The following is a 144,179-nucleotide window of genomic DNA, read 5'->3' on the forward strand; positions in this document are numbered from 1 at the left end:
GTCCACATGTAGCCCAATGACAGAAGTGTGCAAAACACTTTTTTTTGTGTATTTGCAGTTTTATATAGTGCAGACTTGTCAGGTATTGGAATGCTTTACATAAGCATTGGTTACATCACACAAGATCAAATTCATTTTGGTTGTAGACATGGGGAGATTAAGTGATTTGACCACAATCACAGAATTTTGAGCTGAAGCAGAAACTCCAACCTGGTTCCCCAGTTGCAAAGTCTGCAGCTCTGGAGTAACACCACATCCTCTCGCCAAGGTGCAACATTTAATCAAGTGGTCAACTGGATAAAAAACATAAAGATTACAAATAATTTAAAAGTTCTTTGTTGCTATTTGAAAACTCAGAAAATGTGTCCTCATTTTAGTATTTTAGGGCACTAACCATAATTTTGATGCAAATAAGACCCTCTCATATATGTAATTTCTAAAGGAAATACTCTAGGTATTACAGTTTTGATTACATCAAGACGACGTCAGGCGTTCCACACTTTTGTAATAAATATAGAATGTTAGCAATCTAGTTGTTCATTGGGATACTGTTGAGAGGCAGAGGCCAGGGGCACAGACTCTGAAAATTGAAGGCAGGTAGGAGAGGGCAGAGGCAACAATTTGACCACACTGGGCAGGCAGGAAGGGCAGTGGCAGCACAACAGACTATGGAGGGCAGTGGAAAGGGGGGCAGGGGCAACAAACCAACAATACAGGACTGGCAAGAGAGGCTGTGGCAATATAATAGACCATTGTGGGCAGCAGGAAGAAGCAGTGGTAGTACAACCATTCATGCCAACAGACCCATTTCAGCCAGGAAACGTCCAATGTTTTTAAGCTCAAATGGGCTTTATTTGATCTGTCTCCTGTCTACAATCTCCTCTTTTTCAATGTAACTCAAAGGGGAAAATCAATACCCCAGTTTTTTTTCAAAATCTCCCTCTTACCAAGTTCAAAATGTTCGCAAGTATGGTACATTGAATCATGGTAGGCAGGAGGAATTGGGGTAGGGACATGGACTCGGATAACAGAGGACAGGAGGGACATGGAGAGGTGCGCCAAACTGACCCTACAGGGCAGGCATCAGGGTTTGCAGCAGCACAATACACCACACAGCGCATGCGGGACAGGAGTGCAGCACAACAATCCATAGAAAGCAATAGGGAGGGGATAGGACCATGCACATGGACAACAGAGAACAGATGGGAAAGAGGCAATGGTAGCTGGCTGACCATAATGGACAGACAGGAGAGAAAGCTGCAGAATAACAGACCATAAAGGGCAGGAGGGACGGATCAGGGGCATTACAATGGAACAGACACGCCAGGAAGGAGGGAATAGGGGGTCTGCACATGGAAACAGAGGGCTGGGGTCAAGGTGGCAGGGCAGGAGCAGCAAGATGACCATGGAGGTCAGGCAGGATGGGCACTAGAAACAAGACACACCATGGAGAGCAACAATGAGACTATGGTGGCATACACACAGACCATGGAGGGAAGGTGGGAGGGGGTCAGGGGCAGCTAGCTGACCACACAGGGTAGGTGGGAGGGGCCATGGCAGCACAGAAGACCATGCATGGCAAGCGGGAGGGTTAGTGGCAGCACAATGGCTATGATGGGCAAGAAGGAGGGAGCAGGGGCATGCACAAAGGACCATGGAGGATAGAAGGGAGGGTCAGGACCTGGGCACAGACAAGAGAGTTCAGGGGAAGGGGCCTCACAACAGACCACACGGGGCAGGTAGGAGGAGCAGTTGCAGCACAACAGATCAGGGAGGGCAGAAGGGTGTGGCAGTAAAATGGACCATGGAGGACAGGAGGAAGGGGATAGGGGCATGGCATGTGGACAGGCAGGGTGGAGGTGGCAGGGACAGGTTACAGTCATCTGACAATGCTAGGCAGGTGGGAGGGGAGTGGCAGCTCAACAGAACACTCAGAGTAGATAGGAGTGGCAGGTCCATGGAACATAGTGGGCAAAAAGGATGGAGCAGGGGCATGCACAAAGACATCGGAGAGCAGGGGGGAGGAGAATAGGCAGCAAGCTAAGCACAGAGGCTAAGCAGGAGGTCAATGATGGGCCATAGAATTTGGCAATGGAGGGCAGGAGGAGAGGACTGGCACATCATGCTAAATGGAGGGCAGTGGCAGCACATCAGACCATGCATGGCAGGAGGGAGGAGGCTAGTCCATGGATTCAGACAACAGAGGATAGGGAGGAGGTGGATGGGGCAGCAAGCTAACTGTTCAGAGAAGGTGGGTATTAGGAACTTTATTGTTTTTAAAATGTGTGTCTGTGCGAACTACTTAAAATATGAACAAGTATGCAGCATAATCTCACTTTTATTCAGGAAGAAGATGACGTTTGTGACTGTGACTCCGGGCTCACTTGGCAGAAACACCCCCTGACCCTCCACCCCCATCACAAAATGTAATGCCCGTGAAAAGGGTAGGTGGACACAGTGTTATATAGAACATAGTCCTGAGAGCACGTTTGAAAATGAAAACTAGATGTAGTATATGGTATAAACTATGCACCAAAAAGTGTGATATAAGATGAACCGGGGCGTGAAATATAATATGCAATACATTGTGAGCAATGACAGATTCATTGGAGAGTGCGAGATAGCACAGACACTAGCGCGTGCTATGCGATATGCGCCTTGGAGTGTAATATGCACAGGGCAGTGTTGTGTAACATAACTAGTCTCTAAAGTTGTAATATAAAATATGTGCTGGGGAGTGTAACGTTGCATATGCACTGTGACAAAGATATGGATCCCAGATTGTAATATGTATGGCATAGCGCTGTGCGTTATAACATACATATCGAGGAAGGCATGTTAGATGGGGCAATATAACCCATGCGAAGGCAAGTGTGGCTTGACATATTCACGGGGTGGTGTTGAGTGTCATAGCATGCGCACTAGCTGGTGGAATACAACACAGAGGTGTGAGGCAATCGGCGGGCACTGGTGGGTGTAACACAGCATTGGGCTCAGCCAGGAGCACGCTGTGACTCTCAAGTGAGGTTCGTCTCCTTTCCAGAGAGTAAAATAAAAAGTATTACACATCCGGCGGTGGATGTGTTTTTTATTAACCGTGAGGGGGGTTTCTTGCATAGTTTGGTCGAATTTTTGTCGAATCCCCTTTGAATGGCTTGGTGTGCGTGCATATTAAATGTGCCCGTCAATAGCTACCTATGTTTGTATATATAAATGACAAGGGTGTCTACTTGGAGAGTACCCACCGGCGGGGGAGCCGGGATTAGGCACGGTAGGGCGTCAGACACGTCAGAGCTTTAGTAGAGGTGTAAATACCTTCCATGTGGATTCATTCTATGCATAGTCGCCTTTTAATGAATATCACGCAAATCGTCATGGTGATAGGTACATACGGTTTGTCCAGCATGTCCTAGGTGTTTCTATAAATATATATATTTTTACAATAATAAAAAACAAAGGCCGGCCCCGGGGGATGGGGTCCCCGGAGCCATAAGTGGCCTGAGGAGGGGGGCAACGCAGCCCCCTCCTAAAGAATTTAAATTAAAAAAAGGCCATGACCCGGGGGTTGGAGTCCCACGGGCCGATTAAGGCCTTGGGAGGGCCAAATTAATTTTTTTCAACAAAAAAAATTAGGGTGCAGGCCCTGGGGGATGGGGTCCCCAGGGCCAGTAAATTAGAAAAAGAAAGGGGGCCACACAGCCCTCCTTCTTAAAAAAATAAAAAAAATAAAAGACCGGCATCATGCTGGAGGCCACGCCCCCTCCTTGCAGCACTCTGCAAACGCGCCCCCTGGCCAGTTGTAAGTTGGGGAATTAATTCCCCTTCAATACTGAGGGTCCCTGAGGGCCAACTAGCCCAACAGGTATCTCCAGTGTGCGCCAGGGAGCTGCGTTGCAGACAGGTGTTCTGAGGCCACGCCCCTTTTTACACCTCTATGCAATGCAGCTCTGTGGCGCACGCTCTATAAAAAGACTGTTGAAGGAGCTAAGAGGGATTGGGAGGAAACAAGGTGGGAAGAGCTGAGAAGTGCGCTCCTGATTAGGGACGCAAAGTTGTTTTGGGCTATTGTTAGTTCAGGCTCTAAGGGGGGAGCGCAGGCTATCATACCAAATATTGCGCCCCCAGTTTGGGAGGCTCATTTTGGTGCTCTATATGCACGCTTGGAGCACGATGACCCATCTTGGCTGGGTTTAAGTCTAACTTCTGGATCTGGCCAGGAGGGAAGTGCGTCGCTTTCCCGGCCCCCTGCCCCAGACCCCCCTCACGAGTGTCGACTGACGGGGGTCTCGGGCGGAGGGCCCAGATTGTGCATGCACCCGCCTGACCTCCCAGTGAGTATCACCCTGAAGGAGGTAGAATCTGCAATAGCCAGATTGCTTCCTAACAAAGCACCCAGCCTTGAAAAATAGCTGGGGGATCTGTTTCGAGCCCAGCCAAAAATATGGGCGCCTTATCTTGCCACCTTATTCAACGCGATCCTCAAGGGGTCTGACCCACCGGACACTTGGCTGGGGGCCGAGATTGTCCCCATTTACAAAAAAGGCTGCCCACTTTCCCCTTCAAACTATAGGCCCATTAGCCTGCTTGATACAACACAAAAACTAATGGGCAGAATCATTCTGGACAGGATTCAAGCCTGGATGGAGGAACGGGAAATATTGTTCACTCTCCAGGCTGGATTCAGATCCGGAATCTCAACCTTGGACCAAATCTTCCGGCTCCAGGTCCTTTTTTGGAAAACCACAAAGGTTGAGGGTGGCAGCCTCTACCTAGTTTTTGTGGACCTGAGGGCCGCCTTCGATTTGGTCCCCAGGAAAAAATTATGGGTGGTATTGGCAGACCTGGGCCTCCCGCCATATTTGCTTAAGATTTTGGCCTGTTTGCATGATGGAAATTATGCACAGGTTAGGTGTGGGAGACATGGGGCTCTCTCGGATCGCTTTCCTGTCGCCAGGGGCGCCCGTCAGGGGTGTGTCCTGGCACCTACTCTCTTTAGCCTGTACATAAATGGTCTTGTTGATACCCTAAATGATGTTATGGATAGTGATGCCCCTTGGTTGTCATCTGGCCGTGTACCTTCTTTGATGTTCGCGGATGACACTTTGCTGCTGTCTCGAACATCTTCGGGTATCCAGCGTGTTCTGGATGGCATCATGAGCTTTTGCGCCTTGCGAGGTTTGGAGATCAATATGGATAAAACCAAGTTCATGATCTTCAGTCCCCCGAGGCGCACGCGCCCGAATCCTCTTTTGAATGGTGTTCCATTGGAACGAGTTAAAACCTTTGTATACCTTGGGATTACGCTGATGGAGGATTTCGGATGGGGACACCAGATTGCCAAATCCGCCCTTAGACTTTCACAAATATCTGGCGGTATTGGCAAGCGCCAGAGAGCATCGATGTTCAAACCGGTTGCGCCTGCCCTCGAGATTTATAGCCTGCAGGTCCGGACTGCATCCTTGTATGGTGCCGAACTTTGGGGTCATAAGAATGTATCAAGTCTAGTCAGGGTCGAACAGGCCTTTATGAGAAACTTGGTGGGATTACCGATAAGTACACCCCTGATCCCATTGCGAATGGACTTGGGTTTGGAGTCCATTGAGAATTTGGCAGACGTGCACCCCTTGCTTTATTGGAGGAGGCTCTGGTCAGTACCTGAGTTGGTATCATTTAGAGCTGAATTTCGGGAGACCTGGGAACCGTTAAAAAGCAAAAATATCCCCTGGCTCTCTTACATCAAGGCCCTTTCTTAGAAAAATAAATCGCCCTCAACTATGGGGGTCCCCTGAGTTGAGCTGTCCAAGGATATCTAGAGCTCAGTTGCTAAATATGGTGAGACAATACAATCTGCAGGCTCTACAAAGCTCAACTTCCTATGGCAGGCTCTCTACTGAGTTCCTCGCATTTAAACCAGAAACGGGGTGGGAGAAATTCTTAGATGAAATCCAACCCCCTCTTGCGAGGAAACTATATGTTCAATTAAGGCATGGCTCCCTACCCATTAGATCATTCACCTCGAAATGGGCAAAAAGTGAAAACGAAAACTGCCCATTTTGTAAAGATGTCAGAGAAGATGTTAACCATGTCTTATTCTTTTGTCCAGTATACAGTAACATACGTAAATATTGGCTCGTCCCAATTTGTAGAAATCTGGGTTTTAGACATTGTGTACAGGCGTGTAGAGTTCTCAAGCATGACACTTCTCCGCCCATTGTTTTTGCTGTCTCTCACTTTCTCCATGGCATGTGGCGCCTCAGGTTTAGTTTCAAACCATCTTAAACTATCGCAATAGCTTTGATAACTCTTTGTTTAATTCTCTTTTTAAAGAAATGTAATTATTTTTATTATTTTATGAATGTGCCATGTATGTATGTATTTTACCTGCACTTTTATGGTCTTTGACCGAAATAAAGTTATCAAAGTAAGATAACTAAATGTACAGCATTGAATTTCTTGAATGAACTGTGGTATAAGTGTTTTAGGAAGATTGCCCATTCAGGGCTTGATCCGAAGGGAATCATGAACATTTACAGACATGTTTATACAAACCATTTGTCCAGAGAAATATGGCGGCTAAGGGAATCATGCCTTGTTTTGTACAATCTAAAGATATATATATATATATTTTGATACATAACTGAAAATGATTTGTGAGAGCATGGTTCTGAAAATGAGCTATAATTATGATTTATTCAGAAGATTCAACTATTCATAAAATGTGCCAAACTGAATTGTGATATAAACCTAGAGTTATATGCCCAAGAACATTTTGCCCATTCAGGGCTCAATATGGATGCGGGGTAATACTGGCACATGTACTAAATATGATGGTTGAATGTACATCATTAGTACCATTGAAAGATGGCAGCCATGAAAACCATACCATGCTCTGCTATGAATATAAGAATGACCCTTTTTACGTTCTATAATTTCTTTACAACCGAAATGAACTGCTTCCTTTCTGTATGTCTACTAATAGGTTTAAGTTAAAAATTGTGATTTTGTGGACCCCACCGACACTGACAAAGGCGTGTAGCCGAAACGCATCTGTCAGGTGTTTTGTCATGTGGCAAATACATTTTGGAAAATACATTCTCCAGTGTGCGCCCTGTTTATTACCGGGAAGCGGAGGTCATCATCTGGGAATATATAAATATATATATATATATATATATATATAATCTACTGGCGGTCGCCAGTAGATAGTTATAGTTAGGACCGTGTTTCCATAGGAAATCTCAAAATTCTATTTTGAATAACTTTGGTGCCGGTTGACGAATCCTCGTGAAATTTTCAAAACTAATGGGGCGCTCTGCTCAGCTCCTACCCTGAAAGTCTCGGGGGGATTCGTCAAGCGGGGGCCGAGAAAAAAGGGGGGTCCCAAAACGCGTTTTCCCCATGCATTTTCCCATAGGACCTTTAGTCGAAGGTACAGCCCGAACGGCTGAACAGAATTACTTGAAATTTGGCAAAGAGGTAGTCCTCAGGTCAGGCATGTGCCTTTTGCATTTATGGTGTCAATCTGTTCACCGTCTGCGCACCGTCCGCGCACCGTACGCGCACGGTGCGCGCACAATAACGTGCGCAAGCGTAATTCTGATTGGTGGATTCATGACAGCCAACATTCGAATCGGTCGAAATCAGGAAGTGTCGGCCGCCATTTTGTGTGTTGTGTGTGTGACAGGGAAAAAGAAAGGAGGAGAACGTGAAAAGGGGGCAGGGTAGAGAGTTCCTGACCCCCTAGCCTTTGTCAGGGGGTCCCTGAAGGACCCCGAAGGGTGAAAAAACCATTTATTTTTTTTTCAAAAAATCGCGGGGTGTGCGCACGGTGCGCGCACCCCCAGCCGCCATTTTGAGTTTTAGAGGTAGAAGAGAGCTAAAAACACAAGTGGAGAACGTGAAAAGGGGGCAGGGTAGAGAGTCCCTGACCCCCTAGGCCTTCTCATGGGGACCATGAAAGACCTCTTAGGTCTCAAAAAAAAAAATATATATCGCGGGGTGCGCGCACTGGGCGCACACGGTGGCAAAAAAACATAAAAAAATAGATGAAAAAATCAAGTTTAAGTGTTTAGATGTTGGTTGGCTCTAAAAAGAGCCGTTGTGTTGATTGAGTGTTTTTTGGTACCTACAAGTAAGTACCGATGCAGAGTCTAAAGTTCAAGAGGAAGACTCTGTTGCCTTCATCTGTGAAATGAAGACCGTCTCCTCTATAAATGCCTTGCATGTTGTAACGCAAGTTGTTGTGGTATATAGAACCCATACCATAGTCTCTGAGGAAAGCAGAAACAGACTTATTGACGTGCTTTCTTGCTATGTCAATCTGCGGACAATATTGGTTGGACCAGTTCCACTTTTGCCTTTGGCATATATTAGAATATACAAAGGTAGTTTGTGGAAAAAGTGACATCAATTGCAGAAAGGTGTCCTTAATAAGCATTTCCAGACCTACCCTAGTTCAAGTGCATAGGTCATTACCACCACAGTGCACAATAATAAGGTTAGGCTGTGGAAGATGTAGAAAGGTTTTCACCAAAGGCATTAATTGGTGTCACTTTAACCCTCTCTGACCAATCCATTTATTGTCTACATTTGGCAAAGCAAGGTCTTTGAAAATACCTCTTTTTTCTGCATACTTGTCACTCCAGAAGACATAGCTGTGACCTACAATCCACACTGTGAACATCTTCCAAGGAGAACAGGATGCACTCAGGAGGTGTCTTTCAGTAGAATGACAATATGAAAAGAAAGACAGTTGAAAAATGGAGGCATACATACTTTTTTTTAATAAAAAGAACTCATTGGCTGTTTCAAACCATTCTACACTAAAAACTAGGCTGTATGTTTACATTTTTAAAAGCATGTTTTGTATTGGTTCAGAAAAATGTGTTCCCACAGAACATTACTTTGGATTTGCTGTTAGGTTTGAAAAGTCAAGCACTCTTGCTCTTTGGATTAGAAACATTGTGTGCTGAACTTCTGACCTCTCTGCTCACACCAGTGTTCCATGACCTGTTGCTATGGTAGAAGGCAGAAGCCATGTTGGGGGTAGGGATCATTTGGAAAGGGTTAAAATTTGCAACCAATAGAAATGTGTGTTTCCATTTGAAAAAATGTGGGAAGCACTGTGATTTGAAGTTAACATGTATATGTGTGAAAGAAGAGAGGGACACATTGCCATTTACTGGTTCTGCTGAGAGGTGTACAGTTCAGAGATTCTGGCTCTGATAATCTGCTGTGTGAGTGCCACATTTCTTTCTCAACTAACTACTTTTAAAGGTGAGTTATGAATTTGAGAGGGGATGTATGTGGTGCATATTGATAAAAATATTGTAAATGAGATTCTTGTTTTAAAGTTGTGTTTTACATTTTATGTTTTGGAAGATATTTAACTGCCTTGAACTTGTCAGATATTATGGAGTATGTCTTCACCATAAGTAAAGGTGTACTGGTATCAGCCAGGAATATTGTTTTCTGCCTACAATCACACCATGAGTCTGTGTGCACAAAGGAATTGTTGTCAAAGATTTAATTTGTGGTGGTATGGTTCTGTAAGACTTGCATTCGTAGGAAAGGGGCAGCTTGTTTTGTTGAAGTGTGATGGCTAGCATTCAAATGCTAACACATTTGAAAACAACAGGGTAGATTTTCCTTCCACTCCTGCCATGGGTGAGGTAGATCCTACATGTTCAAAACTGCAATTAACCCTTACCCCACATGTACTCTTACATACATCTGTGCAGTCTTCATGCAGTTCTGCAAGCGTGCATGCAGATCTCTCTTGCACCTGACAATACACAGTCTCCAGAAGTATGCTCTTAGCACACAGGCAGTAGCTTCTCCTGCACTCCCATGCTAAGTATTCAGCTAACACATTCAACATCACCAAGGCTCATTTCTTTTGCTCTAGTCTAATCACTCACTCAGGTGCCACATGCTCATGCTCTCAAGTAGCTGTTAGGACATGTGCTGTTTTCTGCCTCTCTAAACTATAAGGAAAATGTGTCAGGCTCTTACAGTAATTATCACTTGCAAAACCACAGCGGTGAATGTGCTTTGAAATTGCCAATGAAAAATCGTTTTCTGCCTAGAATCACACAATGAGTCTGTGTGCACACAGGAATTGTTGTCAGAGATTTAATTTGTGTAGCTTTCATTGTGTAAGACTTGCAGTCGTAGGAAAGGGATAGCTCATATGATATGTTTTGAAAAGCTCATAAAAATATAGTAATATATATAAATTACATAAAGGTATTTTTTTTTTTAGTTTCTTTCAGGTATTGCTGAACAAGACTGAAATAAATTAAAGATGCCTATAAAATCAAGAAAGAGAAAAGAACAGCAACAACATGTATATTTGAAGACGACTGGACCAAAAAAAATAGTTGAAGAACCTCATGTTGGAAAAAAGAAAAAGCCTTCTGGTAAGCAGACTAAGGATTTTTTTTTAAATATCCTCAAGCCAGGAAAAAATGTAAAAAATATATCCACTGGAAATAGTGTTTCGAGTAGAAAACAACAAGACAATCGACAGAATATTCTAAATGCTAATGTAAAAACAGGAGTATGAAAGAATGACTTAAAAAGAAAAATAGTTTTTAAAAACATTCGTAGAAAAATGTTTGAGAGAAGAGTGATGTTCAATTTGCTAAAGGATGTGAAAAAATATAGGAAGAAAGCCAAATTTTATAAGAAAAAAAACATATTGAATCAATTGTTTCAAAGGCTTTGGAATTGAAAAGAAAACTATTCATTTTAATTTTGAACAGGATCCGTACATTAGATAAATTAGTGAATGTAATGAAGTCAAAAAGCAAAAGAAAAAGAGAAGTGAAAAAAAAACTTTTGTAAAGTGTTCTTGGGAGAATAGAAGCATAGTTCAAGTACTGAAGCATTTTTTAATGAAGAGAGTTATCTTCAAAGTAATAGTTTGCTGCATGCAGTTGACACCAGTGGTCGAGCTTATGAAGTTAAGGATGGTTGTGTAATGGAAAAGGAGAAAATAGTTCCAAGAAATGAGGAAAAAGTGTTAGCTGATGAGGTTATGGAGAGACGTCCTAAAGTCCCAGTGTACACTTGGAATTGTAGTAGTATTTGTACTGTACGACAGGAATCAATTGATAAATTTCGTGACTTTCTAAGAGAATATAGTAAAAAAGTTTTAAACAGAAGATTAAGGTGCTTCAAAGACTAGATCCATGCAGAGTGAGAGAGAATACTGGTTTGCAAGGACATTCTCTGGCTTGTCTATCTAGGAAAGTTTGTCAATGTGTTTTTCACCATTTTAGGATGCTGGCTGTTCATCATACTGAAATGAGAAAGTTTGTGAGAAGATTGTATTTTACTAAAAGTCCAGCACTAAAGTTACATGAGTTGAATAGTGCTCTGTTCCGTGGATCTGTAACAGATGTGAAGAAGGTTTGTGAGGATATTGAGTTTTGTTACTTTGGTCCAGAGCAAGAAGGTGCAGGAAATGACACAGTTATTGAAGAAAATGTGGAAGAGAATGTAGAACTCACTGTTAGTAAAACATTTGAAGATCAAATGACAAAATTTACTATCATCTCTACTGAAAGACCAAATATTACTTGTATTTGTTGCCGGAGAAGCCATTATAAAAATCAAACAAGGAATGTTAATCTCTATAAAAAAAGTGAAAAAGAAAATAATTATAAGAGGATGGATTTTGCTACATATTTATTTCTGGAAAATTGTTTTGATTTGGGTGAAGATCACCGTATTTGTAAATACTGTTATAACAAGTTAGAAGAAAATAAAATGCCTGTTAGAGCTGTACATAATAATATAGAATTGGTGGATATTCCTGCAGAACTTAGTGATTTAAATACGTATGAGTCTATACTCATTCAATGTGTCCATCCGTTTCAGACTATAGTTCGTATGGAGCCCAAAACAGGCAAATTACCTCCTACAGATTTACAAAGAGGTTTAAAAAGAAGAGTTGTCTATATGCCATTAGATTTGAAAAAAACTATTGCAACAATTGATACAGATAGTTTGGAAACTGAACCATTAGTTATTCTGGTTAATGGTGTACCTACAAAGAATAAGAAAATTTGGCAGGAGCTGGTAGATGTACGAAAAGTACAAAGAGCAAATTTATATTTGAAAAGAAATAATAAATGGTATGAAACAGTTTAGATGAAGAAGAGTTACTAGCAGACACAGGAATACCAACTGGGCAAATTGGAAAAGTGGATGAGTCAAAAGAAGAAGAAATTTATGAACATTTCAGCATACATCCTCTTCATTCTAAAGAAGTTATGGGAAACACTATTGATCTCTTTCAGATGAAAAAAGCAAAAGGAACTCCCGTGAGTGTATGGGAGGAGAGCTTGGAAGCTCGTTGTTTTCCCCAGCTGTTTCCTACAGGAAAAGGTGGACGATATGATGAACGACCAGTACAGATTCCTGCTTCTGAGTATCGGACTACAAGATTATATGCAGAAGATCCAAGATTTCATCAAAGTATTCCTTATTTGTTCCATCTTTTATTTGAAAGTGACTTATCAGCACTATCTTATGCAGTAAATCACATTTTGAAAACTGGAGTACATCTACATATAAGGGCCGATTCCGATCCTGGAAAAATATTCCCCGTACAAATCGTATCTGGAGTTTTTTCCGACCGAATCGTACAAGTCCCGTACAAACTGGCAAGTACGATTCGTATGGGAAAAAGTCCATACGAATCGCCTTGGGAAAATTCCCCCACACGTCCTCGGGTCGGGAAAAGTCTCCGACACGTCCCCGGACATTTTTACGTACAAATGGGAAAACTGAAGTCCGAATGCGCAAGTACGATCCGTCCCATCCGTCCGATTGTACAACTGTATGGAAAAAATACCGTCCAGAGCGAACTCCCATAGCAACCATGGAGATGTCCAAACAGGTGCCGGGTACGCGCCGAACACCCCCCCAGCCCCCCGTGTGTACGCGCCGTACCCCCAGCCCCCCGTATGTACGGAGCAGACCCCCAGCCCCCCGTATGTACGGAGCGTACCCCCACCCCGTATCTACGGAGCGTACCCCCAACCCCGTATGTACGGAGCATACCCCCACCCCCGTATGTACGGAGCGGACCCCCAGCCCCCCATATGTATGGAGCATACCCTTCACCCCCGTATGTAAGGTGCGGACCCCCAGCGCGTAGTGCTGGGGGTCCGCACCGTACATACGGGGTGGGGATACGCTCCGTACATACGGGGGGCTGGGGGTATGCTCCGTACATACGGGGGGCTGGGGGTACGCTCCGTACATATGGGGGGCTGGGGGTCCGCACCGTACATACGGGGGGCTGGGGGTACGCTCCGTACATACGGGGGCTGGGGGTACGCTCCGTACATACGGGGGTGGGGGTACGCTCCGTACATACGGGGGGCTGGGTGTAGGCTCCGTACATACGGGGGTGGGGGTACGCTCTGTACATACGGGGGGCTGGGGGTACGCTCCGTACATACGGGGGTGGGGGTACGCTCCGTACATACGGGGGTGGGGGTATGCTCTGTACATACGGGGGTGGGGGTACGGCGCGTCCATCCGCGGGGGGGCTGGGGGTCCGGCGTACTTACGGGGGGGCTAGGGGGGTGTTCGGCGCGTACCGGGCCCCCTTTTCCTCACGCTTCGCTGCGTACTTCGCTTTTCCGGCACTTTTTGGGTGCCGTAAAAATATTGCCGTCCGGAGTGCTGTCGGTACGAATCGTACTTGCTGGTACGTAAAAAGCTGCCAAACTCCGTCCGGACGTCACGTCCGCGGTGTCCCGGATCACATTTGTATGTATTTTTCTGTCGGTCGGTCTTTTTTCCGATTCGTACGGAAATGGTGTTCCCGTACGAATCGTACTTGCAAGTTTGTAGGGTTTTTTTCCCGGGTACGAGTCGGACGGAGAAACGCTCCGACCGACAGTTTGTACCCGGTTTTTCCAGGATCGGAATCGGCCCCATAATGTCAATTTGGATTTCAACGACCTGTTCTTTCAAAAGGAAGAGTAAACAGTTTTATTTCAGCTGTGCGACATACTATTACAAAAAAATCACCTAAGAATACCTAAAACCTAAGAAGAAAAGAAGAGTCAAAATAAATAAATGACTACAACCCAATCATTTTATCCATGTGGAATGCTAACATGGATATTCAGTATGTAGCTGACAATTCTATTGCTGTTGCTCGGTATGTCACATCTTACATCACTAAATCTGAGAAAATGGAATTGAAAGAAATGTGGGAAGAGATTTCTCACGAGAAGACTGTCAGTAAAAAGCTATACAGTTTCAGTTTAAAGATGTTATCGCATCGAGAAATTGGCTCTTATGAATGCTCAGATAGGTTGTCATCTGCAAGTCTGTACTCCAAATCCAGAAGAATAATTTGGGTAAGTTTAGGCCTTGCAGGAATGCGAAATAGGGTACTGAAATCTATTCGAGAAATTGAATATTTAGCAGAGTTGGACACATATTACCCAAAGAGAAGTCATCATCTTGAGAACATGTGTCTCTATGAGGTGCTGCAGAACTACATTTATAAACGGAATGCCACAGAAGACATCAACAATGGAAAATATAAAGTCATTGGTGAAGAAGGATGTTTGGTAAAACAAACAAAAGGAAGTTTGATTAATTACAGGAAGCTGAGTTGCGACACTAAGGAATTTTACCACTTAGCACTTTTACAGTTGTTTAAACCATGGCGCTCAGAGGGTGATTTACTTGGACAATTTCAAAGCTATGAAGATTCCTTTAATGCATGCAAAGATACCATTGTATGCATTACTTTCACAACTTATGTACAAATGTTAAATGAAGAAATTGAACAAGATGCAACAATTGCAGCTGAAGTAGCTAGAGACAGTTCTCAAGACAGTCAAAGCTCTGGGGCGCTCAGTCAAGATCCCCTAGGACAACCAATCATAGATAATGAAGCTGCAATAGCCATGACTGAAGTGGAAACAACTATCAAGCAAGCTCAGGAAGATTTAATAAACTTACCAAATTTGGAACAGCAACTGAATGATGAACAAAAACAAATTTATGAGGAAGTCACAAAACAAATTGATCATGGATTACTACATGTAAATAAAGAGTGCTCATGCACATCATTTGAACCAATCAGAATGTATGTGAGTGGACAAGCTGGAACTAGAAAAAGTTTCTTGATTAAAGTAATTAGAAGCTACCTACAGAAAAAAACTGATTCAACTTTTTCTTGTGTTGTTACTGCTCCAACTGGGTTAGCAGCATATAACATAAAAGGAATTACCCTCCATCGTTTGCTAATGTTACCAGTAGAGCATGAGAACAAAATACAATACCACAAGCTAATAGGAGAAGCATGTTTTGAAGTTTCAAGAGTATTGAAAAAAATGAAACTTCTCATTATTGATGAGGTACTTATGGTATCAAACTTAATGTTTGCCTTTGTGCATTTAAGAATGCAGCAAATTCTAAAGACAAACTATGACGTGCTATTTGGAGGAAAACATGTTATAGTTTTTGGGGATCTACTGCAGCTCACTCCAGTTAAAGGACAACCAGTATTTCATACTCTTACACATGAAGACACGAAAAAGTCATTAGGAAGTATAGGTAATGTGAATATTTGGACATACTTTGAGTACAAAGAACTCATTACCAATATGCGGCAAGCAAATGATGATGCATATGCAAGTATTCTCAAAGATATCAGAATTGGACTACTCACAGAACATGGCAGAAAAGCTTTACAGAGTCGATTGCTATGTAAATTGTTTCCAACAGAACAAATAGTTCCAGAGAAAATATACAAGAAAATTGCTGGAAAATACTGTCATCTGCCTAATGCCAACACTACATGAATGCTCTATATTCAATCAAGAACTTTTGAAATTGGAAAATGAAGAGATTGTAAAACTGGAAGCTGTGGATAAAATACAACATGAAGGAATAACTATTATATTGACAAGCAAATTGACAACTAAATTGGATTCTCTAGAGAAAAACATCTCGAAAACAGCTGGTTTAGAAAAGAATCTTTATGTATGTATGAACTGTCGAGTAATTTTAAGACGTAATTTGGATGTAGAAAAAGGTTTAGTGAATGGAGCTATGGGTAAAGTTGTGGGTTTTGTTAATAACCAGAAAAAAGTTGGAATTGAATTTTTAAAAATACAAATTGATACAAATACAATTTGATCAGATTGAAGAGGTTAAAGACATTAGTCGTTGTTCAGTTCGTTTCTTGCTTGTGAAAGACTTATATGTACGTAAGAAGCAGTTTCCGTTTTCTCTAGCATATGCTGTAACTATTCACAAATCACAAGGATTAACTGTAGATAGTGTTTTTGTAAACATTGGATCTACTGTGTTTAAAGAAGGTATGGCATATGTTGCTTTGTCACGCGTGAAAAAAATATCTGGTTTATTCATGATAGACTTTGATGAGTCAAAAGTTAGTGCTGATGCAAACTGTGTAAAGGAATATAATAGATTAAGAAGAAGCTATGCTCCTCATTTAGGTCAGTATCCTGTGTTTGAAAAACATGTTGTTTGTCAGAAAAGGAGAATTGAGAATATCTGTAATGAGGATGTACAGAAGAGAAAACAAAAGGAGAGTGATGTGATTCCAAGCAAAAAGAAAAAGGACAATGTTAAAGAGGTTGTTGGTTGTCATTTTGAAAATAGCTCTGGTATCAACTGCTACGCTAATGTAGTGCTGAATGTTGTATTTTATCTTGAAAGTTTGCAAGAGCAGATAATACTAAATCATGAAAAAAGATTCTGTTCTCTGCTGAGTTTTCTTTTTGAGAAGCTGAGTAATGATAAAACTAAAATAGAAAGTGCTTCTGATGTTAGAAATCTTTTAGATGTATGTTCAGGATGTACACAGTTTACTCAAAATGTCCAGCAAGATGCACAGGAATTCTTAATGTATATGCTTATGGTACTGGAAGATGAAGGGGTAGAAATAGAAAATATGTTTGGTCTCTCATATAAATGAGAACATAGTTGTGAAAACTGTTTGAACACATGCAGCTCTAATGTTGATTTTAGTAAATTAGTTAAAGATGCAAATCACAACATGGAATGTTCTCAATGTAAATCAGACATGTTATCAACGTTATTTTTAAAGAAATATGGACAGTATGTAATTTTAATGATGCAACGTTGTAGAGCTGATGGATCAAAATTGGACACTTTAATAAAGAAGTTTACAGGACATCAGTTATCAATATCAGGAAAAACTTTTGTTGCAGTTGCAATAATTTTCCATGATGGACCTTCTATAACTTCTGGTCATTACACAGTTTATCTAAAATGTGAAAGAGGCTGGACACCGTGCAATGATTCTAAATTGATTTTCAAGCAACGTTTTTTTGCAGATTTACCAAATTCCTATTTAATTTTTCTGAAACCAAAATTTTAGATACAAATTGCAATATCGGAAGAAACCATTATTTCGGTTTTATATGATTAACATTGGATATTTCACCAAAAAAGAATTTTAAAATTGCCTTTTGGCCTCATGGAAAGGTAACAATTTCTATTGTGGACATCTTTGACAGATATTATTTTGGTGTATGAGCTTAAGCAACAAGATTTACAGACATTATTTAGTGCAAATAGTTATTGTTCTTAGATGATATTTTTCATATATATGTCACATTTCTATCAAGTTATGTTTTACTGAGAAGAGATTCAGGGCTTTTTTTAAACAATCTTTCAGATTGTTAATTTTTTTGCCCGCTGTTAAGTGATGAATGCAATTGATTTCACAATTTGCAGTGAAATTCAATATATTCTGAAAACAGCAAAAAAAAGGGCAAAAAATTACTTTGTTAAATATGAAAATATGTGTACTGTATTCTAAAATGTATTCTTAAATATTAATACTTTTTTCTTTTTTTTCAGATCGAGAAAGAAAATGTAGGAAATGTAATCCTTTTTTCTAGCAATTAAAAAAACCCATTTATTTATAATTAAGTTATTTTGTTGGTCAGGTAAGTTTGAAATATCTGTATTTCTCACCCCTTCACTTTCATGCTCCCTTTTCTTCAGTTCTCCTCACTGTGCTTTTCTCATTCCCCTTCTCTCTGTCTTCCTTTACTGCTCTTTCGTAACTCCCTTACTCCTTCTATACTACTTCCCTAGGTTTACTGCCTCCATCACTACTTTTTCAACCATGTATCTCTCCCTGTCTCCATGTGTCTCAGTCATTCTAACTGCCTTACTCCTTCTCAGTTCCTTGCTCTCTGTCTCTGTTTCTGTCTCTCTCCCTTTTTCTGTCTTACCCTTAATTTTCTTAACAAGACCTCTGCGCCACCACTATGTCACTTTTCATAACGTACTCGTGGCGCAGGGAGCTCCTTCATATTTACAAGGAGAGGAAAAGCCACCCTGCGTGACTTTTCCTCTCCACATAAATACAGCCACTTCACACGCAGCACTGTGTGTTGAAGGGGCGTTCCATGGGTGTTGTTGTGGGTGTTCCCATGCAACACACAAAGAACTAGACACATCTCCTGGTTTACGAGAAATCGTAACTCTGGAGATGCGTGTGAATGCTACGCTACCCTAGAGGTGGTGTTGCGAGGCACAACGAGGAGAACCTTGCGCAGGTGTCCCTTCCTGCACAAGAACAATCTCCCCATCACGCAGGCATCCTTGTACCATGGTGCAAGGGAGCCTGCGCCGGCGCATGGCTGCAGTTTGTACGCCTGCGCAGGGGAAGCATAGCGATGCGACAAAAAAAAAGTTAAAGTGTTCGGATGTTGGTTGGCTCTAACAAGAGCCATTGTGTTAATTGAGTGTTTTTTGGTACCTATAAGTAAGTATCGATGCAGAGTCTAAAGATCAAAAAGAAGACTCTGTTCCCTTCATCTGTGAAATGTACTCTTGCTCTTTGGATTACAAACATTATGTGATGAACTTCTGCTGTCTCTGCACACACAAGTGTTACATGATCTAATGCTATACTAGCAGGCAAAAGTCATGTTGGGGGTAGAAATCATTTAGAAAGGGTTAAAATATGCAAAATAAAGAAATGTGTGTTTCCATTTAAATAAAAAAGTGGAGAATGTGAAAAGGGAGCAAGGTACAGAGTTCCTGACCCCCTACCTTTTGACAGGAGGTCACTGAAGGACCATGAAGGGTGAAAAACACTTTATTTTATTTAAAAAATCGAGGGGTGCGCGTACCGTGCACGCACGGTACGTGCACGTCGGGGAAAAAAAATTAACAAAAAATGATAAAAAAAAAAAAGTGTTTAGATGTTAGGTGGCTCTAAAAAGAGCCGTTGTGTTAATTGAGGGACAGAGGAAGGAAAGAATGGCAAAAATTATAGGGTGTCGCACGTGTGCTGCTGTATCATGATCTCTATTAGGGGAATGCTGGTCTCCGACAAAGCAAGAAGAGCATTACACGTATTGCACCTTATATGCACCCTCTCAAACAGAGGGTGTATGTCCAGAGGAGCTGAAGAAGGTGAAGCTGCCATCGCAGATAAAGTGCTCGGCTGAGCTGCCGATGATGTACTCGGCTGAGCTGCTGCGGATGTGCTCGGCTGAGCTGCAGGAGGGTTTTCTCTAGATGCTCGAGCATAAGCCACAGGATGTACATGCCTAACGTGCCTGATCATAGTGAAGATACTAAAAGAGTACTTCTTTTTAGGATCTCCTCTTGATAAGACACGACCACAAAGAGTGCAGGTGACTTTGGGAGCATTCACCTTCTTTTGCCCCTCTGGAAATGTGAAATATTGCCAGATAAAAGAATCTTTCTGTTTCCTCTGTCTCACAAGAGTCTCCTGCTCACTCTCAGAAGATGACTGCTGCTCTGCCATTGTATCACAAAAACAGTTCAGCTCCTTCTCCCAGGGAATCAGAAGACATAATGAGGGGAGTGGGTGTGGTGTTGGAAGTTTCTGGAACTGAAACTACTATAAACCAATGAAAAGTGTTGTTTCTTGATCACATGACTTACTGTGCGCGCACCGTACGCTTACGGTGCGCGCACGGTACAAGTACGCATGCGCGTACGTAAGACGCGTGCATGTGCGTATGGAGCACGCGCGTATGGCGCACGCGTGCATGCGCATTCGGAGATCGCGTGCATGCGCATACGGAGCACGCGCGTACGGAGAACGCGCGCATGCGCAAAAAGAACACGCGCGCATGCGCATACGGAGCACGCGCGTACGCATGATGAACGAAGTACGCATGCGCACGTAAATCATGTACGCATGCGCACACGGAGCACGTACGCATGCAAGCCACGTGCGCGCACCGTACATGTACCGTACCGAACGCGTCGGTACGCGAACGGTGCGCGCACGGTAAAAACCCTTTAAAAAAAAAAATGTTTAGAGATTTATAATAGATATTAACTATGCTGTTCAACTACATCTAAAATTTAAAAAAAAAAGCTGAGCCATTCCATATTGTAGGATACAGTAAATCTATAATTATATACATAGGTAGCATATTGTAAAATAAATACATAAAAAATATAATAAAAGAATGATAAATTAGCATTTAAAAAACCTTGCAAATTCACTGAAAAAACCATAGGTTTCACACACGTTATAGTTAGGAATTAGCATTTAATAAACCTCGCAAATTCACTGAAAAAACCATAGGTTTCACACATGTTATAGTTAGCTGGACATTTTGCTCGTAAAAAACCAATGAAATTCCCCCATTATAGTTAGTTCAGCTAACTATAACTCGCGCGCCCGCAATCCACTGCTGATGACGTCACATATTACATCACTCATGACATGGTCAGTGACATCAATAATGACATCACTGATGACATCTCAAATGACATCACTGATGACTTCACTGATGACGTCATCCATGTGATAAATTACCACATCTTCTCACACCCTAATATAACCTTTGATACACCGACTCAAAATTTAAGAGTTCCATGCTCAAAACCATACATACTACAATACCAATAACTACATACCCACTTATTAACTCTTAGGTCTACATACACCTCCACTCATTCACCTGTACAGTCACTCATACTTATAGTCACTCCATACAAAACTATCATATGCATTTATACACCTATATAGATACTCACACACTACCAATCATCCATAGAGGTACTCTCACACCTACTCTGTCAAGCAAATAATCACACTCCCATTTACTCACCTATGCGGTTATACACACTCAAGTTCACTTACTCATAAAAATAGTACCACATTCTTACGCTCTTATAGAATCATTGATACAAGCACACACTCATCCATACAGTCACTCTCACAATCACACACTCTCACATCAACCCACTTATATACTCTTACACGCATATATACTGCCTTTCACATATGTAGTGACTCACAAATGTACCACTGAGATATAGATTCAATCCCTAACACACCCATACATACACTCACTCAACCATACTGTCCATCACAGATGCACTCTTAAAACCATGCACCCATAGAATCACCCACTCACACATCTATGCATAGAGTCACACACACCCTACTCACACAAACACTCAGGAACCCATACTGATACTGAGACAAGCAATCAATAACTCATATAGACACTCATATAGCTATTCACAAAACCATGTAGCCGCTTATACACCAACATACAGACACATACAAACATTTACACAGTTTAGTCACTAGCCTGCAGTAAGATACATTTAATGACTCACTTATAGACTCAGTTACGCACCACAGAAAATCATCCATTTACACACTTGTACACCCACTCATTCTTCAACAGGCCTTTCCCTATATATATTAAACATATTAAAATTGTTCAGAAACACATACTCAAGGGATGATGTCATCAGTGATGTCATCAGTGATGTCATTTGAGATGTCATCAGTGATGTCATGAGTGATGTCACTGACCATGTCATGAGTGATGTAATATGTGACATCATCAGCAGTGGAATGCGGGCGCGCGAGTTATAGTTAGCTGAACTAACTATAACGGGGGAATTTCATTGGTTTTTTAAGAGCGAAATGTCCAGCTAACTATAACATGTGTGAAACCTATGTTTTTTTCAGTGAATTTGCAAGGTTTTTTAAATGCTAATTCCTAACTATAACGTGTGTGAAACCTATGTTTTTTTCAGTGAATATATATATATACATATATATATATATATATATATATGTATATATATTTCTTTTTTACGTGCAATTGAGACTGTGTAGACACCATGAAAATGTTAACTATTTCTTGACCTTATTGATGCGATTAGTTCTAGATCTTGTATAAAGTTATCATGATGACTATTATGAAGGGAACAATGACTTATTAGAGCAACTTGAGCAATATGAGTTTTTTCCAATCGTTTTCTGAATGGTTATCAATTTACTTTACGTACGTGCATATATACTTCAACGTATCTGGTATACAAGTTTACCATTGTAAAATGGCCAGCACATATCATGCTTCTGTGCCAGCCTAATCAGTTCGCTTTTGATGTCACTGTGTTTTCGGCTTTTTGCTATATTGAAAAAATCACCCCATGCACCCTTTGGAATTGGCCTCTTATTGTACGGGAGGAGTGTGCACACTGTAGCATCTGCTACATTGCGAAGGTAATATACATATATATATATATATTCACTGAAAAAACCATAGGTTTCAGGGGCGTTATAGTTACAAAACCACAGAAATTCCCCGTTATAGTTAGTTCAGCTAACTATAACTCGCGCCCCCGCAATGCACTGCTGATGATGTCACATATTACATCCCTCATGACATGGTCAGTGACATCACTGATGACATCTCAAATGACATCACTGATGTCACAGGAAGTTCACCTTTCTTCAGATGAAGAAGTGTTGGAGTAGGCACCACCCAAGAAAAGACGGGAGTCAGCTGTATGGAAGTTTTTTACTTTTCCTAATGGAGAGAAAAAAGTAAATGCAACAAAGGTGATGTGCAAGCTGTGTGACAGGGTGCTGTCAAGAGGCAGCAATAAGAAATACTCATGCGGTACAGCTAGTATGTACAAACATCTACGTACTGTTCATTCGCCACAATCTTGCTCGGGAAGAAATGAGACGAGCAGGAGAAAATAATGCACCAGGTGTTGCAAGAACTTCAGGAGCATCGTCATCCCTGGCTCCTTTGAATATTATCGTTACAACAAACAAGTGATGGACGGAATGCTGACAATGCAGACATTCTCCCCCAGTCAAGAGATCTGGGTTAAATCCATCGTTCTTTTGCCCACTATGCCACCCCAGTTCAGACATGGCCATATGCAAATCAGTCTTGACCCTGTGCCTCATGGGAACACTCCAGCCCGAACTGCCAAGCCATGTCTTCCCTGGACCGGAATCAAGCATCCTAGGACCGGTTTCTGGCTATCAGCCGTCATCAGCCAGGATAGCTTGACTCCAGTGGCGTAGTGAGCACGGGTCCCACGTCTGGGAATACCCATCCCATTTAGGGCGAAAAGCGTTACAACAAACAAGTGATGGACGGAATGCTGACAATGCAGACATTCTCCCCCAGTCAAGAGATCTGGGTTAAATCCATCATTCTTTTGCCCACTACGCCACCCCAGTTCAGACATGGCCATATGCAAATCAGTCTTGACCCTGTGCCTCATGGGAACAGTCCAGCCCGAACTGCCAAGCCATGTCTTCCCTGGACCGGAATCAAGCATCCTAGGACCGGTTTCTGGCTATCAGCCGTCATCAGCCAGGATAGCTTGACTCCAGTGGCGTAGTGAGCACGGGTCCCACGTCTGGGAATACCCATCCCATTTAGGGCGAAAAGCGTTACAACAAACAAGTGATGGACGGAATGCTGACAATGCAGACATTCTCCCCCAGTCAAGAGATCTGGGTTAAATCCATCGTTCTTTTGCCCACTACGCCACCCCAGTTCAGACATGGCCATATGCAAATCAGTCTTGACCCTGTGCCTCATGGGAACAGTCCAGCCTGAACTGCCAAGCCATGTCTTCCCTGGACCGGAATCAAGCATCCTAGGACCGGTTTCTGGCTATCAGCCATCATCAGCCAGGATAGCTTGACTCCAGTGGCGTAGTGAGCACGGGTATGCCCAGACGTGGGTCCCTTGCTCTCCATGCCACTGGAATCAAGCTATCCTGGCTGAAGAGGGGTGAAACCCCGAAACCGGTCTTAGGATGCTTGTTTCCAGTCCAGTGAGGACCTGGCTTGGCAGTTCGGGCTGGACTGTTCCCATGAGGCACAGGGTCAAGACTGATTTGCATATGGCGGGGTTTAAACTGGAACGGCATGGTGAGCAAAAAAACGATGGATTTAGGCCCAGATCTCTGTACTGGGGTGAATGTATGACATTGTTCTGCATTCTGTCCATCAATTGTTGTTTTTGCATTTGTCACCCCGAGTGGGAAGGGTATGCCCAGACGTGGGTCCCTTGCTCTCCATGCCACTGGAATCAAGCTATCCTGGCTGAAGAGGGGTGAAACCCCGAAACCGGTCCTAGGATGCTTGTTTCCAGTCCAGTGAGGACCTGGCTTGGCAGTTCGGGCTGGACTGTTCCCATGAGGCACAGGGTCAAGACTGATTTGCATATGGCGGGGTTCAAACTGGAACGGCATGGTGAGCAAAAAAACGATGGATTTAGGCCCAGATCTCTGTACTGGGGTGAATGTATGACATTGTTCTGCATTCTGTCCATCAATTGTTGTTTTTGCATTTTTCCTTTGAATATTAGACCTGAATTCGCTTTCCTAGAGCAGCACTGCATTAAGTGCATGAAGGTCATCTGTTATGAAGAGCAGTCTGTGGATGCAGTTTGTGCTGCCCAGAGAAATCACCAGTGTTCATTTTTTTTTTTTCTTGTTGGCATGATAATTAATTCCAAAAGTTGACTGTTTACTGTGTTCCTTTTTTTGTTCAGTTTTTAAAAAAACACCCCAAAAATTAAAAATTGTTTAAAAAACACAAAAAAAGGAAGAAAAACAAGTTCTTCTCAAACTACCTTATCTGGTTAAAAAAAGAAAAATAATTGCCTGATAATGTTTGAAAGTTCGCTTGAGTGTATCTGTAGAGTATGATTAAGTGACAGAAAGAATTAGTAGTGAATGGTGATTATATGAATGCATCACTAGTGCCTGCATGATTGCACAAGAGTATTTCTAATGTATGAGGAGGATATTAGACTGGAGGTGAATAGGAAACTGCGGATGGGTGAATGAGGAAGTGCATTGGAGTGACTAGAATATTGTAGGTATACTTGTGTTAGTGGTTAGGCCACTCCTTAAGTACATCACTAGTAATTGGACTGATTACAGTGCTGCAGAGAGAGTGCCTGGTCAATTTATAAGTGCTTAGGTATTGGTAGAGTGATAGGATAAGTAGATAATGCTGGATGGGTGACTGAGGAAGTGCATGGGAGTGACAGGAGGAATAATAGGTTGTATGGGTAGTACCTTAGTATTTAGAAGAGTGTTCCAATAGTATTTATCTGGTTAGAGGTCTGCATGCATTGTGCAGAAAATATTGTAGGTGTACTTGTGTTAGTGGCTAGGCCACTCATAAGTACATCACTAGTAATTGGACTGATTACAGTGCTGTGGTAAATAATTTAATTACCGGTACTTAATTTGATGCGGAAAATTAATAAGAATAGCTCAGTAAAATAAGAGGCAGAATCCGTGGTATTTAGAGATTCGGAACGGGCTTTATTCCTATACAAAGGAACACAATTCGAATTATGGGCCTTCTATTCCATCACCACGAAAGTTCAGGAAGGAAGGGAACCTACATTATTGACAGGTAATCATTTTTATAGAAGAGGCATTACAGTGAAACAGATGCAGGAGGCGTAACAGTTGATAACAGAGATAAAGGCATACATGCGTAACTAAAATGGGTGTAACTAGGCGTAACTAAAGAACGTCATTAGGTATGATGTCACAAATGGGTGGTTCCATGAAAGAATTTCGCAATGTCAGCAAAAATATTTGGCAGAGATGCGCGCGCAGCAGCATGACGTGTGATTTGACGTGCAACTAGAAGGAGAAAGGGGCTTGACATTTAGCTCTACATGTGGAGACAAAAGTCTGGGGTTATGTCAACCTAATCCCAAATCATATCTAATATCCTATGTTTAAAGAACTGTGTTATCCAAAAAGAGAGGTCTCTTAGGATAGAATCTTATTCTATACTGACTATACTGACTGTTAGTGCGTGTACAAGCGTCTAAGTGTCTACACTAGATGCGAGGGGGTAGGAATATTCCATGGTAACAGGGTTTATGAATTACTTGCATGAGGACAGCGAGGCCTGGCCCTTTTGCACAGTAGCTGGAGGAATGTTTACCTAAACTGCTAGACAGGAATGCATCGGATGAGGGGCGGAGGAGATAATCTTGAAGGTGAAATACAGTTTTCTGGCAGGCTACGGGCTGGATCAGGCACCGTTAGCCGCGCAGGGAGTAAGACAAAGTTCATGGTCACAGATGCAGGCTCAGACTGGAGCTTTCAGAGGCAGAAGGCGGGAAAAGGCTTGGTGGCAGAATCAGGGCCTACTCGCCTGGACTGTAAAATGGGATAAATGAACCATATAAAGCCGGTGGCCTTTCATACTTAGGAATAGAATATCCGGCCCATTCATGGCGGATCTGAAAGAGGACATGTTGACGGTGGACGCACATGTATTTGCGTCTTCATAACTGGAACTGGAGGGAACATACATGTACTTGTGACTTATACATGAAACCGTTGGGGTCCAAGATAGGGGACATAACCGACCATAAAAATCCATATTTCCACATTCCCTCCTTGTCCCCTACTGGCCCTTAGGAGATATCAATCTTCATCAATCCATCGATCTGTTCATATAACATCATTTGTTCTTCTTTCTTCTTCCGGGATCTCGAACGAAAACTTGGATGTGGGATACACGAGGTGGCACACAGACCACAAATCGCTGGCCCACATTGTAGACATAAGCAGCAACTGAATAGGATGAGAAAGCCAATACCTAGGAAGGAGAGCATTCTCCATCCCCAGGCTGACAACACGCCCCAGAACCAACCGGACCAAGTCCAGGTGTCTGGACTCTGGTGTATCTGGCTTACAATCTTATGAAGGCGGGTTATGGCTTTATATACTGACGGCGAATTGTCTGGTATGAAAATGCAACAACTTGATCCGATGACCCTACAAGCTCCGCCCCTATCGGCCAGGATGACGTCAAGGACAAGACGATTTTGAAGCACAACAATCCGCATAGCAGACTGTTCTTCTGTTAAATTGCCTAAGGCGGAAATAGTTTCGTTCACTACTGCTTCAAGGGTTCTGGTTAATCTACGTATCAATTTACTATTAGTGACTGTACCTATATAGGGAAAGAAACCTTTCTTGAAATCTGTGTATTTTTCCCATGCTGTTTCAGTGTAATCGACGATTGGGAGATCTCTCTGCTGTCTATTGTGTACTAAATGAGTATTTCTATGATAATCAGGAGGAGCTAGGAAAACAGGTGGTAGGAGGAATGCTATGTAACAGGTACCATCCCAATCTAGAGGTAGGCGTATATATGCGGTCTGGCCACATATAAAGTAGGAATGACGAGAAGCTCTAAATGTAGACTTGCCTTGATCACTGAATTTTATCACAGTGGTGCATTTACTATGGCCCATGTGTATGGAGCCATTCTTTCTTATACATAGTTCCCCTTTTACTGGGAATACGGACATGGCGGACAAGATTGGTGTAGCTTCAGATTCAACGTTCAGGATCATGAGGTTAAGTGTAAAATTACCTAATCCGTATACTTCATTTTCTAGATCAGTTCCTGTTCTTTTGGGAAGTCCCTCCTTGTTAGGGTAGCAGACTTTAAGCAAAACTAAGTTCAGGTTTCCCCATACCCAGTTGTCTTGATAAACTGCGGAATTTGAATCTAGGGAATTGATCAAACTAAACCATGCTCCACAGGAGCCATTGTGTGTGAACGGATAGGGAAAGAGGGGCAAAACTCCCTTATAGTTCTGATAGGGAGGGAGTCGGCCACATATCCAACAATTTGTAGCATTGCTAGTCTGATGGGATTGATGTAACATACTAATAAAAGTGTTGTTGCGCAGCGCAAATCTATATGACAACTCATGCAGAGGAAATTCACTAAAAGAATGTTCTGCAGTTATATTATAAGCATGCTTAGGAATAGGGTAATACATGTGCAATAGGATGCTGACAATGATGATCAAAAGACTTAGAAAAAACAAAATTAATAATGTTACTGTACAATGACTACGAAATGATTTACAATACGCTTGCTTCTTGAGCAGCATTTGATTATTTCTTTCTCTATTCCGGTCCAGAGGATACATGTCAGAGACAAATTCGACCGATTCACCTTGGAGAGGACTTAAACAATCAAATTGTCTGACTGACTGGACCTCAATTTTAGTCTATATAGTTCTGAGTTCGATTGCTCAACCAAAGGGAGCTTTGAGTCTGTCTTTGAGGAAATACAGGGTTTAGTCTCTATATTGGATGGTAGTCCATAAAATTTCTTGATATGACTCGAGTGCAACCATCCTTTTCTTCCCTCGATTTTCACGGCTGTCCTGGTGGTAAGTAAAACTAACTTCGGTGACTTCCACCTAGGATCCAGTAGGGTCTTCCGGTCAAAGTTCCTGACCAGCACCAAGTCCCCAGGAACCACGTCATGGGGCTTCACCTCAGTATTGTCGGGAAAAGCTGTGGATACCTGTGAACGACAAGATTGTAGTGCAGACATCAAGGAAGCCAGGTAATCTGTCAGCATATTACAGTCAACGTCAGTTATTTTACGAGGTATAGGCGTCCCCCACATATTTGGTGGTCTACCGAAGATCACCTCATACGGGGATAGCCCTGTTCGAGAATGTGCTACCATTCTCATGTAAAAGAGCGCAACTGGTAAGGCTACTATCCAATCAACTCCTTTTTCTCTACATATTTTGGACAATCTAATTTTCAGAGTTTGATTATGTCGTTCCACGAGACCTGCTGCCTCGGGATGTCGGACACAGTGAAATCTCCATTGATAGCCTAACAAAAGTGAAACGTGTTTCATTAGTTCGGATGAGAACGGCTGGCCGTTATCTGAATAGACGACACGTGGTAAACCGTACCGTGGGAAGAATTCTCGAACTAACTGTTTGGCAGTAGTCGGGGCAGTGTAATCTGAGACCGGGTAGGCTTCTGTCCAACGGGAAAGAGCACAGACAACTACGAGAACATATTTGAATCCTCGACATCGTTCCATCTGGATATAATCCATCTGGAGGACTTCAAAAGCATGATTAGGAGGTTGAAATCCACCCTGTTCTACGGGGATGCTTTTACCTGGATTAAACTGACAACATATCATACAGGTACGAACTTTTTGTTTAGCTGCGGCTCGTAAATGTTTATTGAACCAAATGTGTTGAATGCTGTCTAGCATAGCTTTTTCTCCTAGGTGCGCTGGACTATGTATAGTGTTAATGATGACTTGGACCATTGAGTCGGGAAGAAACCATATAGATTTTTCCTTCGTCATCCATCCCTGATCTGTTTGGATCCCTCCTAATTCAGTCCATTTCTTTATTTCTTCTGGTGTAGCGTGTGTCTGTATGTCAATTACATCAAGGGCGGGATCCTTAACTGTCATGCAATGTGTTGGTGTCAGAACTATTGTCTTTGTCATGTCAGACATGTGAGTTTGAGTAGTCTGTTTAGCTGTTCTGTCAGCTAGATCATTGCCTTGGGAAATGATATCAGTAACTTTCGTATGAGCTTTACATTTCATAATTGATATTGCAGTAGGTAGATGTATTGCATCTAATAAGGCATGAATGAGGGGTCCGTGCTGAATGTGGGCACCGTGAGAAGTTAAATAACCTCTCTCTCGCCACAGCACGCCGAAGTCATGTACAACTCCGAATGCATAACGTGAATCAGTGTATATGTTGACTTTCTTATTTGTGGCTTGAATACAGGCTTGTGTCAGAGCGGTGAGCTCTGCTGCTTGAGCTGACAAAGTGTTAATACAATTTGTTTCAATGACTTCAGTGTCTGTTGTGACTGCGTAAGCGGCCACTAGCTCTCCTGTACTTGTTCTCATACATGACCCATCTAAATACAATGTCAAGTCCGGATCTGATAAAGGGATGTCTGTCAAGTCTTGTCTGGGTTTCGTCGTGATAGTAATAACTTCAACACAATCATGTGCCAATGGGTCTGTTCCGCTCACTGGTAACAGTGTGGCAGGATTTAACGTATTACAACGTCTGATTTCTATATGTGGCTGAAACAATGTCAGTTCGTAACCGGTGAGTCTCGCTATAGTCAAGTGTTGTGTCTGTGTGCGGTTCAAGAGAACTTCTACTGCGTGTGGTACTTGTACTGTCAGTTGGTGTCCTAACACTATGGCATCGCTTTGTCTGATTGCTAAAGCTGTTGCTGCCACTGATTTCAGGCACGCTGGAAGTGCCTGAGCTACTGGATCTAATGTACTAGAGAAATAAGCACATGGTTTGTGTGATCCTGCTTGTTCCTGAGTGAGTACTGACAAGGCAGTACCTTCGCGTTCTGTAACGAAGAGCGTAAAATGTTTATTGTAACATGGTGTTGCTAAAACAGGTGCTTGACATAAAGCTTTCTTTAGGCTTTCAAAAGCTTGTGTATGTTCTTGAGTCCAAGGGAGGACAGTCGATGTGGCCGCCTCCTGTGTTGTCAACTGAATGAGTGGTTTTGCTAGAAATGCATACTGGGGAATCCACTGCCTACAATATGAAGTGAGGCCTATAAAAGCCCGTACCTCCTTTTGTGTCTTGGGTGGTGGCATGTTAGCGATTAACTGGATGCGGTCGGATGTAAGCTGCCTTCCCTCCTTGGACAGCGAGTGCCCAAGGTAAACAACTCGCTGGACACAGAATTGCAGCTTAGAAGGGGACACCTTGTGCCCCTTTTCGGCCAAAAATTGTAAAACCGTCAGTGAGGCTTTTTCACATTCAAGTTCGTTTCTAGCGGTGATCAGCAGATCATCGACATATTGAAGCAGGGCAGTGTTGACTGGCATGTGGATACTGTCAAGTTCTCGTTTCAGTGCTTGGCTATAGATGCTGGGGCTTTCTGTGAATCCTTGAGGTGCGCGTGTGAATTTAAAGCTTCGTCCATTTAAACTAAATCCGAACAAGTATTGGCTTTCCGGATCTATTGGGACGCTGAAAAAGGCATTCTTGAGATCAATTACAGTAAAGAATGTTGCTTCGGAATCAATGGCTGTCAGTAATGAAGAAATGTCTGGGACTACGGGGTATTGTGGTACAATACATTTATTTAATTCGCGCAGATCAATAACCAATCGATATACTGGCGGGGCTTTTGGATCAGTTCGTTTAAGAATCGGAATTATCGGGGAATTACATACATTGGAGTCGGTTTCCACAACCACTCCTTGGGTAATAAGCTCGTCAACGATTTGCAGTAAAGCCACTACAGCATCTGGGGGTAGCTTGTATTGTCGCATTCGTGGTAGTACCACTCCTGTCTTTAGTGTGACTCGATATGGTGTAATGTTCATGCAACCAACATCTGTAGGGCCTTGTGCCCATAAATGTGTGGGTAAAGTCTGCAGTCGGTGATCCATGTCTCGGGACACATAGTGCCCTTTGAAATCACGTAAAAACAATCTTACTCCTTCCGGAGAACAACATATTATAGCTCCTAGAGCTTTCAGTGTTTTTATACCTAACAGGTTTTCTGGACATGATTTAGTAAGCAATAAATCTGTAGTTCGTGTCAAGGGACCAATCGTAAGTGGAAGAGGCTGTGATACTTCGTTAATGATGGGTTTTCCTGAAAAACCAAGGGAAATATTCTGTGAGCCTGAGAGGGGTGCCCCTGGAACTTCACTACGTTTTATGGTTGTTCGGCTTGCCCCTGTATCAAGTAAAAATTTTCTATCTTGGCCTAATAGTTCACTGTGTACATAAGGTCCTTCTTGATCTACAGGGACCTCGATAAGGGGTAAACCAACTTCCCTCTCTAGGCTGTTTCATGAGTATCGTTGATAATCAGGGTAGTCATACTGTGCGGTCTGGTACATCTGTCGTGTCGTTGTTGGTGTGGCAGCAATAGGCTGCGGTGGTGGAGCTGGCATAGACTGTTGTGGAGCTGGCATGGACTGTGCATGCTGCGGGGCTCCTTGTTGGTTCTGATCCTGTCTAAGTGGCCGTGGTCTTTCTTTTGTAATACCTATGGCGATATTATGTTTTAAGACTGGACAATCGTGTATATAATGACCTGACTGTTTACAATAGTTGCATGTCCCTTTTACAGACCCTGCTGAATCACTGGACTGTGTCATACCCTTTTTATGACCGTCAGCTGGAACTGTCTGGGAAACTAGCATTTTCATTTTCGTGTCTTTCATGCGTCTTTGTTCATGTTCTTGTTCCTCTCTAATTCTATTGTGATGGTACTGTAGCATTTGTAACATTTGTGACGGGGAGTTACCTTGCCAGGTACTCTCGAATTTCAATACTCTATTCTTAACTTGGGGCAAGGAATTTTCAACTAATTTTGTCACAAACAGATGTGGATACGATTCGCTACTTGCTTTTATTCCACTATTTATACCAAAACATTTTTCGAATCGGGCATAGAAATCACTAGTGTCTTCATCTTGCTTTTGTTTACAGGCTGAGATTGCACCCCAGTCTTCCTTTTTCGTAGTTAATAAACGTGGCAGTACCTGTACTAATAAACCTGGTAGTATTTTGGTCTTTACCCCAAGCCCTAAACCTGGACCTCGAGCTGTTTCTTCGTTTTCTAATGCTGTCCAATCTATCTTTTGGACTCCCACCTCCCAATCCTTTTCTTTGAGTTTTTCGTAAATGCCCGCAGGCATTAATACCTTTAATATTTTCATAATGTCGGGATAGGTATACTCTCCCATGAGCAACATGTCTTTAATTTCACGGTGGAAACCCGCTGGGTCTTTGTCATGACTGGGTACCACTTTCTTCATTTCTAATAGTTCCATTTTAGATATGGGTGTGTATACAAACACACGTTTAAACTGATTGTCATCACCTTTTATCGGGTGGACTTCGCGTAAGGGATTCTGTCTATCCATATAATACGTCGTTCTTTCCTTGATGGGCAGTGAGACATGTTCGGGGCATACAAAAAGAATGTACTGCTTTCTGGATTCTAGTATTTCTCTAATTAACTCAGTACCTGAACCTCTCCATTTATTCGTGAGTAATTCAGTCAATATATCAGGTAAGGGACCAGGATCGGAGTGTTGGCTTTTATATAATATAAGGAGTTGTTGAATCATGTAGATACCAGCTAAACGCTGTTCATCTGGGGTGAGGTTCAAAAACGTGTGCGCTAGTATATCATCACTATATTTTCCGGGACTGTCAACCCAGTGAACGGCTGACCTGGCTAATTCTTGTTCGTCCATAGAATCTAGTATATGATAACCCCTTCGTTCTCGAAGTAATTTGTCAGCGGCTTGGAACGAATGTTCGGGGGACCTTATATTTATTATAGGGGTTTGGAAATCTCTGTTATTAACTGGACGTATCGGACGTATCGGATCAGTAAAGCATCTAGTATTATTACAAGATCTTCCTCTACCTACATAGGCCATGGTTTCTAACTGTCCTGTGGGCAGTTCCAATTCTTCCTCCTCCTCGTTTTGTTCAGGCTGGTCTACCGCTAATCTCTCTTCGTGTATTCGTTCTACTTCTTTGCGGATCTTTCGGCACATAGCTACTATACTTAGTAGTTTATCATGTCTCCCCTCTGATATATTCCGACTCCATGTGGTAAGAATTCGCATTTCTTCCGGATTTACCCCTGGTCGGTCTTGATTTCTGATCACACAATTTATGAGGAAACGTAACAGTTCCCCCTGTATCTCCACTTTCTGGTACTCCATGGCTCTATTAATACTTTCAGAATCTCGCCCTGACTGGACAAAGTGATATATATTTTCTAAATGTGTAGTCATTCCTGGTAGCCTCCCTAAATATATTGCAGCTCGTCGGATACGTAATGATGCCAGCAGCATTTCGTCCTCTTTGCCGGGCACAGGGTCATATCTACAATCTACTAGAAGTTCCTTAAGCATGTCGGGAGTTACTAGTTTGGGCGTACGTTGGTGGGCTAATTCTTGAAAGGAAAGTTTATTTACTCTGGGTGGCGTGGAAAAAATGTTTGTTGTACCTCCTGTAGCACCGCCTGGGGTGCTGGATGGGAAAGGATTCGTTGAACGTGATATAGCAACCATAGGTGTGGGTACAGCTGTAGAAACAGATGTGCTTGCCGGAACTTGTGTCGGAGTTTGTTGTTGCGGAGGTACAGACGGAGGGTCTTGGCGTTGAACCCCCTCGGCAGGCGGTCTATGTGGTGCAGTATTAGCATACTCGGGAGCTGCGTCGTCTAAATAAGAGGAAAGGAAAACATCTTCTGCGGTTCTGGGATGCCCTTTGGGATGTGCTTTTATCGGAAACAATGGAGGTGGCAAGTCTTTGGGTATCTCCAGAGTAGCCTTAGGTAACCCTTCGGCCAGAAGAGGATACATACCATTCATAAGGGCATTTCTTTGTCTGTCTACTTGTTCTGAGTTTACTCGAGTACCTTCCTCAAGTAATAGATTTTCTCGGACTTTATTTGAATTCTCCTTACTTTTCTCTTCCTGTCTGAGTGCTTTTTCTGTACGTCTATATGATTCTTTACGCCATAATTCAATGGCATCTTTCTGTGATTGTCTAGCTTTCTTTTTCCATAATTCTTCCTCTACTTTCATGATGCAATCTGCATCCCAGGTCCCAGCTGCGGGCCACCTCTGACTTTCTGGTAGTTCCTTGGTGTAGTCTACCCATAAATCAAGAAATAATATGGCGTCTAGGCCATGTTTATGATACATGAAGTACCCTGGAGTGTCCCTAGGAGGAATGGGAACAGCTTCTTCGAGTACCCCTTTTCTAGTTTTGATCTGTCTTAATTTTGAAAAGAGCGGCATATTGAGAACTGATCTGATACCTAATTTTGAACACGTTTAATACAACAAAACACAATAATGAACAGTCATTCACACCACAATATGCAGAACGTATTTAAAACATCTAACATTTAACATAATAATGAACAACAATGATGGCCATTTAGGGAACTAGTCACTAAGCATAATACTCGGCACTAACTAGGTAATTCTGAATTATATACTAGACATACTAGATATACTGCTAAACAGTACAGATACACTGCTGAAACAGTGCAGACCGGATTTGTGTACCCAAACCCGTCTTGACCGGCACAACCTATGTGCACGTCAGAACGCCTCCCCGGCAATGGTACTCACCGGGTAGCTCGGAACGGAAGGCCTCGGAACTGAACTGAACTGGACTTGGACCGGACTGGACTCGACTCGAAACTTCGGAACTTCGGAACCTGGTGGGCCTCTGTATACCTCGGATCTTGCTCTCTCAGCTAGGCTCTGGTCGGGATACTTCGCACTTCTCACCGCCTCGTCTGGGTGTTGATCGCAGCCTCAGTTACCCCCGCTCGGCAGGAGGGAGATACAGGAAATCCTGTGGGTACGCGTTGTTGTCCGTCCAGCTGTGGCAGGAGACCGGGCCTGCAACGCACCTCCGGCGCGTGAGATGAGAAAGTGTCCCTATTCGGGCGCCATATATGTGGTAAATAATTTAATTACCGGTACTTAATTTGATGCGGAAAATTAATAAGAATAGCTCAGTAAAATAAGAGGCAGAATCCGTGGTATTTAGAGATTCGGAACGGGCTTTATTCCTATACAAAGGAACACAATTCGAATTATGGGCCTTCTATTCCATCACCACGAAAGTTCAGGAAGGAAGGGAACCTACATTATTGACAGATAATCATTTTTATAGAAGAGGCATTACAGTGAAACAGATGCAGGAGGCGTAACAGTTGATAACAGAGATAAAGGCATACATGCGTAACTAAAATGGATGTAACTAGGCGTAACTAAAGAACGTCATTAGGTATGGTGTCACAAATGGGTGGTTCCATGAAAGAATTTCGCAATGTCAGCAAAAATATTTGGCAGAGATGCGCGCGCAGCAGCATGACGTGTGATTTGACGTGCAACTAGAAGGAGAAAGGGGCTTGACATTTAGCTCTACATGTGGAGACAAAAGTCTGGGGTTATGTCAACCTAATCCCAAATCATATCTAATATCCTATGTTTAAAGAAATGTGTTATCCAAAAAGAGAGGTCTCTTAGGATAGAATCTTATTCTATACTGACTATACTGACTGTTAGTGCGTGTACAAGCGTCTAAGTGTCTACACTAGATGCGAGGGGGTAGGAATATTCCATGGTAACAGGGTTTATGAATTACTTGCATGAGGACAGCAAGGCCTGGCCCTTTTGCACAGTAGCTGGAGGAATGTTTACCTAAACTGCTAGACAGGAATGCATCGGATGAGGGGCGGAGGAGATAATCTTGAAGGTGAAATACAGTTTTCTGGCAGGCTACGGGCTGGATCAGGCACTGTTAGCCGCGCAGGGAGTAAGACAAAGTTCATGGTCACAGATGCAGGCTCAGACTGGAGCTTTCAGAGGCAGAAGGCGGGAAAAGGCTTGGTGGCAGAATCAGGGCCTACTCGCCTGGACTGTAAAATGGGATAAATGAACCATATAAAGCCGGTGGCCTTTCATACTTAGGAATAGAATATCCGGCCCATTCATGACGGATCTGAAAGAGGACATGTTGACGGTGGACGCACATGTATTTGCGTCTTCATAACTGGAACTGGAGGGAACATACATGTACTTGTGACTTATACATGAAACCGTTGGGGTCCAAGATAGGGGACATAACCGACCATAAAAATCCATATTTCCACAGTGCTGCAAAGAGAGTGCCTGTAAAGATTCAGGAACGCTTTATCTTGAAGTTCAGGATTAGTTTATTAATTACAGATTAAACTTAACAACATCTCCAGCTTAACTCAGCCTACTTCTGTTGCTCTTCAGACTCTAAGCTCCATCCTATGTCATCAATGACCACATACATTCTAAAGTCAGCATCAGATCCTTACAGTGCCTGGTCAATTTATAAGTGCTTAGGTATTGGCGGAGTAACAGGATATGAAGATAGTGCTGGATGGGTGCTTGAGGAAGTGCATGGGACTGACAGGAGGAATGCTAGGTTGTATGGGTAGTACCTTAGTATTTAGAAAAGAGTGTTGCTATAGTATGTATCTGGTTAGAGGTCTGCATGCATTGTGCAGAAAATATTGTAGGTGTACTTGTGTTAGTGGCTAGGCCATCCAATAAGAACATAACTAGTAACTGTAATACTTACAGTGCTGCAAACAGAGTGCATGCTGAATTTATAATTGCTTAGGTATTGGCGGAGTGATAGGATAAGTAGATAATGCTGGATGGGTGACTGAGGAAGTGCATGGGAGTGACAGGAGGAATAACAGGTTGTATGGGTATTACCTTAGTATTTAGAAGAGTGTTCCAATAGTATTTATCTGGTTAGAGGTCTGCATGCATTGTGCAGAGAATATTGTAGGAGGTTTTGTATTAGTGGCTAGGCCACTTCTTAAGTACATCACTAGTAATTGGAATGATTACAGTGGTGCAAAGAGAGTGCCTGGTCAACTTATAAATGCTTAGGTATTGGTGGAGTGATAGGATAAGAAGATAGTGCTGGGTGGGTAATTGAGGAAGTGCATGGGAGTGACAGGAGGAATCCTAGGTTGCATGGGTAGTACGTTAGTATTTAGAAGAGTGTTCCAAGTGTATGTGTCTGGTTAGATATCTGCATGCATTGTGCTGAGAATATTGTAGGTGTACTTGTGTTAGTGTCTAGGCCACGCCATAAGGACATCACTAGTAATTGGACTGATTACAGTGCTGCAAAGAGAGTGCCTGGTCAATTTATAAGTGCTTAGATATTGGTGGAGTGATAGGATAAGAAGATAGTGCTGGATGTGTGATTGAAGAAGTACATGGGACTGACAGGAGGAATCCTAGGCTGCATGGGTAGTACCTTAGTATTTAGAAGAGTGTTCTAATAATATGTATCTGGTTAGAGGTCTGCATGCATTGTGCAGAGAATATTGTAGGTGTACTTGTGTTAGTGGCTAGGCCACTCCTTAAGTACATCACTAGTAATTGGAATGATTACAGTGGTGCAAAGAGAGTGCCTGGTCAATTTATAAGTGCCTAGGTATTGGTAGAGTGATAGGATAAGAAGATAGTGCTGGATGGGTGATTGAAGAAGTGCATGGGACTGACAGGAGGAATCCTAAGCTGCATGGGTAGTACCTTAGTATTTAGAAGAGTGTTCTAATAGTATGTATATGGTTAGAGGTCTGCATGCATTTTGCAGAGAATATTGTAGGTGTACTTGTGTTAGTGGCTAGGCCACTCCTTAAGAACATCACTAGAAATTGGAGTGATTTCAGTGGTGCAAAGAGAGTGCATGGTCAATTTATAAGTGCTTAGGTATTGGTAGAGTGGTAGGATAAGAAGATAGTGCTGGATTGGTGATTGAGGAAGTGCATGGGAGTGATAGAAGGAATCCTAGGTTGTATGGGTAGTACCTTAGTATTTTCAAGAGTGTTCTAATAGTATGTATGTGGTTAGATGTCTGCATGCATAGTGCAGTGAATATTGTAGGTGTACTTATGTTAGTGGCTAGGCCATCCTATAAGAACATGACTAGTAACTGTAATAATGACAGTGCTGCAAGCAGAGTGCACGCTGAATTTATAAGTGCTTACGTATTGGTGGAGTGATAGGATAAGTAAATAGTGTTGGATGGGTGATTGAGGAAGTGCATGGATTGACAGGAGGAATCCTAGGTTGTATGGGTAGTACCTTAGTATTCAGAAGAGTTTTCCAATAGTATGTATCTGGTTAGTGGTCTGCATGCATTGTGCAGAGAATATTGTAGGTGTACTTGTGTTAGTGGCTAGGCCACTCCATAAGTACATCACTAGTAATTGGACTGATTACAGTGCTGCAAAGAGAGTGCCAGGTCAATTTAGAAGTGCTTAGGTATTGGTGGAGCGATACGATAAGCAGATAGTGCTGGATGGGTAATTGAGGAAGTGCATGGGAGTGACAGGAGGTATCCTGGGTTGTATGGGTAGTACCTTAGTATTTAGAAGAGTGTTCCAATAGTATGTATCTGGTTAGAGGTGTGCATGCATTGTGTAGAGAATATTGTACGTGTACTTGTGTTAGTGGCTAGGCCACTCCATAACTACATCACTAGTGTAGTGTAGTGCTTGTGTTGTGGCACAGTGATTAAATAAGCGCATGGTACTGGCTGAATGATTAGACTATTGCAAGGAGACTACCTGAGGAAATGCATAACTGCTTGGGTATTGACAGAGGTATTGAATTAGTACATGCTACTAGTAAATGACTGAAGAACTGCAATATGAGTAACAGAGTGATTGGTGGACTGTATCGTTAGTACCTGAGGAATGTTACACATTAATGATCAGTAAGTAGGTGGTTAGAGATTTTTATGGATAGTGCACAGGTGAATATAGTAGTGGAAGGAGAGTGTTTCAATTACTTAATCTTACCTTTACAGTAGTAGATATCAAAATATTCTAAAACATTTTTGCAGTTGTTTTTTGTCATTTAAATTTTAAAAACTTTCGAACTTTAGAATTAGGGTCTGTAAACGAGAAGAAAAAAATACAGCTATAATATATAAAGTTATAATTTGTAGAACATAAAAAAAATTTAGCATTAGATACATTATTTAGTTTGCCTTTTTTGCTGTTCTCAGAATATATTGAATTTCACTATAGATAGTGATTTCAATGTTACTCATCACATAACAGCGGGCAAAAAAAATCAATCAATAAGATTGTTTAATAAAAACCAAATCTTTGTCAAAAATAATTTCAATATAGTCAAGTATGTCTGCACATTGCATAAAAATAACATCCTCATTAACATAGCATATGATATAAATCTCAAATCTATAAAATACTTCTTCCTAAGAGAATTTTGTCACTATAATATAAAAGAAGAGAAACAATAATTCAATCAGCTATTCTTCTTAACTTGCATATTTCTAAAAAATGTTCTTTAAAACATTTGGGTGCCGATTCCGATCCTGGAAATAATTTTCCCGTACGACTCGTATCCGTATTTTTTTACGTACGAATCGTACAAGTCCCGTCCAACCGGTGATGTACGATTCGTAGGTAAAAAATACATACGAATCGTATCGGGAAAAGGTCTACGAGACGTACCCAGACAGTTTTACGTATGATTCGTAAAACTGAAGTCCGAGCGCACAAGTCCGATCCGTACCGGCGTTCCGAATACAGAAGCGTATGAAAAACGTCCCGTACGGAGCGAACTTTGTACGACTCGTATCCCGGGTAAACTTGTGCCCGGGGTACGAGTCATACGGCCCCCCCGCGTATGTCCGCACCGTACCCCAGGCGTACCCCAATCCTAGCATATGTACGGGCTGTACATATGCGATGTCTGTACGGCCCATACATACGCGATGTTGTGGTACGCACTGTACATGATGACTAACGGTGGGCGTAGTTCGCGAAGTAGCACTTCGCGAAGCTACGCAAAGTGAAGTTCGCACTACGCGAGCTACGCGTAGCACTTCGCGAACTGCGTAGTAACATGTTCGCACTGTGCAAGATGTTGTTTTCAATGATTGCACAGTGCGGACTAGCAACCGGCACTGTGCAATCATTGAAAATGGCATCTTGCACAGTGCGAGCTGTAGTTTTCTGCTGCTCGAGTAGATTTTTACTCGAGCGGCAGCTTTGTCAACGCGAACTGGTAGTTTCTCATCGCGAGCGGTCGCGAGCATACGCGACCCCTCGCAATGAGAAACCTGACCTCCTCGCGTTGGGAATCTCACCGGGAGGTTCATTTTCCATGCTCGCAATCGCTAACTTGATGTTGCTGATCGCGAACAAGGAAAAAGTCTCGCCGGGATGTCATTTTGCTTGCTCGCGGTCGCCAACTTGACGTTGAGGACCGCGAGCAAGCAAAAAATGACCGCAGCACTACGCAACACTACGCGACGCGTGTTCGCACTGTGCTACGTGCAGTTCGCGTAGTGCGAAGTAGCGCGAACTTCGCAAACTACGCGAGCGTAGCGTAGTGCTTCGCCCAGGCCTAATGATGACACGTATGATGTGGTTGATGGCGTGTACGTCGTGTACCGAGCCCCCTTTTCCTCGTGCATCGCAGCGTACTTAGCTTTTCCGGCAGTTTTTGGCTCCCGTAAAAAAAGAGCCGTACAGACTGCTGTAGGTACGAATCGTACTTGCTGGTCCGTACAACGCTGCCTAAATCCGTAGGGACGTCGCGTTCGCGCTGCCCCGGATCAGAATAGTTGGTATTTTTTAGCCGTTGGTAGTTTTGTACGATTCGTACGGAAATGGTATTTCTGTACGAATTGTACTTTTTTTATTTTTTTTTAATGAATTTTTATTGAGTTCTTGGCAGTCCATTAGGACAAATAATACAATTTATCATACATAAATAATGTGCTGGATCCAAACATGGTACGTCAACAACAAAAGAAAAAATCAATGAAAAAGAGACCCCCACAGACATACATAGAAAGGATTCAACGATTTAAATTATGGCAACAAATATAATAATGATCTACCACAATCCGGAAGTATATTTAGTCAAAATAAGATTCCCAGATTTTGGTGAATTTACGCAGTGCCCCAGTCCTTTCAGCAAAAATAAATTCAGATTTCCTAACTTTCGTAATTTTTTGATAACATTCATCAACAGTTGGAACTATTTCTGTCTTCCAGTATTGGAGAATCAGTGATCTAGCCACTGCGGTTAAAATATACAGAAATTGCGCCATAGAATCGGCCAATTTTAACTCTGAATCCAATCCAAATATAATTAGGTTTTCATATCTAGTAATCGAGAAATGTAAATGAAGAGAAAACAAAGAAAACATTCCTTTCCAAAATATCTTAATTTTAGGGCATAAAGCCATTATATGAGACCAGTTAGCCAAGTCCGATTGGGTGCATCTGAAACAAGTAGGCGGCGTAGTGCTATACATTTTAGCCAAAGTTGCAGGAGTGTAATATAAGAGCCATTTACTAAAGAAAAGCATTTGTCACCAATTGGCACCTCTCAAAACCGTAAAATGAAATTTATTTAAAGTATTCCAAAACATTTCAGTTATTTTAATGCCTTCCTGCTTCTGCCACTTTTTTATTGCTTTGGCGCTCACATCCTCCTCCCTACTTTGTGCTAAGCTTTTCCTCCATTTTCTGGGATTTTTGAAAAGTGGGGACCAGAAAAGGTCATTTGTTAAATGTGATAGTTGACTATTTTGTGCTAAATTGAATTGAACCAAGGATTTATACAATAAACCATATGAACCCATAAGAAGAAAGTTCCCACAAATTAAGGTGGACATCTCATCAATAGTCAACCATGTTCCTTCTTTCACAAAGTTTGATAAAGTTGTAAACCCAAATCTGGCCCAGTTATATATAACTTCTGGCCCGATATTAATTCAGAATCCCAGGACAGCATCACTCAGGGGAGTTATTAAGCTCAAAAAGGGAAGCGAGTACCTTTTCAGCATGACGTCACGTTTTTAAAAAAACCAGCTCAGAGCCTTATATCTGACTAATTTGGGTGATTTAAGTATCGAAAGAGAAGAGGGAATTTTGGTCTCTTTACAAATTAAGTCGAAAAAAAAGTTTATAAACAAAACAACTCTAGGTATTGAATGTTTAAATCTTGAGAGATACTGTGAAAAGTATGCATAATAGTAGTCCTTCAGATTTGGCAGACCGAGACCACCTTGTTCCTTATCTACATATAAAGTACTAATAGCTATTCAAGGTTTTTTTTTAGCCCAGACAAAAGCTGAAAATAAAGATTCAACTTTTGAAAAAAAGAAACCTGGGAGTGAACAGGAAATAGTAGAAAACAGAAAATTAAATAAAGGGAGTACTGACATTTTAATTAAAGCCACCCGACCCAAAATGGATAAGGGCAGTGGATTCCATCGTAGTAGCTTATTACGAACTTTTTGAATCAAAGGCTCGAAATTCAATGTGTACAAATCACGTACTAAAGGTGAGAAAAGAACGCCCAAATACTTTTTGGGTCTATTGTTAACACAGCTCTGAATATCTAAATGCAATTCAGGATTATTCTTACCACAAATCAAAATTTCAGTTTTCTTCTTATTAATTCGATACCCCCCCATTGCTTCGAATTCTGTAAAAACCGAAAAAGCCTGTATTTGCGTATGTATCTCAGGTTTCAGCAGCAACATAATATCGTCTGCGTATAATTTAATTTTGTCCATACAAGGAATTGGCGGAAGAATATCCTTACTTTTTCGAATTGCTGCTGCTAAAGACTCGATAAAAAAAGCGAAAAGAACGGGGGATAGTGGACATCCTTGCCTCGTCCCTCTTTGCACTGAAATCGAGCCTACAATTAATGAGTTAACCAGAATATGAGCTTTTGCCCCCTGATATAAATTCCTAATTAGGGTAATGATTTGAGAGGGAATACCAAATTGCTGTAAAATAGAAAAAAGTGTATCCCAAACCAACAAATCAAAAGCCTTTTCTGCATCTAAAAGGAGAACAAAAGCCGGGACCCTACGTGTTTCAAAATAGTCTAATGCCTCAATCAGATAATGTGTGTTAGTAATTAGCTGGCGGCCTGCAATAAAGCCGTTCTGATCTGCATGAATCAATTGCGAAGCAGCATGGTTAAAACGAATAGAATGCAATTTTGTAATAATTTTATAATCTGAGTTGAGTAGTGTTATGGGCCTATATGAGTTGGGGTCTTGGGCTAGTTACCCTTTTTTCAAGAAACTAACCACCGTTCCATCGTAAAAAGACGCAGGAATTGGGCCGCCATCGAGCATAGAATTTACTAATAAAAGAAGGAGCGGAGAAAAAGAACTGAAAAACGTAACAAAGAATTCCGCGGGAAGTCCATCTGGACCACAGGCCTTACCGTGAGGAAGGCTTTTAACAACAGACTCCAATTCATCAAACGAGAATGATGACACCATTACTTCTTGGTCCAGTTGAGGGAGAGTAGGGAGCCGATATTTACCTAAGAAATCGTTCAATCTCTCCTGATCCATAATGTGACATGAGGTATAAATATTCTCATAATGGGACAGCATAATTGAACCAATCTCTCCCTGATCTAAAGTATCCACGCCACTAACTGGAGATTTAAGAGATCGAATTACATTAGCTGCAGCTCGTTCTCTGACCTGCCATGCCAAAAATTTACCCGTAAAATTACTATGCTCGTAAATTTTTTGGGCTTGTCTACAAAAAATGTCCTCACTTCTAGCGAAGTAATGTGCATTCAACTCCCGTTTTACGGCATTCAATTGATTCTGTATCTTAGGAGATGGATTATGATACATTTGATTTACTAAAACCTGTATATTTTGTTGCAATTGATTCTTTGTATCCCTATAGATGACTGATTCCTTTGCATCCCTTCCTATAACTGCCCCCCTATAAATGCCTTCAATGAGTCCCATACAACATGAATGGGGGCTGTCCCCATGTTTCGCTCAATATACTCCGTAATCTCCTTTTTAAGAGAAATAACCCATATTTCATCCGAAAGATAAGATTTATTAAAAATCCATCGTTTCTGAGTATTCGTGCTTTCCTCCAGCACAAATTCAGCCACTAACATCGCATGGTCGGAAAAGACATTGTGTAACATCCGATAATACTGGATTTTAAATTTTGAAGAATCCAAAAGAAAATCAATACGAGAAAATGACTTATGCCTTCCAGACCAACAGGTATATTCTCTTTTATAAGGATTTAAAAAAGCGCCATGGATCAACAAGATCAAAGATCCCTACATTATTCGAATTGTACTTGCTGCTTTGTAAGGTGGATTTCCCGGGTACGAGTCGTACAGAGAATACGCTCCGTATGACCATTCGTACCCGGGTTTTACAGGATTGGAATCGGCATCTTGGTGTCAGAATATCCCTGAAAAATTGCTTAATTCATATCAATACCTTTCCTCTAGGCCAAATGATATTCCTGAAATCTTTATATTGGCCAAAGTAATCTCATTAATACATATTAACATATTCCCAACAGGCCGAATTATGTTCTTAGAACTTTGGCTTTAAAAATATTAGGTATGAGTTTGGTAATTCATTAGGCAAGCGATATCTAAAAATCAAATGAGCATCATTGTAATATGTCCATCCTTTATTGCATTTTAAATAGACAGTGTAATGTCCAGATGTTGTCGAAGGTCCATCGTGGAAAATAATTGCTACTGCTACAAAGGTTCTCCCCTGATATTGATAGTTGACTTGCTACAAAAATTTTAAAGTTTCTAATTTTCTTCCATTTGCTCTACAACGTTGTATATTTAAAATGATATATTGTCCAAATCTTTGTTTAAATAATGTTGATAACATCTCTGATTTGCATTGGCTACACTCCATGTTGTGATTTGCTGCTTTAACTAATTTGTTGAAAGACATTGTTTTACAATCTGGTATTGTTAAATATATGAATCTTTCAGTGTCTATGTTAGTGGTAGACGTAAATTTTCAATTTTCACATTCATGTTCCCATTTATAACGAAGTCCAAACAGATTTTCACTTTGTATTCCTTCATCTTCCAATACTGCAAGCATATACATTATAAATTCCTGAGCATCTTGTTGCACATTCTGGTGCCGATTACGATCCTGTAAAAACCGGGTACGAACCGTCGGACGGAGCATATTCTCCGTCCGACGCGTACCCAGTCGTAACAATATACAAACATGGAATTACGATTCGCACGGAAACTCAATTTCCGTACGAATCGTACAAAACCCCGACCGACGAAAATAAACATACAAATGCAATCCGGGAATGCGCTGACGTGACGTCGGGACGCAGGCAGCCTGCCATTCACGAACCAGGAATTACGATTCGCACCGACGTCATCCCGCACGGACAATATTTTCCGGCTGCCAAAAACTGCCGGGAAATCAGTACGAAGCGAACAAGGAGTACCTGTACGCGACGGACAGACATGGACCCGAACCTACGTGTCATCCCGGCCCTCATAGCAGTCGACCTCCTCTACAGGTTCGGACGCAGATGCCGCAGAAGGTCAGAACAACAAAGGGAGGGGGTAAAGGGGGGGGCAGGACCAGGGGCAGGCCACAAAACCCCCACCCAAGTCACACAGCACACATGCCCTGGACATACCTGACCCCCAGGCCCTGGTCACTACGAGGGGGTGGGGGCGTGTCCAGCAAAGCCAGCGTCCGCCACAACGGAAGTGCCTGATGACGCGAACCGGGAACACAACAATACAGGTACGTCCCGTACCCACGCCTTAAGAGCGTGGGTACGAGTCGTACCACGCCCACACCTACGTCACCCCAACAATGGCGGGACGGCTGTACCCACGTGGCAAAGGCCTGGGTACGGCCCGCACAAGCATTCCACAGCGTGGGTACGGATATGTACGGACCGTACCCCCACCCGCGTATGCATGGAGCGTACCCCCCACCCCAACCGTGTATGTACGACCCGTACCCTCACCCACGTACGTATGGAGCGTACCCCCCACCCCAACAGTGTAAGTACGACCTGTACCCCACCCGCGTACGTATGGAGCGTACTCCCACCCCAACAGTGTAAGTACGACCCGTACCCTCACCCGCGGACGTATGGAGCGTACCCCCCACCCCAACAGTGTAAGTACGACCCATACCCCCACCCGCGTATGCATGGAGCGTACCCCCACCCCAACCGTGTATGTACGTATCGTACTCCCACCCCAACCGTGTATGTACGACCCGTACCCCCACCCCCCGTATGCATGGAGCGTACCCCCACCCCAACCGTGTATGTACGTACCGTACCCCCACCCCAACAGTGTAAGTACGACCCGTACCCCACCCGCGTACGTATGGAGCGTACTCCCACCCCAACTGTGTAAGTACGACCCGTACCCTCACCCGCGGACGTATGGAGCGTACCCCCCACCCCAACAGTGTAAGTACGACCCGTACCCTCACCCGCGGACGTATGGAGCGTACCCCCCCACACCAACAGTGTAAGTACGACCCGTACCCCACCCGCGTACGTATGGAGCGTACTCCCACCCCAACAGTGTAAGTACGACCCGTACCCCCATGGAGCGAACCCACACACGTGTATGTTCTAAGCGTACATATTGTTAAATAGGAGGGGTGTGTGCAGAGTCCTCCCAGCAGTGCCCAGACACAGGAGGGGTGTGTGCCTATCACTCCCAGCAGTGCCCAGACACAGGAGAGGTGGTTGCAGAGTCCTCCCAGCAGTGCCCAGACGCAGGAGGGGTGTGTGCAGAGTCCTCCCAGCAGTGCCCAGACACAGGAGGGGTGTGTGCCTATCACTCCCAGCAGTGCCCAGAGACAGGAGGGGTGGGTGCAGAGTCCTCCCAGCAGTGCCCAGAGACAGGAGGGGTGGGTGCAGAGTCCTCCCAGCAGTGCCCAGACGCAAGAGGGGTGGGTGCAGAGTCCTCCCAGCAGTGCCCAGAGACAGGAGGTGTGGGTGCAGAGTCCTCCCAGCAGTGCCCAGACGCAGGAGGGGTGGGTGTAGAGTCCTCCCAGCAGTGCCCAGACACAGGAGGGGTGTGTGCAGAGTCCTCCCAGCAGTGCCCAGACACAGGAGGGGTGTGTGCAGAGTCCCCCCAGCAGTGCCCAGACACAAGAGTGGTGTGTGCAGAGTCCTCCCAGCTGTGCCCAGACATAGGAGGGGTGTGTGCCTATCACTCCCAGCAGTGCCCAGACGCAGGAGGGGTGTGTGCAGAGTCCTCCCAGCAGTGCCCAGACACAGGAGGGGTGTGTGCAGAGTCCTCCCAGCAGTGCCCAGAGACAGGAGGGGTGGGTGCAGAGTCCTCCCAGCAGTGCCCAGACGCAGGAGGGGTGGGTGCAGAGTCCTCCCAGCAGTGCCCAGAGACAGGAGGGGTGGGTGCAGAGTCCTCCCAGCAGTGCCCAGACGCAGGAGGGGTGGGTGTAGAGTCCTCCCAGCAGTGCCCAGACACAGGAGGGGTGTGTGCAGAGTCCTCCCAGCAGTGCCCAGACACAGGAGGGGTGTGTGCAGAGTCCCCCCAGCAGTGCCCAGACACAAGAGTGGTGTGTGCAGAGTCCTCCCAGCAGTGCCCAGACACAGGAGGGGTGTGTGCCTATCACTCCCAGCAGTGCCCAGACGCAGGAGGGGTGTGTGCAGAGTCCTCCCAGCAGTGCGCAGACACAGGAGGGGTGTGTGCAGAGTCCTCCCAGCAGTGCCCAGAGACAGGAGGGGTGGGTGCAGAGTCCTCCCAGCAGTGCCCAGACGCAGGAGGGGTGGGTGCAGAGTCCTCCCAGCAGTGCCCAGATGCAGGAGGGGTGGGTGCAGAGTCCCCCCAGCAGTGCCCAGACATAGGAGGGGTGGGTGCCTATCACTCCCAGCAGTTCCCAGACATAAGAGGGGTGGGTGCCTAACACTCCCAGCAGTGCCCAGACATAGGAGGGGTGGGTGCAGAGTCCTCCCAGCAGTGCCCAGACACAGGAGGGGTGTGTGCAGAGTCCTCCCAGCAGTGCCCAGTCACAAGAGGGGTGTGTGCCTAACACTCACAGCAGTGCCCATGGAACGCAAAGGGTGGAGTAGCCACAGATACCATGCCCACAAATTTCAGTCAGGTGCACAAAGACCCTGCAGTACATGTACCACATGTGTGCGAGGCTGGGAGTATACGCATGCATAGCGCAGAAAAGAAAACATGTCCACATGAAGTCATGTCAATAGTCCACATACACAAGTACAATGACTACCAAGGATGCCACGAATGATGCAGGTGGAGACATCGCTCAGCATGCATGTGCAAAGTTGAAGGAGTCCGTCACACACCCAGCTAATGTACACACAGCTCAGCGCTAAATATTGGGAACACCCTGCAGGGAAGATGTCAGGGTACACAGAGGAAGGAATACACCTTTGGACAATTTCACCATGCAGCAACTGCTTACATGAACAGAGAAACCTAGCTAACACCGTGTGATGGCACACAGATCCCAGGGTCCCCCCTATGACCAGCACACTACTACATTTCCCACACACCCAACACATGAACACCACCCAAAACCATGTAGCAGCCCCACCAACAGCAATACCAGCAAAGCAGTAGTGTCCCAAGGGGAAAAAAATAAATTGCTTTATTCAGCATGAACCAAAAAATCTTGTTTGTAGGAAGTTCAATATTTACAAAGCCCATAGGGCAGTCCAGAAGTCACAGCTGGATGGGGGACACAGTGGGATGCGTGTCCCCTAGCTTGCCTGCACAGTTAGATTCCGTCGTCTCCCACAGGGGTGAGGTCATCATGTGGGGGGGAAGAACCAGGCACCGCAGGGACAGGAGGGCGAAGGGTAGGCATCGTGGGTGCAGGGCTGGAGGACTCCACCCCAGGGGGTGGGGCAGGGCCAAAGGCGGAGGCCAGGAACTCGCTGCACACCTTAGCAAGGTCCTCCAGGGAATCCCCTGCACCCGAAGGAACCACAGGCCCCAAGGAGGGGGGGTCAGAGGGATGGGTCGCAGCGCCACTGGGGGAGGGTGTAGACAGGGGGGGGGACTCAACCACCCTGACCGGGGACTCCCTTGACCGCTTGCGGGGTGGTGTCACTGTGGGGTTCAGGGACAGAGCGGCCATGAAGGAGTCTTTGTGTGATATGTGGCCAGGAGAGCTGAGGGGAGGGGATTTGGAGGGAGTGGATTTGGTGGAATGCGGACTCCCACTCTGGCGGCGTGTCTTACGTTTCCCCCCGACCCAGTGGGTGTGCCTACTTCACCCTGTGTGTGCGTGCCAGGAGGTGTGCGGGTGACCTTCCCTGCTGGTGTGGTGCCTGTGTCCGTCGTGGTGGGTGCATGCTGACGTCTGGGTGTACGTGGGACAGGCATGGGAGTGGGAAGTGTGGATGGGTCAGGGGTAGTGGGTTGGACGTAGCGCTGCAGGAGACCCACTGCTGCAGTCAGTGTCGAGTCTATCGACCTCAGCAAGCTGCGTTGGTCAGCCTGCGATGAGTGAATACCCTCCAAGTATGCCTCCATGTTGTTGAGGACCTGGCTGTGGCCATGGAGGACATTAAGGATCGCAGCCTGACCAATCTGCAACTGCCGCTGGATGTCCACAGACTCGGCATTGGCGGCAGCAGTGGAGACAGGGGCAGGGGGTGCGGTGCCTGGCAGGAAGGAGATATGTGGTGACCGGGCACGTTGGGAAGGGACACGAGCAAGTGGGAGGCGGCTGATGGCAATGGAGGGGGCGGGGTGCGATGTTGTGCCGCTGTCAGCTGGTGGTGCAGCCTCAGCCCACTCGGAGAGATCATCCTCGGACCCGTCGGCTTCATATTCTGTGGTGCCAGTGGACAGGTCCTCGGCCTCACTCTCCTCCGCCTCTGTACCACTCAATGTGCCAGCCACGATGTCAACGCTGGCACTGGTGCTCGGTCCGTCCGCTCCGTCTGTGCTCATGTCTCCCTCCGTGTCCCCCGACGATGCTGCGGGCAAGGTGAAGAGACAGCAATTAATCACACACCTGTATACATATGACACATGAGTCCAATCTACATAGGTTACAGTGCATAGCCTGCAAAGAAAGATCAGTAACATCTACAAAACAAGGTACAGATGTCGGGCATGCAACACACAGTTGGTTGACCCACCATGCCAATGAAAATCCATGGAGAGCATGACACAATAGCAAATGACATGAAATGGAGTTTGACATAGGAGCCAGGCCCTGGGGACAATCCAGCACTGCATCTGCACCACACAGCGTTGCCGACAATAGGGATGAGGAGGGACCAAATCGATGAGCTTGAGGCACATGCTGCATAGGTAATACTGAAAACATGCCCAACATGACTGGCTCACTGCACCTTGAGTGTATGTCCAGCCAAACATCACACACTGGCCAGAACTAGCAAGGAGATTTCAGGTTTTGACATGTAGGCTTGCCCCGCACCAACCACCCCCTACATGAGACAATTTGTTGAGACACAGGTGGCACTTACATCTCTTAGTCTGGGTGAAATACACAGGGGCTGCATAAATGCAAGATTGGACGCCAAATACCCGAGGTGCGCCTGTCCAAATAATCATATACAAATGGCCAGCATCAGATGATTGTAACAAGACACAGAGGCACTGGCCACTGTGACTATGAACAAGGAAAATCAGGTCAGGCTGTACAGTGGACACTTGTACTACATTTCACGTCAATATACATGGTGCCAGGGGACAATGGCACAGAGCACAACCTATGCTGTAGACACTGAGAGTGTCCACGTTTTGTGATGACACACATGACACCTAGGAAAATATGACCCAGGGGACAGTAGTGGCAACACAGCTCCATGGTCCTGAATGGGAATGACTGCAACACACGCCACCATCCCTGCACTATGCGTATCGCACACTCATGCACATCATGTCACAGGCCACAACATAGGACATGCGCACTGTAAGGCATGACACTTGTGAGATTAACTCCCATGTCTGGACTCTGCATCAGTGCCAACTGACATGGAACCCACATGTACTGAACTGGACAGGGCACAGGCAAGGTCCCAAAACCTGTTACACACCACCCCCACACATGATGCTACAGGCATAGTTCACGTGGAGAAAGTGCCAGCCTAGATAACCTTGTGAAGGAGTGACTACACACAGACCAGGGAACACATTGCAAGGAGGGGAAGGGAGGCAGGAGAGCACAGCTACACAGTGGGTAACTGGATCTGCACAGCACCTTTAAACCCTGGCAGTGCATCGATGCAACTGTGCACTTACAAATGCTGGTAAAACACAACAAGCACACATGTACCTACCCCCTTCCTGCTGCTGCATCTCCTGTAAGCGCCTCTCCAAGTCTGGAAAGACCACCGGCAGCACATGCTTGTGGATGTGGCTCAGTCGTCGGCGCCCGCGGTTCTTATGGCTCTCAGGTGAGTCCCCCAGCAGGACCCGTGCGATCCTCCGCGTCCAGCACCGGATATCCTGCCAGCGTTTCCTCACCTGGGACAGGCGCCGCTTCCAACCATCTGCACTCCTCACGGCGCTGACGGCGGTCAGCCATATCTGCTCCTTGGCAGAGGCACCTACCTGTGAGGATGAACAAGTGACACTACATCAATACACCTGGCACATGTCACAGAGACACATATTCGAACACATTTGCTGTTTACAACAAGGCATAGTATGCATCCAACGCATTGCACCTTTGTCATAGGGACATGATCCTCTGGGGAAGGGCAAAAGCAGTACGTGCCATTGAAAGGAGACAGGTGGAATGAGGGCAACTACACAATCAATGATCCAGGCTCACACTGTGCATCAGAAGGTACACCAGGATAATGTGCAGCACCTCTAAGCAGTCACATGCCACAGGCCACTGACGCTACCGCAGCAGAGTACACAGACACACACAGGCACAGGACATTCACCTGCCATTGCCAAATGCAGCGACAAACCTCACTCTGCACATGTGCCACTAGACTGGGGGGGGGCTCACAGGTGTGGGGCTGGCTCTGCACGTCAGACACACAGCACTGCTCCCTGCTCACATCACATGGCCAGGGTATATCCATCCCTCATGCAGCTCGGGTGCTACACTCCACATATGCACCCACCCACATGACAGGGGACTTACACACACACCGATGTCCAGGGTACGAACACATCATGTGGACACTCTCAGCACAGGTACACAGAACTAACACACATCTGTGGGTACAGTCACCTGTCACACTGGGCTGACCACATAATCACATGAGGACTGTAGAGGCAACATTCCCAGGAGGATAAGACAGGCAGAATGTGGCATGCACCATGCAGTGATTGTCACAGTAAACACAATGCAAGTGAGGACGGCAGACATGCACCACTGCATGCTTTGGCTGGGAGACATCAGGCATTCCCCCCCCGGGACCCCCCCTACAGTACATAGCATGTGTGAGACACCTGGACACAATGGCAGAAGTCACACTCACAAAAAAGGGACACAGTCTGTGCTAGTGGACTCTGCACTCACCTGATACCCTGATCGCCCATACAGCATGGGGTACTGTGGGAGGATCACATCCAGCAAAGCCATGTTCTCCTCCAGGGTGAAGGGCTGTGACCTCTCCACAGACCTTGACATGGTTCCAGGGAATCAGTAGCAGCAGCTGGGTCGTGGAATCCAGAGATGTGCAGGCAAGTGCTCCCTCATGGGACCTGGCTGCCTTATATCTGCCTTGCTGGCCTGTTTCATGCACAGGAGTACAGAGTGATTGGTCACTCACATTTCCATCCTATGTTTCCTCCAATCCCTTCAAACCTAGCACAGTCAGTGGGTTCTTATTGTGTTTTTTTCTTCAGCATGATGTCAACCCCACAAACACATTGCAACAAAGTAGATTCATTCCAACTGACTTCTGCTATGCACCTTCCAGAACAAATTCAAACTTTAAACTTGGTCTCCATGACAACCAGCATGCATGTAGGCCTTAATACTTGTCCCTCATGTGTCCCCTATGTAATTGTGAGCTTCACACACAGGTACGGTGCGTTCCAGGGCCCTAGGGCACCCCAAATGCATAGCAACGGCCCGTACAGGTGTGTGTACGGGCCGTACCACTATGGGTGTTCTTGCGTATGCGTACTCATGGTGGTACGGACCGTACACACGCCTGTACGCTCACCATCACTATGGATACACATACGGCAGCACTCCCATAGTGATACGGGAACGTACACAGGCCCTCTTTGCGAAAGTACGGTGGTTTTCACACATCACAGTGGTGACAGGCAGCACACAGGACGGAATAGGGCTGACATACTTGTCCATGGATGGACATCAAGGCATTGTCTGGGCAGTACTACATGTGTGGGGCACAGGTGTGAAAGGCTGTGATGTGGCACATTACTCCAGAGTCGAGAAGGCACCAGATGTATGATGAGATGTGTACACATGTAATGTGTGACGGTGCAATGTGTGCCAGGCATGCCCTTGACTCCTTTGACATGTGTGCATGTCGTACTGCACACTTGGGATGAGCGTCACTGGCATGGCACGGACAACAACACACGGAAGTGTCCCCTGAGGCCCGGTACAGGGGTTACCACACCTGACATGTCACTACCCACGGTGCACGATGTGACTATGTCATGTATGTGTGGGGGATTTCCATTAGCTTGATGTTGGAGCTCCCTCAAAAGCTGCAGCTGTTGCAGCAACCAACATGTGTCTGTGTGTAGATGGACATGGCACACTGTTCCGCACACCATGCCACATGTGGTATCGGATGTGAGGTGCGTATGTATGCATGGGACACGGAGTAGCGTAACAAGGACATGTCTGCATCCTCTCTATGAATGTGTGGTGAGTCATCACATGTACACCTTCATGGCAAGGTGTGTGGGCTGTCCTAGTGTAATGTCATGTGACCTGTGGCTCTAGTGTACCGCTACCAGTCTCTGCAATCGACATCCTACTTCTGCTGATGTGTGGATGTATGTCACTCCTGTCTTGCGTCTGGCTGTTCACTTACACTGGGACACAGCTAATCCCATGCCATGGCATGTGGAGGTTCACAATCTCCGTGTGTAGCTGGGTCTTGGTAGGAGTGTCACCTGGCAGCCATACGTATCTAGGTCATGTGGCACATACCTGACTCCGTATGTAGCATATGTGTATTGACAGATTAACATGTGCTCAGTACAAATAAATTGTTGTTGTGGTGCACTCACTCTTCCTTGTCACTTCCAAATTACTGCAGAGCGCCGCCTCTTCCACGACCAATTCCGGACTTGGCTGCCATGCGGGAGAATGACTGTATCCGGTGCTACCGCTTCCCCCAACGGTTGATTTTGGAGTTGACGGCGAGACTGGCACCACACCTGCAACCGCTGCACAGGTATCCTACGGCACTGACACCCAAGCTGAAGGTAATGGCAGCCCTACATTTTCTTGCCACGGGTACCTTTCAAAATACCATAGCTCATGTTGGTGGCATGTCCCAGAGCATGTTCTGCCGTGTGCTGCATTATTTCTTAGAGGCCATATTGATTCACCTGGATGACTTCATCCATTTCCCAACCCCTGAAATGTTGACTGGGGTCAAGCGTGGATTCTATGCCCTGGGAGGGGTGCCCCATGTCATTGGGTCCATAGATGGGACACATGTGGCTTTGGTACCACCACAGGCACAGGAGGTAGCGTACAGGAATCGCAAGCACTACCACTCCATCAATGCCCTTGTGGTGTGTCTGTCCAACATGGTGATTTCACATGTCTGTGCTCGTTTTCCAGGATCAGCACACGATGCCTACATCATGAGGCGTAGCAGGATGCCTGAAATGATGACGCAGCTGCGCAACGAAAGAGCATGTGTTGTTGGTGGGTACAGTCTGTCTGTCCTGTATTTTGCGTGGACTTCCAGCACGACCGCTTCTCCTGTCCTACTGATATCTATGTGCTTTCCATGTAGGGGACGTTGGCTATCCCAACATGCCATGGCTGATCACACCTCTCCGCAACCCCATCATGCCGGCCCAGCTCCGCTACAACACCGCCCATGGCCGGACAAGGCGAGTGATAGAGAGGACGTTTGGCCTCCTGAAGAGCCGATTCCGATGCCTCCACAAGACCGGCGGCACGCTCCCATATGCCCCGGCGAAGGTCTGCAAAATCTTCATGGTGTGCTGCATGCTGCACAACATGGCAATTGAGAAAGCTGTGCCACTCATCCTGGATCAAGATGATCAGGACCATCCACCCGTGGAGGACGAAGGTCTTGGCAATGGGGCTAGTGATGTGGAGGATGTGGAGCCGCAAGAGGACATCCGGAGTCGGCTCATACGCGACTTCTTTGCTTAGTGGTTGAGTACCAGTGTCTGTGTGTGCACTCATTGGTCCCCGTGTGGCATGTGTTGCAATGTGTGTGTCCATCTGCATGTATGCCACGTGAGTCAGAGGTGTGTGTGGATGTGTCACTGGAGTGATGGTGGCAGTGATGTTTATTTCCCCAGTCATAATTGTGACCTGGCATGTTGTCATCCTTACATGTGTCGAGTACATGCACATGCAAGTGGCTTTGCTTTTTGTGGCTGACTTCTTGTGTGTCTCTCATCCCCAGGTACTTGTGCATGCCGTCTGCTGGTTGCATTGTTGTGGCACTGCTATTCCTCATGGACACGTCATAGTGTGCTGACTCAGCGTTACACGCACGGACAAGTTTGGAAGTCTCCTTAGGGTAAGGGATGCATCAGGGGTGTATTGGGTGTGGCAGTTGTTCACGATGTCTGCACACTGCCCCTGTCAATGTTTGGTTCCTCTGCAGACATGTCGCATCACCATGGTACACATTACATGCAGCTGGGTACACCTGAATAGATGGTCAGACTTGTTGACAGTCATCAGTGATGGGATTGTGGAATGTGATGATGGCATCAATGTGTGTTACACTGCCCTCGGACACATACGGTTTGCCTTGGCTTGACATGCTGTGGGACTTCCACATCAGCGGATCAATGGTGTATGGCAGTCTCTCCGTGAGCAGCAGGGGGTGTTTAGCTGTTAGCCGACACTTGTGTGCTAGTTCCATGGCTATCACGCATTTGTGCTGCAGAAGGGGGGTTCCAGTGTTGGACCCACATGTTACTCCACATGACCCGTTCATGTGTACTCCGAGTTGCCTCTGCAATCCCGAATACATGACTAATAAAGTTGTCCCTATGCCTCCAAGGTGCCTTTTCTCAGTCAATGCTGGTGTGTTGCCACGGTGCTTCCGGCATGTCTGGCATGGTTTTCCGTGATAGTGGCTATGTGTCTATGTGTCGAGTAGCAAGATGCGAGCTGTTTATGTGGGATTAGACTGTGTATTGTGCATGATGTCCATGACTGTGTGGGTATTGTGACATGTGCCATCCCCATGCATCCAACGTTGGCCAGGCCACCATTCTCTGCATCCACCTGACTCAAGCTTGCAGGACATGGTTCTGCCACCTGTCCACACATACCTGGGTGCCCCCCAGGACACTCCACATGATCCCTGACCTCTGCGCATGGCTGTCGCTGTACTCAATATGTCTGTCGGCACGGTTGTGCGGCCACCCCCTCAGCTGGTTGGGCCCATCACGGGTGTGTATGGTGCTCCATGTCTGTCTTGCCTAATACAATGTGACCCATGTGTGTCCTGTGCCAGACTCAGGCCCCAGGGTGTAGATGGTTGCAGTCAAATGAGAACTCAGGCATAGTTAGACTTTACAAGACACATGTAAGGTAATAATGCAATCAGTAGGCATCTTCTCTTTATGGTGTGACTTTTTTTATTTTGGTTGGGGTAGGGGGGGGGGGGTTGACATGAGGGGCTTTCCGGGTGTGTGGAATCCAAAGTTCACTAAGGGAGTTGGTGTCCTTGCCATTTGAAATCCTCAGAGTCCATGCCACAGTATTTGTCAACATTGGTCAGTGACCAGCAAGGCCATGTGGCAGAGAATGTATTTTGATGCTGTGCTGCTGTTGCTCCAGTGGGCCAGGTGCCAGGCCAGGTGTCCTGGGAGATGGTGCTGTTGCGCCGACCCTCACGGTCTTTTCCGTGGACGACCCGCCCTCCTGCGGGGACCCTCAGAAGCAGGCCGTGACGATGTTTGGGATGCTCCGTTGGATGTCTCCTCCTCCTCCTCATCCCTCCCTGTGGGTGGTGATGTTCTACGCCTTCTGGCACAGGGAGGGTTGCCCATGTTGTCGGCCATCCGACGGAGTGTACTGTGAATTCCCGTGAACACCGTCACGAGCTCAGCCTGTCTGTCCTCCATCCTCCGTTGGTGTTGCAGTAGACAGGCATGTTGCTCCGCATGTTGCTGGGCCTGCTGGGTCTTGATCTCCTCGAGGATGGACACAACCTGGGCCATGCCCGTGGTGTCCTGCCGGTATGTGTCCAGGATGTTTCGGACATGGGAATATACCGGTTCCCCAGCCAACCGGTCAGGCTCGCACCTCCGCCGTCCTCCACTCCCACCACCCCATCCCACTTGCACCTGGCCTGCCCTTGTGGGCACATCGGGTCTCCGGGACCCCTGAGGGGTGGCATTGGCGTTGTCGCCTGCCTCCTCCTGGGTGCCCGGGACACCGTGTCCCTCCTGGCCAGCCTGGCTGCATTGTGGTAGTGGGGCAGGGATCCTGGGTGTCTCCTGGGATGTGGCAGGAGTGGGGGTGGTGGTTGGCCCAGTTGTACCTGATGCAGGTGCTGCAGGTCGTTGGACACCAGAGGGGCCAGGTTGGTCGGGGTCGGGTTCGTCCACAGAGTGGTGAGAGTCGTCGCGCCGGTGGCTCCGTCATCCCGCCGAGCCGGGTCCTGTGAGTCTTCCCCCCCAGTGTTGGGGGGTGATCCACGACGTTGACCTGTGTGTGAGAGAGACAATGTTAATTTTGTTCCATGCAACATCCATGTTTCATTGGTTTCAAAGTTGGCACATTTCCTCTGGGAATTTGGATATGTCTTGCATTCCACTCACAGTGCACTTGTGCATGGGTATGTCCCTTGGGCACAGCTTTTGCTACTTTACCTATGTGTGGCACAGTCTTACTTGCTGCGTCAATTGTGACTGCAGTCAGCAGTGGAGTGGGCAGGTGTGGCAAGCCATGCATTGGCGCCTTCCGTGTAGCACTGTACGTGTGCACATGGAGTGGTTCCACACACTTATATGATGCAGGTAGCTGTCGTTGTGCTCGTGCACAGGTTGTGACATGGCCCTGTGTTTTGCCATGGAGAAGAGGGGGGTTCTGGCACTGGCCACCCTTGTCTACATGCATGCAGTCCACGTGCTGACGAGCAGACATTCACACACACCACAAGGCTGATTTGCTCTCCCTGTGTGTCCCTTTCTCACTCCCTCTCTGTCCCCCTCTCCCTCCCTCTGTGTGTCAGCCTCCTCCCTCTGTCCGTCTCCCTGTGTCTCCCTCCCTCTCTGTCCCCCTCTCCCTCCCTCTGTGTGTCACCCTCTGTCACCTCAGCCCAGCTTCCTGGGCACACCCTGTTAGCAGTTCTTTGAATGGCCCTTGGATTGTTGATGTGAGTTTGTTTCTGATCTCCAGGCACCCATTGGGTGTAGTGTCTGTGTCTGTGCTGCTGCTGTGGTGGTGTGTGCTGCCACTCTTTCACAGTGTTGGCTGTTCATTAGCTGCTGTCATGTGCAAGAACGTGCCGTCACCCCCATGTGTTAATGCAAGGCGTCCGCCATTTGCTGGCAAGTCTTTCCTGTGTGGGGACACACTGTTTGTCTGGCTGTGACCTAGGCCATATGGGCAGGGGGCATTGTTGTCTGCTTCTGAGTTGCACTATGTGATTTTTGGGGCCCACACTCCCGCCATCCGGCTTACCGTGTCTTGTGTTGGTGTTTTCTGTGGCCTGTGACTTGGCATTGTCCAGCTGGGTGCATGGGGCATGGTGGCGCCAGTGGCATGTGCGTGTTCATGGAGTGTGGTTGAGTCATGCGATAGCTTGGGGTGGTTGCGTGCCTGTTTGTGAGTTTGGTTGTGGATGATGTTCCCCCCATGTGAGGTGAGTTGTTTGTGTACTGACCCGGGTCTCGGAGTCCTTCTAATCCGTCGACTGCCACCACCGGCAGTATGGCCATCACCCTCTCCTCCCAGGGATGGTATTGTACGGTTCTGCGGGGCAGCCCTCCTCCAGTGACGTTGGCCTGGTTGTGTTCGTCCATCATTTTGGCTCGGACCCTCCTCCGCAGATCGTACCACCTGGCTTGGCATTCCTGCTTGTTCCTTCTGGTGTCCGCAACTGTATTCACAGCATCGACGATGGTCTGCCACATGGCTGTTTTTTCTGAAATGCTGGTCTGTCTGACCAATGTTCCAAAGAGGTGTGGCTCAACTCTGAGGATTTCATCGACAAGGACCTCCAACTCTCGGCTAGTGAACTTTGGATTCTTGTTAGTGGACATGGTGAGGGGTGTGGGTGTGGATGGTGGGGGGGTGTGGATGGTTGTGGGTGTGTGGGTGTGGTTGTGCAGGTGTGTTTGTGAATGTGATGTGGGGGTGTTTGTGAAGGTGTGTGTGTGAAGGTGTGCAAGTGTAAGGTGTGGTAAAGCTTCTAGTATGGTGCTGTAGGTTGTCTGTGGGGTCTGGCAGCAGTGAGTCTGTTGCAAAGGCTCATGGTTTGTGTGTGTGGGCCCTTTTTATTGGTCCATTGGTGGGTGTGGCTGTGTTTGAACTTTGGGTGGGTGTGTTATAAGGAGTGGTTGTGTTTTGGGCCTCTGTTTTGGTTTTTGGCAGTTGCAGGTCAGTGAATGTGTTGTTTTAGTGGTTGTTGGACATGTTTAGTGGCTTTGTGCCATTCGAATGGTGTATTCTTGTGTCGTTTTGGTTAGTCCTGGTTGTGTACATGCATTTTTAGCGTGTGTACGGTGTGTACATGGGCCATTTTGTTGTACAGTGCCGTCCTTGTGTGTGGCTTGGTACGACTCGTACATGCGCGATGTTGTGTGAAGGTGGTGATGTTGGGGCCTGGGGTGCGCTCCGTACTTAGAATGTTGGGGTGGGGGTACGCTCCATGCATACGCGGGTGGGGGTACGACTCTAACGTACACGATGGTACATACAGGGGGGTACGACACGAACGTACAGGGGGGGTACGACACGTACACGGGTGTACATACACGGGTGGGAGTACGACTCTAACGTACACGGGTGTACATACAGGGGGGTATGACACGAACGTACACGGGGGTACGACACGTACACGTGTGTACATACACGGGGGGTACGACTCGAACGTACACGGGTGTACATACACGGGGGTACGACTCGAACGTACATGGGTGTACATACATGGGTGGGGGTACGACTCGAACGTACACGGGTGTACATACACGGGGGTACGACACGTACACGGGTGTACATACACGGGGGTACGACACGTACACGGGTGTACATACACGGGGGGTACGACTCGAACGTACACAAGTGTACATACACGGGGGGTACGACACGTACACGGGTGTACATACACGGGGGTACGACTCGTACACGGGTGTACATACACGGGGGGTACGACTCGAACGTACACAAGTGTACATACACGGGGGTACGACACGTACACGGGTGTACATACACGGGGGTACGGCACGTACACGGGTGTACATACACGGGGGTACAACTCGAATGTACACGGGTGTACATACACGGGTGGGGGTACGACTCTAACGTACACAGGTGTACATACACGGGGGGTACGACACGTACACGGGTGTACATACACGGGGGGTACGACACGTACACGGGTGTACATACACGGGGGTACGACACGTACACGGGTGTACATACACGGGTGGGGGTACGACTCGAACGTACACGGGTGTACATACACGGGGGGTACGACACGTACACGGGTGTACATACACGGGGGTACGGCACGTACACGGGTGTACATACACGGGGGTACGACTCGAACGTACACGGGTGTACATACACGGGTGGGGGTACGACTCTAACGTACACAGGTGTACATACACGGGGGGTACGACACGTACACGGGTGTACATACACGGGGTTACGACACGTACACGGGTGTACATACACGGGGGTACGACACGTACACGGGTGTACATACACGGGTGGGGGTACGACTCGAACGTACACGGGTGTACATACACGGGGGAGTACGACTCTAACGTACACAGGTGTACATACACGGGGGTACGACTCGAACGTACACGGGTGTACATACCCGGGGGTACTACTCTAACGTACACGAGTGTACATGCACGGGGGTACGACACATACATGGGTGTACATACACGGGGGGTTCGACACGTACAGGGGTGTACATACACGGGGGGGTACGACTCGAACGTACAGGGGCTGGGGGGAGTGTCGGGTGCGTATGCGGGCACATGTCTCCATGGTTGCCATGGGAGTTCGGTGCGGACGGTGTTTTTTCCATACGGTTGTAACATCGGACGCACGGGATGGATCGTGATTCCGCGGTCGGACTTCACTTTTCACATTTGTACGGTGATTCGTCCGAGGACGTGTTGGACACATTTTCCGACCCGAGGACGTGTGGGGAATAATTCCCAATGCGATTCGTATGGACTTTTTCCCATGCGAATCGTAATTGGCAGTTTGTACGGCGCTTGTACGATTCGTACGGTAAAAAGACCGGATAAGAGTCGTACGTGGAGTATTTTTACCGGATCGTAATCGGCACCTCTGTGTAAATTGCGTATAACCAGAACATATATCCAGAAGATTTTGAATATCAGAAACTCTTTGGATTTTACTTTTATCAGGTTTCAATTTTTCACAAAACAGAATGCAACAAAGAACAAAACAATTTTTCAGGATTCTCCATAATTTGCTGTTGCAGATATTCTAGAAAAAATACAACATTCACCACTACATTGTTATAGCAGTTGATACCTGAACTATTTTCTAACTGATATCCTACAATCTCTTCAATAGTGTCCTTTTTCTTTTTGTGTGAAATCTCAACATTATCTTGATTTTTTTTCTTCTTTTCAACTTCACTACAGATATTCTCATGTCTTCGTTTTTGACCCACTATACGCTTCTCATATACAGGATATTCACCTAAATTGGGAGCATACAGTCTTCGTAACCGATTATACTCGCTTACACAATTTGCACGTGCACTAATCTTTCCCTCATCCAAATCAATCAAATGCAATCCAGATAAAGTTCTGACTCGGGACAAAGCAACATATGCCATACCCTATTTAAATACGGTACTTCCAATGTTTACCAAAGCACTGTCTACACTTAAACCTTTCAGATTTATGAATAGTCACCGCATATGCCAAAGAAAGAGGAAACTGTTTTCTACGAACATACAAATCTTTAACAAGCATTTGAACAGAACAACAAGCAATTTATTTTACTTCATCAATCTGATCAAATTTGATTTTCAAAAATTCCATTCCATCTCTTTTTTGATAAAAAACAAAATCGACAATTTTCCCCATTGCTCCATTTACTAAACATTTTTACACATCCGAATTCCGCGTAAAATAACCCAACAGTTTACACATTAATATAAATTATTTTTTAAACCAGCAGTTTTAGATATAGATTTTTGCAAAGAATCCAATTTTGTTCTTAATAGTTCCGTCAAAATAACAGTAATTCCTTCATGCTCTATCTTATCAATGGCTTCCATTTTTATTATTTGTTCATTTTCAAGCTTTAAAAGTTCTTCATTGATTGTAGAACACTTTCACAGTGTTTCATTTTCTTTAGTACTCTTGAAACTTCATAACAAGCTTCTCCAGATAGCTTGTGATATTCCAATTTATTTTCATGCTCTACAGGTAGCATTAGTAAACAATGTAATGTAATTCCCTTAATGTTGTGTGTTGCCAACCCAGTTGGAGCAGTTACAACACAAGACAAATCTAAGTCAGTTGTTTTCTATAGGTAACTGGTCAAAACTTTAATTAAGAAACTTTTTCCGGTACCAGCTTGACCACTGACATACATTCGGATAGGTTGAAATGATGTGCATGTGCATTCTTTATTTTCATGAAGAAAACCATGATCAATCTGTTGTTTCACTAACTGATATATTTCTTTCTGTTCAATATTCAGTTGTATTTCCAAGTTTCTTAAGTTCATCATGTCTTCTTGAGCTTGATGCATTGCTGTTTCCACTTCAGTCATAGCAATTGCTGCTTCATTTTCAAGAATTGGATTTTGACTCAGTGAAGAAGAACTTTGACTGTCTTGAGAACTGTCTCTAGCAATCTCAGCTGCAATAGTAGCTTCTTGATCAATTTCTTCATTCAACATTTTGAGACAATTTTCAAAAACACTGCATTTAATGCTATATATACATGCATTGAAAGAATCTTTATAGCACAGAAAATCTTCAAGTAATTCCAGTTCCATACGCCAAGGCTTGAAGAGTTGCAATAGTGCTAAATAGTAAAATTCTCTTTTATCAGGAGTATCACAACTCAGTTTCCTCTGATTAATCAGATTTCCTTTACTATGTTTCACCAAACATCCTTCTGAACCAATCAATGCATACTGTTTTTCATTTATGTTCTCTGTAGTATTTCTCTTAAAACTGTAATGTTGCAGCACTTCATAGAGACATATGTTTTCAAAATGAGGACTTCTCTTTGGATAGTATGTGTCCAACATGTTTGTTTTAACAATATCTGTGCTGTCCGGTTAATTTAATGCTAAATATTCTATTTCTTGTATAGATTTAAGTACTCGATTTCGCGTTGCACCAAGACCTAGACTAACCCAAATAATTCCTCTTGACTTTGAATATAAACTTGCAGAGGACAACCGATCTGAGCATTTGTACGCTCCAATCTCTCGATGGGAGAGCATCTTCAAGCTGAAGCTGAACAATTTCTTACTAAGACTCTTCTCGTGAGAAATTTCTTCCCACATTTCTTTCACCTTCTTCTTTTCTGATTTTGTTATGTATGATTTTACATACCGAGCAACAGCAATGAAATTATTCGCAACATACTAGATATCCATATTAGCATTCCTTATCGAGAGAATAACTGGATTATAATCATTGATATACTTTGATTCTTCACTTCTTTTCAAATTGTAAGTATTTTTCGGAGATTTTCTAGTGATGGTATGTCTCACTGCTGACATGAAACTGTTTACTCTTCCTTTGGATATTACTGGACATGGAAATCCAAGACGACATTTGGTATAAAACTTTTCCTTCGACTTGTATTTCCGTCTACAGTATTTGCCACATCGATGAGTTTGAAACCGTAGTACTTGTTGCCTTAAGGTGTTTTCTTCTCTTGTTTTTGGTATAGCACATGTAACATAATCTTCAATAAAAGATAAAACAGTCTCATCGGAATCAGTTCCAAATTTGGATGCATCCTTGATCCATAGAAGCATATGTATATGAGGAGCACCTCCAGCTTGATACTCCTTTCTCCAAAAGAAATCAATAACTTCTCTAAGAGGAGGATTCTTTTTATTGCAGATAAAAGACATCATAGCTTCAAACCTATGATTGAAATATCTGCATACATTTACAGGATCCAAAGAACACAATTCTCCAGGAGTCTTGAATTCAATGTTTTTAATATTTAAATTTGCATCTGAAAGGAATTCTAGTAAATCATCCCAAGCATATTCAGCACAGCTTAGGGTAACAAACCACGTAGGAGTTCCTAAGTTCCTTAGCATGCATTTAAGTTCTCCATGACCACGGTACCAATTCTAATTAGTACCACGCCGACATGCCATCAAATTAATCAGTTGAGATTCTAAATGATCATCTCTCTGATGTACTTTATCCATAAATTCCTTTGCAGATACATTTTGAAGATGTACTCCTGTTTTTAATATGTGGTTGACTGCATATGAAAGTCCGGACAAGTCACTCTCAAACAAAAGATTAAATATATATGGGATACATTGTTTTCAGTTGGGAACAGCTGGGGAAAACAACGAGCTTCTAAACTTTTTTCCCAAACACTCATGGGAGTCCCCTTCACTTTCTTCATTTGGAGTAATTCAATAGTATTCCATAAATTTCTTCAGTTTTGGACATGTCCACTTTCTCAATTTGACCACTTGACATTTCACTATCATCTCCTAAAATTATTTCTTCTTCTTCAACATACACATTTTTGTAGTAAACATTGTTTTTAATAAGATACAATGTTGCCTTTTGCACTTTCCTGACATCCACTAATTCCTGCCAGATTTTCTTACTCTAAAGGGTCGATTCTGATGAAGCTAAAAATGGCTTCCCAATGCCATTCGTAGGCTTACCTGACGACCGACTCGTATCCGGAGCTTTTCCGTAAAAACCAGCAAGTACGATACGTATAACAGGTAAATTTCCGAGCGAATCGTCCGTTCCGATTCGTGCACTATGTTAGTAGCGAACAGGCTCAGGAAACATGGAAATCAAGTCGTACAGTGGCTCATTCTGACCAATTTCCGGATATGCAAGTACGATGCGTACACAATACACAAGTACGATGCGTACACAATACGCATCGTTCAGGGCTCTGCTTCCAGCACGTCATAGCAATCGGACGAGGCGTATGAAAGCTCAGAATCGCGCCAGAACACGATCAATGGGGACGAGATGGAGGGGATGCATGTATCCAATCATGCATGTCTTCCCTATACTGTACGCACATTGTCACCGACACGCACAACGCAGAAGGTAAGTGAGACACCTACCCCAAATCATGTTTTGATGAGTACACGAAAGGAAACACCACCATAGGGGCGTGGATGCCCATCACCCCCAGTATTGTCCACCACAGAGGGGTTGGATGTCTATTAATAGGCCTGGGCTAAAATTCCGTTCTGCTCACTGAAATTGCGATAATTTGACATTTTCGCGTTCCGCAGAGAGCGCAAAAATGTCAAAATTTCCGCAATCGGCATCTTACCGGAAATGTTTTGCTTGCTCGCGCTGTAAAAAAATACATTCTCATGTGCGCGCGATCGCCTTACCTGAATCTCCGCGTTCGCCGACAAGTTTTCCCGATCCGGTCGCGTTCTCCATGAGATGTTGGATTGTTGTAGCCATTTGCGCTGTCTCGCAGTAACGTCATTCGACGCGCGATCACGTCTTTCTTCTCGCGATCATGCACCACGAGACAAGTGAAAACAAGATTGCAGCGCCCATGAGCAACCGCATGGGTAAGTTGGCGTGCCGCGACCACGCAGAAAATACAGCGAACGGGTGGGAAAAAAACTTCTGCGTCTTCGCGATATTTCCACAAGGTTGCGGAGATTTTTAACATTTTCGCGATAGTTTGCGAAAGTGAATTTCGCAAATTCCGCCCACCCCTATCTATCACCCCCAGTATTGTCCACCCCATAGGGGGTCGGATGCCTATCACCCACAGCACATCCCACCCATAGGGGGGTGGATGCCCATCACGCCCAGTATTGTCCACCTCATAGGGGGGTGGATGCCTATCACCCACAGCATATCCCACACATAGGATGGTGGATGCACATCAAAATGGCCATCACCAGTCATAGGTGGCAGGATACACACACATCGGGTGACTCAGCAAACCCCCCCCCCCACTACCTTAGCAACATTGCATGTTTGCATGTAATAAATGCTCACAACACAGATTGTGGCAGTGAACATACAATCTGACTCACAACACATGTGTGCTGCCCAAAATGCCAATGTGTCACTAATATCCTGCATCTGATGACCATTGTTTTAATGGGCTCTAAACCCCCCTCACCACAGTGACCAAAAGCTGATTGTGGGGTTCACAAATCATGCAGTCAGTCAGTAGTTCTTTATTCGGTGATTAAAAAACACCATAAAATTCATATAAATACACACAATGTAATTCATCCTTAAAAACACAATTAAATCATCTTAAGAACCCTGACTGAAATAACAGATCATCAAGGGGAAACACAATTAACTCACCCTCAGTCCATTAACTATAATTATATTGCATTAGGGCCACAGAAAAAAGCAGATCACATATAACCATAATGATCACGTTGAAACCTCCCCTCTAGTTTTTCTTAGTCTCAGCGCAACTTTCATAAAATTCATCATACAGCATAATGTCAGCGGCTCATGAGCTTTTTGTAAAAAGAGCAAAGCAGATCTAGCTTGTGTCAGCTTAGCCCTTTTTAAAATTTCTTTTAAAAACTTCCGCCGTGGCATTAAATAAAAAGGACAAAAAAGTACAAAATGAAGGGTGTCCTGCGGAGACCTATTGTCGCAGCCGCAGGCACCCTTCTGCTCAATTGACACAGTAAAACCTGGCGGGTCTGCCAGTAAATGTGATAAAAGATTGAGCCTAAAACGACACATTAAAAACCTCTCTTGGGCGTTATGCATGAGATAGAGGTAGGGTTCCATCCCCTCAGTAGTCTTAACCATTTTATGAGCAATCACCACACCTTTGGACCCTTCCTCTAGTGTTCTTCTTGTGTCTCTTTGGGCCATGAAGGATCTCTTTAGTGTCATTTTATCTTGAGTAGTGATTGCTTCAGGGTTTGTGAACAAATCTTTGCTCCCTAGTCTATCCAGGTTAGACTCAATATATTTTAGCCAGGGGATGTTCATACTTTTATCTCTTGTCAGGCAGTCTTTTAAAATGAGCCTGCTCAGCGCGGCTTCTGGGTTTGTCCAGATTTTAAGCCAAGTTAAAATGGGTCTGAACTTGACCAGGTCTTCAATATAGGACCTCCCCAATTCTCTATGCGCGATAACAGCTGGAATACTCTGGGGTAATTTTAAGACTGACCTGAAAAATGTATTTTCCTCGCGCTGCAGCTGATCCGTATTTACATATCCACACACTTCCGCAACATACATGGCTTTTGAGCAGCAGATAGAACTGTAAAGATTCATGGTTTGTTCCGGGGACCATCTGCCTAATCTCCTCCCATAACTCGCTATGGCTCCATTTGAAGCAATTAATTTCCTGCATCGCTCCTCCACTAAAGGGGAGTATTTTAATAACTCGTCAAATCGTAGCCCCAAATAGGTGAAGGACTTCACTTTTTCTAGAATATGGCCCCCAATCCTATACACAAAATTGGGGCGAGATTTATTGCCTACTGACATCACATAAGATTTACCAAGATTGGCCGACAGGTCTAAGGCTTCCATAAACTTAACAAAGCCGTCAATCAGTGTCTGTAGACCTTTTGGGGTGCGAGCTAGCAGCACCGCGTCATCGGCATATAATAGGACCGGAATATGACGCGATCCTACTTTTGGGCAGTCAGTGTTTAGGTTAATTAAACACTGCTCTAGGTTGTTGATATAGAGGGTAAATAAAAAATGCAAATCATGCATTTTAGGGCCATTATGGTAATGGGGTTTAAACCCCCCTTGACCACAGTGACCAAAATGTGATTGTGGGGTTCACTAATCATGCATTGTAGGGCCATTGTGGTAATGGGGTCTAAACCCCCCATCACCACAGTGACCAAAATGTGATTGTGGGGTTCACAAATCATGCATTGTAGGGCCATTGTGGTAATGGGGTCTAAACCCCCCATCACCACAGTGAGCAAAAGGTGATTGTGTTCATGAAAAAAGCAGCATCTTCAAAGCAGCATGCATGATACCGTGTCCAAATTGCACAAGCAATGTGGTGGCAATGTAGTTGATGTGTCAAATACACACATGTAAACATTAGATGCAAATATTGCTGTGTATTGCAAGAACACCCTCATGTGCAGACAAGCAATGGCCATGATCTCTGACAATGACTCCAGTGTACAGTTAGACAATGCGCAAAGTGAGCACCATGATGTATATGCACATATCTACACCAACGGACACACATACTAAGGAATCCTGTGGAGACAGTAGATGTTCGATGACCAAGTTCCATACCATGTCAGCAATGAGAGACCCAAAACATGTTAAATGTGCAGGCTGATGATGCAGGAGACGCAGGGACCCTAGGCTAAAAGCTAAACTAAACATACTGCCAATGGCCCTGCAAAATACATAACATTGCAGTGGTTCCAATGCACAAATACAGACACCATCACAACAGCAAGTTCATGAAACACTTCATCAACATCATGTACTTTAGATGCAACACCACTGGATAACAAAAATGTACTTTATTCAGCACTTAATTTTTTAGATATTTACATGCCACAAGGCAAGAAGGCCAATGGCCAGTCCTCCAAAAAGTCATTGCAGGGTGAGGTGTGACAACCTGTCACCCGTTGATTGCCTGTACTGTTATTGACCAGCGACATCTCAGCACTTGGAGGGACATACATACTGGCGGGCCAGGCACCCCATGGACAGGATCAGGGGACAGGAGAATGGGGCAGGGGAGTTGAGGTGGGTGCAGGAGTGACGCCAACAACTGCAGTGGAGGGGGTCTGATACAGTGGGCGCTGTCACCACTGCTGGGCACAAGTCCGATGTATTTTCCTGCACCACTGCAGTGTGCAGGACAGATTTGTTAGACAGGCTCTCAACTGCCGTGCCCAAGTCAGACGGGGGATGCGCCTCCTACTGCTGTGCCAACATCAAGGGGAGTGAAATGGGGATCAGATGAGGTGGGCAGGACAGAGGGGTGAGACACGGCCTCCACACCAGTGGCACAAACAGGCTGAGCATGTGAGGTGGGGGTGGAAGTGCATGTGGAAGGGGAGAGGGCCTAAGAATCTTGGGGATATGGTATGGGTGTGTGGGTGAACCGGGTGCCGGGAATGGCTGTAGAACCTGTGTTTGTGTGTCCGGGGGGCTGCCGGATGGAGAGTGTGGGGTGGAAGTATGACCTTTTGGTGGTGTCTTCTTGGTCTGGGGAGACTTGTAGGTGGGGGCCTCAGTGTCCGTGCGCCTGGGGGAGGGTGTCCGCTTAGCAGGGGAAGTCCCCTCCATCGGTGGTGACTTCTTCTTCCCCTTGTAAGTTGGAGCAGATGGGTCTGTGGAGAAGAGGCCAAGGTCACAGAGGAAGAGCTTCTTGGGAGTGGGGGTAGTAGGTGAGGCAAGGGAAGGTGTTTTGGAGGGAGAGGCATCTGAGAAATGTGAAGTGCTTGTGCATGCCTGTATGTGTGCCTGTGACCCATCCCCTGTGTGTGTCTCATAAGTACCCAGAGTGTGCGTGCTTGTGGTTCTCGACTTTGGCTTGCGTGTTTGTGTGCTGCTATTTGCTGATGTGGTGTGTGCATGGGCGGGTGTGTGTGTCTGTTGGACAGACAGGGGAGTGGGGACTGTGGATGTGGCAGAGGTAGCAGGACTGAGGGCCTGTTGGAGGAGGGACACTGCTGCAGTCTGTGTGGAGGCCATGGACTGAATGGTCCGATGTAGGGCAGACATGTTAGCTGAGATGGCCTCCATGTAGGACACCAGTTGGGTCAACAGACTGGTGTGAGAATGGAGGACACTCAGCATTGATGTCTGCCATGCATGGATCTGTGTGAGTAAGTCCAAAGACTCCACACTCAGGGCAGCAGTGGAGACAGGGGCAGGTGGTGCGGTGCCTGGCACAAAGAAGACATGCTCCCTTACACAGGAGCCTCCACGGACATCTGGGATGGGAGCAGATGGGAGGGTGGAGATGGTGGTGGTGCTGGGGCCAGACTTGACAGTTCCTGCCATGGGTCTGCTGACACCCGCATCCACAAGGGAGTCTACACTGGTGCCACTGTGTTCCTCATCCGAGGTGGTGGTAGCTGCGGTCTCCTCAGTGTGGCTCCCCTCACCCACCATGCCATTGGGTCCCTCCAAATCCTCAGAAGCGGACCCTGACTGACTCTGCTGATTCTCATGGTCCGTGGAGCTGTCTCCTCCAGTGTCCATAGATGCAACTGCATATCAACAGGGTAAACAGATAAACATCAGTCACACGTTTGGCATCACACATCACAGTTAGTACAGCACATTACAGTGCACTTTTGTGCATCATTTGCATTAAAGTCTCTGAAGTACTTACACATATTTGTAAAACACACATGACAGTCTGCCAATAAACCATGTCCCTCATATCCCACATGTCCATAGAGACATCATTCTGGTGCATGTAGCCAGACACTACTCATATGTGCACACATGCAACACATTGACAGTTGTCTGGACTGCAGGAATTGTGATAGAAATGTGTCAGTACACACATATACCATCTCCTGTCACTGACTTTGTACATGTGTCAGGATAAGGCTTGCCCAAAGTCATTGTCAGTAATATGGATATGCCTCCTTCAACACACACCATGATGTGCTCATGTATTGCTGAACGATGCCACTATTGAGTGCATGCAGGACAACTGACATCACTGCAGGATACACTATAGTAAATGAAACAACATGCTACAGGGCAGTCTTGGTAATCAGCTCTTGCTGCCTGCTGTCACTGGGGCAGTGCATCACAAAACCAACAGTCAGCACCTTTTCTCAATCATGTATTTGGGGTGAATATAATCCCTGCATCCAATCTAATCCAAAATAGCTATACTCGAGGTATACTCATAAAAGCACAAAACAAACAACATTTAAATACACACAATTAAAAAGAATTCTTGGTTGGATTATTAAAAAGACTTGATTTAAAAACTAAAATGTGAGCAAATGGAAGAAATACAAATTTCATGTCGACAATTTTCATTACATTAAAAGGCTCATTAGAGCAACAGATAAAAACAATTTATTAATTAATCAATCACATACTATGGCCAGACTGAGGAAGCTAAAATTATTGCTCACCAAAAATTACCCAGTTTTTTGATTCAACCTTATTACCCACGCCCATCCTAGGAATTTGGCTACCGCTATTATGATAAATGGCAAAGTGCTAGTGCGCATAAGCCTTTCGGCTTCAGCGCTCCTATTTGTGCCAAGTAGTTTGCACATTGGGGTCAGCCAAACTCGCCTAGGGATTGCATAGGCAGGACAGACAAAGAACAGGTGGGCGACTGTTTTGTTGTGACTCCCACAAGTAGGACAGATGTTATCACTTGTGGGGGTCCATCTGGAGGTGAGGGACTTTAAAGGTAATGAACATGCCCAAAGTTGGAAATACAGTTTCCTATCTCTCGGCCTGAAAATCATATCCCATTAAGATTCGAGTCTGGGGGGAAATTTTATTTCTAAAAAAATTCCCTCCATGGTAGATGGATCAGTGTTACTCCAAGTATTATGAACAGCCCGTTCCCAGTACTTCCCTTTTAAAATATTTTTAGATGGAAAGGAAGCTTCTGTTGGGTTCTCCCGTAACATTTTTATACCCAAGCCTACCAGGCTATTTCCAACACCCCTTAGCCAACCAATTTTGTGAAAGCCATCAGATTTTATTACATCAAGAAAACCAGCGGCATATGATGAAAGTTCAGGTGTTGTCCACAACCTATGCCAATATAAAATCGGGCGAAGCTTGGCGATATTTATAATGGCTTTTCTACCCAAATCATATCTAAGTGGTTTTAGGGGAGTACTTTGCGGGAGATCAGTAATGCTGTGGAGAAACTTATTTTCAGAGAGAGTTAAGGAAGCTGCCTTCTCAAACCCCCATAACAGCTTTTGACTCGTAAACTTGGAGGACTGGTCTAATCAGTTTTGTTAATGACCTTTTGTGCTCCCGACTTAAAACTCCCGTAAATTGTTGATGTTTTAGAGCAGCTGTATCTATATGACAGTCCCACTTAAGGTTCTTCTCTGGATGAGTACCCAAATACGTAAAAACACTGACCAGTTCAAGTGGTTCATTATTCATAAAAACTTTCCCTTTAAAATTTCAGTGCGGATTAAAGCCATGAATTTCGTTTTTGCCAAATTAACTTCCAGGCCTCTAGCAGCACAAAAATCTTCAAAGATTAATAAGGCTCGCTGGAGGCCACTAGGAGTCTTGGAAATAATTAATGTGTCATCCGTAAACATTAAAATCGGAATTTTTACACCAGCTAGAGAAGGGGCATCTGTATTCACTGGCAACAAATGATCCACTATTCCATTAATATACAGAGAAAATAACGTTGGTGCCATGGCACCACCTTGCCGCACCCCTCGTTCAACAGGAAACTGGGTGGTGACCTAACCCTGCCCCCCCATCGGATTCTAGCATAATTTGTCTCGTGCAGCCTCATTACCAAAGTTAAAAATCTCATCAGAAAGACCTAGTTCCCTTAACGTCATCCATAAACGGGAACGGGGGACAAGGTCAAATGCTGCACGTAGGTCGACAAAGGCAGCATAAAGGCTGCCTTTGCCCAGTGTTACAGTCTTCCAATACAGAAGGATAAAACTAAAGACTTGGTCAATGGTGCTAGTATATTTACGGAAACCCGTTTGGAAGGGGGACAGTATACTACTCTCGTCAATCCAATCTAAAATTTTATTTAGGATCATCCTCCCAACTACCCTTTGAATCGTGTCTATCAAACTGATAGGTCTATAGTTCCCCGGCTGAGTTTTGTCTCCTTTTTTGTATACTGGAATTATCTCGGCCCCTTTCCAGGAAACCGGGATCGGGGCAACCTGGGCCGTTGCATTTGCTATCAGAAGAATATATCTACCCCATCGTACTTTGTCATAGAGAAACACATCCGCAGGGACACCATCGGGTCCCGGCGCTCTACCTCCAGCCACTGCACTAAGAGCTATTAAAACATCATTATCATTAAAAACCTCATCAGTGCAAAAAACATAACTAGGATCTTGTATTTGATTCTCTAAGGGGTTACGTGCATATTGGGGTCTAAAATATTTAACCCATCCTTCTTGGGAGACATGATTTTGGGGCAGATCTGATTGTCCCCCTCTGCCCCACTTTATAATATTCCAAAATAATTTAGTATTATTCTGCAGGCTAGCTTCATTAAGATCCTGCCATCTAAGCTCATCCCATAGGCACTTGGCTTTATGGATAGCTTTTTTATATTCATGTCTTGCTGCACGGACAGTATCCAATTCCCCCTTTCTGATAGCATTACCGAGGACAATTCTGGCACGCCTACATTCATTATTATACCACAACAGGGGTTTAGAATCAGCTAGTTTCTTTATTCTAATGGACTTAATAAAATGGGTACTTATATGCATGAAAAAGCTATCATGTATCTGTGTTACGTGCCCCAGATCCCCACCAGTACCCAGGACTTGCTCAATCTCTAGCACAGTTCTATCAACGTCTTCAATAATGTTTGCCAAAACCTCCGTTTTTTTAATTACGTGTGGCAAGTTAAGTCGGCGCATATCATTAGTAAGGACAGCGCCTGGGGCACAAAGTTCAGCCTCCCCCACCTGTGGTTGCTTCAGCATCCACCAACCATGAGTAATGCACAGGGGGTTATGGTCACTTTCCAGGCGATCCTCAAAAACCATATCAATTATTGTAGGCCAGATTTTCAAACTACAGAGGATGTAGTCAATCCTACTTTTGCTGTACCCATTATTAAACGTATAAGCCCCAGACCTATCGTGTGGGGTCCTACCATTGAGGGCCCTAAGTCCCCTTTCGTAACAGATAGTATTAATCTGGATAACGACCTCTGTCCATTTTTTTACGGGGTCGAGTTCCAATTTTGGCACACCCCATAGGGTATCCTCATCATCAGTGAGGTACCAATCGGGAGTAGCAAGTGGCTCGAAAGTGGAATATAAATCGCCCGCAACAATCACACTACTGTCCATTGAGTAGAGCTCGAGGAGGCTGTCCAGAGCTTCTATAACTTGAGACTTTCCCCCCTGGACTCCCCTGACATAGACATTATAGATGTCCAGAAGCCCTAAGGGGCCCAGGTCTAGCCATATCGCCTGAATATCACTACTCTCAGAAGACACTTCTTTAATATTCAATGCCAATGCTTGACGAACCCATATGGTGAGGCCACCCATTGGGCGGCCTTTGGCACCTTTGATTGCGGGAATGAATTGTTTTTTAGATAACCTGGACAAAATTGTGGTTCAAGAAGCCAAGTCTCTTGAAAAGTACAGATATCAAACTCGCTAACAAATGTGAGCCAATCCGGTATTGATATTTTTGGACCCAAACCGTCTATATTCCATGACATGAATGAGCCCCTGTTGGGGACATAGCCTGTATACAATGGTTCGTTAGCTTGCCTTGGAAATTTGACCGTAGCCTGTCTCTGTAATCCAAGGCCAGAGGCATCGATGAGTGGAATTGTGTTGAGAGATCGGCCCTCAATATAACCACTAGCAATATCAGTATTATCTAACTGAGCGCTACCTATACGAGCAGCCAAACCATACAAATACCTGGCCCTTGCGGATATCCAATTTCAGAAATATAACTGGGAGTATCACTAATATCAGCTCGGTCCTTTACACTATCACTGTACGAATGTCTTGTTTCAGAAATAAAACTGGCAGTGTCACTACTTTCAGCTCGGTCCTTTACACTATCACTACACAGCCCTTGCGCATATACACCAGGTAGTCAATCAATATTTTCTAACCCAGGACTTCCCACTCGACCCCGTGGCCACTGCCCAGGGTAGTGATACACCTGGGAGAGAGGTGGGGCCTTCGTTAGCTGAATGCATGAATGAGCAGGGGGGCTGGTTCTAAACTCGAAGGCAAATTGATTTTCAGCCATTTCCTCTGACCGGAGTGTCAATTCAATACAATCAAATTGTTCGGTGGCCAACATCAATCTACTCGCCTTAGAGATATCATCCCTAATTACCGACCGACACCCTCTAACATGACGCAACCAATGGATAGCTTTATTGGTCAGAGAGTCAGTACTCTCATTGCATCTCGCTGGTGCTAACTTGGGAACATTGGTCATGTAGATTTTATTAGTACTCTGTATTATGCTTGGTTTCATACCCCCTCTTCTATCTTGAAATTTGTCTTGATAGGTGGCCATTGGGGAAGTATTCCACCTTGCACTAGGTACCGAATACTCCCTCTCCTTTTCATTTGGAGGACAAGTTAAACAGTTTTTAGTGGGCAGTGGGGGTCTATTTAGTGGATATGGGGGAGGTAGAGATTTTCCGGATTTTGCCACCTCACTATAGGAGGTGGTAGCTTTGCAACCACCACCCGCTTTTCCAGTTGCCATCGAATTTGGGAAAATACTACCAGCTTTCAATGGAAAGGAATTAGCATCACTCGAGATAGGGTTTAGAAAAACACGCGCCCCACCATTAGGCGCAGGCCCTACCATAGCAGATAGGTTAACAATAATAGCCCTCATGGACTCTATCTCATCCCGTAGAAGAAGTACTAGCTTCACTAGGCCTTGGATATCTTGTGCATTACTTCTACTCTTATCAGTGGGTTGGGTTGGGGAGTCTGGTGGATGGTTTAGGGCAACATCCGTAGCTATTCTGGATAGTTGAGATGGTTGTAACATAATACTCTCACTTTGTACATTTGCCAGAATAGAAAACCTATTAGTAAAGGGGACTATAGGGACAGATGTTAGGGATTGACTGCCATCAACTAGCAGAGAGTTATCAATATTGCTAGTTATAGTACTCTCCTTTGGTAAACCCCCCCCACTCACAGTACCACTGTCCTTTGAAACTTTCGATTTTGAGAGGAACATAGCGGGGATAATGGGGGTGGCAAGACCCTTACATGAACCTTCCAGCCCCAGCCCAGCAGCATTCTGTTGAGCCATATCCCCCACTAAATGCGGGCTAGGTTCAGAAGTTAAAATCACCTCACATTCATCCACAAGGCTATCAATTCGATCGAGAACACAATTGCTAGCAGCATACTTGGTCATTCTTCTTGCTTTCTTTCCTTTACAGGGTCTGCTGGCATTCCCAGCCTCAGTCTCCCCTCCTCCTCCTTCCATTATCTTGCGCTCGCCCATTCGAGTATACCTCTCCCTGCTAAAAGGAGAGACTTCATAGACAACAGGTGGCACTAGTAGTCCACAAAATGTAACAGAGGGACCTTCAGGCTGGCATTTACAATATGCATGGCAGTAAACAGTACCTTTCGATATTCCCAGGGTCGGCCCACACTTCAACGTCGAACACAGTAATGAGCTAATAAGCTGTAGATGTTAAGGAAATGGCCCTGCCCTGACTCCTTCTGGCGCCCTTGGCCCGGGCTTTGCCTGGGCGCACACGCGCGAGTCCCACAGTGCAGAGGGGGCGCGCTGATTATGAGGGCTTCAGGGGCCCTCCTGTGATGCCAGCCTCATGCACCGTGCAGGGCCTCTTGGGAGTTGTGGTCCAGCTGCTTAGCCGTTCCCCTCACGGCAGTATGGTAACACAGCGTGTCAACTGGCCCCCACAATGCAGTATACAGGAAAAAGAAAGGGTAGGTGCTGGACGTTCCCCTCACGGCAGTTCAAAGCAAAATTCCAGCTCATCCCCTGTCAAGTGCACATTATGACCCACTGCTACCCACATGTCAGGACTACTGATGAACCAACGTTATACAAATGCCACAATAGAGTGACAGCAAGCACAAGTCTGTCAAAATGATCACAGTACAGCCTGATGACAATAAAGTGTAGCCGCTTGCACTTAAAATCTGGATACACCATTAGGCACAGTCAAGTGTTTACACTCCTAGGTCTGACCCCATTGTGAATATCCACCAGCCAAATGTCAGATGGCTGCCCACTACGAAATATTGGAGACCCCAGGTGTCTAAAAAGCTACCACACTCCACAATGAGACAGAGGCTGACTCCTGAGTGCACATTGCACAATACATCAAAATTAGTTTGACACACATGATTAGGAGGAGTGAGTGTACGCCATGCCCATAGTAGGCATTCCTGACCTGGTCCATGTGCAACATGGGAGTAGCCTGAACAGTAGGCATGTGTCCATGCATGTGTAACACACATGATGGACAAACTTCATTCTCACAATATTGTCCCACCTGCTGCTTGTGTGTCTGGGAAACACCCCATACACATCTGGCGATTCAGAGCATCAACTAGGACACGTATCAATGTCCCACACAGAGTGCATGTCGTAAACCTGTCCATGTGCAGATACATGTCACTAAATTTCCTCAATCATGAAGGCAAATACTCAGACGGTAGCAGAAGCGGTCCCCCAGCATCAACCTTGGACAACAGCAGGCCCGCCTCCTGAAACATGTCACTGACGGAAAGGGACAGACCTGTGTCACAGATGAGGAAGGGCCATTACTGAATTAATTAACATTATTCTAGTACAAGCCGACAGATAAACTGGGGTTGCACAACCAGGCTGAAGGAATGCAAATATCATGTTAGACACAGTTCACAGACAAGGCATGCACTTACCCCCTCTTTGCTGCTGTCCAGCCTTCAACAGCCCATCCAGGTCAGGGAAGACCACTGGCAGAATCCGTGCATGTGGGGGGGTCAGGGTCCGGTGTCCGCCCCTACTGCGAGGAGGCGACAGCTTCAGCTGGACTCTAGCAATGCATCTGGTCCAGCCACGTAGGTCCTGCCACCTCTTCTGGCAGTTGCGGATGCGAAGCCTGTGGACCCCCACAGATCGAACTGCCCGGGCAATGGTCAGCCAGATCTCTTGTTTCTGATGGGCCTCAACCTGTGAGGTTGACAAAGTAAAAGGGCCCTTAACACACATGCTGCATGTTTGTGCATCAGACAGTTGGATGAACATGTTCTTTTCACAAGGGGATCTGCTGAACAAAGGTAGTGCAACTATGGGGAGGGACACTTGTCCTGCATCACCTACATGGAAACATTCCCTGGGTAGTATGACCGTCTCAAAAAGCACTCTCACAGCACAGTACCTGTTCACTGCAGTCACCTACACACTTTGGGTGTGACAACTACTGAGTGAACATGCTAGCCAGAGCTTAACACAATATCATTAGTGCTAGTCAGACAAGATACACAATGAGAGAGGATGTGGACTGCACACTCACCTGCTCCTCTGGTTTCCCATACAGCTTGCTGTACTGTGGTAGGAGGCTGTCAAGCAGGGTCTGTTTCTCCTTCTCTGTGAAGGCTGGGGCCCTCTCCGCAGTACGTGCCATTCTTGGAGCCAGAGGATATAGAGACAGCAGCAGTGGTAGCAGAGATGTCAATAATGATCATTTAGTGCAGGCAAGTGAGCTTGACAGCCTTATATCTGGCTTGCAGAGGCACATTCGGTCCCATGCGTCCAAAAGGATAGGTCCGACACGTTCGCATCCTATGAATTAGTCCAATCCATGCGATAGTACGCATCAGTCACGCCTACCACCATGTTCAAAATCTCTGCATCATGACAGTTTAGATTTTGATAAATTTGTGAAAAAAAGAAACCGAATCGAATCCTACGTGAATCGTGCACGATGCAAAATGCGCATCTGTCACCATGACGGCCAACTGGAAATCAGTGCGTCTGGATCGGTCAGTATGTGGCAGACGCGTATTTTGAAAAATCCCACGCATCGAACTGCATTGAATCCAGCATGCAATCTGTCATTCCGGCTCGGTCTGGATGTGTCAGACGTGTATATTGAAAAATCCCACGCGTCAAACTCCATTCAATCCAGCATGAAATCTGTCAGTCTGGCTTGGTCGGGACGTGTCAGACGCATATATTGAAAAATCCAACATGTCGAACTGCATTGAATCCAGCATGCAATCTGTCAGTCCACTCGGTCGGGATGTGTCAGACGCGTATATTGAGAAATCCCACGCTTCGAACTGCATTGAATAAAGCATGCAATCTGTCAGTCCAGCTCGGTCGGGATGTGTCAGACGCGTATATTAAAAAATCCCACACGTCGAACTGCATTGAATCCAGCATACAATCTGTCATTCCGGCTCCGTCACGATTTGGCACACGCGTAAATGCACTGCCCACTCATCAAGTCAGACAATGTGTGTATGAATGATGGCATGCAGCATGCCCTGTGTGGATGGACTTCAGCACATGTGATATGGTACATAGAAAAAAGATAAAAGTACTCACATTAGGATCCTACCTTGCAGCGCAACTATAGCAGTGTTTGTGATGTACATGGTTAGTGTGAGTGTCCACATCACAAATCATCCTCCTATGCTTGGACATTGTCCCAGGGGATCATTGTGTTTACACAGTAAACATCCACACGTATGCACAGCATCATCTGATCATGATTAAGGTACAAAGTCTAAACTCCTTTCTAATGTGTCCACAGTATGTGAGACTTGTATGACGCAAGGTATCACTGCTGACACATATCACAGTAAGGTTGAATTATCTCATCTTGTATTTGGCATGTGAGTTGCTGTAGTGTCCATGTGTCATTAAATTGCATGTATACATGTCAAATACATATGTGCTACACATCATCAATGTCCTGTTTCTGTGATAGGACATGTAGGTCATACATCATATCCTGACAATGTCCACACCATGACTGTGTTGTGCATGTTGACAAGCTGTCTGTATGTAGTGTTGTTGCTAGGTTGTTGTACCTTGTCCATGTCTGTGCACATTACATTCATGTGCTAGTTGACCTCTAAATCTATGGATGAGCCTTAATTGTGTTTGTGTCGTGTATGCTACAATAGATCACATGGAGAGTGACAGACAACAGTGAGTAGTCACAGTACAACACTGTATTACTTAGTGATACATGACATAATTGTGTGTATGTTCATGCTCACATTCCCATAATATAGGGAATAGGTCAACCTCAGACATCTGACTTCACAGTGTCATCATTGTAAGTGTAAACCATTCTGTAGAGTTGTTATTAGTTGATGTTTAATCAGAGACTGATATGTGTACATACTCTGACATGTGTTCCGCAGGGCACCAAATATCCACAGACCATTCCCGGATCTTGCCACCATGGTGCCACATGTGATAGTTTCGATTGATGGGACACATGTGGGTTTGGTAGCACCACGAGCCCATGAACAGGTTTACCGTAAACGTAAACACTATCATTCTATCAATGCCCTTATGGTATGTCTGGTGGACCAGACCATCCCACATGTATGTGTACATTTCCCTGGATCCGCCCACGACGCATACATTATGAGGATACCCCAGCTGATGTCCCAGCTCAGGAATAAGCGTGCCTGGCTTGTTGATGAGTCATGTTGCCAGTGTCAGTTGTGTGTTCAGTTTCTGTCATGTCGGACCCTGGTTTTGCTCTAATGCTCATTTATATTTGATCAATGTAGGGGATTCTGGATACCCCAACCTGCCCTGGTTGCTGACACCACTCAGGAACCCGGTCACACCTGCTGATCACCGTTACAATGTGGCACATGGGTGGACCAGGCATGTGATTGAACGCACATTTGACCTGCTGAAGACCAGATTCCGCTGCCTGGATCGGACAGGAGGTGCCCTGCAATATTCCCCAGAGAAGGTGGGCAAAATAATTATAGTGTGCTGCATGCTTCACAACAAGGCTGTGAGGAATAGGATACCAATCTTCCAGGATGACAGGGACCAACGGCCTCCATCATGGGAGAATCCTGGCCTGGGGCACGTTGCCAGTGAGGAGGAGGATGAGCAAGAGGAGGTGTATTTCAGGAGACAGCTCATTAACAACTTTTTTACTTGAGTGTAAGTATGCAAAGATGTTTGATGACGCCTTTCCTAAGTGTGGTGTGGGTATGTAGGACAATCATTTGTAATGCGTGTGTGGCTATGCTAATTTGATGCTCATTTTTATTGGTCCAGGGTATGTGAAGTTCGGGTGGTCACCACTACATTGTTGAAACTACTCCTAGCTTGTGCTCATAATTTACACTGGACGATAGTGATTCAATTATTGGATATGTCTTCATGGCAAGTTGTATTTAAGACTGTCCTATGTCTCTCCTTCACAGGCTCCTTTGGCTGTTGTGTGGTCACACACAATGCTGTTCCATGATGGATTTTCAATTCAGAGCAGTACTCTCACTGACAGACAATCTTTTTGGTCAGATCTTTCATTTATATTATTTGTTTGTATACTTTGAATAGTGATCTGTTTGCTTTTGTTTGGAGCAGAATGTCTGCCTGTGTAATACGCCTGTTACACACATTGATATTTGCCTTTTCCCTTTTCAGAAATGCTACAGTTGTTTATATCATGTTTTTATTCCATGGTGTACATTTCATTGGCCAATGCTCTTTGTTTGTACAGTTCCATGGTTGAATTTGATAACAGTGTGTGCAATGTTTAAATGTTGCATGTGCCATGTGTGTTGTGGTGACCTTGCGTGTCTATCTCTGGTATGTGTCATGTGACATTTCCGCATGAGACGGTAGATGAAAATTAATGTTATCCCTAGGATCATGCTGTACCATGCTGAACTAACTGGAGCCAAGGTTGCATCATATCTTTGTGTGTGACATGTTGGCACACATTCTTTCTATGATTGTTGTGCAAGATGCCTTTGAGTCCACATTAGATCATGTTGGTACTGTTGAAGCGTTGCGCAACAAGGTTGAAAACCAAGACTCTTTGTAATGGAAGATCTAGTCAGCATGTATAGTTTAGCCATGAAATGCTACACTTTTTACCACATAAGTGGAATACTTGCATTATATTGACGCACAGGGCAATAATCTACACAGATGGAAGATTTACATCTACGCACCAGTGCTTTGCTGTAACCAGTACTCCTACTTTCAGAGGTGAGCGGTTAACCCGTATTGCCACAGAGATATTCAATGGTTAGATGGATATGTCACCATCATAGGGTGGGTGGTACTTTCCATGCTGAGAATGTAAACACATGTCACCTATAGTATTATCTGTTTTTTGGGTAAATGTATATAGTTTGAGGTTCATGTATTCTGCTGCTGGAGCTAGCGCGTATACTGCATTGTAGGACAACAGTCAGAGATTGTTCTTCCTCAAACGTAAATTTAAGAAATTTACACACACTTTGATTCCTGATGTGGTGGACAAGCATGGTTGAGTGAGCGTGAATGTGTGCATTGCTACCTTGACTCAGAGATGTTGTTGGTACTGGCTAGTGGGTGGTAGAATCTTTGTGTATCTCCTGTATGATATGCTTAGCTAATGAGACACTAGAGGTTGTGTTTTGTTGGATTGTGTGTTCTGATGTGCTTCTAATGGCCAACCATCCTTCACCAACACCCTATTTTAGCATGCTTACTTAAGTATGAGAAGAATCCCTACCATAGACCTCAAGCACATCATTGGGAGACAGTGCCAGGTGATACTGAACTTGATTTCATGAGTGGGTACAGTGTATAATTCACAGATGGCACATGGATTTTGTGAATTTTATTTTATTAAGGTGCATGTGAAGAAATCTTACAGTGAAAGGTGATAGCATTCCCTAATTTGAATACCACAGTTCATAGGGGAGTTGGAAGTGTTGTCCGATGAAAAATCTTCTGAGCAAAGTCCACAGTAAATTTGGCATATATCCCAAATCAATCGCTGCATCCCATGTGGGAGAGTCCAGGGACTGCCATTCAAAGTGAATGATTTGCACACAATGGAGGATATCCCGAGCATTTCTTTAGTTCGGGGGGGTGCAGGTCCATAGGTCTCTCACTTGCCATCCTTCCTTGGACGTCCCCTCTTCTTCTTTGGTGGGGCGGGACCCTCAGTATCAGGCTGCTGCAGTACAGGGGCCTCCTCGCCAGACACCACATCCCTCCCTGTGGCAGTTGCCGATGGTGAGGTAACAGGTGTGGAGTGCACACGGGGAGGTGGGGTGATGTTAGCTGTTAACTGGCGTAGGCATGTGAGTATGTTCCTATGCACCGCAGTCAGATCGTCAAGTTTCAACCAATTGGTTTGCATGCGGTCCATGTGTCGCTCCACACAGTCCATGTGTTGCTCCACACGGTCCATGTGTTGCTCCACACGGTCCATGTGTTGCTCACCACGGTCCACATGGTCGTCCATCCGGTCGAAATGTGCAGCCTGATGATGTTTCATGTCCCTGAGGATCCCAAAAACCTGGCCAAAGTCTCCGGTTCATTCCCGATACACATCAAAAATGCATTGTAACTGTGGGTCAGCTTGATCTCTGACTCCAGCTGTGTGACGTGGCCTACCACCACACACCCTCATACCACTCCTTACCCTACCCGCATGGACATTGCCTGGTGTTGCCCGCACTGGCAGCTCCAGTCCTCCTTCATCATTGTTAGGGCTGGTATCTCCTGCCACATCCAGAGTTGTCTGTCTGGGTGTGCTACCAGGGGTTTGTTGGCTGGGTGTGTCCGTGGGTATCCTGGGCATCTGGGTGTTTAAGGATGTTGCAGGAGTGGTTGCAGGGGCTGCTGGTCGTACTGGTGCCGCATGCTGACTGACACTGGAGATGTCAGGTTTGTTCCCATAACCAGAGGAGGTGTGAGAGTCATCCCCACAGGAGCTCTCAGTGTCCAATGTTGTGCTAGAGCTGCTGCTGGACTCAGAATCTTTTCCAGAATCTTCCCTCTGTTCCGGAGTGCCTGTGGGTAGTAGAGAGACACAATGTTATTTGTGTATTTTCAGAAGTTCTGGTTTCATACACAGAAAAATGTGTAGATGTTGTGGATAAAGTAGCGTTCACTTCTTAATTCTACTCATCAATCGTCACAGACACTGAGATAGTAGCTAATCTGACATTTTGATTTTGGAGACATGTGCTTTGTTGAGCATGTCCAGCTCTGTGCATCAATGTGCATGTATTGTTATCCTTGTCTGTTCGTATTTATACTTTGTCAATTGTCACATTGTGCATGAGCCAGGTGAATTGTTGTTGCACACATCTGTGTTTTCACAATGACAAACAGACTGTGACAATTCTGATGTTTAGCAGGAATTGTGCATCTGTGCTTGGCTTTGTGGATGTTTGTCACTCTTACATTCCTGAGATTACATGCAATCTCACTCTCCTGAATATGTATCAGCATTTGAAGATTTTGCTTGGATGTATGTGTTGTGGAGAACAATTGATGACAACACATGTGTAACATCAGATGCTATAGCAACAAAAACATTGTTACATGTCAGTCCTTGAAACACCGGACATTACATTGATATGCAGTGGGGGAGTCACAAACATGAGGTGTTGTATTATGTGATAGTGGGATGATCTCACATACCATGATTTTGGCCACAATGAACTTGTGATGGTGAATAGTATGAGTTTGTTCTCCTGCGCAGAGCATACAGCAAAATTGCGTGATGTTGGGCATTGTGCTGTTCTGCTATGTCACAATATGGTTATTGTCATGCCTGTGTTGTTTTTGCATTGTTTGTGAACTTGTGCAATGTGATGAGACATATCTCTGTAGTAATTTCTCTTTCAGTTTGCACACATGGTTATATCTTGCTGTGGTACATTTTGTTGTGAAATACTTTGGCACATGATCACTTCATGTCCATTCTACTTGTTCTACATGGACAGATAAGTCATACAAGGATGGTCTTTTGCCTTTTCATGGTCAGGGCTGTGAGGTGCAGTGTGTTTGGTGCTTGCGTTAGGCTGTGTTGACTTCTAGCCCACTTTCCAATTGTGAACAGACCAGCTCACTCATCATTGTCATAGGATAAATGAGAGGGAGGGCGGTAGTTTTCAAGTATGCTGACACCGCTGACTGATGTTGAATTACAATGCTGAACAGAAGTATGGCTTGTGCACATGGAAAAACACATAAGTGTCAGCCATCTTGCATTACACCTCATATCTACTGTCTGCGGCAATTGTCCCAGATGTGTGTTCATCTGTGTGTTTTTTGTGTTATGTGGTGTGATAGCTGATTTAAGTGTGTCCTGTCCTCCACACACATTTCTAGCATTCATAGCATACACATTGTAGGCACATGGGACTGATCTTGACCTGTAAGTGTGTGTCATGTACAGTTGAGGTATGGTCTGTAGTTGTGTGAGTAGGCCTCGAACTGGCAGAGTAATTTTAGAATTTAGTACATATGTGCCTGTGTAGCCATCTTGACAGGGCATTTGCATTCACTCTCAGGGACAGCATAGTGACAGGTGTGTTCTTGTGGGACTGGTGGGGTGTGTGTGAGACTAGTGTGTGCTGATGGCAGTAGTCATTGCTTCCACTCCTCCTCCCACCCCTGACAAATGGGCCTGCATATTCCAGGGTTCAAAGTTCAAATAAACGTTATTCGGTTATTATAACAAGATAACCATAAAAGTACAAAAAAGTACAAAGAAGCCAAAAGGAGAAATTTCCTCATAAGTTCAGATCACGATTGTTTTTCGTAATTTAAAAGCATTTTTAAAAAATGAGGAAATAAATACAACAGTTAAAATACTATCCAATTTCTGTACAGCTAAAAAGGCAGGGTAACAACGATTGATTTCCATGATCTTTAGCAATGGAACAACATACATTCGTCTAGGTCTAATATAGAATCTACAAAAAAAAAGTATATGCATATCATTTTGAACTGATAAATCATCACAAGGACATTTAATCAAAGTTTTTGACCAGTCATTCATAACTGGAAAGCTGAGTGATCTAAATAATAAGTTAAATCTAAAACGTGTTAGCAAAAACCTTTCATGATCACTCATTAATAACTTCAAATACGGCTGTATGTTCTTACAAAAAACGATTTGCTCATGAGCTGCCACCGTAGTTTTCTTAATTTCATTTCTGATTCTATTCTCATGCAAGTAGGTCATACATTTTTCTTTTAAACATTTTCTAGAAATATTGCATAGGGAGGATGGTTCTAGATAATAATTCCCCGTGCCTAGTAGCGTGAGAAAATTCTATGTAGTTCAACCATCTAATCTTTCCACACTTCTCTAATCCCATCGCATTTTCCATAATCAAGCGGTTCAATCCAGACTCATCCACAGTCCATATTCTATGCCAAAGTAGAACTGGGGCTGTTTTTATTGTGTCTTCCAAATATGGCTCCCCAAGTTCCACATAGAAGACATATGTCGAGACACTTTGTGGAACAGCTAAGAGATATTTCATGAAATTATTTTCGACCACTTGCAGAGCACTTACATTAGCGTGGCCCCACAAGCCTGCCCCATATGTAACAATAGCTACACAGGTCGCTTTATATACAGTCAACATATCTTTAATTGGTTTCCTCCCTATTTTATGGCTAAAGTTTTTCAATGCCATAATAGATTTACAGTACAAAAGTTTCCTAGTCTTAATTGTGGTGTTCCATAGACCTGTACGATCGATTAAAACCCCTAAATAGGGAAACATTAAGGTAGCCTCTACCGGGGTAGAACCAATATAAGTTACTTTTCTCTTTCTATGTGCACCCGACCCACAGTGCATGGTAAATGTCTTGTTGCAATTTATACTCAAATCAAGCCATTTCATAAAGTCAGAGAAGGAGGTAACTAGCCTCTGCATGGCCTGCGGTGTTCTGGCCATCAGGACCGCGTCATCTGCTTTCTTCAGGGTTGGGATTGGTCTTTCTCCCACCATCGGCATGTCCCTACACTCAGCCAGCAAAATTTTTTCCACATTGTTAATATAGAGTGTAAAAAGGAACGGTGCCAGGACGCAGCCTTGGCGTACACCCCTTTTAATTTAAAAAGATTTGGTACATTCACCACTTTTTCCATATCTGACTTTGGCCGAAGCTCCTGAATAGAGCTCTCTGAGAAAATTAATAACTAGTATGTCTACTCCCATGTTTCCCATAACTAGCCAAAGTTTACTATGTACTACAGAGTCAAATGCAGAGGTAAGATCCACAAAAGTTAAAAACATGCGACCTTCCTTGGCTTTAGTATATTTTTCAGTTAAAATGTGCAGGTTCAAACATTGTTCAATTGTTCCAAGCCCTTTCCTAAAACCATACTGCAAGTCACTTAAAATGTTAGTTTCTTCTGCCCATACTTGAAGTCTATTTAAAATTACTCTTCCAAGGATTTTGACAGTCCAGGAGTGATATTGGGCGGTAGCACTGACATTTTTCTCGATCCCCCTTTTTAAAAATAGGGACTATCAAGGATTCACACCACGAAGGGAGAAGACCTTTGTGTAGAGTGGCATTAAAAAGGCGTTTAAGAATAGGAGCCCACAATTCCCTGTTATTTTTGAATAAATCAACCGGAACCCCATCGGGCCAGGTGCTTTCCCTCCCAAGCAGACATCAATACATTTGTGCACTTCTGCTACTGTAAGTTCGGGAGCAAAAGTGCTACTGGGGTAAATACACGCTCCCGTTTGGATATTCTCATTTACACATTCCCTCTTATCTTGTTCACTGGAATACAATTTCACAAAGTGTTCAACCCACTCATTCTCTGTTATTGCCACATCTAGTGGGTCTATGTTACTATGATTTAAAAAGGGGCATTGACAACTTTCCAAAATAATGCAGAATCTTTACTCAGTGAAGCTTCACATAAAGCATCCAATGCTTCTTTCTTTAGAGCATTTTTTCTAGTTTTAAGGGTTTGCTTGTAAACATTCCTGCAATTTCTGATTAGGTCAATGTCTTTCACCGAGGCATGTAGGGCTTGCTTTAGACTTGAGCATGCTTTTGTACACTCAGAGTCAAACCACCCCTTCTGCCTCTTATTTCCACCTCTAGTATCAACCCATAGTATCTTTCTAGTCTGGGCAATAATCATCAGAAAATTATCAATCTTATCAGAATCATCAATATTCTCATCAGTACATGCATAGAATTGGGGCAACATACTTTTTATTAATTTTTCCTGAAAGTCATCTGGGGTAATTTTTGTCCACTTTAAAGCGTATCCATTTTTGCGGGCCATAGTAATATTATCTGCTATCACTTTTGATTTGGCCCTACCAATAAATTCATTAGATCTCATTCTCATAGTAAAAGTGAGAGGAAAATGGTCGCTAAGTGGACAATCAAGAATACTATAATCCTGTATCATACCCCCATGGCTAATAGTCATTATGACATAATCAATAGTTGTGTTTGCCCCTCTGCCATTAAATGTTGGAAGAAAGGGGACTTCTGGACTAATCAATCTATTGACAAAGTCCATATCATTGTCAAATATAAGTTCATTTAAATGGTCCCCCCATTTAGAATGTTCAAAGTGACTGATACTAATATCTTTATCTAGTTTTACCCCACATGTCCCACTCTCTACGTTCCTACATATTGGGCAATTAAAGTCTCCAGCCCATATAATACAAGTCTCCTTGGACCTCCCCCTATGGCAGATTTAATATTACTTCCTAATATTCTAGAGACATCGTCCACGTCCTCTCCTTGGATGTTATTATAAAAATTAACCAGAACTAAAATCATCCCTTTATTAATTGTGATCCTAATAATATGATAATACGTGTTGTTAAAAACTAATTCAATTTTGGTGCTTACTAGCAAATTTGAAACGTAAGCACACAGACCTCCTTTAGCCCTGCCGTAAGGTGAGCTAACTGCCGGGGAAAAATAGGTTTTAAATCCATTAATGTGTACTGGTTCGATTGTCCAGGTTTCCTGGAGACTTATAACATTGTAGTTAGTTAACAGTTTTTCCCAATTTTCATTACCCAATTTGGATCTTATCCCTGCATTGTTCCAACTCAGAAATGACCATACCTCCCCATTTGTCTGACCGACCACTAAATCAGTATTACTATTTGAATATGTTATATCCCCTTGAGGTACATCAATTTGTGGACTATATTGACACATAGGGCCTTGCATCTTGCTAGTAGCAGCCACCATATCTGTCTCTATATCTATGGTGGTGTTTTCCACCCCTCGATCCTCAGTCTCCGGCTGCCCACTGAGGATTAAATCAATAGGCCTACTATCTTTTTTAAGTCAGTCAATATCTTCTAGCCCTTGCAGGATATGAAATCTATTTGCTAGTGGGACATCAAAATTGGGAATAAGATTATCTCTATATCTAGGCCTATACTCCCCTTGGTACCATGTATTAGTTCTCCTTGAGTTCATTAATGGATAAAAATAAGTCAAATCTACAGTTTGAATTTTGCCACTACCGTAATTAGGTTCCCAGGGACATATGAAACTTACCGCTCTTCTATCTCTGAGATTGACAATTATACAATCTCCAGGTAAGTCTTTTTGCCTATGACCAATCCACTGTACTCTCCTAACATTTAGAATCTCAATTTATGTTTGTCCAGGTAAGGGTCTGTTATGATTCAGCCAGTACATTACCTTATTCTTAAGTTCTTGGTAGTTTTCTCCCTTTCCATTACTCAGCTCTGGCACCCCTGCCAACACCACTGTATAAGGGATTGACTGGGGGGGGGGAGATTAATATGTATATATTTGGCCTTATCATAGGTATTTATAACCTTATATCGATTAATTGCAATCAAGTCTGTCGTACCTTCCTTCCCTATGGGTCCCCTACCTAGCTCCCTCTCTGCTCCTTCTTGTCCCGAGTCCCTATGGATTGACAATTTAGTCCCTATGGGTGTGGTATGAGGTACACGGCCCTTGTCACAGTTTACCACTGGTATTGTAGTTTCGGCTTGCTTTGAGACATCCCTAACAACATAATCAGATATTCTAGAATTAGAAGTAGCTATAGGCTTGATTAATATACTCAGATACTTCAGTGTGTCAGAGTTAGCAACTCCCTGTTTTTCTAGACCCTCTACTTTTTCTACAAGTACTTTTAGTCTTCCTACTACTGGCAAAATAAGTGAGGTCATTAACTGCTCAATTTTAGTCATAAGATCCACCAAGTCTAGCAATGATGTTCCTTGTTGCGCAGTATGCCTGTCATTATTACTATGCGTTTCTATGCTAAGTTGTGGCTTACTTTTCTCCCCTTTTTCTTTTAGAGAAATCGATACTATTTTCTTCTGTTTACCTTTTGATTTTCCTCTATTTTAAGTTGCAGTACGCAAATTCCTGTTCGATACAGCTTTAGTTTTTGAGCCTTTCCCAGGTAAACTTTGTGGGGAAATCGCATTATATATTTTTCCTACTGTATTAAAATCATTATTTGTACAATTAGTTCGCTCCTCCAAATTATCTGACACATTGATTAAAAGGGGAGATTCCTCATTTGACCGTAAGTTGGGAGTAAGAGACAGCCTATTTTCCCGACTTAGGAACTCAGCAGGGGGTGTAGCTTGCGAAATGATAACACAATTAGAATCTTTGACAGGAAAATCCGCATATGAGTCCATAAGAATTGATTCCTGCGAGTACGCCGTAGTCAAGGTAGTATTCACGTGTGTTTTATTATCTTGAATAAGTTGAGTTGGGAAACACATACTAGGAGGTAATGAGAGACACCTCTGTGCTCTCGATTGCATTGACAACAACCCCTATAGTTTTTTGTAACATCCTGTCTATTGCAGTCAGGCTTGGTAATGGAGTTGTTGGTTGTACTTTTTTCCTTGCAGTGGAGCGAGTTGACATAGGTGTATTTTTGCCCATCCTTACGTTTATCACTTATAATTAAGCTATATGATACACTGCTTACCTAGCAAGCAAACTTTTCACAATCAATTGCAAGAATCAAACTTCCTGGTGAAAAATCAAAGGAGGTGGCCCAGCACAGCCGCGGCCAGCCCCGGACGGCCACAGAGGGTCCCGCCCTTGTCCCAGGCTTAGCCCGGAGCCGCCCGCGCGCATCCCGCGACGCGGAGGGAGCCTCATCCTTTTGAGCACCTCCGGGCGCGCACAAAGCGGAAATGGCCGCTAAGCAGCCTGGGAGCTGTAGTCTCCCCCTGGCGTTGCCGCGCGACGGAGTTGAGCGGCGTCAGGGGAGACACACAGCATCTGGGCCCCAGGTGCGGCAGAGTGAACGGATAATCAGGCAGCAGGTCCGCAGGTAGGAAACACCAAAACGCCAGCCACAAGCACCTGCTCCACCGAGGGAGCCTCGTCCTTTTGAGCGCCTCCGGGCACGAGCACAGCGGAAATGGCCGCTAAGCAGCCTGGGAGCTGTAGTCTCCCCCTGGCATTGCCGCGCGATGGAGTTGAGCGGCGTCAGGGGAGACACACAGCGTCTGGGCCCCAGGTGCGGCAGAGTGAATGGATAATCAGGCAGCAGGTCCGCAGGTAGGAAACACCAAAACGCCAGCCACAAGCACCCCAGGGTTACATGACAGTGAATACATAGTTACATTAAAGATATTTTGCTGAGATGACTGTGGATGTGTATTTGAGCTAATTTTAGACTATTTGTACGTGTACTCACCAGGTTCTGGAATTCCAATTAATCCAGTTAGGGACTCCTGTGGGAGGATGTCCTGCACCTTCAACCTCCCAGGTTGTGAAACACACCGGTTTATGACGTCCACCGCCAGTCTTCTTACTCAGGGCATGTTCTCTGGCAATGAGCTTCTTTACCCTCCTGCGAACGTCATAATATCGGTTCCGGATATCCTTCATTGTGCGCAAGGTAGGTGAATGGTCATTCACCTTGTTGACAATCCAATCCCACAATTTGTTTTTCTGGGCCTGGGAGGTCTGTTGGGCCAAGGTGCCAAATACCTGTGGCTCAACTCGAATGATTTCATCTACCAACACTTTCAACTCATCAGCTAAGAACTTAGGATTCTTCCTTAGGGGCATGGTGATGGGTGGTGGTGGAGATGTATGTGTGTGTGAAGGTGAGGGTGAGTGTGTAGGTGTGTTTCAGTGGTGCTAGTTGTGTGGAGGTTGTGTGATGGATGAGTTATGTGTGTTTGTAGTGGGTGGATGAGTTGTCTGTGTAGTAGTGTGGTCTGCTTGCATGTGTGTTGGATTAGCAAATGCTGTAGGTAAATTTCTGCTCGCTTTATATAGGTATATTTGTGGGTGGGACTTAATATTTAAATGTATTATTTGATTGGGATGACAGTGCATTTTGGTGTAGTCCTTTTTCTGTGTCACTGTTTATTTTTTTAAATAATGTAAGTTGTTTTGTCAGCAGATGATGCTTGTTCTTGTGTACTTTGTTTTGGACCACTCGGTTCAATTCATGCTAGGTTATGTGGCGTCGTTCGTGTCCGAGTCGGTGGGCTTGTGTTGATGCTTGCCTATGTTTGTGCTTGTGTATGTGGCGTCGTTCGGGTCCAAGTCGGTCGGGTCGTGTTGATGCTTGCCTATGTTTGTGCTTGTCTATGTGGCTTTGGTCGCGTCGGAGTCGGTGGGCTCGTGTTGATGCATGTCTATGTTTTTGCTTGTGTATGTGGAGTCGTTCGCGTCTGAGTCGGTCAGGTCGTGTTGATGCTTGCCTATGTTTGTGCTTGTGTATATGTCGTCATTCACGTCCGAGTCGGTCGGGTCGTGTTGATGCTTGCCTATGTTTGTGCTTGTCTATGTGGCTTCGGTTGCGTCCGAGTCAGTCCGGTCGTGTTGATGCTTGCCTATGTTTGTGCTTGTCTATGTGGCATCGTTCGCGGCCAAGTCAGTCGGGTCGTGTTGATGTTTGGCTATGTTCATGCTTGTCATGTTAATGTTTGGCTATGTGGCATCGTTCGCGTCCGACTTGGCCGTGCCGTGTTAATGTTTGGCTATGTGGCATCGTTCGCATCCGACTCGGGCGGTTCATGTTAATGTTTGGCTATGTGGCATCGTTCGCGTCCGACTCGGTCGGGTTGTGTTAATGTTTTACTATGTGGCATCATTCGCGTCCGACTCGATCGGGTCGTGTTGATACTTGGCTATGTGGCATCGTTCGCGTACGTTTATGTTGCGTCACGATGACGCTTGGCTAGGTCAAATCTTGCGCGTCCGAGTCTATCCCGTCAGGCTCCTTTCCTGCCGACTCGTCCGTAGGATTAAGTTTCCGGACAAATCGCTTGTAAATTTCAGGCATTGCATCGACTCAGCTATTTAGAAGGCGTGTGTACGGTTCGGTCGGAAATATTGACGGGTCTGTGTTGGGTAGTTCGTTTTCCGGATGAAATCGGAATCGACCCCTTAGTAGGAACACCAAATAATTAGTGGTTCACTTTCTTCTTTGTATACACCAATAGTTTCAATATTTTTCTTTAAATCTAGAGGTAAATATATACAACTCTTCCTTTTAATCCTCCCTGAAAATCTGTAGGAGGCAATTTACCTGTTTTAGGCTCCATACGAACAATAGCCTGAAACGGGTGCACAGACTGAATAAGAATAGACTCATACGTATTTAAATCTATCAGTTCTGGATGAATATCTACCAACTCTAGATTATTATGGACAGATCTAGCTGGCATTTTATTATCCTCTAATTTGTTATAACAATATTTACAAATACATTGATCAGTACCCAAATCATAGCAATCCTCTACCAACAAATAAGTTGCAAATTCCTTCCACTTATCATTATTTTCTCTTTCACTTTTTAAATAGAGATCAACCTTCCTAGTCTGATTTTTATAGTGAGATTGTCGACTGCAAATACAAGTACAATTTGGCCTTTCACACAAAATTACCTTAAACTTTGTAATTTCTTCTTCAAACTTCTCTGAACCACTATTTTCCACATTTTCCTCAACACCTACTTCTATCAATGGCTCACTTTGTCTACTCTCTTTTTCAGGACCAAAGTAACGAAACTCTATTTCATCACTAACTTTTTTTACATCTGATATCGACCTATGCAAAAGAGCACTGTTTAAGTCATTTAAAAATATTGCTGGACTTTTTGCGTAATACAATCTTCTGACTAACTTCCGCATTTGAGAATGATGTACTGCTAACATTCTAAAATGATGAAAAACACTTTGACATACTTTTCTAGAAAGGCAAGCCAGAGAATGACCTTGCAAACCAGTATTTTTTCTCACTCTGCAAGGATCTAGTCCTTGCAACATCTTAATCTTTTGTTTAACACTTTTTTTTACTATACTCTCGTAAGAAATTCCGTAAAATATCAATAGATTCCTGTCGTATACCGCATATCCCAAGTATACACTGGGGCTTTAGTACGTCTCCCTAGAACTTCATCAGCTATCGCTTCTTCTACATTTCTGGGAACCATCTTTTCTTTTTCAATTAGACAACCGTTTTTAACCTCATAAGCACGACCAGAGGTATCAACTGCATGCAATAAGGTATTGGTTTGAAAATAGCTTTCTTCATTGAAAAAAGGTTCTGAACTTGAACTGTGTTTCCATTCACCCAAACAAATATCACAAAAGTTTGTTCTGTTAATTACTCTCTTCTTTTTACTTTTGGCCTTCATAAAATGTATTGGTTTATCTAGTGATCGAATTCTGTTTAAAACTAAAATGAATAAGTTCCTTTTTAAATCAAAATCCTTCTCAACAATAGTTTCAATCTGTTTCTTCTTTTTATAAAATGCTGATCTTTTTTTACATTTCTTCACATCTTTCAACAAATTAAAGACAACTCTATTGTAAAACATTCTCTTTCTTATTTCTTCAAACTGATTCCTTCTCCTTTTACCATAGATTATTTCTTGGGAATGCAATTTTCCATTAACTTCTCCTTTTTCTTTGTATTCTTCTTTGTTGTTGGGACATTCTTTCTACTTTCCACATTGTGCTCACTGTTTTTAGCCTTTGAAAGTTTTTTAATAACTTCTTTTGTTCTCTTACCGGAAGACTTTTACTTTTTCCTCACATGTTGTTGTTCATCTAATTCTTGCTGTTGTGTTTCTTAATATAACAGTCCTTTTTTTGTTGTTTCCTCTTTTCTGTTTTTCTAACCATGGTAAATTTGTTGTAATGATGATGAACAATATCTGTTTTAAAAATAATATATATAATATCATTAAAATATATCTATAAATATGCTATTGTATTAGTAAACAAACATGGTCTACATAAAATCCATTTAAACACTTTGTTTTCAAATAACTATCCATCTACTGCAGTATATAGGTACTAATTGGATAATTGTAGCACTGAATACGTGAATAAGTAGAGTTTGCTTGTATAGAGTACTGCATCAATACTGGATAGATGATTGTAACACTGTAAGTATTAGTAACTGGGTCATTGCATGAGTACATAGCTACTGACTGGAAGATTACAGTACTGCATCAAAAGAGAATGGACACATTATTAATGCTTGTGTTTTGCACAGTGATTAGATACGGACATGGTTCTGTTACTATAATAGCAGGAATGGACAGAGAGTGACACTGTGATTGCTGATCTGCATGGATACTACCTGGATGATTGCAGGAGTAAATCAGTAATCTGCATGGGGTTAGGGAACTGCATATATTGTGTACATTTGACTGTAGCACTGTGTGTCTTAATGCCTGAGGCATTGTACAAGTGCATGGACAGTGACTAGATAGTTAGAGTGCTGGCAGTTGACAGCAGGGTGAGTTTATAAGTACTTGTGTTTTGGCACAGATATTAAATAAAGTCTTGGTTTTGTCAGAATGATGGAAGGAGTGGACAGAGAGTGAAACTGTGATTGCTGATCTGCATGGCTACTACCTGGATTATTGCAGGAGTGAATCAGTAGTGTGCATGGGGTTAGGGGACTGCATATATTGTGTACATTTGAAAGTAGCTCTGCGTGTCTTAATGCCTGAGGCATTGTACAAGTGCATGGACAGTGACCTGATAGTTAGAGTGCTGGTAGTTGACAGCATGGTGAGTTTATAAGTGCTTGTGTTTTGGCACAGATATTAAATAAGGTCTTGGGTTTGTCAGAATGATAGGAGGAATGGACAGAGAGTGACACTGTGATTGCTGAACTGCATAGTTACTACCTGGATGTTTCCAGGTGTGAATTAGTAGTCTGCATGGGGTTAGGGGACTGCATATATTGTGTACGTTTGACTTCAGCAGTGCATGTTTTAATGTGTGAGGCATTCTACAAGTGTATGGACAGTGACTGGATAGTTAGAGTGCTGGTAGTTGACAGGAGGGTGAGCTTTTAAGTGCTTCTGTTTCTGCACAGTGATTAGATAAGGTCATTGTTCTGTCAGGATGATAGCAGAAGTGGACAGAGTAACACTGTGATTGCTGAACTCCATGGCTACTACCTGGATTATTGCAGAAGTGAATCATTAGTCTGCATGGGGTTAGGGGACTGCATATATTGTGTACATTTGACTGTAGTGCTGCGTGTCTTAATGCCTGAGGCATTGTACAAGTGCATGGACAGTGACTGGATAGTTAGAGTGCAGGTAGTTGACAGCAGGGTGAGTTTATAAGTGCTTGTGTTTTGGCACAGATATTAAATAAAGTCTAGGTTTTGTCAGGATGATAGGAGGAGTGAACAGAGAGGGACACTGTGATCACTGATCTGCATGACTACTACCTGGATTATTGCAGGAGGGAATCAGTAGTCTGCATTTGGTTAGGGGACTGCATATATTGTGTTTATGTGACGGTAGCACTGCGTGTCTTAATGCCTTAGGCATTCTACAAGTGCATAGACAGTGACTGAATAGTTAGAGTGCTGGTAGTTGACAGGAGGGTGAGTTTATAAGTGCTTGTGTTTTGGCACAGATATTAAATAAAGTCTTGGTTTTGTCAGGATGATAGGAGTGGACAGTGAGTGACAGTGTGATTGCTGAACTGCATGGTTACTACCTGGATGTTTCCAGGTTTGAATCAGTAGTCTGCATGGAGTTAGGGGACTGCATATATTGTGTACATTTGACTGTAGCAGTGCATGGACAGTGACTGGATAGTTAGAGTGCTGGTATTTGACAGGAGGGTGAATTTTTAAGTACTTGTGTTTCTGCACAGTGATTAGATAAGGTCATTGTTCTGTCAGGATGATAGGAGGAGTGGACAAAAAGTAACACTGTGATTGCTGAACTCCTTGGCTACTACCTGGATTATTGCAGGAGTGAATCAGTAGTCTGCATGGGGTTAGGGGACTGCATAGATTATGTACATATGACTGTAGCGCTGTATGTCTTAATGCCTGAGGCATTGTACTAGTGCATGGACAGTGACTGGATAGAGTGCTGGTAGTTGACAGCAGGGTGACTTTATAAGTGCTTGTGTTTTGGCACAGATAATAAATAAAGTCTTGGTTTTGTCAGAATGATAGGAGTAGTGGACAGAAAGTCACACTGTGATTACTGATCTGCATGGCTACTACCTGGATTATTGCAGGAGTGAATCAGTAATCTGCATTTGGTTAGGGGAATGCATATATTGTGATTATGTGACTGTAGCACTGCGTTTCTTAATGCCTTAGGCATTCTACAAGTGCATGGACAGTGACTGGATAGTAAGAGTGCTGGTAGTTGTTAAGAGGGTGAGCTTATAAGTGTGTGTGTTTCTGCACAGTGATTACATAAGGTCATGGTTATGTCTGGATGATAGGAGGAGTGGATAGAGAGTAACACTTTGATTGCTGTTCTCCATGGCTACTACCTGGATTATTGCAGGAGTGAATTAGTAGTCTGCATGAGGTTAGTGGACTGCATAGATTGCGTACATTTGACTTTAACACTGCTTGTCTTAATGCCTAACTACGAGATTGGACAATATGGAACCACTAAATCACTACTCATGTACTTACAAAATCACATATTCACTACCTTTGCAATCATCTAATCTGTCAGACACCTCTCATTAATTCAGTAAATATACATACTACTATATTAATACCATCTAAACAAATACATGAGTAATACATGAGTCATAACATACTATGTACTTAAGTATATAACTACTACATCCCAGAAATAGTAAAATGTACTGCTTTTCTATTGTGCTACATACTGTCCATTAAATCTAGAAATATGCAACATCATCTAACTGTACCTCTCAACAGACTTAATGAAGAAGAGTAATAAAAAGCACCTTTTTTATGAGGATTTCTAAAACCACACACACTGTACACACTAATAACCGAATCATAATTATTAATACCTTTTATGATCATCTTGGAAACAGTATTGTTGTACCTCATTTGACCAAACTATCTATAATAATGCATTATTATCAAACTGTATCTTTTTACAGAGAAGAAATAATCATGCCAAATAAAGTATACCTTATATGAACATTTTAGAATATACATATTCTTAGTGCATATTTAACCCATTAATAATAAATAAGAGGCTTCATTCAACTATACCTTTCTATACATTTAAAAATATATATATTACTGTACACACTGTTTTTTAAACAAACCTCAAGTATACAAAATATAATCCTAATTTACATCTATTCTTTGAATAATATATTTCAAACAACACAATTTTATAATAATGTCAAATCTATTTTAAATAAACCTCAAAAATATATAACTCACCTTTTAAATAAATCTGTTGAATGAAAAATCTCACACACTCAGACAGGATTTTCTTTTACACACAGTCAATACACAACACCACACTTTCCAAAGTCAAACCAGTATTGGCAAAGTTTCCCTCTAATTATCCATACATTTACATATAAGCCACAAATGGCATTGCTTCCCAGAGATTTTCAAATTGAAAAACGAATTTCCATTGGTCATAGATAATAACACTTTTCAACTGACACCTTCACCCATCTTGCTTAATGCCAGTTTCCATAGCAACAGCTCATGCAACATTTAACTTGACTGTCAGATCAAAAGTTCACCCCAGAATGTTGCAAATTACAACAGCAAGTATGGTTGCTTTTGCAAAGCATGCCCTTATCCTTTCAGCTGTACCTTTCAAACATTTGTTACTAACCAATAAAAAACATGCTTTCTAAACAAAGTAAAATGCACCCTATATTTGAATGTAGCCAATCAAATCTCTACTTTCTTAAAAACAGCATCTTGTCCACCATTATAGATATATTTCATTCTACCACCTGCCTACCTCAGCTACAGACATCTTTTGATTACCTACAGAGATCCCTTCAAGATGCTTTCAGTGTGGATTGTTGGGCACAGCGATGTTTTCTGGTGCAAAAGATATGCTGAAAGCAGAGGTATTGACAAAGACCTAGCTTTGCAAAATGTAGACATTAAATGGATTGGACAGAGAAGATTAAAGTGGTACCAATTAATGCCATTGGTTAAAACATTTCTGCATCTCCAACCCCTGACCTCATGATTGTGCACTGTGGTAGCAATGACCTAGGCACATTGACTGGGGTAGGTCTGGAAATGCTAATGAAGGACACCTTTGCAGAATTGATGTTGCTTTTCCCCCAAACTGCCTTTGTCTACTCTAACATATGCCAAAGACAGAAATGGAAGTGGTCCAATCAATTTTGTCCACAGATTGAGAAAGCTAGAAAAAATGTTAATAAAGCAGTTTCTGCTTATCTCAGAGACCATAGTATAGGGTCCATTTACATTAACAATCTGCGTTTTGGATGGTATCTACAGGAGTGATGGTGTACACTTCACAGATAAGGGAAACAGAGTCCTTCTCAACAACTTAAGACTGCATCGGCGCTTACATGTAGCTACAAAAATCTCCCAATAAACACATGGGCTCTTTTTAGAGACACCCAAGAAGCTAACATATAATATAGGTTTATAATGAAAAAAATCTAAAATGTTTGTGCTGGGAGTCGTGCACCCAGTGGGATTAGGAGTTGCGCACCCCTCGCGTTCACACCAGGGGGCTACACTGGGAGTTGCGCACCCATCACGTTCACACCAGGGGCAGCGCTGGGAGTCGCGCACCCCTCGCGTTCACACCAGGGGGCTGCACTGGGAGTCGCGCACCCATCGCGTTCACACCAGGGGCAGCGTTGGGAGTCGCGCACCCCTCACGTTCACACCAGGGGGCCATGCTGTGAGTCATGCACCCCTTACGTTCACACCAGGGGGCCACGCTGGGAGTCACGCAACCCACGCGTTCACACCAGGGGGCCGCGCTGAGCGCCACGCTGCGGACGCGACTCCAATTATTTATTTATTTTTTTAAATCCAGCTCCTACCAGTAATTTGTAGTCACTTCGTTGGGGACCATGGGGGGAGCCCCAATCCCCCACGGTCCCGCCGGCTCCCCGCTTCCCTCGTACAAAACCCTAGAAATTCCCCTGTTATAGTTAGTTCAGCTAACTATAACTCGTGCCCCCGCAATGCACTGCGGATGACGTCACAGTATACATCACTCATGACATGGTCAGTGACAACACTGATGACATCTCAAATGACATCACTGATGACATCATCCAGTGAGTATGCGTTTCTGTACAGTTTGAATATATTTAATATATGTAGGGAAAGGTCTGTTGAAGAATGAGTGGGTGTACAAGTGTGTGAATGGATGATTTTCTAGGTGCGTAACTGACTCTATAAGTTAGTCATTAAATGTATCTTACTGCACACTAGTGACTAAACTGTGTGAATGTCTGTATGTGTCTGTGTGTAGGTGTATAAGTGGCTGCATGGTTTTGTGAATAGCTATATGAGTGTCTATATGGGTTATTGATTGGTTGTCTGAGTATCTCTATGGGTGCCTGAGTGTTTGTGTGGGTAGGGTGTGTGTGACTCTATACATAGATGTGTGAGTGGGTGATTCTATGGGTGCATGGTTTTAAGAGTGCATCTGTGATGGACTGTATGGTTGGGTGAGTGTATGTATGGGTGTGTTAGGGATTGAATGTATATCTCAGTGGTAGATGTGTGACTAACTACATATGTGAAAGGCAGTATATATGTGTGTAAGAGTATATAACTGGGTATATGTGAGAGTGTGTGATTGTGAGAGTGGCTGTATGGATGAGTGTGTGCTTGTCTCAATGATTGTATAAGAGCATAAGAATGTGGTACTATTTTTATGAGTAAGTGAACTTGAGTGTGTTTAACTGTATAGGTGAGTAAATTGGACTGTGGTTAATTACTTGCACGACTGACTAGGTGTGTCAGTACCTCAATGGATGATTGGCGGTGTGTGAGTTCCTATATAGGTGTATAAATGCATATGATAGTCTTGTACGGAGTGACTGTAAGTATGAGTGACTGTACAGGTGAGTGAGTGGAGGTGTATGTAGACCTAAGAGTTAATGAGTGGGTATGTATTTATTGGTATGGGAGTATCTATGGGTTTCAAAATGGCCGTCTGAAATTTTCAGTCAATGTATCAAAGGTTATATTAGGGTGTGAGAAGATGCACTCATTTATCACATGGATAATGTCATCAGTGATGTAATCAGTGATGTCATTTGAGATGTCATCAGTGATGTCATCAGTGATGTCACTGACCATGTCATGAGTGATGTAATATGTGACGTCATCAGCAGTGCATTGCGGGGGCGCGAGTTATAGTTAGCTGAACTAACTATAATGGGGGAATTTCTAGGGTTTTGTACGAGGGAAATGTCCAGCTAACTTTAACGCCCCTAAAACCTATGGTTTTTTCAGTGAATTTCTAAGGTTTTTTAAATGCCAATTCCTAACTATAACGTGCATGAAGCCTATAGTTTTTTCAGTGAATTTCAAAGGTTTTGTAAATGCTAATTCCTATCTATAACTTATCTCTAAAGATATAATGTTTAATGATTTTCATTGGATTTCTATATTTTTCAATTTCAGTGTGTCAATTTCATTAATTATGTTTTTTTGAAATACTATTTTTATCACCATTTTTTAAACTTATTTTTTCAATTAATTATTTTAAAAATTAAAAAATATTATGGGCCCGATTCACAGAACTAACTTAAGACAAAATCCTAAACTTACTACTTTTGGTATTCACAGAAGTTAGGATTTTGTCTTAAGTTTGTCTTAAGACAAACTTAAGACAGACTTAAGACAGATTTAAGACAGACTTAAGACAGTCTTAAGACAGACTTAAGACAAACTTAAGACAGACTTAAGACAGACTTAAGACAGACTTAAGACAGACTTAAGTTAGGATTTTGTCTTAAGTTTGTCTTAAGTCTGTCTTAAGTCTGTCTTAAGTCTGTCTTAAGTTTGTCTTAAGTCTGTCTTAAGACTGTCTTAAGTCTGTCTTAAGACTGTCTTAAGTCTGTCTTAAGTTTGTCTTAAGACAAACTTAAGACAAAATCCTAACTTCTGTGAATACCAAAAGTAGTAAGTTTAGGATTTTGTCTTAAGTTAGTTCTGTGAATCGGCCCCTATTTGTTTTTGTTGGTTTTAAAAAAAATATTTTTTTACATTTTTTAAACAATTTTTTAACTATATTTTCAAAACTTTTTTTATTTATTTTTTTCCATTTTTTTGGGATTCGCGCTCCCTATGCCACCGTTCTCGATCTCTACGCGAAAGCATCCGTGCACGGTATGCGTTGGGTACGTGTTTCCAATAAGACCGGTACGCGACTCCAAGCCTATACACGACACAGTACGATGTATGTAACGCGACGCATGCGCGCTTCCGCGATGCGTCATATGCGTCTATGACGCGGTAGGTGCGTGGATCCCGCGAAATATTTAACATTTAAAAAAATATATATATATATTTATTTTATGTGAATATTAATTGAAGACAAACTCTAAATTAGTCTTAAAAGTATATATTTTTACATCTAATGCTATATTTCTTTTCAATTGAATTTCGCGGATGCGCGCTGGGTGCGTGATGCGTAAGCGCAGGGTGCGCGGATCCCATGTGACCTGCAAAAAAAGAGATTTGATTGGTTCATTACACTTCCTATTCTAACTATTGAAAGACCCCACCCATTTCAATCATTCTTCTTTGAGCTTCTTTGGAGGAACATCTCACACCTTAGAACTAGAAGAAACTTTTTGGGGAAGATTTCCACAGCTGCAATTTTTCTGAAGACAATGGCTTCTGCTCTGCAGCCACCATCAGAATCAGACCATTCGTCCGATGAGGAATTTGTTGTGGAACCTCCACGTACAGAAAGATACACCTCTGTGGTGTGGACATTTTTTACCTTCCCAGAAGGACAAATTAGAACAAATTCAACTAAAGTGAAATGTAAAATATGTCAAACAGTGCTTTCCAGAGGAGATCCATCAAAAAATACTCTTGTGGGACTGCGAGTATGTTAAAACACCTAGTGCTAAACTTGTGTTTTTTGGTTTTTTTTGCAGAAGTTGACAAAAAAATTAAAAAACAAAAAAGAAGAAAAAAAAAAGTTCTTCTAAGAACTAACTTTCCTGGTTTAAAAAAAGAGCTATATTTGTTTGTTTGCCTGTGAAATTTTAGATGAATGTATGTGTAGTACGTAATTGACTGAACGAATGCATTAGTAGCGTATGGTGAATGTATGAGTGCAGAACTATGAGGAAGTGCTGCAGCATCACACAGTAACCTCATTAACTACAGTGAGCTGTAGTAGTTCCGAAGCACCGGGATGCAACATATGTACATAAATATGTTGCAAATCTATGCTTCTCAATGCACGGCTGATTAAACTGCAGCCATGTGGTGACACAGGCACCCTTGCACCATAGTGCAAGGATTTCTGTGTCATGTGCTGTTTGTTTTTGTGCAGGAAGACACACCTTCCTGCACAAAAACAATCAGTAAAGGCATTTTTCTCCTTCAATGTATGCTGAGCATTTTAGCATGCATTGAAGATGTAAAAATATGGAGAAATGAAAACAATTCTCCTTGTTGTGCTTTCCTACACCGATTTTAGAATAGTGCAGCATTCACACACAAATCGAGTTTTATGATTTCTGACACATCTAGACATGTGTCTTGTTCTATGAGTATTCAGTGCAATCATGCACAACAACACTTATAGAACACCCTTTCAACGCAAACTGGTGTGCATGATGAGGTTGTATTTACATGGAGTATAAAAAGTGCACAGAGTGCCTTTTCCTCTCTTTGTAAATATGTAAGAGTGCCTTGCGCAATAACTATGTTACAAAAAGTGACATATTTCCAGTTTAAAAAGTCCTTGCGAATGATAGAAGGTAAGCACAGAGTTTTGTCTGCAAAGATGTTCAAAGACGAATGATTGAAATGATTGTGGTCCTTCAATAGGTACAATGGGAAATATTATGAACCCCTCAAATCTCTTTTTTTGCAGGTCACATGATATCTGATTATGGTCAGATTTCAAAACTACATAGGTATAAACAGAGTATTTTTAGAAACGTGTTTCAACTTTGTAGCTTCTTGCAGACCTCCTCATTCTGCATATTGAGTCTTAGTTAAACTTACCTTCAAAGTAATAGTAATAAAAAATAGTATACATTTTTTTAAGATTTTCATTGCAATCTAAATTCATATAAATTGCTTATTTTTAAATTTGGATCTGTGAAAGAAAAGAAAAAAAAATTATAACATGTAATAATACATTTTTTACAACACAGCATAATTTCCACAAAGTAATTTGTTTGCCTTTTTTGCTGTTCTCAGAATATATTAAATTTCACTAAAAATAGTGATTTGAATCGTACTCATCACTTAACAGCGGGCAAAAAAAAAAACCAACAAAAAGATTGTTAAAAAAAAACCAACATGCTATTCTCAACAAAATACCACAAGATACAAATCACAGATATATAAAATGCTTACAGCTAACAAAATTTTATAAGTTTAACTTACAAAAACTGTAAATGATGTCGCTTTAAAATGTTCACCGAATCTAGGGATGAATTTTTGGAGGACGCACCACGCCCACAACGTTTTCCTTCAGTGGTGTGGAAATTTTTTACTTTTCCCGAGGGGCAAACAAAGATCAATGACACCTTGGTCACGTGCAAGATATGCAAAAGAGTTCTGTTGCAAGGGGATCCTAACAAGAAATACTCGTACGGCACGGCAAGTATGCATCCTCCTGAGGCTCAGCCGGGAGAGACGTGACTTTGCTTGTTCTTTGCGAATTTGCACAGCATTTTTAAACTTAAAATCCTTTTTTAACCTTTTACCTTTTTCCTGTTTGCTTGCTTTGTGTGTGACGTGATTTTACCTTGGGTGTCCTGTTTCCATCTCTGTTGACGGCGCAATAGTGGAGTTTTCAGTGGCTGCTCTCGGCACATGCGCACTGACTCTGTGGGCCGAGGGGGTGTGTGATGCCTGGACCAATCAACGAGCACAAAGAGGCATTTAGGGGCAGAACGGCGCGAGCGCGCACTACTGCATCCTCCTGAGGCTCAGCCGGGAGAGACGTGACTTTGCTTGTTCTTTGCGAATTTGCACAGCATTTTTAAACTTAAAATCCTTTTTTAACCTTTTACCTTTTTCCTGTTTGCCTGCTTTGTGTGTGACGTGATTTTACCTTGGGTGTCCTGTTTCCATCTCTGTTGACGGCGCAATAGTGGAGTTTTCAGTGGCTGCGCTCGGCACATGCGCACTGACTCTGTGGGCCGAGGGGGTGTGTGATGCCTGGGCCAATCAACGAGCACAAAGAGGCATTTAGGGGCAGAACGGCGCGAGCGCGCACTACTGCATCCTCCTGAGGCTCAGCCGGGAGAGACGTGACTTTGCTTGTTCTTTGCGAATTTGCACAGCATTTTTAAACTTAAAATCCTTTTTTAACCTTTTACCTTTTTCCTGTTTGCCTGCTTTGTGTGTGACGTGATTTTACCTTGGGTGTCCTGTTTCCATCTCTGTTGACGGCGCAATAGTGGAGTTTTCAGTGGCTGCGCTCGGCACATGCGCACTGACTCTGTGGGCCGAGGGGGTGTGTGATGCCTGGGCCAATCAACGAGCACAAAGAGGCATTTAGGGGCAGAACGGCGCGAGCGCGCACTACTGCATCCTCCTGAGGCTCAGCCGGGAGAGACGTGACTTTGCTTGTTCTTTGCGAATTTGCACAGCATTTTTAAACTTAAAATCCTTTTTTAACCTTTTACCTTTTTCCTGTTTGCCTGCTTTGTGTGTGACGTGATTTTACCTTGGGTGTCCTGTTTCCATCTCTGTTGACGGCGCAATAGTGGAGTTTTCAGTGGCTGCGCTCGGCACATGCGCACTGACTCTGTGGGCCGAGGGGGTGTGTGATGCCTGGACCAATCAACGAGCACAAAGAGGCATTTAGGGGCAGAACGGCGCGAGCGCGCACTACTGCATCCTCCTGAGGCTCAGCCGGGAGAGACGTGACTTTACTTGTTCTTTGCGAATTTGCACAGCATTTTTAAACTTAAAATCCTTTTTTAACCTTTTACCTTTTTCCTGTTTGCCTGCTTTGTGTGTGACGTGATTTTACCTTGGGTGTCCTGTTTCCATCTCTGTTGACGGCGCAATAGTGGAGTTTTCAGTGGCTGCGCTCGGCACATGCGCACTGACTCTGTGGGCCGAGGGGGTGTGTGATGCCTGGGCCAATCAACGAGCACAAAGAGGCATTTAGGGGCAGAACGGCGCGAGCGCGCAGCGGACGCGCGCAGCGGGCGCGCCGCCGGCGCGCCAAAGGCGCGCCAAAGGCAAGCCCGTCTGTGCCCGTCCGCGCTCGTCTCGCGCCCGGGGCCGGACACTCTGCCCCTTTTCCGCTAGGGGAGAGAAAAGTTTGGTCTAAGAAACAGCTGCTCGATCTGGATAAGGTAACTTGTGTAAAGCCTACCTGTTTTTCACTGGGCAGACTACTGGCTAAGGATGGAAACCCCTGCGTATCACATTGTGAATCTTGTCAGTTCAACCTGCCTAGACCAACCACAATAAAATCGCTCGAAACCTACATAAAGCCAAATGCTACCACTCTGGAGACTGCTCATGAGAAACAATACATCAAAGCAGCTCTGATAAATTGCAGATCTCTGCTTAAGCATGCTGATGATCTCTGGCTACTTCTAAAAACCTCTGGCTTAGATCTCCTATTTTTAACCGAAACTTGGTTGCGAGAGGGTTCAAATCCGGACATCTGTCTGACTGTTCCCGTGGGCTACAGAATGGTTATAGCCAACAGAGCTGATAACAGACTTGGGGGTGGACTAGCAATAATTCTGAAAGAGGAGTGGGAAATTTCATATAAAAAAGTAGCAGAGCTAGGTCCCATTGAGGCCATGTCCTTCCAAATTAAACCCTCCAAAAATTTGTTGGTGGCAGGACTCTTGATCTATAGACCCCCCAGCACTCCAACTTCCTACTGGCCAATACTATTCGACTGCATCGCCAACCTATCGTTACGATACTCCAACTATATGGTGTTAGGAGACTTCAACGTACATATGGACCTGGCCAATTGCCCTCTGGCCTCTTTAGTAGGCGAGGCGCTAAAAAGTCTAAACCTTGTGCAAAGAGTTCAAGATCCCACGCATACAGCTGGACACACATTAGATCTTATTTTTACCAATGACAGGTCCATCACTGTGGATAAGCCGCTGCCAGTTATCTGGTCTGACCACATGCTAGTCACCTTTAAGCTGGGACTGATGTGCCCAGCTAAGCACGGCGGACCTACTACACAAAACAGAAGAAACTGGAGGAAAGTTACCCCTGACACAATGAGAAGTGAACTAGATAAGACCACTCCTTCCCTTTCCGGCAATCCATCTAGAGATTCCTCCCTCTTCAATGCATGGCTGACCTCTGCCTTAGACAAGATAGCCCCGATCAAATCCTGTAAGGTACCTAGGAGGAGGCCGTCAGCACCTTGGTTCAACGCTGAACTCCAACTGGAAAAAAGTCTTTGCAAAAAGCTGGAACGTATTTGGAGGAGAAACTATGAAACCTCAGCAAAAGATACCTATAAAGAGGCAATGAGGAAATTTCACACCCTCAAACGTAAAACCATGAGAGACTTCTTGGCTAAACAAATCATGGAAGCTGAAAACTCCCCAAGGGAGATCTTTAAGATTATGGAGAGCTTTTTGAAACCGCAGTCCCTAAAAAGCACTATCCCGGCGTCTCTTCCGCTGTGTGATGAACTAGCCTCTTTCTTCCATGATAAAATTGCGGACATTTACTCCACATTCCCGACGACGAATGAGCAGATGATGCCACCGATATGCCATTCAGTTAAATGGTCAGTCTTTCGTCGGTATGAGAAGGACGCCTCCTAGAAAGATTTAATGAAAGTCAAGTCGGGATGTCCTTCCGATCCCTGCCCGGCGAGAATACTCAAACTCCTTGCCCCCGTAGTCAACAACACTCTGAATAATGTTTGGAATACCTCTCTGGTCACTGGAATCTTCCCTACAGAATGGAAGAAAGCCTTTGTTCGTCCTATACTTAAAAAAGAGGACGCTGATCCTACTGAACTGAAAAATTTCAGACCTATCTCTCTACTCCCCGCACCTGCGAAGATTCTGGAAAAGGAGGTACAGAGACAGCTGTCGGATTTTCTTGAATCCAATAGCTGCCTGCATGATTCACAATCAGGTTTTAGGGCAGGTTACAGCACCGAGACAGCTCTCTTGGAGGTGGTTGAATCAATTCGGGAGACGATGGACACAGGAAACTGTGCCATGCTCGTGCTGCTTGACTTGTCAGCAGCTTTCGACACGGTCTCCCATAAGATCTTGCTCAACAGACTCCACGCATTAGGAGTCACGGGGACCGTGTTACGTTGGTTCCAGTCATTTTTGGAAGACAGATCCCAACAAGTCTTTCTTCCCCCTCATGTCTCCAGCTCTAGGACATTGCTACAAGGGGTCCCGCAGGGATCCGCACTAAGTCCGTCACTGTTTAATGTGTATTTGGCCCCGCTGGCATCTATCGTGGAAGATCTGGGTGTCCGTGTTGTTTCCTATGCTGACGATACTCAACTTATCTTTTCCTTCAAAGAGCAGAGTGAGAATGCTTTTGTCAACTTCAGGCAGTGCCTTCTTAATATCTCATCTTGGATGACAGATAACTGCCTGAAGTTGAACACTGATAAGACTGAGATATTGTTTTTTAATCAGCCCCTCCCTCCCCAATCCGAGCTCTGGTGGCCAGCAGAACTAAACCCTCCACCGATCCCGGTCAACTCTGCCAGGAATCTGGGTTTTAGAATTGACACCCAACTAACTGGCAAAACTCAAATATCGTACATATCTTCACAATGCTTTTGGAAACTGAAGGCACTGCGCAGGTGCCTCCACCTTCTTCCTATGGAATGCAGGCAGACGGTGGTCCATGCGCTCATCACCTCTCAGCTGGACTATGCCAACAGCCTTTTCATTGGTCTCCCTGACTATCTTTTGAGGAGACTTCAAAGGATCCAAAATGCTGCCGCGAGACTTATTAGAAATGTACCCCTACGGTATCACATTACCCCCCATCTGCAAAGCCTTCATTGGCTGCCGGTTAAAAAGAGAGTGAGGTTTAAGGCCCTGACCCTAGCCCATAAAGCACTCAGAGAGGTTGGGCCTCTCTATCTGAGACACAGGCTCCAAAAATATCAGAATGCTAGAACCCTTCGTTCCAGCAACCAGAATCTCCTAGCCATTCCACGTTTCAGGAAAGTAAGGTTGGGAGGAAGAGCCTTTGCGGTAAAAACAGCCACGCTCTGGAATCTGATGCCTAACCATCTGCGCCAGATAAAGGAGGAACTTCCTTTCAGGAAAGCCCTCAAAACGTGGCTGTTTGGCCTCTCTGATATCCTCTAATTCCCCTCGATCTCTCTTCTGGCTCATTACCCTCCTGGTTGGATGCTAGCGTCGGGACACCTCCGTTGGAGGTAGCTGTCGCGCTCTACAAATGCAAAAATAATAATAAATAATAAATAATGAAACACCGAAGGACCCTTCATCCAAACAATCTTGCATGAGAAGAGTGCAAACAGATGAGAAACACTCCTGTTCTGTATCTGTAAAAAAGAATCACAAATAAATGTATATTAATAACTTTCAAATTTATACTATTCCATTACTGTACAAACACATTTTATATAAAAACTGAGTAAGAAACTATAGCCCTGAACCACAAGTGTGACGATTATTAAAACACTACATGCATAGTGCATACTACTTTGAAGCAGTTCATGCCCTAAAGCCTACCTCACTAAAAGACTACATGCTAACTGACTGAATGATTACAGTACTATAAGGAGACACACTGGGTGAGTGACAGGGTGTTTGCTAGAAGTGTATGAATACTGACTGGGGAATTGAAGGTGTGAAAGACAACTGTGTAGGTGGTTAGAGGCCTGCATGCATAGTGAATAGGCATTTGAAGCAGTCTATGTGCTAAGGCTTGGTTCACTGCATGAGTTCTTGGGAACTGACGGAATGATTAGAGTACAGCAAGGAGAGTGCCTGGGTGAATTTATAAGTGGTTGGCTTTTGGCACAGTGAATGGATTAGTACTTGGTACTGAATGGGTCACTAGAGGAGTGCAAAAGGAGTGACAGGATGTTTGCTGGACTGTATGGATACTGACTAGGGAATTGAAGATGCGAAAGACAAGTGTGTAGTATGTTAGAAGCATTTGAAGCAGTCTATGTGGTAATGTATGGTTCACAACATGAGTACTTGGAAACTGACTAAATCATCAGACTACTGCTAGGACAGTGCCTGGGTAAAACTTTTAAATGTTCAGTTCTGGCACAGTGAAGAGAATAGTACATGGTACTGCACTTTAGTGTCAAACCCTGAATCATTTTATCAATTCATGAGCAAAGACTAACTTCTAATGCTACTAAAACTTGACAACATGACCGATTTTAAAACAGTTATCTGTCAGCAAATACACGATGTTACCAAACACTTCTATCACAATCCTTACCCAAATGTACACAGTGTGATTTTAGACAAGCAACACTATCCCTAGCAGTTTACCAAAACTCATTCACTAGTCTAGAAGAGGTAAGGGTACTGCACACAATCTACATATTTAAGTACAGCACATTAGTTTCAAAGCATGACTCATTTAATCAACGCATAAGCAAAGACTAGCTTCTAATGCTACTAAAACTTGACAACATTACAGGTTTTAAAAGAGTTATCTGCCAGAAAATACACAATGTTACCAAAAGCTTCTCTCCCAGTGGTTCCCAAATGCACACAGACTCACAGTGTGATTCTAGACAATAACCACTATCCCTAGGAGTTTACCAAAAATCATTCACTACTGTGGAAGTGGTAAGGGAACTGCACACAATCTACATATTTCAGGACTGCACTATTGTGTCAAAGCCTGACTCATTTAATCAAAGCATAAGCAAAAACTGGCTTCTAATGCTACTAAAACTTGACAACAAGACAGGTTTTATAACAGTTATCTGTCAGCAAATACACAATGTTACCAAACGCTTCTCTCACAGTGGTTCCCAAATGCACACAGACTCACAATGTGATTCTAGACAAGCAACACTATCCCTAGCAGCTTACTAAAACTCATTCACTACTGTGCAAGGGGTAAGGAGACTACACACAATCTACATATTAAAGTACAGCACATTAGTGTCAAAGCATGAATCATTTTATCAATGCATAAGCAAAGACTGGCTTCTAATGCTACTAAAACTTGACAGCATGACAGGTTTTAAAAGAGTTATCTGTCACCAAATACACGATGTTACCAAATTCTTCTCTCACAGTGGTTCCCAAATGCACATAGACTCACAGTGTCCACTATCCCTAGGAGTTTACCAAAAATCATTCACTATTGTGGAAGTGGTAAGGGAACTGCACACAATCTACATATTTCAGGACTGCACTTTTTGTGTCAAAGCCTAACTCATTTAATCAACGCATAAGCAAAGACTAGCTTCTATTGCTACTAAAACGTGACAACATGACCGATTTTAAAACAGTTATCTGTCAGCAAATACACGATATTACCAAACACTTCTATCTCAATCCTTACCCAAAGGTACACAGACCCACAGTGTGATTTTAGACAAGCAACACTATCCCTAGCAGTTTACCAAAACTCATTCACTAGTCTAGAAGAGGTAAGGGTACTGCACACAATCTACATATTTAAGTACAGCACATTAGTTTCAAAGCATGACTCATTTAATCAACGCATAAGCAAAGACTGGCTTCTAATGCTACTAAAACTTGACAACATGACAGGTTTTAAAAGAGTTATCTGCCAGAAAATACACAATGTTACCAAATGCTTCTCTCACAGTGGTTCCCAAATGCACACAGACTCACAGTGTGATTCTAGACAACAACCACTATCCCTAGGAGTTTACCAAAAATCATTCACTACTGTGGAAGTGGTAAGGGAACTGCACACAATCTACATATTTCAGGACTGCACTATTGTGTCAAAGCCTGACCCATTTAATCAAAGCATAAGCAAAAACTGGCTTCTAATGCTACTAAAACTTGACAACAAGACAGGTTTTAAAACGATTATCTGTCAGCAAATATACGATGTTACCAAATGCTTCTCTCACAGTGGTTCCCAAATGCACACAGACTCACAATGTGATTCTAGACAAGCAACACTATCCCTAGCAGCTTACCAAAACTCATTCACTACTGTGCAAGGGGTAAGGAGACTACACACAATCTACATATTAAAGTACAGCACATTAGTGTCAAAGCATGAATCATTTTATCAATGCACAAGCAAAGACTGGCTTCTAAGGCTACTAACACTTGACAGCATGACAGGTTTTAAAAGAGTTATCTGTCACCAAATACACAATGTTACCAAATGCTTCTCTCACAGTGGTTCGCAAATGCACACAGACTCACAGTGTGAATCTAGACAAGCACCACTATCCCTAGGAGTTTACCAAAACTCATTCACTACAGTGGACAGTGGAAGTGGTCAGGGAACTGCACACAATCTAGATATTTCAGGACTGCACTTTTGTGTCAAAGCCTGACTCATTTAATCAAAGCATAAGCAAAAACTGCCTTCTAATGCTACTAAAACTTGACAACATGACAGGTTTAAAAACAATTGTCTGTCAGCAAATACATGATGTTACCAAATGCTTCTCTAACAGTGGTTCCCAATTGCACACATACTCACTGTGTGATTCTAGACAAACAACACTATCCCTTCCACTATACCAAAACACATTTCTTCATCTAGAAGGAGTACTACATTTTAATATAGAAACATAACTCATTTCACAAATTCATAAACAATGACTGGTTTCTAATTCTACCAAAATATAAAAACAGCACAGTTATCTGTCTGCAAATACATGAAAAACACAAATGCTTATCACAGAATGGTTTCTACATGCACACACACTGTCAATAAGATTGTAGAGAAAAAAAGAACTCCCTACACTTTAGCAGGAGAAATACATTAGCCTGATTAAAATAGTCTACATACATCCCCTCACAATTAAATAACTCACCTTTCAAGTTGTATTGTAGATTAAGAAGTATATCAGTCACACACCAGATTTTCTTTTACAGAATCTCTGCACTGTGCACCTCTCAGCAAAAACAAAGAATGGAAAAGTTTCCCTTTAATTTTCCACACATATACATGTAAACATCAAATCACAGTCCTTCACACATGAATTTAAAAGCAAACACACATTTCTATTGGTTAAACATGTCAACCCTTTCTAAATGAAATACATTTCAACCCTTACCCCAATCTGCCTTCTGCCTCTTACCATAGAAACAGGTCATGGAACACTGCACTGAGCACACAGGTCACAAGTTCAGCACACAATGTTGCTAAACAAGACAGCAAGTGTGCTTGACTTTTCAACATATCAGCTTATGATATATAATGTTCCTTACAATCAGTTTTTGTTAACCAATAAGAATCATGCCTTTAAAAAACAGAAATATACACCCTACCTTTCAGTGTAGAAAGTTATCATACAACCAATGATTTTTTGTCTTTTTTCAATTTTTTTTTCCTGTGATCTGCGCACCCAACACGGGAGGATCCGTGCACCAAACGCGATAGAATGCGCGCGCCGTGCGCTCATTCCGCTGTTTTTTTTGTTTTTTAAAAAGGGGGCCCCAGGGTGTCCTTCTGGGACCCCCTAAGCACCTCTACCGGGTCAGAGTATTTCCACTCTGCCCCCTTTATATGTTTTACACACTTATTCCCCTTGCTTCTTCAGCCTCGCTTCTACCGAGGCAGAAATCGGCCACCAACAGTTCCTGGTTTTGAACGTAGACAGACACTCGACAGCCAATTAGCATTCAGCGCGTGATCGGGAGGATGCGCGCTCGGTTCGGGGAGGGTGCGCTTACGGTGCGGGTAGGTTCCGCGGATCCTCCCCAGCCATAGATATATATGTACTTTTAACTCTAATTTTCTCAGGAACTACTGAACGGATTCACACCATTTATGCAAAAGGCACGAGTCTGAACTGAGGACTACCTCTTTGCCAAATTTGGTGTAATTCCGTTCAGCGGTTCGGGCTGTAGCTGCGACAACAGATCCTATGGGAAATTGTATGGGGAAAACGCGTTTTGGGACCCCCCTTTTTTCTCGATCCCCGCTTGACGAATCACCACGAAACTTTCAGGGTAGGAGCAGAGCGGAGCTGGCCAAAAGGTTGGAAAATTTCACAAAGATTTGTCAACCGGCGCCAGACTTTTGGGAATAGAATTTTGCAGATTTCCGCTAGTAGATAATATATATATATAAGGTATATCTTAGAACTAGACACGAAGAATCCGATTGGCCTGAACTCAAGTGAGGATTTTATCACATGTTTATAGCTCTTTTTACCTAAAGCCATTCTTTGGAGGTGATACAATGTGGGCTCATATTGTCATCCCGTAAAGAATGTGGAGATTTTTTAATAGGAGTTTTTTCTATCTTTTCCTACAGTTATTAGAGGAAGCAAGCATGAATTTATTCAGCTTGCTTTTGGGTTAATCATTGAGAAGAGATACAGCATAAACTTAAGTAGGCATAACTACGTTTGAATGAAACCCATAAATCAATAGATTATGAATAGAAGAACATCAACAAACATTTAAAGAGAAAAACTATAACAAAAAATGGAAAATAACAATAAGAACTCCAATCTCGAATGTAACAAACTAGGTATAGTTTTCAGAAATATTTTTTAGATTTATTCTTGGTGTGGGATTTGCAATGAGACAGGGTAGACATTCCTTGCCTTATTTGTTACTGGGTTGTGTTTTAATATATACAATCAAAATCTGTTTTATTAACACCCAATTAGTTTTAGCGGGAAAATTTGGGATTACATTGGAAAGTGATTTTATGACCATTTTTTTAATGTGCATTGGCCCACTTAGGCAGTAGGACAGCATGCACTTTAACTCCTGCTATTACATGGGGGTTAATTTGTTCTGAAATCATCACATTGCACAATGAATTATCTATCAATTATCCATAGATAGATGTGTTTGGTTCAATTTTTACAGCTTTGGTATTTTATGGATATTACTGTTTATATGTGGTATTTTTACAAATTTCAAATATTTATTTTTGATACGAATATTTATTAATATATTTATTATATTTATATATTTATTTGTTTATAGATATTTGTACGAACCATGTTGTATTTATATTGTGCAAATTACCTCAGGTATTCATACGCAATGATAAGAGAAAATTGTATGATTTCAAGTAACTCTTCACTGTCCATGATTAGGTCATATCCGGATGTATTTCCCCTTTAAATGCTGCTATTTCTCTTTGCAATGCGTCATGTGATCAAGGCCCGAGTGGGGGCTGAAACGCGTCATGTCGGACTGGCTTGAAAATATTAAATAAACTAACGTGATTGGCACTGATCCTTGGGTCCGTTCTTCGTCTTCTTGATAAAGGCAGCATCACAGACGAGTTTACATTCATATATATATATATATATAAATAGAAAAAGCGTAGTTTGTTTATTCCTCCAGTCAAACAACATGCCGCGGCAAAAATTGCTTACAGAGCGTGTTTATTTTCAGCAAGACAACTCTACGCGTTTCGGAGCACAAAGCTCCTTGCTCACGAGTAACTTTGTTGGAACGGCAATCATTGATTAAATACTACACCATGTGACAATATTTTAACAGTGAACAACAAAAATAGACTTATGTTTCAATTGATAAATTGTTGTACAAAAATGTACGTTTTAGCGTTACCTTTTATTTGTACAATTTCATGTAATTTATAAGTGGGGGCATTATAAATTTTTTTAACTGTTTTGAATTAAAATTAAATCAAATCAAATAAACTGAATGGCTACTTCACCTTGTTTCATGTCCACCATGTGTGCCTCAATAAAGTTTTAAACTTTTGAGGAAACTTTATACATAGCAGACCCAGTGATTAGATCTCATTGTTAATTCATGAGTTATGTATAAATAGTATCTCACGTGTTTAGATAATTCCATTGATTCAAGGTGCAACTTATTAAACCAGCGCATAAGGCCACTATATTTAATTGATTACCCAAATCGTGATAATACGATCATTCGGTCAAAAAGTTCTTGCAACAATCTTTAAAAATGCGCATTTCACACTAGAAGTGTTCTAGCCAAAAACATATTATTGCCCAAGTGGGCCTTGGTGGAGATTCTGATGTGCAATGTGCATTAGGGTTGTTCTAAGCACCACATATTTTCGCCCTAGTGGGTATTGGTAGAGCTGACAAAATTACCAAATATTAAACGTGATTCATTACACTTCACTAATAATCCATTTGTCCAACCCTCTTATCAGATTTTCTGCTCATATTCGTTAAACCTGATTAGATCTCAACCCCAATTTGGGGCTTACAATTCCACCCATGTGGGCTGGGTCACCTTGGGTCAAAAGTCCATAGTATACTTCACATTATCCCCTTACGGGCTAATAATCTTTTGTATGGTAGATATTGCTACCTAACACCATTGCACGTGATCTCAAACAGAGTGGCTTCAGTCTTCAGCTGTTAAATATCTTTTGCTCATTTGCCTTCCACTTGTATCAAATAGTCACAGGGAAATCTGAAAACATATACAAAAATTACATAGTAATTATTACGTGTAAACCATCATACGTTACTTGGTTTTGCAAGAAATAAATGTTACCAAACAGCAGTGAGAATGCAAATTATTCATTTAAATCCAGAGGATTTGATAGGCAGCCTATTTTATTCACGTATAATTTGGGTTTAGACTGTCTCCTCATCTCAAGTGTACAGCCAATTCCTCATTCCCATTGTGGCCTGTGGGGTACACAGTATTGTACTGGGGAGGTGGTGGTCACCGGGGCATGTGGGGGGAGGCTCGAGCCCCCCCACACAGGTATTTTTAATTTAATGAAGAGAGCCCCGGGGAGGTGGCGCTCCCTGGGGCTGCGGGGGACCCCGCGGGCCCCTGCTTTTCTTTTCCAAAATGCCCCCGGGAGCTGGCCCACCCGGGGGCTTAAAATTAACGAGGTGAGGAAGCCCTCCCTTCGTTTTTTAAAAATGTTTCATCCGGATCCACGCACCCAGCGCGCATTCCGCTGTTTAAAAAAAAAATGCTTTTTTTTACCCTGGGGGTCCTTGTGGGACTCCCGAGCAGTGCTAGGGGGTCAGGGTGTTTCTACCCTGCCCCCGTTTCAGTTTTTTTCCATCTTTGTTTCCCTTTGTTTTTCTAACTCGGTTCTACCGAGGCACAAGATGGCTACCAACACTTCCTGGTTTGGAGTGTTGACAGCCAATTAGAATGAAGCTCGTGGTCGGGAGGGTCCGGGATCCACCGTGCCTCTATATATCGAAACTTTTATTTTTTGATTTTCTCAGCAACTACTGAATGGATTTACACCATTTAAGAAAAAGACTTCTTTCTGAAACAAGGGCTACCTTTATGCCAAATTTGGTGTAATTCCGTTCAGCAGCTCGAGCTGTAGCTGTGTCTAAAGTTTCCTATGGGAAATTGATTTTTTTAGCTCTTTGTTTTTAGTTTCTCAAGAACTACTGAACGGATTTACACCATTTAACAAAAAGAGTTCTTTCTGAAACAAGGGCTACCTTTTCGGCAAATTTGGTATAATTCCGCTCAGCAGTTCGGGCTGTAGCCGTGTCTAAAGATTCCTATGGGAAATAACATGGAGAAAACACGTTTTGGGACCCACCTTTTGTCTGGGCCCCTGCTTGCCAAATCACCCCGAATCTTTCAAGAAAGGAGCTGACCAGAGCAACCCACGAGTTTTGAAAATTTCACGAAGATTCGCCATCCGGCGCCAAAGTTATTGAGAAAACAAAAAACGCTTTTTCTATGAAAACTAGGTCCTAAATATAACTATCTACTGGTGACCGCCAGTAGATAATAATAATATATGTATATATATATATATATATATATATATATATATATATATATATATATATTATCTACTGGCGGTCGCCAGTAGATAGTTATAGTTAGGATCGTGTTTCCATAGGAAATCTGAAAATTCTATTTTGAATAACTTTTGCGCCGGTTGACGAATCCTCGCAAAATTTTCAAAACTAATGGGGCGCTCCGTTCAGCTCCTACCCTGAAAGTCTCAGGGTGATTCGTCAAGTAGGAGCCAAGAAAAAAGGGGGGTCCCAAAACGCATTTTCCCCATGCATTTTCCCATAGGACCTTTAGACACAGATACAGCCCGAACACCTTGCCGTGCGCGAGCGTAATTCTGATTGGTTGTTAGATGTCAGTAAACATTCGAATCGGTCGAAATCAGGAAGTGTCGGCCGCCATTTTGTCTGTCGCACTGAAAAGGAAAGGTGGAGACCGTGAATAGGGGGCAGGGTAGGGAGTTCTTGACCCCTAGCCATTGTCAGGGGGTCACAGTAGGAGCACGAAGGGGGAAAAAAAAGATTTTATTTTTTTTAAAAAACATCGCGAGGTGCGCGCACTCTCCGCGCACCCGAAAAAAAAATAGAAAAAAAAATCACGTTTAAGTGTTTAGATATTAGGTGGCTCTAAAAAAAGTCCTTGTGTTTATTGAGTGTTTTTCGGTACCTACAAGTAAGTACCGATGCAGAGTCTAAAGTTCAAGAGGAAGACTCTGTTCCCTTCATCATTGAAATGTACACCGTCTCCTCTATAAATGTCTTGCATGTTGTAACGCAAGTTGTTGTGGTATATAGAACCCATACCATAGTCTCTGAGGAAAGCAGAAACAGACTTATTGACGTGCTTTCTTGCTTTGTCAATTTGCGGACAAAATTGGTTGGACCAGTTCCACTTTTGCCTTTGGCATATATTAGAATATACAAAGGCAGTTTGTGGAAAAAGTGACATCAATTGCAGAAAGGTGTCCTTAATAAGCATTTCCAGACCTACCCCAGTTAAAGTGCATAGGTCATTACCACCACAGTGCACAATAATAAGGTTAGGCTGTGGAAGATGTAGAAAGGTTTTCACCAAAGGTATTAATTGGTGTCACTTTAACCCTCTCTGACCAATCCATTTAATGTCTACATTTGGCAAAGCAAGGTCTTTGAAAATACCTCTTTTTTCTGCATACTTTTCACTCCAGAAGACATAGCTGTGACCTACAATCCACACTGTGAACATCTTCCAAGGAGAACAGGATGCACTCAGGAGGTGTCTTTCAGTAGAATGACAATATGAAAAGAAAGACAGTTGAAAAATGGAGGCATACATACTTTTTTTTAATAAAAAGAACTCATTGGCTGTTTCAAACCATTCTACACTAAAAACTAGGCTGTATGTTTACATTTTTAAAAGCATGTTTTGGATTGGTACAGAAAAATGTGTTCCCACTGAACATTACTTTGGATTTGCTGTTAGGTTTGAAAAGTCAAGCAGTCTTGCTCTAAGGATTAGAAACATTGTGTGCTGAACTTCTGACCTCTCTGCTCACACCAGTGTTCCATGACCTGTTGCTATGGTAGCAGGCAGAAGTCATGTTGGGGGAAGGGATGATTTGGAAAGGGGTTGAAAGTTGCAACCAATAGAAATGTGTGATTCCATTTGAAAAAATGTGGGAAGGACTGTGATTTTACATTAACATGTATATGTGGGAAAAAAGAGAGGGAAAAATTGCCACTTACTGGTTGTGGAGAGAGGAGAGAGGTGTACAGCTCTGAGATTCTTGCTCTGATAATCTGCTGTTTGAGTGCCACATTTCTTTCTCAACTAATTAATTTTAAAGGTGAGTTATGAGTTTGAGAGGGGAAGTATGTGGTGTATTTTGCTATAAATAATAGAATTGTCATTCTTGTTTTAAAGTTGTGTTTTACATTTTGTGATTTAGGAGAAATTTAATTGTCTTGAACTTGTAACATATTATGGAGTATGTCTTCACTGTAAGTTAAGGTGTACTGGTATCACTGAGGAATACTGTTTTGTGCCTAGAATCACATCATGAGTCTGTGTGCACACAGGATTTGTTGTCAGAGATTTAATTTGTGTTGCTCTTGTTCTGTTAGCCTTGCACTCACAGAAAAGGGGCAGTTTGTTTGCTTAAAGTGTGATGGTTACCATTCAGCAGAAATTAGTTACTCACAAAAAAGAGGCAAATGCAAACACATTTGAAAATAGCATGGTACGTTTTCCTACCACTTTAAAAGTTGTGTTTTACATTTTATGTTAAGGAAGATATTTAAGTGCCTTGAACATGTTAGATATTATGAAGTATGTCTTCTCTATAAGTTAAGGTGTACTGGTATCACCTAGGAATACTGTTTTCTGCCTAGAATCACACCATGACACAGTGTGCACACAGGAATTGTTATCAGAGATTTAATTTGTGTTGGTCTTGCTCTATTACCCTTGCACTCGCAGGAAAGGGGCAGCTTGTTTTTTGTAATACATGGTCATGGTGTCAAGGAGCTGTTAGGACATGTGCTCTTTTCTGCTTGTCTAAAATATAAGAAAAAAGTGTCAGGCTGTCACAGTAATTATCACTTACTCCACCACAGTACTAAATGTGCTTTCAAATTGCCAAAGAAAATATCGCTTTGTGCCTAGAATCACACCATGAGTCTGTGTGCACACAGGAATTGTTGTCAGAGATTTAATTTGTGTTGCTCTTGTTCTGTAAAACTTGCACTTTCAGGAAAGGGCCAGCTTGTTTTCTTCAAATGTGTTGGTTAGCACTCAGCACAAATCAGTATCAGATAAATGAGAGGCAAATGGTAACACATTTCAAATTAACTTGGTAGATTTTCCATCAAATCTTGTAATGGGTGAGGTAGTTCCTACATGTACAAAACTCCAATTAACGTTTACCAAACATGTACTCTTACACACATATCTGCAGTCTTCATGCAGTTGAAAAAGTCTCCATGCAGATCTCTTTTGCAACTGACAATACACAGTCTCCAGAAACACACTCTTTGCACACATGCAGCAGCTTCTCCTACACTCCCATGCATAATACTCAGCTCTGTGTTGTGTTTCAGATAGCAGTGTGTAACGCAAACAGATTGAATGTCACTAAGGCTCTTTTCATTTGCTCTAGTCTAATCACTCACCCTGTAACACATGGTCATGGTCTCAAATAGGTGTAAGGACATGTGCTCTTTTCTGCTTCACTAAAATATAAGGGAAATGTGTGAGGCTGTCTCAGTAATTATCACTTGCTCCATCCACAGTACTAAATGTGCTTTCAAATTGCCAAAGGAAATATTGTTTTCTGCCTAGAATCACAGCATGAGTCTGTGTGGATAGAGGAATTGTTGTCAGAGATTTTATTTGTGTTGCTGTTGTTCTGCAAAATTTGCACTTTCAGGAAAGGGCCATCTTGTTTTGTTCAAATGTGTTGGTTAGTACTCAGCAGAAATCACTATCGGAAAAATGAGAGGCAAATGGTAACACATTTCAAATCAACAGGGTAGATTTTCCTTTCAATCTTGTAATGGGTGAGGTAGTTCCTACATGTACAAAACTCCAATTAACCTTTACCAAACATGTAGTCTTACACACATATCTGCAGTCTTCATGCAGTTGAAAAAGTCTCCATGCAGATCTCTCTTGCAACTGACAATACACAGTCTCCAGAAACACACTCTTTGCACACATGCAGCAGCTTCTCCTATACTCCCATGCATAATACTCAGCTGTGTGTTGTGCTTCAGATAGCAGTGTATAACGCAAACACATTCAACGTCACCAAGGCTCATTTCCTTTGCTCTACTCTAATCACTCACCCTGTAACACATGCTGATGGTCTCAAGTAGCTATTAGGACATGTGCTCTTTTTTGCCTCTCTAAAATATAAGGGAAATGTGTGAGGCTGTCTCAGTAATTATCACTTGCTCCATCCACAGTACTAAATGTGCTTTCAAATTGCCAAAGAAATATCGTATTCTGCCTAGAATCACAGCATGAGTCTGTGTGAACAGAGGAATTGTTGTCAGACATTTTATTTGTGTTGCTCTTGTTCTGTAACACTTGCACTTTCAGGAAAGGGCCAGCTTGTTTTCTTCAAATGTGTTGGTTAGCACTCAGCACAAATCAGTATCAGAAAAATGAGAGGCAAATGGTAACACATTTCAAATTAACTAGGTAGATTTTCCATCAAATCTTGTAATGGGTGAGGTAGTTCCTACATGTACAAAACTCCAATTAACGTTTACCAAACATGTACTCTTACACACATATCTGCAGTCTTCATGCAGTTGAAAACGTCTCCATGCAGATCTCTTTTGCAACTGACAATACACAGTCTCCAGAAACACACTCTTTGCACACATGCAGCAGCTTCTCCTACACTCCCATCCATAATACTCAGCTCTGTGTTGTGTTTCAGATAGCAGTGTGTAACGCAAACAGATTGAATGTCACTAAGGCTCTTTTCCTTTGCTCTAGTCTAATCACTCACCCTGTAACACATGGTCATTGTATCAAATAGGTGTAAGGACATGTGCTCTTTTCTGCTTCTCTAAAATATAAGGGAAATGTGTGAGGCTGTCTCAGTAATTATCACTTGCTCCATCCACAGTACTAAATGTGCTTTCAAATTGCCAAAGGAAATATCGTTTTCTGCCTCGAATCACAGCATGAGTCTGTGTGGATAGAGGAATTGTTGTCAGAGATTTTATTTGTGTTGCTGTTGTTCTGTAAAATTTGCACTTTCAGGAAAGGGCCAGCTTGTTTTGTTCAAATGTGTTGGTTAGTACTCAGCAGAAATCACTATCGGAAAAATGAGAGGCAAATGGTAACACATTTCAAATCAACAGGGAAGATTTTTCTTTCAATCTTGTAATGGGTGAGGTAGTTCCTACATGTACAAAACTCCAATTAACCTTTACCAAACATGTAGTCTTACACACATATCTGCAGTCTTCATGCAGTTGAAAAAGTCTCCATGCAGATCTCTCTTGCAACTGACAATACACAGTCTCCAGAAACACACTATTTGCACACATGCAGCAGCTTCTCCTATACTCCCATGCATAATACTCAGCTGTGTGTTGTGTTTCAGATAGCAGTGTATAACGCAAACACATTCAACGTCACCAAGGCTCATTTCCTTTGCTCTACTCTAATCACTCACCCTGTAACACATGCTGATGGTCTCAAGTAGCTATTAGGACATGTGCTCTTTTTTGCCTCTCTAAAATATAAGGGAAATGTGTGAGGCTGTCTCAGTAATTATCACTTGCTCCATCCACAGTACTAAATGTGCTTTCAAATTGCCAAAGGAAATATCATTTTCTGCCTAGAATCACAGTATGAGTCTGTGTGAACAGAGGAATTGTTGTCAGACATTTTATTTGTGTTGCTCTTGTTCTGTAAAACTTGCACTTTCAGGAAAGGGCCAGCTTGTTTTCTTCAAATGTGTTGGTTAGCACTCAGCACAAATCAGTATCAGAAAAATGAGAGGCAAATGGTAACACATTTCAAATTAACTAGGTAGATTTTCCATCAAATCTTGTAATGGGTGAGGTAGTTCCTACATGTACAAAACTCCAATTAACGTTTACCAAACATGTACTCTTACACACATATCTGCAGTCTTCATGCAGTTGAAAAAGTCTCCATGCAGATCTCTTTTGCAACTGACAACACACAGTCTCCAGAAACACACTCTTTGCACACATGCAGCAGCTTCTCCTACACTCCCATGCATAATACTCAGCTCTGTGTTGTGTTTCAGATAGCAGTGTGTAACGCAAACAGATTGAATGTCACTAAGGCTCTTTTCCTTTGCTCTAGTCTAATCACTCACCCTGTAACACATGGTCATGGTCTCAAATAGGTGTAAGGACATGTGCTCTTTTCTGCTTCTCTAAAATATAAGAAAAATGTGTCAGGCTGTCACAGCAATTATCATTTGCTCCTCAACAGAAGTAAATGTGCTTTCAAATTGCCAATCATATATCGTTTTCTGCCTAGAATCACACCATGAGTCTGTGTGCACACAGGAATTGTTGTGAGAGATTTAATTCATGTTTCTCTTGTTTTGTAAGACTTGGATTCGTAGGAAAGGATCAGCTCATGTGATATGATTTGAAAAGTTGAAAAAAAAAATTGTAATGAATTAAAATTACATAAAGGTATTTTTTTTTTGTTTTTTGCAGGTATTGCTGAGCAACAGTGAAAAAATATAAAGATGCCTATAAAGTCAAGAAAGAGAAAAGAAAAGAAACAACAACTATATTTGAAGACAACTGGTAAAACAAACAATAGGAGGAGAAGCGTGTGTTGGAAAACAGAAAAAGTCTTCTGGTAAGCAAACTAAAGAATTTTTAAAAAATATCTTCCCAAAAAAAAAAATTATCGAAAGATACATTCAAACAGTGTTTCAAGTACAAAACAACAACAGAGTCGACAGCAAAAACAAAATGCTAATGTAGACTCAGAAGTAAGAAAGAGTGACTTAACATGGAAAATTTTAAAAACATTTGTCGAAAAATGTTTCAGAGAAGAGTGATGTTAAATTTGCTAAAGGATGTGAAAAAATATAAGAAAAAAACCAAATTTTATAAGAAAAAGAAATTAATTGAAAGTATTGTTACCAAGGCATTAGAAATAAAAAAAAAACTATTCATTTTAATTTTGAACAGGATGTGTAGATTAGATAAATTAGTCAATGCAATGAAGTCACAAAGCAAAAGGAAAAGAGAAGTAAAAAAAATAACTTTTTTAAAGTGTTCTTAGGAGAATGGAAGCATAGTTCAAGTACTGAACCATTTTTTAATGAAGAGAGTTATCTTCAAAGTAATAGTTTGTTGCATGCAGTTGACACCAATGGAAGAGCATAGGATGGTTGTGTAATGGAAAAGGAGAAAATGGTTCCAAGAAATGAGGAAGAAGTGATGGCTGATGAGGTTATGGGGAGACGTCCTAAAGCTCCAGTGTACACTTGGAATTGTAGTAGTATTTGTACTGTGCGTCAGGAATCTATTGATAAATTATGTGACTTTCTAAGAGAATATAGTAAAAAGAGTGTTAAACAGAAAATTAAGGTGCTTCAAAGACTAGATCCATGCAGAGTGTAATTGTAATTGAAATTGTAATTGTAAAATCACTTATATAGCGCATGGCTACCCGTAGGCATCCCAGCGCTCTTGGCAACGGTGACCCTGGGCTGGTCCAATCTACATTCCTACTACGAGCTAATTTCTGGGAAATAGGAAGGTTTTAAGTTTCTTACTGAACTGAAGGAAGGTCTGTTCCTGCCTCAAATTACATGGGAGGGCATTCTATTCTCTTGCTGCTTGCAGAGAAAAGAGCCGGCCGCCCGAGCGGGCTCGCTTTATCCTGGGAATGATTGCCAGGTTGTGTTCACTCGAGCGGAGATTAAGTTGGGGCTTATAGGGACTTATCATATTTTCCAAAATGGAAGGGCCTTCTCCATGCATGATCTTATATGTGATGCATAGGGATTTGAATCGCACCCGTTCCCTCACAGGGAGCCAATGAAGCGATCTTAGAGCTAGCTTCGCCGACATATATCGACTAGTTCCAGTCAAATTCCTGGCAGCATAGTTCTGAGCCACTTGTAAGGTTTTGAAAGTGGATGACGGTGCCCCAAGGTATATAGCATTCCCGTAGTCAATTCGTGATAAAACCAAGGACTGAACTACGGTCTTCCTTGCTTTTTCAGGAAGTTGGGGCAGGATTTTGCGCAGGGATTTGAGTATCCCATGACAAACTTCAGAGGTCTTTCTGGCTTGGGTTTCGAAGGACAAAGCGTTGTCGAGCCAGAAGCCTAAACTCTTTATTTCCGGCTTGGGTGGTGGTATGGCACCCATACAAGCGGGCCAAGCTAGACAGTCGGGGATATCCTGCTTTCCTAAGAGCATCAGCTCGGTTTTTCGTCCGTTAAGTCTGAGCTGAGACTAATTCATCCAGTTTACTACCATCTCCAAACAATTAGCCAGATTGTTCGGGGGAGCGTCTATTTGTTGCAGGGAAAACACCAGCTGGGTGTCATCCGCGTAGCTTATTAACTGGATGCCAAACGGAGCAACTAGTTCCGCCAACGGGGCCATGTAGACGTTAAACAGTGTGGGGCTGAGGGACGACCCCTGTGGTACCCCACACTGTAACGCTAACAGGCGAGAGCAGTTGTTACCCTCAAACACCTGAAAATATCTTTCCTCGAGAAAGGATCTCAGCCACTCCAAGGCTTTCCCGGTTACCCCGATGTTTCGGAGTCGAGCCAGCAGCAGATGATGACTTACCGTGTCGAAGGCGGCGCTGAGGTCCAGAAGGATAATGGCCGCGCTGCCACCTGCATCCAAAATCCTTCTGGCCTCTTCTACCACCTTCAACAGTGCTGTCTCGGTGCCTTGTCCCTTCCTGAACCCCGTCTGGGATGGATGGAGAAGATTGTACTTCTCCAGAAATGCCGCCAATTGGGTGTTTATCAATTTTTCGGTTAATTTCCCCATCCCAGGTAACAAGGATACTGGACGATAGTTAGCCGGGACTCCTGGGTCGAGGTTCGGGAGTGAGAGAGAATACTGGTTTGCAAGGACATTCTCTGGCTTGTCTATCTAGAAAAGTGTGTCAAAGTGTTTTTCACCATTTTAGGATGCTCGCTGTTCATCATACTGAAATGAGAAAGTTTGTGAGAACATTGTATTTTGCTAAAAGTCCAGCACTAAAGTTGAATGAGTTGAATAATGCTCTGTTCCATGGATCTGTATCAGATGTAGTGAAGGTTACTGATGAGATTCAGTTTTGTTACATTGGTCCAGAACAAGAAAGTGCAGAAAATGACACAGTTATTGATGAAAATGTGGAAGAGAATGTAGAACTTACTGTTAGTAAAGATTTTGAAGATGAAATGACAAAATTTGCTATCATCTCTAATGAAAGACCAAATATTACTTGTATTTGTTGCCGGAGAAGCCATTACAAAATTCAAACAAGGAATGTTGATTTGTATAAAAAAGTGAAAATGAAGATAATTATAAGTGGAAGGATTTTGCAACATATATATTTCTGGAAAATAGTTTTGATTTGAGTGAAGATCAGCGTATTTGTAAATACTGTTATGACAAGTTAGAAGAAAATAGAATGCCAGCAAGAGCTGTACATAATAAATTAGAATTGGTTGATATTCCTCCAGAATTTTCTGATTTAAATACGTATGAGTCTATACTCATTCAATGTGTCCATCCGTTTCAGACCATAGTGCGTATGGAGCCAAAAACAGGTAAATTACCTCCTTCGGATTTACAAAGAGGTTTAAAAGGAAGAGTTGTCTATTTGCCATTGGATTTGAAAACAAATATGGAAACAATTGATGCATATAGATTGGAAACTGAACCATTAGTTATTCTGTTTAATGGAGTACCAACAAAGAATAAGAAAATTTGGCAGGAGCTGGTGGATGTACGAAAAGTACAACGAGCAAATTTGTAATTGAAAAAAAATAATAAATGGTATTAAGCCATTTATATGGATGAAGATGAAGAAGAAATACTAGAAGACACAGGAATATCAACTGGGCAAATTGAAAAAGTGGATAAGTCAAAAGAAGAAGAAATTTATGAACATTTCAGCATACATCCTCTTCATTCTAAAGAAGTTATGGGAAACACTATTGATCTATTTCAGATGAAGAAAGCAAAAGGAACTCCTGTGAGTGTATGGGAGGAGAGCTTGGAAGCTCGTTGTTTTCCCCAACTGTTTCCTACAGGAGAAGGTGGACGATATGATGAACGTCCAGTACAGATTCCTGCTCCGGAGTATCGGACTACAAGATTATATGCAGAAGATCCCAGATTTCGTCAAAGTATTCCTTATTTGTTCCATCTTTTATTTGAAAGTGACTTGTCTGCACTATCTTATGCAGTAAATCACATTTTAAAAACTGGAGTACATCTACATAATGTGTCAGCAAAGGACTTTCTCAACAAAGTGCAACAGCGAGATGATCATTTGGAATCTCAATTGATCAATTTGATGGCTTGTCAGCGTGGAACTAATGAATATTGGTACCGACGCCATGGAGAATTGAAGTGTATGTTACGGAATTTAGGAACTCCTACATGGTTCCTTACCCTGAGCTGTGCTGAGTACGCTTGGGATGATTTACTGGTTTTTCTGCGAAAGGCAAATTCAAACATTGAAAACATCCAATACAAGACAGCAGGAGAACTGTGCTCATTAGATCCGGTTAATGTTTGCAGATATTTCAATCATAGATTTGAGGCTATGATGTCCTTCATCTGCAATAAAAAAAATCCACCTCTTGGAGAAGTTGTGGATTTCTTTTGGAGAAAAGAGTACCAAGCAAGAGGTGCTCCTCATATTCATATGCTGTTGTGGATCAAGGATGCCCCAAAATTTGGAACAGATGCTGATGAAGCAGTTTCATCTTTCATTGAAGGATATGCAACATGTGCTATACCTAAAAGCACAGAAGAGAAAAACTTAAAAGAGAAAGTTTTACGTTTCCAAAGTCATCGGTGTGGAAAATACTGTCGACGAAAGTACAAGAGTAAAGATAAATTCTACACAAAATGTCGATTTGGGATTTCCACGACCTGTTCTTTCAAAAGGAAGAGTAAACAGTTTTATGTCAGCGGTGCGACATACTATTACAAGAAAATCGCCTAAGAATACCTACAACCTAAGAAGAAAAGAAGAGTCAAAATATATAAATGACTACAACCCAGTCATTTTATCCATGTGGAATGCTAACATGGATATACAGTATGTGGCTGACAATTCTATTGCTGTTGCTCGGTATGTCACATCTTACATCACTAAATCTGAGAAAACGGAATGGAAGGAAATGTGGGAAGAAATTTCTCATGAGAAGACTGTCAGTAAGAAGCTATACAGTTTCAGTTTAAAGATGTTATCGGATCGAGAAATTGGATCCTACGAATGCTCAGATAGGTTATCATCTGCAAGTCTGTACTCGAAATCCAGAAGAATAATTTGGGTAAGTTTAGGCCTTGCAGGAATGCGAAATCGGGTACTGAAATCTATTCGAGAAATTGAATATTTAGCAGAACCAGAAAGTACAGACATTTTAAGAACAAACATGTTAGACACATATTACCCACAAAGAAGTCATCACCTCGAGGACATGTGTCTTTATGAAGTGCTGCAGAACTTCATTTTTAAACGGAATGCCACAGAAGATATCAACAATGGAAAATATAAAGTCAGTGGTGAGGAGGGATGTTTGGTGAAGCAAACAAAAGGAAGTTTGATAAATCACCGGAAGCTGTGTTGCGACACTCCTGACAAAAAGGAATTTTACTACTTGGCACTTTTGCAGCTGTTTAAACCATGGAGTTCAGAGGACGAACTACTTGGAGAATTCCAGAGTTATGAAGATTCCTTCAATGCTAGGAAAGACAGCATAGAATGCAGTACTTTCACAACTTATGTTCAAATGTTAAATGAAGAAATTGAACAAGAAGCAACAACTGCAGCTGAAGTAGCTAGAGACATTTCTCAAGACAGTCAAAGTTCTGGGACATTCAGTCAAGATCCTCTAGGACAACCAATCGTAGAAAATGAAGCAGCAATAGCCATGTATGAAGTGGAAACAGCTATGAATCAAGCTCAGGAAGATTTAGTAGACTTAACATATTTGGAGCAGCAACTGAATGAAGAACAAAAACAAATTTATGAAGAAGTCAGGAATAAAATTGATCACGGATTACTACATGAAAAAAAAGAGTGCTCATGCACATCTTTTGAACCAATGAGAATGTATGTAAGTGGACAAGCTGGAACTGGAAAAAGTTTCTTAATTAATGTAATTAGAAGCTACCTACAGAAGAAAATGGATTCCATTTTGTCTTGTGTTGTTACTGCTCCAACTGGGTTAGCAGCGTATAACATAAAAGGAGTTACCTTACATCGTTTGCTAATGTTACCAGTAGAGCATGAGAACAAAATACAGTACCACAAACTAGCAGGAGAAGCATGCTTGGAAGTTTCAAGAGTATTGAAGAAATTGAAAGTACTCATTATTGATGAGGTAAGCATGGTATCAAACTTAATGCTTGCCTTTGTGCATTTAAGAATGCAGCAAATTCTGAAGACAGAGTATGACGTGTTATTTGAAGGAAAACACGTCATAGTTTTTGGGGATCTTTTGCAACTTACTCCAGTTAAGGGACAACCGATATTCCATACTCTTACACATGAAGACACGAAAAAGTCGTTAGGAAGTATAGGTAATGTAAATATTTGGACATATTTTGAGTATAAGGAACTCATTACCAATATGAGGCAAGCCAATGATGAGGACTATGCAAGTATTCTGAAAGATATAAGAATTGGACTACTCACAGAACATGGCAGAAAAGCATTACAGAGTCGATTGCTGAGTAATTTGTTTACAACAGAAGAAATAGTTCCAGAGAAAATATACAAGAAAATTGCTGAAAAAAATACTGTAATCTGCTTAATGCCAACACTACATGAATGCTCTGTATTCAATCAAGAACTTTTGAAATTGGAAAATGAAGAGATCATAAAACTGGAAGCTGTGGATAAAATTCAACATGAACGAATAACTATTATATTGACAGGCAAATTGGCTACTAAATTGGATTCTCTGGAGAAAAACATTTAAAAAACAGCTGGTTTGGAAAAGAATCTTTATGTGTGTATGAACTGTAGAGTAATTTTAAGACGCAATTTGGATGTAGAAAAAGGTTTAGTGAATGGAGCTATGGGTAAAGTTGTGGGTTTTGTAAAGTACCAGAAAAAAGATGGAATTGAATTCTTAAAAATTAAATTTGATCAGATTGAAGAGGTTAAAGTCATTAGTCGTTGTTCAGTTCGTTTTTTGCTAGTGAAAGACTTATATGTACGTAGGAAGCAGTTTCCGATTTCTCTAGCATATGCTGTAACTATTCACAAGTCTCAAGGATTAACTGTTGATAGTGCTTTTGTAAACATTGGGTCTACTGTGTTCAAAGAAGGTATGGCATATGTTGCTTTGTCACGCGTGAAAAAATCTGGTTTATTCATGATAGACTTTGATGACTCAAAAGTAAGTGCTGATGCAAACTGTGTAAAGGAGTATAATAGATTAAGAAAAGGCTATGCTCCTCATTTAGGTCAGTATCCTGTGTTTGAAAAACATGTTGTTTGTCGGAAAAGGAGATTTGAGAATATCTGTAATGAGGATGTACAGAAGAGAAAACAAAAAGATAGGGTATGTGACTGCAAGCAAAAACAAAAAGGACAGTGTGGAAGAGGTTGCTGGTTGTCATTTTGAAAATAGCTCTGGTGTCAACTGCTACGCTAATGTAGTGCGGAATGTTGTATTTTATCTTGAAAGTTTGCAAGAGCAGATAATACTAAATCATGAAAAAAGATTCTGTTCTTTGCTGAGTCTCCTTTATGAGAAGCTGAGTAATGATAAAAATAAAATAGAAAGTGCTTCTGATGTTAGAAATCTTTTAGATGTATGTTCTGGATGTACACAGTTTACACAAAATGTCCAGCAAGATGCACAGGAATTCTTGATGTATATCCTGATGGTACTGGAAGATGAAGGAGTAGAGGTAGAAAATGTATTTGGTGTCTCGTATACATGGGAACATTGTTGTGATAACTGTATGAACACAAGCAGTAGTGATGTAGATTCTGAAAGGTTCATATATTTACCATTACCAGAAAGTAAAACAGTGACTTTTAGTAAATTAGTTAAAGATGCTAATCACAACATGGAATGTTCTAAATGTAAATCTGAAATGTTGTCAACGTTATTTTAAAGAAATATGGACAGTATGTAATTTTAATGGTACAACGTTGTAGAGCTGATGGAACAAAATTGGAAACTTTACTAAAGAAGTTTGTTGGCAACCAATTATCTATATCTGGAAAAACTTTTGTAGCAGTTGCAATAATTTTTCATGATGGTCCTTCTATAACTTTTGGTCATTACACAGTTTATCTTAAATGTGAAAAAGGCTGGATACTGTGTAATGATTCTCAATTGATTTTCAAGCAACGTTTGCCTTATGATTTACCCAATTGTTACTTAATTTTTCTGAAACCCAAATTTTAAAGACTAAAATCAGCATCGGAAGAAAGCATTATTAAAATTTAAAAGGATTAAAATTGGATATTTCACTCAAAAGGGATTTTAAACTTACCATTTGGCCTCAAAGAAAGGTAAAACAAACAATTGTGGACTTCTTTGACAGATATTATTTTGGAAAATGTTCTTTTGCAACAAGGTTTACAGACGTTATTACTTGTAAATTGTTATTGTTCTTAAAAGGTATTTTTGACATTTCTATTAAGGTATGTTTTAGTGAGGATACATTTGGGGCTTTTTTAAACAATCTTTCAGATTGTTTTTTTTTGCCCGCTGTTAAATGATGAATACAATTGATTTCACTATTTTCAGTGAAAATCAAAACATTCTGAAAACAGCAAAAAAGGGCAAAAAATTGCTTTGCTAAATATGAAAAAACATGTACTATTTAATAAAGTGTATTGTTGAATATTAATACTTTTTTTCAGAACTAGAAAGAAAATTTAGAAGATGTAATTCAGTTTCCTTGCAATTAAATAAAAACATTTATTTCTAAATAATTCACTTTGATGGTCAGGTAAGTTTAACATATCAGTATGTGTCACTGCTTTCGTTTCATGCTTCCTTTTCTTCAGCTCTCCTTACTCTGCTTTTCTCATTTCTCTTCTCACTCTCTCTTCCTGCTTTACTACTCTTTTGTAACTCCCTCACTCCTTCTCTACTACTCCCCTACCTTTACTACCTCCATCACTAATTTTTCATCCATGTTTCTTTCTCTGTATCCATATGTCTTAGTCTTTTTAACTGCCTTACTCCTTCTCAGTTGTTTGCTCTCTGTCTCTGTATCTGTCATTCTCGGTTTGTCTGTTTTACCCTTAATTTCCTTAACATCCCCGGGGCACATATACAAGCCACCTGCACCACCACTACGTCACTTTTCTTGACGTACCAGTGGCGCAGGGTGCTTTTCCATATTTACAAGGAGAGGACTAGCCACTCGGTGTGTCTTTTCCTCTCCTTGTATATACAGCCAATTCAAATGCAGCACTAAAATGAGCTATTATCTTTTTTGATAGGTTTAGGGTACCTATAGGTAAGTACTGATGCAGAGTTTAAAGTTTAATAGGAAGACTCTCTTCCCTTCATCTGTGAAATGTACACCATCTCTTTTTTAATTACTTTGCCAATCCCCTCTCTTTGTCAGGGAGTCCCTGAAGGTTTACTAAAGGTGAAAAAAATGATTATTTTTTTAGTGATGTAATATGTGACGTCATCAGCAGTGGATTGCGGGCGCGCGAGTTATAGTTAGCTGAACTAACTATAACCGGGGAATTTCATTGGTTTTTTATGAGTGAAATGTCCAGCTATCTATAACATGTGTGAAACCTATGGTTTTTTCAGTGAATTTGTAAGGTTTTGTAAATGCTAATTCCTAACTATAACGTGTGTGAAACCTATGGTTTTTTCAGTGAATATATATATATATATACAGAAAAAGAGTAGTTTGTTTATTCCTCCAGTCGAACAACATACCGCGGCCCAAATTGGTTACAAAGCGTGTTTATTTTCAGCAAGACAACTCTACGCGTTTCGGAGTGCAAAGCTCCTTCCTCACACGCAACTTTGTCGGAACCACAATCATTGATTAACTACTATGCCATGTGACAATATTTTAACAGTGAACAACAAAAACAGACTTATGTTTCAATTGATAAATTGTTGTACAAACATGTACATTTTAGCGTTACCTTTTATATGTACAATTTTATGTAATTAATAAGTGGGGGCATTATAATAAATTGTAACTGTTTTGAATTAAAATTTAAATTAAATCAATCAAATAAACTGAATGGCTACTTCACCCTGTTTCATGTCCGCCATGTGTGTCTCAATAAAGTTTTAAACTTTTGAGAAAACTTTATACATAGTGATCAGATCTCATTGTTAATTCATGAGTTATGTATAAATAGTATCTCAAGTGTTTAGATAATTCCATTGATCCTAGCTGCAACTTATTACGGCCACTATATTTAATTGATTACCCCAATCGTGAAAATATGATCATTCGGTCAAAAATTTCTTGCAACAATCTTTAAAAATGCGCATTTCACACTAGAAGTGTTCTAGCCAAAAACATATTATTGCCCAAATGGGCCTCGGTGGAGATTCTGATGTGCAATGTGCATTAGGGTTGTTCTAAGCACCACATATTTTTGCCCTAGTGGGCATTGGTAGAGCTGACAAAATATTAAACATGATACATTACACTTCACTAATAATCCAGTTGTCCAACCCTCTTACCAGGTTTTCTGATCATATTCATTAAACCTGATTAGATCTCAACCCCAATTTGGGGCTTACAATTCCGCCCATGTGGGCTGGATCACCTTGGGTCAAAAGTCCATAGTATACTTCACATTTTCCCCTTACGGGCTAATAATCTTTTGTATGGTAGATATTGCTACCTAACACCATTGTACGTAATCTCAAACAGAGTGGCTTCAGTCTTCAGCCGTTGAATATCTTTTGCTCATTTGCCTTCCACTCGTATCTAATAGTCACAGGGAAATCTGAAAACATATACAAAAATTATATATAAATTATTACGTGTAAACCATCATACGTTACTTTGGTGTTGCAACAAATAAGTGTTAACAAACAGCAGTGAGAATGCAAATTATTCATTTAAATTTAGAGGATTTGATATGCAGCCTATTTTCTTCTCGTATAATTTGGGTTTAGACTGTCTCTTCATCACAAGTGTACAGCCAATTCCTCATTCCCATTGTGGCCTGTGGGGTACATAGTATTATACTATATTATGATTCTGGATTCAAGAAGCCTAAGTTCCTGAACCCGATCTCCACCTCTTTCCCTTATTGGAATTGTATCTAATACACAAAAGGATGGAAGATTACTGTTTTGGTTGTGTTGCGATCTAAGGTGCCTGGCTATGGGATATTGTTTATCATCGTTTTTGATCACTCTGAGGTGTTCCAAAATGCGTATTTTGCCTTGTGCATTGTGCGTCCTATGTAGTACTTTTCACATGGACATCTCAGAACATAAACCACATGGTCGGTAGTGCAAGATACATGTTTAGTTATTTTGAAGGGTTTGCAATCCGGTGACAATTTCACCTCCCTGCAATTGTGACTATACTTGCATGCTTTGCAGCTACACAAGTATAAAATCCTTGGATGCTCGACCATTTGTGTTCAGGAGTTGTGAGGGTTCTACAGATAATATCTTTCAAAGATCTAGATTTTCTGAAGGTTATTTGAGGATAGTCCTCAATATGTGTTGTCAAATCTGTGTCTGTCTTAAGCACATTCCAAAATGTATTCAGGCCTTTCCTTAGTTGTTTTGAGTGTCTATGGAATGTTTTAATAAATCTGATCTTATTTCCAGAGTCTCTCACAATTGCCTCCTTTTGTTTAAGCAATTTGTTTCTCTCTCGCTTGTCTGCCTCAACACAGGCCTTATCTATTATGGTGCATGTGTATCCTCTCTTCAAAAACCTCCCAGTTATTATGTATTTTCCTTTTGCTACAAAACTGATGCATTGTCACGTTTGGGCCAATCGAAACCAATGCATCGCCCGTCGGCGCAGAGGTAGTTCGACGTTAGTGGTTCCTGCATGGCCTGGATGCATACCTCAGCCAACCAGGAATACTATTTCTAGAAACTACCAAAACATGTGAAACTTAAAAGTAAATGTACAAATATTTCATTAAAATGCACCCTGCCCTCTTGGCTGTTTAGGGTCTACCTGAGGGGTGACTTAAATGTTCAGAAAAAAGACGTTTAGGCTTGGCAAAGGGGTATTTTGCCAAATCGAATTATCAGTATAAAACCTCTGACAGGCTGCATTGGCAGGCCTGAGACATGTTTTACAGGGCTATTTAAGTGAGTGGCCCAATAAGTGCTACAGGCCAACTGGTAGCATTTAATTTATAGGTATATAATATACTACTTTACTAGGAATTTGTGAATTAAGTATGCCAATCAGGTGTAAGCCAATGTTACCATATTTTAAGGAGTGAGCACAAGCACTTTAGCACTAGTTATCAGTGGTAATGTGGACAGAGTCTGAGTGAAGGCAAAAGTTTGAGGGCTAGGTCCAACAATCAGTGAACCTGCTTGTTAATACATTTTAAAAATAGAAGTTAAACATCATGTAACTTATCCCAAATCTGAGTTAGCAGAAACAGTATTTTATCTGAACTTTAATTTCTCTCATAGGAACTGCTACAACTCTTTATAGTGAAAATAGCTTTTGGAGGCTAGTCACATGTCAAAACTAAATTCTTCCATTTACCTCTGTTAAATACTAGGCGCCCCACCATGTTAGCTATAAAGAATACTTTGGGTTATTTATTTAATATTTGAAAGTAACATTCCTTCCTGCCAAAAAGGTTTAGCCAGTTTACATGCAGATGTGAAAGCTGCAGCAGTGAGGCTCCACAAAAAGTCTGAAGCCATGTATTCTTTGTCATTCTAGTGGATGACAAATGTGCTGCATTCCACAAGTAATGTTTAACTTCCCGTGCCATTGGTGTATATTTCTGCACCATATATTACAGCTGTACTGGAAAATTAAATATACCAATTAAGTATTAGTCATTTTTTTCATATTTTAAGGGTCTGATCACATACATAGGAGCTAGGACAGTAGCTTCGCTGTGTGCAGTGTTTATAAAGCAGCAGCATCAGTCCACAAGAAATGAGGTAAACATGTTTATAAGAGGTACTTTTTCACAGGCATTATTTACAATTTTACTAATAGGAAGCTGAATGTTGTGATGCTAATTCCCAAAGACATGGATGAGTATGTAAAAGAGTACTCTTGCAGTTCTACTTCCAGTGCTAATACATCTTTTTGTGAATCAGCCTCTAATTATATGTACAATTGAGCATTGGGGAAAATAGCAGCCTTTCACAAAATCTCCACTTCCTTGACAAGCGAAGCATTTCAGGGGTAGTACTGCTCACTTTTGTGAATTAGAGAAGATGGTACATCTGTACCTATGGGGTCTATGCACTCTTTTAAACCCCAAATCTTTAATCATCGATTCTGTCCAGATAAATAACTGAATGAATAATATAGCACGCATATCTGTTTTCTTTTTCCTGCGAGATGCACAGCAAGTGTAGAAGAGATGTCTTCTTTCAAATTATTATTGCCATTAGCTGTTCTCACCATGTGTTAAAAATAGCAGTAGTGTGTTTACAAAATATTCATAATAACAGGCTTATAAATGTAGTCAATTATCATATCTATTTGCAAAATATTTACGACAACCATCACTCAAAACTCATATTTCCAATCAATTTTGATCACAACTATGCAGTTAGTCAGGGGACATCTCTATAGAAACACAAAACAATCCGAGGAGTGGCAAAATGCCAGATCAACATTTTACAGACCTGTAGTAAAGAAATGAAAACAATATTATTGTGTAATAAAATTCACCCTGATCTCAATTGTTCCTTTGGTGGCCTCCTAATGAACAAAAGTTTCCCACATCATGCATTCAAAATCCAGCACTCTTCAACATGTGGATTTAATTGCTTAAGTAAATGCTATTTTTCTATACAATAAAAATCAAAACAGGTTTCCCAATATTAACAGAAAAAACCGTCTTGGAAAGTCTTAAAAGAGTTTGAAATCATACAAATATATAGATAAAGTGAATATCCATTCTTAATTCAGTCCTTATTAGCAGCTGCATTCAGTCAGGCCTCTATAATCATTCTCTTGACTCATTTACATTTCCAAAGACTATTGCACACAAGTCCTAATTCTGTACCTAATTCCTTTGGCAAATGCACCTCGCTCTAGGACTCCAACTAATAGCCTGATGAACACAGAGCCACACCACTCTACGCAACCTATGCAAATAACCTCTGAATTGTATTTGACAATCAACTCACCATGACTGACAAACTGAAGGCAGTCTCCTGTGATGTTCAAATGGCTCTCCACCAGCACTCGCAGACCCATCACCCAAGACATCATTACCAGCAAACTGGACTTCATCAATGCACTCTGTGCTGGAATCAAAGCTCAACTGACAAAAATATTCCATATCATATAAAGGTCAGTGGCTGGGCTCACCCTCAACCACTCCCCCTCCGCACTCACATCACCACACACCTCAAAGAGCTCCACTGGTACAAAATCCACAAATAGGCACTGTTCAAACTCGTTACGCACACATACAAAGCCTTACACAACATTGGCCCTCGTATCTCAGCAACTGCATCAACTTCCACATGCCTGCCAGACACCTGTGCTCAGCTGGACTTCTACTTACCTATGGTGGTCATGCCTTTGCTCACCCCTCTCCTAATGTCTGGAATGACCTGCCCTTGAACATCAGAGGTGCCTCCTCCGTTCTTTTTAGCACAAAACTGAAGACCTGGCACCTGACTTAGTTCTAACCCTTCCTCAGTCTCGGCTTCAGGATACATCCCTTCCAGGTGAAATGTGCTCTGTACAAATTAAGTTTCAGACTTGAGGAAACAACACAGGGGTTCTATTGGACAATAGACTAAGTACAAACTTAAAAAAACGTTGTTAGTGCAGGTCTTTTCCCTTATTTTCCATCATGTGACAAAAATCCTATGTTTTCTACCTGCGGCCTATCATCAAATGATAGAGCTTTAAGCTTTATTTTGATAATGCCAATGCCGTCTATTTATGCCTACTGCTCTATCATATGGGATGTTTGTAGAGAGTCCATATTGTGGTTGCTCATCTGATTAATTGGTAATGAGACCTGCTTTCTTGCTCATTAAACCATTGCATTGGATCAATGTGTTGATTTGCAACTGCCTGAGACACTTCCATATTTTTGCCAAATACTCCCTCGTCCAGCAGAATTTGGACTCTTGACAGTTTCAAAATCTACCTGTAAAAGATTCACGGATCGAAGGTTTGCAGTCCAGGACAATAGCATTTGGAGCAAGCTCCCTTTGAAAATCCATTCTTGCTCAGCTCCGATTTAGGTACAAAAGGCTCTCAAAACCTATTTTTTTAATGACTGAAATATTGCGTGCATTTTTCAGACCTCTATCATTTTGCTTCAATCATGCTAAAGGCCTTAATGATTACTTGTTGTGCCATATAAATTAAATAGAATAAACATGACAGCAAACATTTACTGCTGTTAAGCTTTCATTTCATATAATGTGTAAATCAGTATGTGTTGCATGTATTATATATTATTATGAGAGAAATTATTAAATATGTTTATCCCATCATAAACCAGAGATTTCAGGATTAAGTTTGACTGACCATAGTGTCTGAATTATATCCCTGTTGTTGGATCTGCGTTCTTTCGAAGAGAAGAGTGTCAATGTCTCAGTCCACTGTCAAATATTTTTTGTGATGTGGCACATTTCCAGTGTTTTTTGTATTTCACCTAACAATATGGCCTCAATTTTTTCCTGTCGTCTAATTCTCCTTTTCCAAGACTTATACCTTATGTTTACATTTTCATTTAAAAAAAAATGTAAACAAATCTGTCAATATGTCCATTTTAGCGATTTGACGTCATGGCTCCAAACAGTGCATGTATCTTCATGCACTTAAAAAAAATCACCCTAATTTTACAAGTACACTTTACTTTTGAATGAAACATAAGGCATTATTAGGAGTTTGATGGACAACTACTCCTTCACAAACGTAAGTAAGTACAATTTAAGTGAGTTAGGTTTAATATTTCAGCTTTAACCATAACATGATGAAATAGCAATAGATAACAATTGCAAAGTTAACAGAAATAAATATATAAATCCAAGCAGCGATATAATAAAGGGAATAAACAAACACTAGAATTCATTCCAGTTCTTTCCTCAGAATGATTGAGTCAGACCACATGTAAGAAGCAAATTGTAGTGTCGCGGTCTAGTTGACGCGCACTACGTAACCACGGCAATGTGCGTAGCAGCCATTTTGGACGCTACTGCGCATGCGCGAATGATCGCGCGGTGAGAGAAGCGATCGGAGCCTGTTGCCCGGTGCTCTCTCGGTGATTGCAGCTACAGTACTAAAATAAAGGTACACACCTATCAGCATTGGCTCCTGAGCATTATTGGGGACAGTGGCGATGAGACTGGGACAGAGTGTACCCTGTCGGACCCCGGTGAGGAAAAAGCCCCGACCTGCAGGAGAACCAGAGGGGATGACGTCCTACGGGCAATTAGACCAAGGAGGCACAGGACGGACACCAGCACACCGAGAGAGCGCGGCAGTGGCAGAAGGAGGCCATAGGGAGGCACGTGAGAAGTAAGGGTGCCAACCAGAGGCAAGGAAGCGTAAGCAGGCTAACCCTAGCGAAGTGCAGGAGAGACCCTGGCGGAAGCGGGTGGAGACAGCGCAGGCGGCACTGAAGAGAACCAGACGGCCCGAAGAAGGGAGGAGAGGGCGGAAGCGCCAGGCAGCCCGAGGAAACAGGTGGAAGCCAAGATGAGTGCGCAGGCGTCAGCATTAACGACGCCAGTCCCGTTCCTACCTAGGCCAGGGGAGCCCCAAATGAAATGGGAAGACTGGAGGGAGTACTTCAAAAATTACCTCGAAGCATTGGAAGATGAGAACGAGGCGTTCTCCAGTAGCAGGAGGAAGTGGATACTCTTACATAATCTGGGACCAGAAGGCATACGTGTGTTCCAAAACTTACCGCCGGTCACCCGCCCAGCAGGGGATGACGATGTGTTCCAACACGCCATTGAAAATTTAGACAACCACTTCCGACCCGCAGTTTGCACGTCTATCGACCGCTACAATTTCCAACAGAGGAAGCAAGAAGCGGGGGAGACGATAGACGACTACGTGGCAGCACTAAGGAAGCTTGCGATAACGTGTAAGTTCGGAGCATTACACGACGAATTCATAAAGGACCAAATAGTAATGCATACGACAAGTAAGACAGTTCAAGATAAATTGTGGGCGAGTGGAGATGCGTCGCTAAGAGAAGTGGTAGCCATCGTAAAAAGGGCAGAACTAACCAAGCGATGCGCAGAAGCAGTGAAGAGAGACCAAGTCCCGAGACTCACGAAAAATAAAGTGGAGGACGCGGACCAGTACGGAAGAGGAAAAATGGGGCCAGGAGAGTACAAAGGAACAAACAGAGGGAAAGGAAAGCCGGGACAAACGTGGAAGCAGGACAAGGAAGGTACGTTGTGATGCTACAAGTGCGGGAGTCCGAACCACGCGGCGCATGACAAACGGTGCCCCGCCTTCAGAGCAAAGTGCGCGTTCTGCGGCCTGGTCGGCCACTACGAGAAGGTGTGTCGAAGGAAAGGGAAACAACGCGCAGTGAAGTTCGTGGCACAAGACCTAGGAGAGGAAGAAGAGGGTCAGGAGGATGACGACAAAGTCCTATGTGTGGAAGACCAAGTACTAGGCATAGATGGAAAAAGAGCGCGCAAACCACAGTGCAATATGCACATTGGAGGGGTAGAAATCACCATAGTAGTGGATTCGGGGTCTCCCTACACGATCGTCCAAAGATCCGTGTGGAAGGCGAGATTTGAACCCACACTAGGCTCACATCTGGAACCACCTGACATACGACCAGTCACCTACACGGGGGAACCCATTCCAATGGTAGGATATAGGACACTGCCTTTCCAGTTCAAAGAACGCAGCGCCCAGTGCAAACTGTACATTGCGGAGAAAGGACCCTCAGTCCTTGGGTGGATGGACCAAGGAGAGTTGGGAATACAATTGAATCCGGGAGGAGACACCCAAGTGTTAGTGACGTTGGATGGTGAGTGGGCTACGGCAGCGAGATGGCGCAGCGAACACCCGAAAATATTTGGTGGCAAGATCGGAAAACTAGAGAAATTTACCCACAAAATCGTTCTCAAGGAGAATGTCAGCCCCGTTACACACAAGGTGAGAAACATACCGATTGTGGTGAGAGAAGCAGTGCAACAGGAACTACACAGACTGGAGGAAGAAGGAATCATTGAACCAATCGACAGTGCAGAATGGTTGGCGCCACTGGTGGTGGCCATGAAACCGTCAGGCAAGGTGCGTTTATGTGTGGACCTCCGAGAACTCAACAAATGCATCGTGGTGGAGAAGTTCCCGCTACCACGCATTGAGGAAATGCTGGCACGTATGAAAGGCGTGAAATGGTTCTCCACCATCGACCTAAAATCGGCGTACCACCAGGTAGTTCTGCACCCCACGAGCAAGAAACTGATGTCATTCATAACGCCGTTCGGATGCTATCAGTTCTGCCGCATGCCTTTTGGGCTAGCATCGGCGGCGGCAGTCTTCCAAAAGCTAATGGCCCGCCTGTTCAAAGGTATTGAGGGAGTACAATACTTCCAAGATGATATCCTAGTGATGGGGAAGGAGCAGGAAGACCACAATGAGAAGCTAGAAGTTGTACTGAAAATCTTGGAGGAGAACGGACTGACGGCAGAGTGGTAGAAGTGTCACTTCGGAATGCCATCAGTCACGTACCTGGGGCATGAAATTGGAGAAAAGGGGATAACACCAAAGAAAGGGAAAGTGAAGGCCATCTGCGACGCACCTCCCCCCACCACCAAAGAAGAAGTGAGGTCCTTTCTAGGAATGGCAGAATATTATAGTAAGTTTGTCCACCACTTCGCCACGAAAACACACAACATGAGACAACTCACGAGGGAGAAGACAGCGTTTGTGTGGACGGAGGTGGTGCAAGAAGAGTTTGACACGGTCAAACGTGAAATCAGCCAGGCTATCCCGCTGCATGGGTACAATCCCCAGGGAAGGACGATACTGATGACAGATGCCAGCGAAAAAGGGTTAGGAGCAGTACTCATGCAAGAGAGACAAGGCGGCGTGAAGGAGACGATCAGCTTCGCGT

This window comes from Triturus cristatus, chromosome 6 (assembly GCF_964204655.1).
Source record: "Triturus cristatus chromosome 6, aTriCri1.1, whole genome shotgun sequence".
NCBI lineage: Eukaryota > Metazoa > Chordata > Amphibia > Caudata > Salamandridae > Triturus > Triturus cristatus.